Below are 132,537 nucleotides of genomic sequence, written 5' to 3' on the forward strand. Positions count from 1 at the left end.
TCTGAGCCACCAGGGAAGTAAAAAACAGTAAAGGTTGTAGGAAATTAAAAGATTGAGGATCTGGGAGGGAAGAGGATCCCTTCAGTCTTCGGCTTTATATCCTGAGCACCTGCAGGAGTCGGGGCTGGAGGGAGAGGCCAGTGATGGTTCTCTGCACATGAGGAGCTCGGGGTCCCGGGGGAGAGTCACACAGACGTGTTACAGAAGATAACCAAGCGGGGCTTCTTTCTCTTTCTCTTTTTCTGTCTTTTTCTTTTTTGCTGTGGGATCTTTGTTCCCAGACCAGAAGATCGAAGCTGCCCTGACTGCAGTGGACGTGCAGAGTACTGACCACTGGATTGCCAGGGGAAGTCCCCGCTGGGGCCTGTTTCTCAGCAAACCAAGCACACTGCGTCACGGCCCCGCAGCCCTGCGACAGGCGCTGTTAGCCCGCCTCGCGGACGAGGGCTCGGGATCTCAGCCTGTCTCATGGACGAGGACTTGGGATCTCTGCGCGCTGACTGACCTCGCCCACAGTAAGTGGCAGAGCTGAGCATCAAGGTCAAGAGAGTTAGCCAGAAACATGGGTAACTTTTCCACAGCGCCAGGGATGGAGGTATAGTATCAGTTCATTTTGGAAGAAGAGGACTGTAAGGGATTTGTTTTGTGGAGTCAGTTGGAGTCTCGTCGAGTTGAAGTCCAAACACGCTCGCAAGTCCTATTCTCTCCTTTTCCTTCTCCCTGCCTTTCTCCCACCGGAGTGAATTCTCTGTCTTGTCCCTCTCCCTCGAGAGGGCCGGTCAGTGATGCACGGCTCAGTGGACAGGTGGCCAGAGAAGGGAACGCCAGAAGCCAGCCCGCCCACCCCGGCTCGGCACAAGCGCCTGTCCAGCTCAGGTTCCTGGATGTAAGAGCGAGGCTGCAGCCTGGCCTGTGTGGCCTTTAGACCAGCGGTCCTCCAGGAGCGGCCTCTGGGCATCGCAGCTCCGGCACAGCCTGCTAGTGTGCGAGGCCTTCTGGGCCCCAGGCAGGGAAAATGCAGTGTGCAGTTTGCTGACAGTTTCTATAAAAGCCCAGTATTTACTGAACAGCAGAAACACTCAGAGAGAACACGCAGAGCGAGAGGGCAGAGCTGCTCAGCACCCCTCGGCCGCCGGGGCGGCCCAGCTCTCCATGTCCGGGAGGGAAGGACGGGAGGACAGGGGACAGGTCGCCCTCGTGAAAAGCCAAGCTTCTTCTGGTTGGTTTGGGTTTTAAGTTTATTTCCCAATCACATCACTCCTCTACTTGAACCCTCCTAGGACGCAGCCCCTGGTCTCAGGATAAAGGTCAGAAGCCCCCATGTGGGAGATGAAGGGCCTGGGAAGCTTCAGCCTCCCTCCTCGCCCAGCCCTCCTTTTCTTTTCTTTTTAATTAACAAACAAACAAACAAACAGGTGTTTTTTTTCTTTTTTTTGCTGCATCACACACAGCTTGTGGGATCTTAGTTCCCTAACCACGGGGGATCCCCGGCAGCTGGCAATGAAGCTCTGAGCCCTAACACTGGACTGCCAGGGAATTCCCCGAGGTCCCTGTATTTATTTTTTATTATTGTTTTTAAAGAAACAAATGGTTTTATCGCACATTTATACAATCTGCATAGTTGTAGCAAGTGTTCACCCCTTCTACGAGTCCCTCATTAATCTTAAAATGTGGTTAAAACACGATACCCAATCTGATCTGAAGCCTTTAAAAAGCGGTCATCAGGAGATGTTTCTCTTTCGACACACACACATACACACGTGTATGTACACACATATATATACAGTATTTTTTCTTTTTTTACAAATCCATATCCCTTATTTTTTAAAAGCAGAACAAGGAGTACTGCCCCTTTCTTGAAAGTTCCTTAAACACGGCCACACTCTGCACACCTCAGGACTATTCATGTATTTCCCTCCACTCTGAATGACTCTCCCTCCTTGTCACTCAGTTGATTCTAATTCATTCTTAGCTTCTCAGCCAAAACATCACTTCCACAAGCTGAACTTGAGCACCAGCAGAAGAGCGTTTCTGATGCCTCACACGAATCCACTGACCTTGTCAGAGGCATTCATGACTCCTGGCACTTTCCCTTTATTTGAGTTTCTAAGGATGCATTTGTGTGATGATTTAATTAATGTCTGTATCTCCAGTCCTGCCTGCCTGCCATTTTAACCAGAGCCAGTGCATAGACTTAAAATAAGCAGATACGCCTGGCCTGAGGGGGGAGTTCCACAAGGATGTAGTAGATAATAAATAAATAAACGAACCTGTAAAGCCAGTGTTTGAGCACTTAAATGCTTATGGTTTTGCTTGTTTGGGGCCGGGAGCATGGCTTTCGGAATCTTAGTTCCTGGACCAGGAATTGCACCCGAGCCCTCAGCAGCAAAACGTGCAGAGTCCTAGCCACTGGGCCACCAGGGAATTCCCTGTAGATAATTAGCTTTGAATAAAGGGAGTAAGAAAGACCCTGATCCTTTTCCCTGTTCCTCAGTTCCTAGTCTGACGAGCCCGGCCCCAGATACTGAGCCACAGCAGAGCTAAGACAAAGGAGCGTGTGAGGGTCTCTTCACTTCTGCTGGGAACCTGAGCGCCGGGCACTTACCCTCTGCAGCTGTGCCATCTGCCGTGGCAGCCACAGCCAGGTACGCTCTTTAAACTTAACGAGTAAACATTGTAGTTCCTCAGTGTCATTGGCCATGTTTTACACGCTCAGTGGCCACACAGGGTCAACAGCCACCAGGATGGACCGTGCTAACGTAGAACACTTTCATGTGTCACAGCAAGTCACACTGACTAGGGCTACCCTAGGGTGAAAACAGCCTCTTCCGCACAGGAAAGAGGGCTGGGGCAGAGACTCTGCTCAGGTCACTATTTCTGTCTGTGTTCCACATGGTGCCAAGTGCCGCCACTGAAGACTCTTCACCTGTAGACGGGACCCCTAAGTGCGTCCATTAGGGTTTTCATAGCATTAAGTTTGTTATAACACATGTTCAGGCCCTTAGTCAGCCTCAGGAAATAGCAGCCACTATTAGGGAACCGTCCCACACTGTTGTTAGGAGTATAAACTGGTGTAGCCTTTATGAAGAACAATATGAAGGCTCTTTGAAAAATTAAAAATAGAACTACCATACGACTGAGCAATCCCACTCCTAAGCATATACCCAGAGGAACCCATAATTCCAAAAAACACATGCACCCCATTGTTCACTGCAGCACCATTTATCATAGCCAGGACATGGAAGTAACCGAAATGTTTACTGATAGAGAAACGCATAAAGAAGACGTGGCACATATACACATTGGAATATTACTCAGCCATAAAAAAGAATGAAGTAATGCCGTTTGCAGCATGGATGGCCCAGAGACTGTCACCCTAAGCGAAGTGAGTCAGACAAAGAAAGACAAATGTATGACATCACTTATGTCTGGGATCTTAAAGAAGGGTACAAAGGAACTTATTTACAAAACAGAAGTAAAGTCACAGATGTAGGAAATGAACGTATAGTTCCCGAGGGGTTAGGGGAGTGAGGGATAAACTTGGAGATTGAGACTGACATATAAACACTACTATATATTATACTATTTATAATAATATAAACACTATTGATTATGATATACAGAGAGATAACCAACAGGAAGCTACAGCAGAGCGCATGGGAACTCTACTCGGTGCTCTGCAATAACCTATATGGAAAAGAATCTTAAAAAGAGTGGACTACGTGAATGTATAACTGATTTACTCTGCTGTACACTTGCAACTTGCACAACATTGTAAACCAACTGTGCTCTGATAAAAATTAAAAGCAAAGCAGTAGCCACCGTTGTGTCTGAAAGTTAAAATGATTAAGAACAAGAAAGAGACTGGTCTAAGTTACTTATGTTCTCTGAGCCGCAAGTTCCTCACCCCGCAGCTGGGGATACTGTAGTAGCTTTCACATCCAGGTAAGGATTAGATGGGGCGCTTTGCAGAAATGGGCTAATGCGGTGCCTACCATGTGGTAAGTGAACCAAAACTGTTAGCTGAAAGCGAAAGTGAAAGTTGCTCAGTCGTGTCCAACTCTTTGCGACCCCCTGGACCGTCCATGGGATTCTCCAGGCCAGAGTACTGGAGTGGGTAGCCAGTCCCTTCTCCAGGGGATCTTCCCAACCCAGGGATTAAACCCAGGTGTTGCACATTGCAGGCGGATTCTTTACTAACTGAGCCACCTGCTGCTGCTGCTGCTAAGTCGCTTCAGTCATGTCCGACTCTGTGCGACCCCATAGGCGGCAGCCCACGAGGCTCCCCCGTCCCTGGGATTCTCCAGGCAAGAACACTAGAGTGGGTTGCCAGTTCCTTCTCCAATGCATGAAAGTGAAAAGTGAAAGTGAAGTCACTCAGTCTTGTCCGACTCTTAGCGACCCCATGGACTGCAGCCCACCGGGCTCCTCTGTCCATGGGATTTTCCAGGTAAGAGTGCTGGAGTGGGGTGCCACTGCCTTCTCCGAAGTGAGCCACCAGGGAAGCCCAAAACTGTTAGTTATTCTTCCTTTATTGTTGTTGAGTGCTACAACAAATTTGATTTTCTCATAGATCAACTCAGAAATTGGATTCCAGCTGTGAAAACATTCCACGTGTGTGCCTAAAGCTGTGAGGATGTGGCTGGCAGGGCTAACTTCCTGAAGCTTTCATTTGGTTTGCTGAGGACTCAGCCCAACTTGTAAATCCAATGGTTAGTAAGAATCAGTTAGATTCCTTTAATCAGACCCACATCTCTGGGATGCCCAAGACGGCTCACCAGGCTAAGGAGCGCCCGACTTATGCTGTAGGTCAGAATTCTGCAAAAAGAACTGGTTATCTCTAACAATTGAGCTTTTAATTAAGCCACAATAAGGCTCCGTAAGGTCTCCTGTCAGTTCTGGCTCTGTTTTCTTCCAAATTTTAGACTTGTTTCCATAAGGCAACCAAGTTCCAAACAGGATACGTATGTTTGTATTTGGAGAGTGGAGAGTGGGAAAAAAAGAGCGAGGGAAAGGATGTTTAATCTGATGTCAAGTTAAAACCAAGAGAGGAAAGGTGTGGGTGGCAGACAGGGAGCCCTAATATTTCTTTAATACCCACCATTTGCTAGACAATGTTCTGAGTACTTTTTCTTGTGGACTTTCTTTTTTCTTATTTTTTTTTAATTCAAAAGAATACTTAACCATATGGTCAAAATATAATTATATTTAAAGTCTATAAAATTTAAATGCATGTTTATATTAAAAAGGTAAATGACATGAATATAAAATTTTTTTAAATTAAAACTATTTTTTACATTAAAAAAATGCTATTTTTCTTCTACCAGAGGCAAAATGACCTTTCAAAACTAAAAAACAAAGTGAAGTCATAACCACTGTCAGATTTTTAGTCGAAGATACTAAAATAAGCTGTTTTATTAGCTTTTTAGAAAATTCAATGATGTCTTCCTAAATAATTTTATAAAATTGTTCACATTCTTTGCACTCAAAAGTTCATCTATTAATGAAAAAGAAAATCTACTTCATGCTTCCCAGATGTAAGGTTTAGATGTATAAGCACATACATTTAAGGGTAACATGAATTCTTTACCATTACAAAGTGTCTAGGCACTGTGCGGCATTAGCGAATGCGGGTCTCCTGGAAGAGAAGCTTCAGAACCGTGAACTGAAGACAAAGGGAAGCCAGGAAGCGCGCCCGGAGCTCTGGGAAACAGCACTTTGTTATGCAAGAGTCTTCTGCATTCATGCTTAGGAGGATTTGACAAGTTAATGAATTTGTCTTTTCTCTTACCTAAGCATTCCTGCCACTCAAAACTTGCCTGCACTCCAAAATGGTGCCTCTTTCAGATGCAAAACTTCTCAGTATTCTGATGCGGGCAACTTCTGTTTCCAGGCTCCAGGATGAGATTCGGGGAACAGCGCCTCACGTGCGGGCTTGCTGCTGCGCGGAAGGTGCGGGCTCGGCTCACTAGGAACTGCACCATCCGGAGCTCACATCAAGTGACAAATAAAAAGATGAGTGTTAACGATTCGAGGGATTCTCTGAGCTGTGGATCCCAGCATAGGGCTCCTCTTGCCTGAGGCTAAGGGTGATCCTGCTTTAAAAAGAAATTAAACAGCACGCAATCTTTCATAGGGGTGTGAAGACTATTCTTAAACGGCAATATTACAGTGAACTCTCCGTGAAGACTGAGCTAGAAGGCTATGCAATAAGGCACTCCTTTTGCTCCAAACATCTCACACGATGGTTTAGAAATAAAATACAAAGAGAGAGTTTAATATGATGACGACCGTGACCACGGCCATCTCACTATACTCAGTAACTGAGAAACAAAAAAGATGTGCTTGTGAAAGATAAGGTCGGTAAGGCTCACACAGCGGGTAGGAGAGTGCCTGTACAAACACGGCTAGGCAAAGAGTTCTTAAATGGGACACACGGAAGCTCCAGACATAAAACACCGACAAATTACATCTTAAAAGTAAAAGCTTCTGATCGTTAAAGGACACTATTAAGAGTCAAAGGCAAGTCACAGACTAAGAGGAGAGATTTACAACATACATGCCCATCAACGAGCTTCCCCGGTGGCTCAGTGGGAAAGAACTGGCCTGCCAAAGCAGGAGACAAAAGAGTCGCAGGTTCGATCCCTGGGTTGGGAAGTTCCCCTGTAGAAGGAAATGGCAACCCACTGTAGTGTTCTTGCCCGGGAAATCCCATGGACAGAGAAGCCTGGTGGGCAAAGTCCAATGGGGTCACAAAAGAGTCAGACACGACTCAGTGACTAAACAACACAGCCATTGAAGGATTCAAATCTAGGCTGTGCACTAAAAAAAAAGCGAAGTTGCTCAGTCGTGTCCAACTCTTGTGACCCCACGGACTGTAGCCCACCGGGCTCCTCCGTCCATGGGATTCTCCAGGCAAGAATACTGGAATGGGTTTCCTTCTCCAGGGGATCTTCCTGACCCCGGAATCGAACCCAGGTCTCCCACACTGCAGGCAGACGCTTTATCGTCTGAGACACTAAAAGTCCACCACAAATAATAAAAAAGACAAACTGATTTTAAAATGGGTAAAAGACTAGCTGCTGCTAAGTCGCTTCAGTCGTGTCCGACTCTGTGTGACCCCACAGACGGCAGCCCATCAGGCTCTCCCATCCGAGGGATTCTCCAGGCAAGAACACTGGAGTGGGTTGCCATTTCCTTCTCCAATGCATGAAAGTGAAAAGTGCAAGTGAAGTTGCTCAGTCATGTCTGACTCTTAGCGACCCCATGGACTCCAGCCCACCAGGCTCCTTCATCCATGGGATTTTCCAGGCAAGAGAACTGGAGTGGGGTGCCATTGCCTTCTCTAGGTAAAAGACTAGAGCAGACATTTATTTGATGAAAGAGGATATCCTAAATGCCAGTTTACAAATGAAAACGTGCTCAAGGCTATTACACATGTTGTAAACGCTAATGAAAATAAAAGAAAATAGAGCCACCCCAACAGTGAAAATTAAACAGACTGACAGCACCAAAGCCCAGTGAAGAGGGCACATAAGTTGGTACAGTCGTTTTGAAGAACTGGCAGGACCTCTTAAAGTTTGACACGCACTTTCCCTATGAGCTAGCAACTAACTGCTCCCCTAGGTACCTACCCTGGAGAAATGAGCATATTCTGTTAGGGGAAACACCGACTGAAACCTCCCACCCTGGCCAGAGGACCATCTGCATGAGTCATTTTACAACAGGAGGTCCTGGTAAGGAACACGGAACTCACAAGTCACTACCAACCGGAAGAATCGGGAAAGGGCGAAAGAGGCGAGGACGCGCCAGTCCACGTGTCCTCCCGGAATCCTCCTGCTGGAATCCATGTTGGCTGAGCGGGGAGGGCGCCCGCAGGAGGGACCCTGGGTCAGAAAGATCGGCCACAGACAACCCGAAACGAATCCCCTCACCATAAACCCGGGGCCGCGAGCCGCGTGCGGAGCCGTGCTCCCGGGGCCCCTCACCCCGCCGCTCTCGCCCCGGCCCCTGCCCAGTGACGTCTCCTGCTTCGTGAGCACATGTCTCCTTGGATAATTCATTTCTGAGCTTCGATGAGAGTCCACTTTCCGGATCTCCCTTCCTGCAACGGTATGACTACAGACATTATAAAAATAGTCTTAGAAATTTTATTCATAGTAATAAAAAAAAACCATTGGAACTGTTCACCAATAAAAGAAGGAATACACACGTGGTACAGTCATGTAATGGAATACTAAACAATAAAAAGTAACATATGGGTACATGGAACAACATAACAGATATCATAATATTAGTACTCCAAAAAATGCCTGACAATGAGAGCCCATGCTGTATGGTCATATTTATACGAAGTTCAAAACCTACAAGACTAATCTACAGTGATGAAGCCAGAACAATGATTGCCTTAGGGTCCTGACTAAAGGGTCCTGGAGAAGGCAATGGCAACCCACTCCAGTATCCTTGCCTGGAGAATCCCATGGACCGAGGAGCTTGGTGGGCTACAGTCCACGGGTCGCAAAGAGTCGGACACGACTGAGCGACTTCACTTTAGGGTCCTGACTAGAAAGGAGCAAAAAGAAGTCTCCTTGGGTATTAGGAAAATTCTTTGTATCAATCTGGAGAGGCCAAGTAAATGCATTTATAAAAATTCATTAAGCTGGACAATTAATGTCAATGTGCTTACCCCAATGTTCATAAAGCAATGTTTTCAATTATTTGCCAAGACATGGAAGCAGCCTAAATGTCCACTGACAGATTAATGGATAAAGAAGATGTGGTTGTGTCCGACCCTGTTCGACCCCAGAGACGGCAGCCCGCCAGGCTCCCTGTCCCTGGGATTCTCCAGGCAAGAACACTGGAGTGGGGTGCCATTTCCTTCTCCAATGCATGAAAGTGAAAAGTGAAAGTCAAGTCTGACTCTTAGAGACCCCATGGACTGCAGCCTACCAGGCTCCTCCATCCATGGGATTTTCCAGGCAAGAGTACTGGAGTGGGGTGCCATTGCCTTCTCTGATATATAAATATAAATATATATGTAAATACAAAATGAGCTAGTAACTTTAAAAAAAGAATGAAATAACGCCATTTGCGGCAGGACCTAGAGACTATCATACTAGGTGAAGTCTGTTGGTCTGTTTCTGTTTTGTAAGCACATGCATTTGTATCATTTTTTCAGATTCTGCATGTGATGTGTGTTAGTTGTTCAGTTGTGTCTGACTCTGAGATCCCAAGGACTGTAGCCCCCAGGTTCTTCCATCCATGGAATTTTCCAGGCAAGAATACTGGAGTGGGTTGCCATTCTCTTCTCCAGGGGATCTTCCTGACCCAGGAATCGAACCCGGATCTCCTGCATTACAGGCAGATTCTTTACCATCTGGCGACTAGGGAAGCCTACCGTCCATGGGATTTTCCAGGCAAGAATACTGGAGTGGGCTGCCAGTTCCTTCTCCAGACATATGTGTTACCATATGATATTTGTCTTTCTCTGTCCAAGAATATGTATATATTTATAAAATGAAGTATTACTCATTAAAATAAAAGAATGAAAAAATGCCATTTGCAGCCGCACGGATGGAAATGTTTCACCTCCTTTAGATTTAAGGCCTTCCTTTAATAGAAGACCGAAAGAACTGCTAAACAATGCATTCAGCAAGAAAAGAAAAAAAAAGCAAATCTAGACTGAAGGCGTATCATGCAAGAAACAGGGAGCTTGGGCTTTGTTAAAATATGTTGGCATACTGGGGAAGGATAGAAGGAAGAGATAGCTAGGGAGTTTGGGATGGACGTGTACACACTGCTGTATTTAAAATGGATCACCAAAAATAAAATAAATAAATAAATAAAATAAAATAAAATGGATCACCAACAAGGGCCTACTGAACAGCACAGGGAACTCTGCTCCATGTTCTGTGGCAGCCTGGGTGGAGGGGGTTCCAGGGGAGAATGGATACATGTATGTGTATGGCTGAGTCTCTCTGCTGTCCACCTGATGCAATCACAACATTGTTAATCAGCTGTACCCCAATACAAAAGAAAAAGTTTTTAAACAGTTGGCATAAATTGTTAAATATGTTAATTAAGTTTGTCCTGCATGTTATGGACTGAATTGTGGGCCCCCCTCAAAAAAACTTTATATGGTAAAGTCCTAAACCTTAGTACCCCCAATGAAATTATCCTCTGGGACAGGATCTTTTAAGAGACAAGGCTAAATGAGGTCACTCGGCTGGGCCTTCAGCCACCATGGCTGGATCCTTATAGGAAGAGGAGATTAGGACATGAACACACAGACGGAAGAGCATGTGAGGACACAGGCAGAACACAGCCGTCTAGGCACCAAGGAGGGACCTCAGGAGAAACCAGCCCTGTCGGAACCTTGATCTTGGACTTCCCGCCTTCAGCACTGTGAGGAAAGAGACCTGCTGTTTGAGCCGCCGGTCTGTGGCACTTTGCTGCAGCAGCCCTAGCAAACAAATGTGTTGTCCAGTCGCTCAGTCATGTCCCGCTCTTTGCAACCTCGTGGACTGCAGCACACCAGACTTCTCTATCCTTCACCATCTCCCAGAGCTTGTTCAAACTCATGTCCATTGAGTCAGTGCTGCCATCCAACCATCTCATCCTCTGTCATCCCCTTCTCCTTCTGCCTTCAGTCTTTCCCAGCATCAGGGGCTTTTCTGATGAGTCAGTTCTTCACATCAGGTGGCCAAAGTATTGGAGCTTCAACTTCACCATCAGTCCTTCCAGTGAATATTAAGGACTGATTTCCTTTAGGATCGACTGGTTTGATCTTGCAGTCCACGGGACTCTCAAGAGTCTTCTCCAACACCACAGTTCAAAAGCATCAATTCTTCAGCACTCAGCCTTCTTTATAGTCCAATTCTCACATCCATACATGACCACTGGAAAAGACATAGTTTTGACTATACGGACCTTTGTTGGCAAAGTGATGTCTCTGCTTTTGAATATGCTGTCTAGTTTTGTCATAGCTATTCTTCAAAGAAGCAAGTGTCTTGTAATTTTGTGGCTAAAGTCACCGTCCGCATTGATTTTGGAGCCCAAGAAAATGAAATCTGACACTGTTTCCTCATTTTCCCCATCTATTTGCCATGAAGTGATAAGACCAGATGCCACAATCTTGATATTTTGAATGTTGATTTTTAAGCCAGCTTTCTCACTCTCCTCTTTCATCTTCATCAAGAGGCTTTTTAGTTCCTCTTCACTTTCTGCCATTAAAGTAGTATCATCTGCATATCTGAGGTTGCTGGTATTTCTCCCAGCAATCTTGATTCCAGCTTGTGCTTCCTCCAGCCCAGCGTTTCTCATGATGTACTCTGCATATAAGTTAAATAAGCAGAGTGACAATATACAGCCTTGACGTACTCCTTTCCCAATTTGGAACCAGTCTATTGTTCCATGTCCAGTTCTAACTGTTGCTTCTTGTCCTGCATACAGATTTCTCAGGAGGCAGGTAAGGTGGTCTGGTATTCCCATCTCATTAAGAATATTCCACACACACACACAAAAAGAATATTCCACAGTTTGTTGTGATCCACACAGTGAAATGTTTTAGCATAGTCAATGAAGCATAAGTAGATGTTATTTTGGAATTCCCTTACCTTTTCTGTGATCCAGTGGATGTTGGCAATTTGATCTCTGGTTCCTCTCCCTTTTCTAAATCCAGTTTCAACCTCTGGAAGTTAAAGGTTCATGTATTGATGAACCTGGCTTGAAGGATTTTGAGCATAATCTTGCAGGCACGGGAAATGATTGCAATTGTATGGTAATTTGAACATTCTTTGGCATTGCCTTTCTTTGAGATTGGAATGAAAACTGACCTTTTCTAGTCCTGTGGCCACTGCTGAGTTTTCCCAATTTGCTGGCATATTGAGTGCTGCACTTTAACAGCATCATCTTTTAGGATTTGAAATATCTCAACTGGAATTCCATCACCTCCACTAGCTTTGTTTCTAGTAAAGTTCCCTAAGGCCCACTTGACTTCACACTCCAGGATATCTGGTTCTAGGTGAGTGACCACATCATCATGGTCATTTGGGTCATTAAGAGCTTTTTTGTACAGTTCTGTGTATTCTTGCCACATTTTCTTTTCTTAATCTGTTCTGCTTCTGTTAGGTCCTTCCTGTTTTTGTCCTTTATTGTACCTATCTTTGTATGACATGTTCCCTTGGTATCTCCAGTTTTCTTAAAGAGATCTCTAGTCTTGGCATTGGTCACTTAAGGAGGCTTTCTTATCTGTCCTTGCTATTTTCTGGAACTCTGCATTTTGTTAGGCATAGCCTTCCCTTTCTCCTTTGTCTTTCGATTCTCTTTTTTTCTTTTCTCTTCTTTTTGTTTCTCTTCTCTTCTTTTGTTTTGAGGAACACAATGAAGCAGGGCAAAGCCTGACAGAGTTTTGCCAAGAGAACGCACTGGTCATAGCAAACACCCTCTTCCAGCAACATAAGAGACAACTCTACATATGAACATCACCAGATGGTCAGTACCAAAATCAGATTGCTTATATTCTTAGCAGCCAAAGATGAAGAAACTCTATACAGTCAGCAAAAACAAGACCTGGAGTTGACTGTGGCTCAGATCATCAGCTCCTTATTGCAAAATTTAGGCTCAAATTAAAGAAAGTAGGGAAAACCACTAGGCCATTCATGTATGACCTAAATCAGATCCCTCATGATTACACAGTGGAGGTGAGCAGTAGATTCAAGGGACTAGATCTGGTAGACGGAGTGCCTGAAGAACTAGGGATGGAGGTTCGTAACATTGTACAGGAGTGATGACCAAAACCATCCCAAAGAAAAAGAAATGCAAGCAAACAAATATATTGTGGTAAAGTGAGAAGTTGCTTTTTGTCATACAAAATGTGGATCAAGTATTCTAGACAAGAGGAAAGATGTGCCTGTTTGGCCAGGAGTGGAAATGTGTGTGCATCCTGCTTAGTTTCTATGTCAGAGAGAGCAGGGTTCCTTCCCAGAACACTGTTGGCAGAGTTGCGTGCTTCTAATAGAGACTGACCCTCAAAGCCTAAAGTACCTGGATCTAGGCCCGCAGAGTAAAGGTGCGTCTAACCCTTGTCCACAGGCTTCATTCTGTACATGCTGAGAAACATGAGCAAGAAGGACGCAGCCTTCCTTAGAGTGTTTACTTCTGGGGAGGCAGGCATTTGGGGAATGAGGTAAAAGCAGTGAGGAAGGAGGACTTCCTTCTTTTTCTCTTCTCGGCCATGCGGCTTGGGGGACCTTCTCCTGGACCAGGGCTGGGTCCAGGCCCCCTGCAGTGGAAGCGCAGAGTCTTAACCACTGGCCCCCCACCGAGGACCATGATTTCTTTAATAATACACATCTCTCTGGCAAATGAACACATTAAGAAAGTGTGGTTGGTGAGCATGCAGATATTAAATCACTCTCTCTGTTTTTCTATAAGTTTGAGACATTTTATAACAATGCTCACAGCTTTGTGCTTTGGGGGGGGGTGTCATGTTACCATGCCTCACCTTGTTTTCATTTGTTTTCTTCATCCAAAGTGTTTGCTGACGTACAGCACTTCTTTTATAAATTTTGAAACACTCCCCTCTGGATTTTGATTTTAGCCCCAGAGGGTCAGCCAGCCAGGACTTAAGATTACAGAACTGAAGAGACAGACTTTCCCTTGATAAGGAGACCCTAAACTGGGAAACCTGTCCTAATACAAGCTTTTTCTTAATGGATGTGAAAGTTGGACTGTGAGGAAAGCTGAGCGCCGAAGAATTGATGCTTTTGAACTGTGGTGTTGGAGAAGACTCTTGAGAGTCCCTTGGACTGCAAGGAGATCCAACCAGTCTATTCTGAAGGAGATCAGCCCTGGGATTTCTTTGGAAGGAATGATGCTAAAGCTGAAACTCCAGTACTTTGGCCACCTCATGTGAAGAGTTGACTCATTGGAAAAGACTCTGATGCTGGGAGGGATTGGGGGCAGGAGGAGAAGGGGACGACAGAGGATGAGATGGCTGGATGGCATCACTGACTCGATGGACATTGAGTCTGAGTGAACTCTGGGAGTTGGTGATGGACAGGGAGGCCTGTCGTGCTGTGATTCATGGGGTTGCAAAGAGTTGGACACTACTGAGTGACTGAACTGAACTGAACTGAACTGAAACTGGGAAACCTGTCCTAATACAATCTTTTTCTTAATTTGTGAAATTATGTGTATGAACATTTTTATAGAGTTTGAGGATTAGACTCCCTCTTACAATGATCTGACACTAACATTAGTAAAATTCATGATATTCAGACTTTTTTACAGAAAATCTAGGTCACACCAAAGTTTGGTTCTTTGGAAATTTGATTTTATCATATAATGTTGAAGTTGCTCAAAGAGATAAATATTCATATATTGCTTTAGATAAGCAGTCAGTCATTTAGCCGGAGTTCAGAAAAAGGAAACTTTCTTTTACTTACTTTGCACCTTTATTGTACATGATAGGTAGGTTGGTAAAACAGGTGTATGTATTAGTAATTATAAATAAAAAACAAAAGTGAAAAATCTTCTCTCTTTTCAAATGCCATGCTCAGCCAAACACGGAAAATCCCATGGACGGCAGAGCCTGGTAGGCTGCAGTCCATGGGGTTGCTAAAAGTCGGACATGACTGAGCAACTTCCCCAACATTAGATATGAAAATTCCTATTAAGAACACCTAAAAATAAAAATGAATAAAATTTAGCACTAATAGTATTTGGGGCATAGTTAAGGCTCACACTGGAAATCATGATTTAATTGCAAAAATGCTTGAAAACCAAGGAAGGAGATTTTATGTCTCCCCATCCTAGGACTCATTTGATGATTATTTTTCAATAATTTTTCCTTAGAAGGATAGACCTTATTTTATGTATATATGTGCTCAGTCACGTATGACTCTTTGTGACCCTATGGACTGTAGCCCGCCAGGCTCCTCTGTTCACAGAATTTTCCAGGCAAGAATAGTGGTGTGAGTTGCCATTTCCTTCTCTTTCTTCTTTATTTTATTGGTTATCAAAATAAAAGTCCAGTGATCACAGTCACTTTCTCCAGTGGGAAGCTGGCCCAAGGATCTCCACGCTAAGGCCTCTGCCTGCCCCGTCTTCATCTTATACTCCTGGCGAGCCTCTGACTCCAGAAGCAGGCGGCTGTGCTGGGAGGGATGATGTCAGTCACCAGGCACCTGCTCTGCCACCTGGTGCAGACCCAGCCCTTGGAGAGGAGACGCGCCCTTGGTGGGAACAGCGTCAATCCGCTTGTGGCCTTCAGGGTTGGTGTTTTACAGAAGCTGAGTAGGAAGTACAGCCCAAAGGCACTAGATGTTGGAGCAGCAACTGATGGTCCCAAACCTGCCTTTCTTGGATGGAAAGGTGTCTCCAGCCAAAGGATCCTGGATGAACAGGGGCCAGCCGTGCTGTTTGGGGGAGGGTGTCAGGCCGGACAGAAAACGTGAAGGCCCTCAGGCAGGAAAAGCTTTCTGAGTTAAACCACTCATTTGGGAGTGGTTTAAACCAGAGAGGTGGCCCCTGCCAATCGGGTTATGGGGTTGAGAGTGTATTTGCAATGTTATGAGAAGCTATCGGGGGGTTTCAGGCAGGGGGTTGTGGGATCAGGCTTGCATTTACAGTTTGAAGGCTCAACTGTGAAGAGGGGATTGTGGTAGAACGAGGGCAAAAGCAGACAGACCAGAAGGGGAGCTGTCAGTGGCCTGGGCAATAAGTGAGAGCCATGGAGACAGAGTGGGGAAGGAAATGGCAGCCACTCCAACGTCCTTGCTGGGAAACCCCACGGGCAGAGAGGCGTGGTGGGCTGGGACAGTCCAAGGGGCCACAGAAGAGCTGGAGCTGGACACGGCTTGGCGATGAAACAACAGCAACGTGGAGACAGATGAACAGACTGGAGACTGAGTTTACAGGAAAAGGAAAATGGGGAAAAGATGGCGTATGGCAGAAACCAGCGCAGTATTGCAAAGCAATTATCCTTTGATTAAAAACAAATTTTTAATCAAAAAATTGATTAAAGGATAATCACTTTATCCTTTGAGGATTCACTCTCAAAGGAGTCCAGTGAATGGCAACTCCATCTAGAAGCTGGCTGCAAATGTTTCTAGGTCTTTGTTTTGCTTTTGCGTTTTTATTTTTATTTTTTTTAAATAGTCGATTGCTTTATTTATTTAATTGTAGTTGTGCTGGGTCTTCACTGTGGCACAAGGGCTCTTCAGTTTAGCACACAGCTTCTCTAGTTGCGGTGCACGGACTCTCGAGTTGCGCTGCGTGGGTGCTTTTGCGTTTTTAAATGCACTGATCGGACACAGAATTGTGCTTGTATGCCAGCATGAGTTTGTTTTGTTTTTGGCCGTGCGTCGAGGCACGTGAAATCTTAGTTCCTCAACCCGGGATGGAACCTATGCGCCCTGCAGTGGAAGCATGGAGTCTTAACCACTGGACAGTAAGGGAAGCTTCGTGTGAGTTTGGTTTTAACACAGACGGTATCACCTTGTACAGGGTTCATTCAGTGGTGTTTCTGGAGATTTACGTATGCTATTACCCATGTTTGAGAAGGAAATGGCACCCACTGCAGTACTCGTACCTGGAAAATTCCATGGATGGAGGAGCCTGGTGGGCTACAGTCCATGGGGTTGCAAAGAGTTGGATAGGCCCGAGTGACTTCACTTCACTTTCACTTACTTGTCCTTGCGTAAATTCTACAGCATTTATAAGCCAGAAGGGTGACCTGCTCCCTTAATTCCTTTTCTCCAAGCCTTTTCTTTCCTAATTGTGGTTTTCTTCCTTCAGCAAGTTGTGTCAGGCTAAATAAAGAGGTAAACTGAGGCAAGCTAGAACTACCAGAAACCGAGATTACTTGGGAATAGAATAGGAATTGCAGTTTGAGGAAATGCAGATCCCAGGAGGCTACAGGCGAGCGAGTTAGGTGGAGGGGCTCTAGCGGGGCGGGGGGAGCGGGGCGTGGTCAAGCAGGGTCAGCAGCTCGAGGACCGCTGAGACTCTGGCTGTTACCGGTCAGGAAGCAAGGGGGCCGTCTGCAGGACCAGCCTTTCGGGCGAATCCCTGGCTCAGTTCTTAAGTTCAACATTTCTTTCTTTTCAGGGCCCCGGGGGGTGAGAGTTACATTTTAGATCGTCCTTTCTCAGTTGTGAATTCTTTCTAATTGAAAACCTTGCCTTTTATTTTCTTGGTGCTTGCTTCATAAAAGGACGGCACCCGGTGCTTCCTAAATGCTCACAGCGCCTGATTATGTAGACGCAGCAAGCCTCCGGGATCCTGTGCCCTTGAACTGTACCGGCCTGGCGCTTACAACACATTTTGAAGCAGGCCTTGACACTGTGGGCCTTCAGCCTAAAGCAGAATGTCATCTGGACGCTCGAGCGGGGAAATAATGAAAAATAACGTTCAGTGGATGTCACAAGCGATTCACCACTCGGACAGTGATGGTTTTCAGGGTAGGCCGAAATGAGGTTATTTTCTTCTGCTGCAAAACATCCTGGAAATAGCCTGCCTCCTGAATTCTGGGGACAGCTTGGGAGGGAGAGGTGATGGGCAAGTTAATATTGATGCTGGGTTCCCCCCACTATTTTATGATGAAAATTTCAAACGTACAGAGAAGATTTAAAAATTGCAGTGAACACTCATATACCTGTCTAGATTCAACATTCCGCTGTACTGGTTTTATCGTATATAACTATCTGATCATCTGCCTGCTTGTCCATTCACAGATGGATCAGTCCACCTTTTTTTTAATGATTCTTAAAGCACACAGTGTATATCGGGACACTGTGTCCCTATACTTTCAGCAGGAGAACCACCAACTAGACTTTAATATTTATGATTTTTTTATTTATTTAAAAAATATTTATAATTTTTTAAATATTGAAGGGTATTTTTATCCAGGGAAATGAACAAATCTCAAGGGGACCATCAGTTTGACAAATGCCGCCAGGTGGAACCTAAGCTCATCCGCTGACATCCTGATGTTTGACTTTGCTCATGGGATCGCAGCCTTTAAGACATCCTGCTGAGACTGTCCTGATGGAACTGAAGTCTACCATTTCAGACCTTCGGCTGGGGCTCAAGTTGGGAGGGGCCCTTTCCTTTTGTGCTGTCTCCAGTACTCTTGCCTGGAAAATCCCATGGACCGAGGAACCTGGTGGGCTGCAGTCCATGGGGTCGCACAGAGTCGGACACGACTGAAGCGACTTAGCAGCAGCAGCCCCAGCAATGTCACTGGATTTACAAACTTAGAAAAAAGAGAGTTCATTTTTATATATCACTCTATTAAAAGTAGAAAGAACACAGAGAACCTAGAAAAAGGCTAGAGAAAATTAACTGGAAAAAAATGGGATGGGAAAGGGAATAATTCCAGGGAAAAGCACATTCCTCCAAGCGTTCTGGCTGGAGTTGGGAGAGAACTATAAAGTATGCAAAGAATTTGATAACACACACATTAATGCCCGTATTATGTAAAAATTACGACCGTTACAAAAGCAGAACACTTGTGGAGGGTCTTGAAATATAGTGCTGGGCTTTAAAAAGCTGCTTCGGAAAGGCCGACCCAGAGTGCACAACCTTCAAATGAAAAAAACTGAAACGTATTCTCCGAATTACTAACTACCACCCTCCTTGTCATCAACCATGGGAACGGTAGTCTGCGACAGTCTCAACAAAGCTGAAAACGCTGAGTTGAGTTTTTTTTTTTTTTTTTTAAGTTTGAGGCCAGAATCAACACATTCTTTTGGGTGCTGCCTAATTGTTTTCATGGTTAATATGCATGCTGGTGATATCAATTTTGAAAACTGTGAAACATTGCAGGAAAGGATACAGAAAGGAGTACGGTTCTAACCCCCACCTGCAGAGATGAGCCCGAGCAGCCAACTTCTCCCCCTGTGTTTAGTTCTCATACGGCGTTTCTTGGACGACCGTTCTTTCCACAACCAGCCCTTTCGAACAAAAATGTCAGAAAATATCGATTAACCGTCTTTCCCTTTCTCTCCCGGATGGGATCCAGAGATCGCTTATAGGCTCAAAGCGTTCTGGATTAAAAGAGAGACTTTGGAAGGCAAAGGAACTGCAAAGAGACACCCAAAACATCACGCCTTTATTTTGGTGAATTAGCAACAAAGAAAAGGATTAGCGTGGACGGGTACTTTTCAAAAATGTTTTTTTCCCTCGGGCTCCCGCTAGGGTGGAGGAAGTTGCCCGGCTCCGAGGGAGGGTGGACTGGAGTCGAGGGACGGACGGGGCGCGTCTCTCCCGCCTGCGCCCCCGCGGGGACGGCTTGGAGGGGGGGCGGCCGGCAGGTGCCCGGGTCTCCCTCCCTCTCCACCCCCTCCAACCCCCGGGCGGGCCTCGCCCCGGGCGGCCGCGGGGGAGGGGCCGGGGGAGGAGCGCGGGGAGCCGGGAGGAGGAGCGCGGGGAGGAGCGGGGAGGAGCGCCCGGGCGGGCTGGGAGGCCCGCGGGGAGGAGGCCCGGGCGGGCGGCGGGCGGCGCCGTCCCCTCCCTCCGCGAGCAGCTGCGGCCTCGGCGCGCGGCGGCGGGCGGCGGCGGGCGGCGGGCGGCGGGCGACGGGCGGGGGTCCCGCGCTCCGGCGCCCAGAGCCGGGCGGAGACCCTGGCGGCGGCCGCGGCCCCGACTGGCGGCGCCTGCTGCGCTCCGGGCCGGCATGTCGGAGGCGGGCGGGCCCGCGCCCGGGGCGCCCCCGCTGCCCCCCGCGCCCCCGCAGGGCCCCCCGGGCGCGGCGGCCGGGGGCGCGGGCTCCTGCGGGCCGGCCGCGGCGGGGGCGGCGGCGGGCGCGGCCGAGGGCCCGGGCGGCGGCTGCTCGGCCCGGATCGCCGTGAAGAAGGCGCAGCTGCGCTCCGCCCCGCGGGCCAAGAAGCTGGAGAAACTCGGGGTGTACTCCGCCTGTAAGGTAGGCGCGCCGCCCGGCCCCCGCCCGCCCCCGGGCCGGAGGGCCGCCCCGGGCCGAGCCCCGTCAGGGGGCGCCGACCCCAGGAGGACCACCCCTCCCCGCCCCCCGCAGGCGTTGCTCCGCGCCCGCTCTGCCCTGGGGCGCTGCTGCTCTGTAGGAGCTCGCCGGAGGCGCCTTCCGGGAGCGGAGCGGGTCCCTGGGAGCCCCTCTCGGGGACCTGCGCGCCCCGCTCGGTCCTCACCTCGCTGGGCGGAGCTGGGTGGAAGCGGGGGCGCGACCCCGGACTCGGGGCTCGCGGGGCGGGGGGAGCGGCCGCGGGGGCCCGGGGCGCTGCGCGTGCGGGCGGCCGGGCGCCCCGTGCTGTTACTGGTGCAGCCGGGACGCTGCCCCGGCTCTCGGCTGTAAACAGCACTCCGGCTCCCCTGCCCGTCCGGACGAGACGCCGCCGGGGGGCCGCTGTCAGCTCGGCTTGGACTGGGTGACGGCGGGGCGGGGACGGGCGTCCCGGCCCTGCGCCCCCAGCAGAGGCGGCCAGGCCGGGCGCTCGGGGTCGGTGACCCCGCGCGCGCGTCCCCGGCCAGGAGGCTTCAGCGTCTGCAGGGGCTTCTCGGCTCCTGGGTGCGCTCCCCTCCGCGCCGCTCACGCCCTGTGTGGACCCTTCCCGGTTCCGTACAGGCTTGTCGCCTGGTGTAGCATCCACTCAAACTTGAGTGTTCACGGGCATCTCCCGGGAGCCGCTTCCATGCTCACTCCGTGTCCGAAGGGCTGGGACGAGGCTTAGAGGCTGCTCTCAGGTGGTGTGATGCTGGGCGGCTCACAGGCCCCATCCCGAGGGGCAAACCCCAGTGCCACCCGGGACGGTATCGGATTACTGAAACTGGGAGACAGCGGTGCCCCGAGGCTGGTGTTTGTGAAGGAGCAAAAGTGACCGAAGAGGAGAGTGTTTCTTAGAAGGGCCCGGAGGGTGCCTGCCAGGCGCCCTAGATGAGTGAGAACGAGGCGGGGGAGCCGCGGGCGCAAGGCAGGTCTGCGCCGGGCCGGGAACGGGCCCAGGTACCCCGCGGCCGCGGGTTCAGAACCAGAGGGGCTCGGCCCGGCGGCGCCTGTCCGCTCCCTGTTTCTAGTCTGGTTTTTTAATCGGGTTCCTTCTCACCCTGCTGCTACCCTAACTTGCCTGAAGTTTTGGTTCTGTCTAAAACCCTTGAGCATCTGTGCCCTGCATTCATATTTTTAATCCTTTCAAATGTTCATGAGTGAAATTAGCACCTTTTCTAAAGTTTGTAACTTGAGTGTTTTACGTTCCCATTGACAACCAAACCTATTGGAAGGGAAAACCTTGTCATCGAGGGTCTCTTTTCTTGGTCCTGGGAGGCTGCAAGTCTCCATATCTAGTTGCTCATTCACTCATTCATTCAGTGTTAGAGGGATTCCCATCAGGGGGCCAGGCATTGTGCTAGCTGGGACAGGGACACCCAGAATGTGTCCTTCTGGGGCTACTGGCCGGACGTGTGCACGGCCTTGCGTGCAAGTGGTGGGTGAACCAGTTACAATGAATCTCAGAAAACCTGCCTCCTTAGAATGCTGTTGGCACTCAGAGCAGGGCCTTCAGGGACTGAAGCTCGGTTGGGCAGGAATAGCTTCCTGGAGGAAGTGTCAGTGGGTGCTAAGGACTCTTAGCGGTGCAGGGGTGAGCTGCGGCTTCTTGTAGTGGAGAAACTGAAAGTAGTTATGACAGCTTGGAGCTGGGCCAGCGGGACCTAGAGGGTTGGTGGGGAGGTGTGCGTGGCCAAGAGGGAGGCCAGGGGTCTTAATATTATCTCAGGCTTTTTGTTTGTTTGTTTTTTAACTGTTCTTGAGTGTGAGGAGGTGCAGGAGACCAGCATGTGTATTCTTTTCTGAGCTTGCCTGTACCTTTTATGTAAGAAAACCCCAAAGGACAGATTCCCCTACCTTCTGTCGCTGAGCGGCCACTTGGCAAAAGTGACATCTCTCTGGAAAGAGACAAGTATGTTCCTGGGGGTGAGGGGTGGGGCGGGTGTTGGAGCTATTGAAAGAAAATAAGCCTCAGACCTGATAAAAGATCTGGCCTTTAAACTTCACAAACAGACAGAAAAAGAAGGGAGCTAGTTCCTAGCCAGGGAGGGGCACCACACCCCAGAGAGGGAAAAAAAAGAAACAAACTTGTTTTGCAGGATCCAGAGTAGAGTTCTTTGAACTGTGTCCTGGCTCAGGTCGCTCAGGTGACCCAGGCAGAGCGATCGTTAAAAATGTAGGTCTGACCGTATTCTGTCCCTCGGTTTAGTTCAGTTCAGTGCAGTCGCTCAGTTGTGTCTGACTCTTTGCGACCCCATGAATCTCGGCACGCCAGGCCTCCCTGTCCATCACCAACTCCCGGAGTTCACTCAGACTCACCTCCATCGAGTCAGTGATGCCATCCAGCCATCTCATCCTCTGTTGTCCCCTTCTCCTCCTACCCCCAATCCCTCCCAGCATCAGTCTTTTCCAGTGAGTCAACTCTTCACATGAGGTGGCCAAAGTACTGCAGTTTCAGCTTTAGCATCATTCCTTCCAAAGAAATCCCAGGGCTGATCTCCTTCAGAATGGACTGGTTGGATCTCCTTGCAGTCCAAGGGACTCTCAAACCACAAGGCCCTGTGTGGGCTGGCCACTGCTGTCTCTCTGGCCCCTTTTGAGGGCCGTGCATGCAGGGTTCCCTTCTGCCTCAGGGCCTTTGCACGTACTGTTCACCAGGACCGAAAGCTCCTCTTCCCTCACCTTCAAGTGAACTCCCAGCTCTTCCTGAAAATCTCAGATTCCTTGCATCACATTTACAACCCTAGTCAGCCTTCCCATTCTAAATTTTCAGAAACCCCCTCTGTACTTATTTCTTCTTCCTGGTGCTTTTATCTTGACTTTTAATTGTGTGATTATTTGATAATGTGTTTGTCACTCTGAATAGATCCTAAGTGATGTGGTTATTGACTGGCTGAATGAGCTAGAAAAAACCGAGATGATTAACTGCTAGAAGACCAGTAGTGAAATTGTAGCCTGACCACTCCTTGACAGTTGGGTGGAGGGAATTGGCAATTTTTCACATAGGGCATTTCCAGGGCTCTCACAGATGTGCACAGGACTAGATTTTTAGTGTTATAGAAGGAACCCCGAGTAAGTTACAAGGAGCCCACATCCACATCTGTTTGAATGAGAGTGTAATTTATGTACCGGAAAACCAAAACCATTACCTGACTTTTCCTAGTGAAATAGGCTATTTCTTGACGAGAGGAGGCTGGAGGGGGTGGTGAGCGAGAGCCCCCTGAGTTCACATTTCAGGCCCCACTGCGTGACCCTGGACACGGACTTTACCTCACTCTCCGTTTCCTTGTCTACAACGTGGGCCTAGGAGCCTCCACCTCACAGGGTGACACTGAGGACTTCAGATGGGCTCCTGTGTCTGAGCACCAGCAGGTGTGTGGTCCACGCATCCTCTGAGCAGCTCAGAGGAGGGTACCCTGGAGACGTGGGAGTTGAGAAGGAACGAGGGGCTTAGTCTCCTGTCTCAGCTCTGCCACGTGTGTGGCCTTGGGCACCAGTCACGGAGTTTCCCTCTGAACCTGGCTTGCTTCATCTCTAAGACGGAGACCATGACTTCAGCCTTGAAGTTCAAAGACAGAAGGTCCCAGAATGTTCCTGGAACCTTAGACTGTTGGGTCCGCGCTGGCAAAATGAACCTGCCTGGTGCTGAAACAGAAATAGAGTTTCAGATGTAGAAAACAAACTTATAGTTACCAGGAGAGAAAGCCATGGGGGGGATAAATTGGGAGATTGGGGTTGACGCGTGCACACTGCTGTGTATCATATAAGCACAGGAAATCATCCTCAACAAGCTGTGGTTCCCTACACGGGAAAAGACTCTGAGGAAGAGTGGGTGAATGTGTATGTGTAACTGATTCACGGTGGTGTACACCTGAGCGAACGCAGCACTGTAAATCCACAATACTGCACTGCTGCTGCTGAGTCACTTCAGTAGTGTCCGACTCTGTGCCACCCCAGAGACGGCAGCCCACCAGGCTCCCCCGTCCCTGGGGTTCTCCAGGCAAGAACACTGGAGTGGGTTGCCATTTCCTTCCTCAATGCAGGAAGGTGAAAAGTGAAAGTGAAGTCGCTCAGTCGTGTCCGACTCTTAGCGACCCCATGGACTGCAGCCCACCAGGCTCCTCCGTCCATGGGATTTTCCTGGCAAGAGTACTGGAGTGGGGTGCCATTGCCTTCTCTGCAATACTGCACTAAAAATTACTAAAAACAAGAAAAGAAATTGCCTGGCGCTGTGCTCAGGGTCCCAGTCAGGGGCCACCAAGCAGTTACAGAGGACTCAGTTGATGGGATTCTGGGCTGAGAGCCATACTTGAGAGAGAGACGTGGGCACAGGGCTAGAAAATTAGTCATTTAAAAAATAATGGTTTACCATCTAGAAGGGGCCCTGAGTGTGAAACGCAGCGGGCACGGGCACAGGTGCTGCTGTGAGAGAGAAAGCTCCCTGCGCTGGGGGTGTCGGGGCCGCTGGCAAACGGGGGCCGAGAACCAGCCTTGAAGTTGCGGGGAGCACGGGAAGCCTCTGTTTGCGTTTGTCCGTCCTCCTGGGAGCAGACTGCTGTTCCAGCATCTGGAGCAGCGGCTCTTCTTACCCAGGAGCTCTTGTGCCTGCCGCGGGATGTTTGGCAAAGTCTGGGGACATTTTCGGCCATTGTAACGGGGGGAGGCGGCCCTGGTGGCAGCTGGTGAACAGGCCTGGGGTGTTGGTGACGGCCCATGGTACGGGCCACCCCTCCCCACCCACCGTGGGGACCCGGCCCCTGAGACAACGGTGCAGAAGCCGAGAAACTGCCTCAGGAGAACGTTGATTTGTCCCCTAGTACCATAACTTTGCAGCCGGGGAAAAAATGAATACTTTTCATGTTAATTTGAATAGCACTCAAAACCTGAAAAAAATCTCATTTGTGAATCCTGGGCATATTTTTAAACAGCTTTATTTTGGTATAATTTATAGACCATGAAACCATCAACTGTGTGCAGTCAGATGCTTTTGAGTAAACGTGTCCAGTAGTGCTTACAGGACTGCAGTCCAGTGTTATCACCGTGCCATCCCTCCCACCCCCCAAAAGTCTGGGCCCCACCCCCCACCTCCCACTGTGGGCACCCTTTTAAAAGGTGATGTTTTATGTAAGGTGATTGTTGGTTTGCAAACAGAAACTCAGCTGAAAGTGGAGACATTTTCAGATCAGCAATATTGTTACAGCAAAGCACAGCACACCCAGGTGGGTAGATAAAATGTTTAAAACAAAAAAAACCTTCTCAGCCTCTAGCCACATTGCTCTAAAATGGGGTGCCCTGGAACCAGGCATTTGGGCAGAACGTTTCATTTGGCAGGCACCATACAGAAAGTGAGAAAGATGACCAAGTTGGATTATGTCCTCCTGAACTCTCAGAGAAGATTGAAATGCCAGCCTGCAAAGCCTTCAGATTACAATTTGCAGTTTTATGTAACTGAGAAAAGTAGTTTATAGGGCAAAACAGCACAAAAATCTGCTGAGGACTGTTTTGTTTTAGGAAGCCTGTGATTGCAAAAATAAGCGTTTTGTGAGGCCGTGCTGGTGGGTCTTGTGTGTGTGTGTGTTTACCGTTCAGTAGATCTAAACTTGGTTACCTTCCACACTGGCAGGATTTAATCCTGCGTCCATTTAATTCTGTAAATCCACGGGTCTGACCGGTCATAGGGATCGTTGAGGGTGAAACATGCAGTTTCATTCCAGGTACCGTGGAACAATCAGAACATCTCCTTCTCAGATGAGAGACCTGGATACTCAACTCAGTGCCAGTAAAGCCTGGGTGTCTGCGGCTCAGCGGCTTCTGACGGAGTTGTCTGTTCCATCCTGAGAGGAAGGTTCGGGAAGAGCTGTCAGAGGTTTCTGGCTCTGGACAGCCTCCTAATTTGAACCCTCCTCCACGCTTTGAATCTGCCGCGGTGCCTGTGCGGGACTGCAGGCCAGCCGACCCCCTGGAGGGTGGCCTGCCCCCCAGCCTGGTGCCCCCGGGCAGGCCTCACCTGCCTGCCTTTCAGTCTCCTCGTGGGTGGAGCGGGTGGCAGGGGCCGCTTCGAAGGTTTACCGTGAAGACAAGATTGTCGAGCTTCTCCGAGCCTTCTTAGGACACAGGCGTTCCACGGACGTCTGTGTTATTTTTTCAGTTTCCTTTGCTATCAGCAGTTTTGTTGCTAGCTAGCGTTTTGCTGCACATCATCTGATGCTTCCACCGGGGGGAACGAAAGGCTGGGAGGTCGTCTCAGCCACTGCAGGGCTGAGAGCGGAGGAGGGAGCCGCCCGCACCCGCGTCCTCGTGTCCCAGGCGGGGAGGGCGCCTTCCTGCAGATGGTTTATCGAGGCCTGCGTTCGTGGCAGGCCTTCTCCTGCTCCCGATTGGTGTGTACTGTGCTCCTGTTGAGAGAGATGTTCAAAGGCTTTCTCTAGTTCATTGAGACGCGCAGGCCGTAAAGTGAGCAGAGTAAGTGTTCTTTATGACTGACCCGGGCAGACAGATGCATGCCCTAGATTGTTTTAAAGCTGACAATCAAGAGCGCCACCGCCCTGGCCCCAGAGAGTTCCCTGTGGAAGGGAGATGAAAGGGATATCGACTCCGGCCGTCCCAGGTGCCAGATGGGCTGGCGAGGTGAGGACTCGCAGGTCCTGGGAATTTAGGAGTCCCTGAACAGCTCCAGATAAGACTGCACATGCGGCAGAATTTCAGCACAATCCAGACGAAACAGTCTCTCTACACTTGTGCTGTGCAGCTGGTGCAGTGCTCAGGTCTTCAGTGTGTGTGAGGATTTGGGGGTGCGCGTTTGCATATGTGCACGTCTGTGCCATTGTCACGCAGATAATGCTGTGGAGCGTTTCCAGCCCCCAGAGGACCCGCGTGCGCCCTCCCCACTGCCAGGACTCTCCTTCCTGATGCTCCTTGCCTCCTGGCAGCTTTGCCTCCTGTGGAGGTCACGTCAGTGGAGTCACAGCACGGCAGAGCCTCCTTGCCTCTGGCTCTGGCGCTCCACGTGGCAGCCTAGGCTGCGTGTGTGTTCTCAGCTGTAGCCCTAGTTCATAAAAGCCCATGTTTTTAAGCTAGAAAACAAGTTAAAATTGGTTAACCATTTACAGAATGGAAGTCATTGGATGTGGACAGCTTACTAGGATGAATTTTAATTAGGCTTGTGAAACTTTTATTTTATTTTTTTTTGGTGGCTGCACCGCTCTGCGTGGCTTGTGGGCTCTCATCCCGGCAGTGACCACGGCCTCCTAACCCCTGGACTGCCGGGGAAGTCCCCTGATTAGGCTTCTGAAAGAAAAGATGGGAATTTGATCTTGAGATGTACAGGAAGAACCCACGAGGGTAAGACTGTGGCGGGAAATCTGGGAGGTGTGCTGGCTGCTCTGATGGAGACAGGGGCTGGATGAGACGCGGGCCCTGCAGCCTGTGGCCTCCCTCCTCCCTGCAGCCCTTGGGGAGCCCTTGCCGGTGAATGTCACGCCAGATCCTGCCGTCGCCCCCCTTGGCTCTGGATGGTGACTGAGCTCTACACTGTGTCCTGTGGGCCACGCAGAGACATGCATATTGTGTGTGGTGGCTGGAGTCTGGTCCAGAAGGCTCCAGTGGACGCCGACACCTCCCTGTTACCTGCCCAGGGGGTGGACACGCAGCACAGAGACCGTTCCTCCTGGTTCACACCCACCCGGTCTCCAGAACTGTCTGCTGAGGCCGCTAAGGGCCCCGTCCTCCCCAGGAGCGGCAATGAGGCAGCTCGATTACTGTACAGCCTCTGGTTTTCCCAAACAACTCATCCTTGAAAACCCGTGTTAAATATTGAAGATAAGCTTACTATTTAATGGAATCATATGGACCATAAAGTAATCTTTTCTGTAGTTGATACGGTTAGCACACCTGGATTTTCATCTTTCTGTCTTGTGTGTGCGTATATATAACAGGGGGGTGTTATCCCCATTTATATATTCACTTAACATTTGTTTCCAAGGGCAATTTAGGAAGACTGCCACTCAGGTGGGCTTTCTTTTTTAAAACTGCTTACTGGAGTGCAGTTTCTGAACAGCGTTGTGTTAGCTTCCCGTGTCCAGCAGAGCGAATCAGTTACACACAAAACCACCCTGTTTTGATTCTTTCCCGCTCAGGTCATCACTGAACACTGTGCTGCACGGTACGTCCTTGAGTGAAAGTGAAAGTGAGAGTCGCTCAGTCGTGTCCCATAGTCCATGGAATTCTCCAGGCCAGAATACTGGAGTGGGTAGTCTTTCCCTTCTCCAAGGGATCTTCCCAACTGAGGGATCAAACCCAGGTTCTCCCGCATTGCAGGCGGATTCTTCACCAGCTGAGCCTCCAGGGAAGCCCACAGTGTGCCCTTGTTTTCTGTGTTACACATGGCAGTGTGTTTATGTCCATTCCAATCTCCCAATTTATTCCTCCCCACACGATAGGCTTTCTTTAATTTGTTCTTCTGTTTGTACCCAGAGGCCCAGACACAGGACTTACTATGTTTTTAAGCAGGAGTCAAATGCATTTATTTTGGAAAAAAAAGTGTGAATGATGTCTCTAATGATTCCCTTGGAGTGACGCACCACCTCACCTTAGGAGGAGTTTTCCTGTAGTCTCTTCAGTGACCTCAGGGCAAGGTGTGAGGGGGTATTTCCATAGAGTCCACACCATCAAGCTGGCCCCCACCTACGCTGGGCATGGGCAGCCTCCTGGGAGGCTTCTGTGGTCTTCGGGAGAGTCCAGAAGTGCGGGGTGACTCCTAACATCCTAGTGACTGATGGCCGCTGCTCGGCTTGGCCGAGTTTGCATCGGCTCTAACAAGCCGGTGTTGAAACTGGCTGGCAGAAGGCCAGGGAAGCCAAGGTCAGCGCACTGAAACAGCGACGTGAGTCCTGGCAGCCAGGCCTTGCGCGTCCCCGCAAGACCACCTGCCCTGCCATCCCCCGGGGATGTGTCCACGAGCGCTGGCAGGATGGGGGGTGGGGGGGCTCCCCAACATGCTGTGAGTCTGCGGGGCTGTGAGGGTCCCGCCCCCTGCACAAGCCTTGGATCTCAGGGCTGTCAAGCGGAGAGAGGGGTCCTGCCAGCATCCCCGTTCATCCGGCAAACCCTCCTGGATCGCGCCGGGCGCTGGCGTAGACACAGGGACACAGCGACAGATGGGCGCTCGCTCTGGGAGAGCTTGCTTTCTGGTGGCAGAAGCAGACAGTAAACAAGAAAATAGCAGAGAGTGCTAAGTGCCGTGCACACACAGTGAAAACAGAGCCGTGGACAAGGCTCCCTGGGCGGCTCCGCCAGACGTGTGCCCGGAAAGCCCTCTCTGAAGAGGGGACTGTCCTGGACCTGAGTGATGGCAGGGAGCCAGCTCTGCATGGGGCCCCGGGACCCGGGGAGAGGCTGCCGCAGAGACTCCAACCCAGGGGGCTTGGCGGAGTCACAGGCAGTTGGGACCACTAGGCTGGGGGAGCAGGGGTGAGGTGGGGGAGCCGATGGGGCCCCCCCATTGGATCATCCTCACAGGGTGAAATGATCTGATCTCCCACTTCCGAGCAGTTTCAACAAATTCATAGCCAGACCCAGAACGTTTTTGTCACCTTGGAAAGTCCCCCCAGAAGCAACCGCGGATCTAGTGTGTATCCCGCTAAGCTTAGTTTTGGTATTCCTGCATTTCTTACAAATGACCCCACATGGCACACACTGTTCCTTTTTCACTCTGCTCAGGGTTTTGGGGGTTCATTCATGTTGCTGCATGCATCAGTAGTTTACTTCTTTTTATTGTTGAGAAATAAATCCACCGTATGGATGTACTGTGGTTTATCTGTCTACCTGTTGATAGATCTGGCCTGTTTCCAGTATCTTCAGAGAAGACATGCTTATTTTAAGCATCCTCTTTGGCTGCTCTAAGAAGGATAAAGTGTGTAAGAGAAAGAGTAGAAAAAGAGGGCCATTTGAAGTTATTACAGGCTGGGTCTAAGTGGATGGTGGCTTGGATGAAGGCAGAGGACAGGTGAGGAGACAGCTTGAGGCTGTATTATGAGTTTAGAAGCAACAGGATTTGAGTTACTGGGGGGGTGTGCTGGCGTGTGAAGAAAAGACAGGTGAATGTGTGTGATGTGTAGGTTGTTGGCCTGAGCAGCTGAGAGGAGGGAATCCATTTATCAAGATGGTGAGAGAAACCACGGGAGAAACATTCAGATGGGTCGGAGTTGAGAACTCTCTTATGGACGTGTTACAGTGTGATTCTGAGTCAAGGGTGATGTTAAAGTGAGATGATTCATTTAGCAGTTGTGTGTAATATCTGGAGCATTCTAAATAGTTAGCAAATGGTGGCTCCTATTCCCGGAGAAGGCAATGGCAACCCACTCCAGTCCTCTTGCCTGGAAAATCCCATGGACGGAGGAGCCTGGTAGGCTGCAGTCCATGGGGTCATGGAGAGTCGGACACGACTGAGCAACTTCACTTTCACTTTTCATTTTCATACATTGGAGAAGGAAATGGCAACCCACTCCAGTGTTCTTGCCTGGAGAATCCCAGGGACGGGGGAGCCTGGTGGGTGGCCATCTATGGGGTCACACAGAGTCTGTGCGACTGAAGCGACTTAGCAGCAGCAGCAGCAGCAGCTACTATTCCAGTTACAGGCAGCACTAATTAAATCTAAGTGTCTGCAAAGATGAATGGATAGAGAGGTGTGGTGTGTATACACACTGGGTTGTTCAGTTCAGTTCAGTTCAGTTCAGTCGCTCAGTCGTGTCCGACTCTTTGCAACCCCATCGCAGCACGCCAGGCCTCCCTATCCATCACCAACTCCCAGAGTTCACCCAAACTCATGTCCATCGAGTTGGTGATGCCATCTCATCCTCTGTCATCCCCTTCTCCTCCTGCCCCTAATCCTTCCCAGCATCAGAGTCTTTTCCAGTGAGTCAACTCTTTGCATGAGGTGGCCAAAGTATTGGAGTTTCAGCTTCAACATCAGTCCTTCCAAAGAACACCGAGGCCTGATCTCCTTTAGAATGGACTGGTTGGATCTCCTTGCAGTCCAAGGGACTCTCAAGAGTCTTCTCCAACACCACAGTTCAAAAGCATCAATTCTTCGGCGCTCAGCTTTCTTCACAGTCCAACTTTCACATCTATACATGACCACTGGAAAAACCATAGCCTTGACTAGACGGACCTTTGTTGACACAGTAATGTCTGTGCTTTTGAATATGCTATCTAGGTTGGTCATAACTTTCCTTCCAAGGAGTAAGCATCTTTTAATTTCATGGATGCAGTCACCATCTGCAGTGATTCTGGAGCCCCCCAAAATAAAGTCTGACACTGTTTCCACTGTTTCCCCATCTATTTCCCATGAAGTGATGGGACCAGATGCCTAGTTTTCGGAATGTTGAGCTTGAAGCCAACTTTTTCACTCTCCTCTTTCACTTTCATCAAGAGGCTTTTGAGTTCCTCTTCACTTTCTGCCCCTGGGCTGTTGCTTAGTCCTAGAATGGATGAAATGATGTCACTTGCCACAGCAGGGATGGATCTAGGGATTATCCTACCAAGTGAAGTACGACGAATGCCGTGTGGTATCACTTACATGTGGACGCTAAAATAGTACAAGTGAACTTACAAAACAGAAACAGACTCAGAAAGCAAGCTTACGGTCCCCAGAGTGGGGGGTGGATACCTTAGGAGCCTGGGTTTAACGTATACACACTGCTGTGTGCGAAACAGCTGAACGGCAAGGCCCTGCTGTGTAGCACAGGGCACTGGATTCAGCATCTTGTGACAACCTGTGAACACACAGTGTAGCTGAGTTACTTTGCTGTACACCTGGAACGCACACAGTATTGTAAGTCAGCTAAACGTGAAAAAAAACCAGTGCTAAGTGGTGATTATTGATCTTAATACAGTGACTTGCCCAACTGGAGGCCAAGGAAGAGTGAGTAAACAGAAACAGTGGGAAACAGGGTCCCCTGGGTAAAGAGGAGAGCGGCTGACGGAAGGTCTTGGGTTTCAGGCAGAAAACTTCACACTGAATCCGCGTGCTAACAGTGTCTTTGCACCAGGAAGGAAACACAGGATATTTTAGAGCCAGGAGGTCGAGGTCGAGGTTTTGGCGTGGGGTGCTTGCTCCTTGGCCAGCTGGGTGAGCGCAACAAGCAGGCCTCTCTGAGCGCGGACTCGCGGGTCCTGCAGGCCCTGGGGTGGGGAGATAGGACGATGCAGGGGACAGTGGCCTTGGGAGCTGCAGACCCAAGGGCTTGGTTTTGCTGGTGGCGTTTTTGAGCAGAGCTCGTGTTCCGTGCAGGGCGGGGCGGGCGTGTGCTCAAGGTGTGGGGGGGCCGTTCCTTCCAGCCGCTGGTGGGGGGCTGCGGGGCCTGGTGGTGAGAGAGGAGTGAGCCAGGAGAGGCTTCGAAAGGAGAGCCAGGTGGCCTGGGATGGGGCCTCGCAGCCAGGTGGTCGTCCTGGGAGCTGGGGACGTGGATGTAGGGAAGGGCGGTGGGCAGGCTGCTGGGGCTGAGGGCAGCCTCGAGAACCTGGCCGAGGAGCCGGGTGGGGAGCGGGGTGGGGGCCTGCTCTGCAGCTGGTGGGGCTGCGAGGCTGACCGGCGCGGTCTGTACCACTCGTCTGGTTGGTTCGGTGCCGAGACAGCAGGTGGGACCAAGGGGTCCCATCACCGGCAGCCCGAGGGGCCCCTGCCCGCCCTGGAGGCCGTGCTGGCCGCTTTGGGAGTCTCTGGCGAAGCCCACGGTGGGGACGCACGCCGGTCGAGGCCCCAGGAACGTCCACGGCTCTGCGCTCCGTGGCCGCAGCCTCCTGAGCCCCTCCGGGTGATGCTGCTGGCTTTGGGCCTGGAGGGCTGACTCGGCTGAGATGAGGGGTCCGGTCCCTCGTAGGCCGGCCGCGGCCCTGGAGTTGTTCTGACGGCGTCTGGAGGTCACGGGGGTCACCGTGAAGACTCAGGTCTTGACTTGACTCCAGCCTGGATGCAGGGACGGCTTCCGGAGCCAGGGCTCTCCTCCCAGAGCTTTCCCGTTGGTCTGATGTTGGTGCGTCTCGGAGGGTCTGCAAGGGTGCTGTGTGCATCCTGCCTGTACCCGGTGGTCTTCCCTGGGGTCATTTCTCAGGGCTGAGTTCTCTTCTCCTCTGTACCCCTGACCACTCTCCTCAGTCCTTTTTGTACTGGTTCCACGTGGCTTCCAGACCAGAATGGCACCTTTCCTCAAGGTCTGCAGAGACGCCTGTGTTTCCGAGTGCCTCACTGGTTGTCTGTTTTCTCCTTCCAATTCTGTTTCCACTTTTTTTCTTTTTTTGGCTGTACCCTGCTGCACGTGGGGTCTTGGTTCCCGAACCAGGGCTCAACCCTCCTCGCCCTGCAGGGGAAGCGCGGAGTCTTAACCGCTGACCACCATGGGATCCCCAGTTTTCACCTTCAGTCCCGGGCAAATTCCATCTCCTGAGGAAAGACTGTCTCCCCACTCCCACTTCCTTTTACCTGCGCTCAAAGCCCCCAAATCTTAAAGATCCCGGTTTCCAGTCACAGCTTTATGCTGTCTGCGGGCCGTCCACGGGCAGTTGTGTAAGCCAGAGGGATTATCACCGAGTGAGGAAAGAAAAAAGTTCGCGTCCCATAAAGTATGGCTTAGCCACTTAAATTCACAGCATATGTGGAAAGCTCCCGTTAATCAGGGAGAAGAGAGGTTTGTAACAGTCGCATCCCTGAGGCCACCTTCACATTTCGCTGCTCAAAGTGAGGTCCTCACCTCCCTTTTTAGAAATGAGATTCTGGGGCCTCATCCTGGCCCTCCTGATTCTGAATCTGCATTTTAACAAGATTGCTGAGGTAATTCGGGGGCAGATTAAAGTTTGAGAAACGTGGCTGCAAATCCCATGAGTATCATTCAAACTGCTTCCAAAGCGGTTCACTTCCAGAGACAGCATTTATTGGAATCACAGCTCATACAGCAGACTCCGGGTGTTGTTGCTGTTTTAAAATAGGAGGAAAGAAATTTTTTTTTTCCAAATAAATACATGATTAAAAAAAAGAAAAGACATGCTCACAGTTAAGAGCAGAATTCAGATGGCTCACAATGGTGGCAAATCAAATCTTAGATGCTCCCACCCCAGTCCTCCCAACCCCAGCTCGCTCTTCCTTCTCTTGGAATCATTTTCAGAAATTGTCGGTCTCCCTTCTTCTCCTGCTCTCCTGAGGCTGCATCTTCCATTTTCTACTGTAGTTTAAGGAGGGGAACTGGAGTCATTGTACAGAAACCCATTTCTGATTCCGGTAGAATGAATTTGCAAACAAGCTAGAAAGTTGCAGGGCAGCAGGTCAAAGGTGTCATTGAGAGAGGAACGCCAGCTAGAGGGCTTTTATTATTAGCCCGTCTTAATTGTTTCAGCCTCTTCACTAATTGTGAAAACAGGGCAGCCTACTTAAGGGCTTATTTCTGTCGCTTGTTATTTCTCCTTTGCTGGGGTAGATTCTGACAGGCGTGGTCACCTGGATGCTCTGACTTTTGTTTTTTCCCTGATCAGAAAGGACAGTGATGGAGACCCACCCCCACCAGGGGCTGGTTTTTCATGATGATGATGGTTTTTAAATGTAACTTATTAAGGTTCTTCCATTTGTATTTGAGAAAATAAGCCTCAATTTTGGGACACACTGTAGAAAACTCATATTTGAATAGATATGAGTTCAATAGCGAATTCTTGCCCTTTTAAACCACAGCTTTATTGAGGTATAATTTGCATGGCATAAATTCCTCTGGCTTTAAGTGTGCAATTCAATAATTTTAGGAAACTGTCTGAGTAGTATAGTCATCACTGAAATCCAGGTTTCCATTGCCCCAGAAAGGGCCTTGTGTCCTTTTGAAGTCAACCCCGTGTGCACTTCCAGCCCAGACTACCGTCGACTTTCTGCTGTTGCTGCTCAGCCGGGTCCGACTGTGCAACCCCGTGGACTGCAGCCCCCCAGGCTCCTCTGTCTGTGGGATGCTCCAGGTGAGAGTACTGGAGTGGGTTGCCATCCCTCCTCGAGCGGATCTTGCCAACCCAGGGATCGAACCCGGGTCTCCTGCATTGCAGGCAGTTGCTTTACCGATGAGCCGCCAGGGAAGCCCAGTCAACTTTCCACCTCCATACATTTGCCTTTTCTGGAGATTTATATAACTGAAATGTATTCTATGCGATGTTTTGGTGACTGGCTCCTTGCATAATGCTTTGCAGCTCTTCCCTGTGGTAGCTCGTATCATCCCATTGCTGGTTTCTGCCGTGTCGTATTCCAGGAGGTATGCGCCACTTTATGAATTCACCGGTTGATGGACTTTGGGTTCTTTTCACTTTTGGCTAATATGAATAATGTTACTGAAAATGATTTTTTTTAAGTTGTGGTAGAATACGTATCACATAAAATTTATCATCTTAACCATTTTTAAGTTCAGCAGTGTTGAGAAATTCACCCTGTTGTACAATCATCATTGTCTCTCTAGTGTATTTCATCCTGCAAACGGAAACTCTGTTCTTATTGAACAACAGCTCCCCACAGCTTCAGTTACTCAATTCCTGGCAACCTCCCCTTGTCGCTATGATTTGACTGCTTTTCACTCTGTGCTCTTCTGATGCACAGAAATTTTACATTTTGATTAAGTCGTGTTTTTGTTGTTGCTGTCTATGCTTTTGGTGTCCTGTCCAAGAAATCATCAACAAGTCTAATGTCAAGAAGCTTTTCCCTTATGTTTTCTGTTAAGAGTTTCATTGTTTTAGGTCTTTAATCCATTTGAGGTTAGTTTTTCTATATGATGGAGGAGTCCAACAACTTGATTCTTTTGCATGTGAATATTCAGTTTTTCCCTTTGTCGAAAAGGTTGCCCTTTTCCCATTGAATGGTCTTGGCCCCCTTGTCAAAAATCATTTGACCACCGATGTGAGGGTTTATTTGGGGGTTTTCTGTTAGTTTAACTTTTTATGAAACTGCTGAGTTGTCTTCCAAAGCAGCTGCTCCGTGTTACAGGCCCCTTCAGCAGTGCCCAAGGACTCGTGTGTCTTCATGATCAGACGTATCACCTGCTCTTTGGATTGCGGTCATCCTCGTTGGGGAGAAGTTGTATCCCACTGTGGTTTTTGTTCTTAACCTTTGAACGTTTTGCTTTTGTCCAGCCTGGAACAGAGAGGTAGCAGAACAGACAGACACACGTGCACAACCACAGGGCCTGAACGCACTCGGTGCTTCTCAGGGCAGACTGAGCAAACGCAGGGAGGTGTCTTAACGTCTAGAGTTTCTGCCTTCTCTTCTGAGTAGCGGGAGCAATAAATCCCTTCCTCACACAGGCTGAGACGGGAATGTGTATGCAAGTGCCTGTTTTAGCCAGTGCCGTAATGTTGGAGTCACAGTTTTACTCCCTAATCCCGTCTGTATGTTTTGCTGTGGGACATTCCCTGCCACTGGTCTAACTTCTTGGGGAAGCACGACTCTCTGGCATTTTAAGCCTGACAGCGTCCTGCTGGAGGGCCTGGCGCTCCTGCTGCGGCTCCTCTGGGTGCCAACCAGGACTCTTCAGGCCCGGAGCACCCCGCTCCCTGTCTGCCTGCCATCTAGGTCATGGTTACTTGTTTATCCAGTTCTGCTTCCTTCTGTCCTGGCTTCTGCATCCTCTGACCTCTCACCCTGGATCCTGCCGGGGCAGAGACCATTTTTATGCCTTCAGCTTGTCGGCAGCACTGAGGCGGCCTTTTCTCTCTTGGTGCTGCTGCTCTGTAGAGATGAGCTCCTGGGGAATGAGCTCCCCACCCCCCCATGCCCGGGTTATAGCTGCCACAGTAATTGGCTTGGCAGTCACTCCCTGCGAGGTTGTCCTGCAGCTGATACTTTGTTGAAGCTGCAAGGCCAACCCCCTTGGGAGTTCCCCGAGCCAGCAGCCGTCTGGTCTAATTAAGGTGTTTTGAAGGGAGCCTTCTTATCTCAGAGAACAGTGGTGGCTGGAACATCTGGAAGGGAGATAGGGAGGCCAAGGCGGAGGGCAGGTAGCAGCAGCTTGGGGCACTTGGCAGAAAATGCGCTGCTGGCATCAGGGGTGATGCTGAGTGTTTTCTCAGGACTTAGTACGTCCTCTCTCGTAAACTGGGCTGAAGGTCCCGCACACGTTAAAAATACGGTGCACTTGGGGTTCAGCATGTCCTGTGATATTTGTACACATGTAGGAAGTACTGTTCTTTCCCACCAACATGAAAAATCCAGAAACAAGTGAGCAAAATCCAGAGACTTTCAGATATTTCAATTGGGTATAATTTTCATCACTTAGAAGCATTTAAGAAATATGGGGACTCTTCTGTACCTAAGCAGTTAGGCTCCATAGTGAAGACTTGGGTTTGGAGGGGTGAATTCCCTTTAAACTCTAGTGCAGCAACATCAATAGGAACAGAACGTGAGCACATGTCTGTAACTTAACATTTCCTAATAGCCACTTGTATTCTTAAACTTTTTACTAGAGTTTGTTTACAATGTTGTGTTAGCATCAGGTGTACAGCAAAGCGAATCGGTCATGTGTGTACATACATCCACTCTGTTTTAGAGTCTTTTCTCATGTAGGTCATTACAGAGTACTGAGTGGCGTTTCCTGTGTTACACAGCAGGTTCTTTTTTTTTTTTTTACACAGCAGGTTCTTATCTGTTTTATGCCACTTGCATTAATTTTCTCGAAATGCCATAAAAAATGATCACAAACATTATCAGGAAGTTCCTTTAATTCAGTTTTGGAGGCCAGAGGTCTGAAATCAAGGTGTCAGCAGGGCAGGGCTCTGAAGGGTCTGGGAAGAATCCTTCCTGGGTCTTCCTAGCATCTGGTGGCTCCTGGCAGCCTTGGCCAGGACCAGGGATCGACCCGTGTTCCCTGCATTGCAGAGTGGGGAACCACTGGGGAAGTTCTCTCTTGGTTTTATAGATTCTCCTCTCCAGTCTCTGCCCCTGTCTCCACAGGGCGTCTTCCATATGTGTGAGTGACTTGGGGTCCAGATCTCCCTCTCCTTTCTCTTACAGAAATACCACTTATTGGTTTTAAGGCCCGGTCTAAACTAGGCTAATTTTGTCTCAAGACCCTTAAGTAACCCCATGTCCAGACAAAGTCCCTTTGTGATGTTCTGGGTGGTCATAATCTTTGGGGACAAGTATTCACCACATCAAAAATGGAAAGAAAACACTTTCATTAGTTTTAATGTTTTACCTAATATTCTAAAATATCATTATAACATGGAGTTAGTGGAAAAGAATTCCTAATTCGATAGTTTAGCATTCTTTCCCCGCCTTTGACACTCAGTCTCTGACAACGCGGATCTGACAACGCGGCTCACCTTGGTCTTGCCCGCGGGCCTCAGAGTGGTCTGGAGCCCTGCACGTGGCTGACACAGCTTTCCCACTTCAGGGTTTCTCTGTCCTCCCTCCCTCCACCCTTCTCTTAGTTTTCATGGAATTTTTCTGTTTATTTGGGAAAAGTCTCAGTCCTTCTGAACAAAAGAAACAAAAACCTACTTTGTAAAAGCTACTGGGTTCCCAAGACTCAGCGGAGGAAGCAGGGTTAGCCAATTTTGAAAGAAAAGTCTTTTATTCAGTTACTTTCTAAATCATTGGAGTTTCTTGTTGTGCAATTTATTAAGCTCTTCTGTCACAAGTGGCTTCAATGTGGGGGGTGTAGCCTTTTATTGAGTAGGGGGAACGCAAGGGTCTTGGGAGGACTCTCCCTGCTGTGAGGTTCATGACCCACCCACTTCTCAGGCCCCCAAGAACATGGCAGTCTTCTGTGATATTAAGAAGAGGCATCAACTTTTAACTTCCGGACTCTAAGTCTGTTGCAATCCTGAGGTTAAGATTTTTATCTCTGAAAATCCATATCCTTTCTCCAAGAACTGGAAGCTTGTTCCTGTCTTGGCTTGAACCTCAGTGAGGGGAGGGGGCTTATAAGCAGCAGCACAGGGACAAGGGTGTTGGATCCTGGAATTCTTACACGTGGTTTATGATAAGGATGTGGTTTCTACCCTCTCTGTGTACTGAGCCTGTTACTGTTGTTGGAATCTCTCTGGAATTACGTTTTTTCGTTCAGAGGAATCAATGTTAAAGAAAATCAGCAATCAGCCCATGAATATGAACTCCAGAGAAGAATACAGAATACAAAGCGAATGTCCCTTCCCCTCCCCAACTTTCACCCCCCCTCAAAGTGTGTATCTTTCTAGTTCCTCTGCATATCCGCATTCCTACATTTGAAATTGCTTATGCATTTAACAAACATACATCAAATTCTGCTCCGTGTTATTCTGTGGGCTTGTCTTTGCTGCCATTTACTAGGACCTAGAGAGCTTCCTTGTCAGCACAAATATTTAGCCTTATTTTTTTTAAACCATTAAAAAATGAAGTATAGTTGATAAATAATATTGTTGTAGGTGTAAGCAAGGTGAATCAGTTACATATATATATCTTCACACATTTAAAAGATTCTTTCCCCATAGAGTCATTAGAGGGTGTTGAGTAGATCCCTGTGCTATTCAGGAGGTGCTCGTTAGTTACTGCTTCATATGTAGTGTGTGTAGATGTCAATCCCAGTCTCCCAGTTTATCCCTCCCCGCTTCCCCTGCTGGGAACAGTAAGTTTGTTGTCTACATCTGTAACTCTATCTCTGTTTTGTAAATAAGTTCATTTGTACCTTTTTTTTTAAGATTCCACATATAAGTGATATCATATGGTATTTATGTGTCTCTGACTTACTTTACTCAGTATGACAATCTCTAGGTCTATCAATGTTGTTGCAAATGGTATTCTTTCTTTTTTATGGCTAACATTCCATCGTGTATGCTTGTTTTTGTTCTCTCGGTCAGTCGTGTCTGACTCTTTGCGACCCCATGGACTGCAGCACGCCAGGCCTCCGTCCTTCACCATCTCCCAGAGTTTACTCAAACTCATGTCCATCGAGTCAGTGATGCCATCCAACCATCTCATCTTCTGTCGTCCCCTTCTCCTCCTGCCCTCAATCTTTGCCAGCATCAGGGTCTTTTCCAATGAGTCAGGTGGCCAAAGTATTGGAGCTCCAGCTCCAGCCCTTCCAGTGTGTATTGTGCACATGTACCACATCTTTTTTTATCCATTCTTCTGTCGATGGACATTTAAAGTGCTTCCATATCTCGGCTATTGTAAATAGTGTTGCAGTGAATGTTGGGATGCATATATCTTTTTTGTTGTTTAATACTGAGCAAGTGACTTCAAGTTAGGAATAACTTTTTTTTTTTAATTAGAGGATAATTGCTTAACAATGTTGTGTTAGTTTGCATGTATCTTTTAAATTAGTTTTCTCCAGATTCATGCCCAGGAATGGGATTGTTGATCATGTACGTGAGGAACGTCACTTTTCATTTGTAAGCTGACCAGTCTTTGGTTCAGTAAGTGCTGTGATTCCAACAGTGGTCGGGACCAGTATCTTCAAGCTACTTTCACTGGTTGCATCCTCTTCAGGTCCTTGCTTTAAAGTATTAACTGTCATAGCTGATCAGGACTTAGAGAGCTCTGGTTTCAGCTAATCCTTCACCTAACAGGGCTCTCCTAGCATGTTACCAGCAAGCATCTTCATTACCACTTCCATCCACTCAGCGCCTACCCACCTTCATTCCTTAGTGCCTCTAACAGCCTTGCGGGATGGATATTTTGTGCTCCTTTCGTAGATTAGGAAGCTTAAGGTTAAGGGGTTTACCCCAGGTTCATACAAAGATTTGAAATTGCCTTTACATCGCTCCAGGCCCACCCTCCTGACAGAGCTTTGCTACTGTGTGCTGTCCCCTGCCGCCTGTCTGCCAACCTAAGCCCAGGATGAAACACTTGGCTGGCAAACACATTCCTTGCCCCGTCGCTGCTATGGGCTGGTCCGGGGCAGATGCCGGGGGCCGCGGGGGGCCGCGGGGAAGCGGCTGAGTCCTCCCGGACGCGCTCCGCCTTCCCCAGGTTCCTGCCAGCCTCTGGCGCGGAGCGCGGTCCTGCCTTCCCCCTGCCTCCCCGCTGGCTCTATCCCTGCCTTCTGCGCGCCTTCAGGCTCGGAGGAAGCATATCCTGAAGGAAGATCCCGTTCCTGGGACTTGGCTGCGGGAAGATCCAGTCTGGGAGAATTTAATCATTCGCTTAGAGAAGACGGAGGCCTGCTTCCCTCTGGCGCTGCCCGCACTCCCAAACGCCACTTTACTTCTCTGAGGAAGTTCTCCAGTGACTCCAGGGCTTCTTAAGGCCGAACGCCACTGGGCTGCATCTTCATCTCCTGTGAAGAGAGGGTTCTGGTGTCTCAGCATCCAGGCTTGTGATGTGAGGGATGCGCAGAAGGTGCTCAGGATTTGAACAGTGAGTACACGGCACGTGAGGAGCAGGAGAGGCTCAGGGTTTGCCTCCTTTCCCCTCTCCTCCCTGTGCATGTCGCCCCCCGCCCTCCAAGCGCAGGGAGCCCGCCCGTAGCCGGGGCTCGTGGGCTGTGCCGTCTGCGTGCCGTGGGAGGAGCTGCAGGGAGGCCCCATCCCAGGCACGGCCACGGGCTTTCTTACCTGTGGACTCAGATTTTTGCCGCAGAAAGTGCTGTCTTGGGCTGATGGCTGTCCTCTTAGCCGTGGAGGGAACCGAGTTGATCAGGCCTGTTGGCGGCCTCCCCCGCGTCCTCGTAATGAGGACCCTCATGCCTAACCAGGTCAGCGTCTCTGAGCGTCTGGAGTGACAGACGCGGCCTTTGGTGGCTTTAATTCTGGTGCACACGGAGCTCCTGCCTCGGTACTTCCTTCCCGGGGCCGGCCTGCCCGTGAAGCAGACTGCGGCTGGGGTTACTTTTGTGACCAGGCAAAAATCCATCGTGTCTGTCAAAAGCTGCAGAGGTCGCTGAGGCAGACTGAGGACAGTGCACTTCTGTCATTATCCGCTTGACCCCACACCCAACACAAGCCCTCGGCATTGCTAAGTCAGGAGACCCTTGACTGGCAGCTTGGCATCTTTATGACAGTTCAGGGAGCATGCTGCGGTCTCTTGGTGGGCCTTCCTTTCTGTCCAGGTATCAGAGATTTATAAATGCTGGGTCGTATTTGTTGTTAATGTGTTTCCCCGTGTGATAAGAGCATCGTTATCCTGGACTGGAAGTTAAAAGCAGAAGGAAGTAAGACGATTTACTGATACAGATTAGTGACAGGAAAGTGGGTGGATTCCCCCCTCCCTGCACCCCCATGTTTGCAATTTAAGGAAAAAAAGAGAGTGGGGATGGTTGGCCCTAATGACTAAAGGAAAGAGTGAAAGAGAAAGAAAATGTTTGCAGACACCCAGCCTCAAGCCCTGTGTTCTGTCTCCATCCCTGTTTGAAGCCCGGAGGACCCTCCTTGAGAGGAAGAGAAGAGACGAGTAAACAGGCTGGCGTGTTGTCGTTCTCAGGAGGCCTTCCCTGTGGGGTCCCCCTGCAGCTCTCCGCTTTCCGCCCTGAGCTCCACCCGCCCTGGCCGCTGCACTCTGTTGAGCAAACCAGGCATGGTTGCCTTTGCACAGGTTGTTCCTTCTTCCTGGGATGCTCTTGTGCCAGCGAGCTTCATCATCAAACCTTTGCTTAAATGCCCCCGTCTCTAAAAGTCCCGGCTAAAACCGTACGTTTGACGTCTCTGTTCCCAGACCTTCGTGACCCGCCGTCTGTCTTTCTCTCCCAGCACCACCCCTCTCTGACAGCCTGTGCGCTGTGCTCACCTGTGCTGCCCGTCCGCCGTCCCCAGCGCCCCCGCGGCTGCTCCCCCGGGCCCGGCAGGGTCTCCTTGGCTCCTTCCATACCCGGCAAACGTAGCCGGCAGAGAGTAGACCCTCGGTGCCTGTCGTGAGTCCTTGGCTTGGGATGTAGTTCTCCCGACTCCAGGTTTCTCCTTTCAGGTCTGGCACGCCCTCCTCCAGTGGCTTCTTTTGTCATCGTTTGCTTTTCTCTACCCAAAAGCCTTTTTTGGAAAGGGCAGCTGAATCAGACCAACTGCTCAGAACAGCTGGAGGCGGGGCTGCTGGCCCACCAAGAGGAGAAGAGGAGTGGATTGGGGGGGGTCTCCCCCCAGCTCTCGAGATTGTAGGGTGCTTTCTGGGGAGCAGACTCTCATGAACATCACCTCAGGAACATGGCTTTGGAGACTGTGTCTCTAAGAGGCAGATGGCTTTCCTCAGAGGATTTCAGGGCCTGGTTTAGATTAGTATCAGAGCATGTGGGTAACGGTAGGCCCTGCCTGGTGCCTGGCCAGACCGAAGAGGGTCCCTAGAGCTAGGCACTGGGGGCTGCTTTGCTGGGGTCGCTGGTGGAAGGTCCTTCCTCAGCCCATCCTCACTGTGAGGAGCAGCCAGGTGGGGCCTGCCAGGTTCCACGCGCCCACGGGGAAGGGCTTACCATCAAACGCAGGTTTTTCTTATTGCATCTTGACCCTTCCTGCCTCACCAGTTTATTCTTTCTTTTCTTACTCTCCTCTACATGCACACACTTCAGAAACTATTCGTATCTTGGAGAATTTTCTGTGTGAGGTCAAGGCAGCAGCCGTTCTGAAATTTTCAGACTTCTGTTAACTTCAGCCATCTGGTACACCAGGGGCTGGGGGGGAGGGGCAGAGGTGGGGCTGGGAGATCCAAACCTGGGAAAAAAGACGTCTGAGGGGACGAAAGAGCTAACAAAGCCCAAGTACAAAAATCTATTGCAGTTTATTTAAAGGCCAGTACTGTCCAGGAGAAATGTAGTGTGAACCACGTGTGTGATTTTAAATGTTCTGTAGCCACATTTCGGAGAAGGCAATGGCACCCCACTCCAGTCCCCTTGCCTGGAAATCCCATGGACGGAGGAGCCTGGTAGGCTGCAGTCCATGGGGTCTCGAAGAGTCGGACATGACTGAGCGACTTCACTTTCACTTTTCACTTTCATGCATTGGAGAAGGAAATGGCAACCCACTCCAGTGTTCTTGCCTGGAGAATCCCAGGGACAGCGGAGTCTGGTGGTCTGCTGTCTATGGGGTCGCACAGAGTCGGACACGACTGAAGTGACTTAGCAGCAGCAGTAGCCACGTTAAAAAAGAAAAAAGAAACTGGCCAAATGGATTTTAATATCTCTTAACTCCCTGTATCTAAAATATTGACATTTCAGCATGTAACGAATATGAAAGCTGTCGAGGTTGTTTCTGCTCCAGTCTTCTAAGTCTGTTGTGTACCTTGCATCTCCAGTGTTTCAGTGTGCACAGACCACAGTGCAGGGGCCCGGTAGCCACTTGTGACTCCTGTGTTGGATGGTGTACACAGAAGGCTCTTACCCAGAGTGAATCAGCCTGTGTTTCATGTTGTTTTAGCAATTCGTATTTTTGATTTCTGAGCCATAGAAGATTTCAAGCTTTCAATAAGAGAGGGCTGGCGTGGTCAAGGATAGAGTCACTGAATGGAGTAAAGGTTGGAGTCATTCAGTACAAGCTTTCCACGTTTCCCTCCACACCTTATGACCGGTGAAGACCCAGAGTGGTACTCGGTAGAATAATCGGGAATAATCGATACCTTTCCACTCTTGTCCTCAGCTTTATAACCCAGGTCATCACAGAAACACTTGAGCATTTTTGCTGTTTTCTAAGAAGGTGGGGAAATGTGCAAAGTGGGAAAAGTTTAAGAAAGATGCTGTCAAGCGTTACTAAAAAGTGCTCTGGCGTGGGAGACCGGGGAGATTCTTGGGAGGGAGAACTCGCGGCCTCCACAGAGAACCCTCTCCCTGTGTACAGCTCAGGGCCCACGGGGGACTGGGAGGAGCCGGCAAGGGAGTGGGAGGAGCCCGCGGGGGAGTGGGAGGAGCTGGTGAGGGAGTGGGAGGAGCCGGCGAGGGAGTGGGAGGAGCCCGCGGGGGGGGTGGGAGGAGCCGGGGGGTGGGAGGAGCCGGCGAGGGAGTGGGAGGAGCCCGCGGGGGAGTGGGAGGGGCCCGCGGGGGAGTGGGAGGGGCTGGTGAGGGAGTGGGAGGAGCCCGCGGGGGAGTGGGAGGGGCTGGTGAGGGAGTGGGAGGAGCCCGCGGGGGGAGTGGGAGGAGCCCGCGGGGGGAATGGGAGGAACCGGCGAGGGAGTGGGAGGAGCCCGCGGGGGAGTGGGAGGAGCTGGTGAGGGACAGGGAGGAGCCAGCGAGGCGTCCTAACTTGCTGTGTTCCTCCTGTGGCCCCGGGGTCGCTGACCCCGTCAGTCCCTTGGGCAGAGCTGTCGCCGGAGCCCCACGTGTTGCGGGGACCTCAGGAGTCTGGCTTTTCCCTTCGGAAAGCTTGATGGATGGACTCTGTAGATGCTCGCTGGGGGCTGTGGTACCAGAGCGGAGGGCACAGTCCTCTCTTTGTGAGGCAGGATCAGCGGAAAAGAAACCAAAACCCAAAAAGCAACGACAAAATAATATGTCTGAGTCACACACCCTCTTTGCATTTTTTTCTGCTTTTGTTTCCTGCTAATACAGAGAACATAATAAGTCAGGAGTGGGAAGGTTGCTGTCCTGTGACTGGTGTGTGTTACTTATGTGTAAAACGTTCAGTTCCTTGCTGTCTGGTATATAATTTTGTTTCTTTCTTTATTCGTTTTTTAGGCAGAGGAATCTTGTAAATGCAATGGCTGGAAAAACCCCAATCCTTCGCCCACGCCCCCCAGAGCCGACCTGCAGCAGATCATCGTCAGCCTGACGGAGTCCTGCCGGAGCTGCAGCCATGCCCTCGGTGAGTCCCGCACCTCCGGGAGACCAGCGGTGTCCCCTGAGACTCTGCCCTGCTGGGCTCGGCGGGTTAGCCAGACTTGTACACCTCGCCTCTGAGGAGGCCGCAACACGACCCCTGAACCTCCTGGTGCTGCTGGGAGGCTTCTCGTGGGAGGCGAATCATGCCCCGTGTGCCCTCATTCTTCTTTTTCTTGAATTTATCGCCTGTGCCGGGTCTTCGCTGCGGCTCAGGCTTTTCTTGAGCTGTGGCAAGCAGAGCCTGCTCTCTGATCGCGGTTCGAGAGGGCTTCCCATCTGGCGGCTCCTCTGGATGGGCTTCAGCTGTTGGGCTCAGGAGTTGTGACACTCGGGCTTAGCCCATCTGGCGCGCGGCATCTTCTGGGATCCGGGCTCGCACTGTGTGTCCTGCGAGCGGATTCTTCGCATTCTCCACAGCCGCTTTCATCCCTCTTTGTCTCCGCTCACTTTTCCCAAGAGCTGGGCTGACCGCTGACGGGGGCGGGGCAGGGGATTGCCAAATGGGACAAAACGTGGCCGCTGAACTAGTTAGGATAATACGTAGCATGTCCTGATTCACTCTGATTTTTTTTTTTTAATTCTTTTCTGATTCCCTGAGCTTTCTGGGAGTGCTTCATTTTATCTTCATATTCTTTAATTTCCTGGGTCTGCTATCTCTTTTCTTCCTTGGAATTGTGTTTGGTAAATATTTACTTGTCTCTTCCCTTTCAACGTTCTTATCTGTCCCTGCAAGCTAATCACTGTCAGCCTAGCCAGACTCTGCCGAGTTAGTTACCAGGACTGTGGTAATATAGTCTGTGTCCTGATACTAGTTTTAGGACAAACATTTTCTTTTTAAATTATATTCTGTCTGAGTGGATAAAGGTTACTGAGTAGTTTTCCCTAGATATTCAAATTCAGATTCACAAGGGATCCTGGACTGTTGTCCATACTTTTCTGCCTTCAGTCATCCGGTCTCCCGAAGAATGGCGCCCCGGCCACACAGCCTAATATACTTTTATCTTTTCCACCTGCCCCCTTGTGAGGGGTGGGTGCTCTTAGCCATCATCTTTCTCTCAAGCTTCCCGCTCATCTCAGATGGAGCATCAGCCTTCGTTAGCCAGCAGTTAGGTCTAGTTTGAAGTGTGATTGTGTGTTCAGCTAGAGAGGGTTTCAGTCTGTATAGAACAAAGTAGGAAATAGTGCGATCTCCTCAGGAAGTTACCACACCAGAGTGACCTGAGGAAAGGAACTGGAGACACTCAGTTACCACACCAGAGTGACCTGAGAAAAGGAACTGGAGAAACTCAGTTACCACACCAGAGTGACCTGAGGAAAGGAACTGGAGACACTCAGTCTCATGGGAGGTGTAAATGCACCTACAGTCACATCACCGTGTTGATTTAACTGGCGTCTCTTCTGGCTCTTGAAGCAGCCAGTGCAAAGCAAAGAGGCCAAGAGTCACAGGACCGTCTTTGCTTGTAACTCACCTTTTCCACAGTCATCCCTGAGTGATGCCCTTTAGAATTGCCTCAGGGAATGTGACGCAATAGAGCTCCTCAAACACTGGACTTGAACTGGACTTGGTATTGATTGGGAAATCCTACTATCCTTCACCAATTAACATTTAAAAACAGAGTCTTCTTCCTTATTTAGCTGAGCAGATTGTCTCCTTTCCGAGCACACAGGAATGCCCAAAGGCAGAAACAGCCTTTCTCAAAGAAAAGCTGACTTTGTTCTCTTTTATATTTCTTAACAAGCTGTAAAAACAAATACCCGTACTGTACTATACATAATTGAGAATGGGAAAAAGGGTACACATCCTTTTTAACCTGACAAACCCATGCCAGAAAGTGAACCTAACTGTAAATTGGATGTGCCTTCAGATTAAAAGGGCAGCTATTAGAGCCGTATTCATGATACTGAAAAACTAAAACAACCTAAATATCCCAATGAAAGAGGTCCTTGGTTGAATTATGAAATTCACTGTTCAGTTCAGTTGCTCAGTCGTGTCCGACACTTTGCGACCCCATGAATTGCAGCACCCCAGGCCTCCCTGTCCATCACCAACTCCCGGAGTTCCCTCAAACTCACGTCCATCGAGTCAGTGATGCCATCCAACCATCTCATCCTCTGTCGTCCCCTTCTCCTCCTGCCCCCAATCCCTCCCAGCATCAGTCTTTTCCAATGAGTCAACTCTTCGCATGAGGTGGCCAAAGTACTGGAGTTTCAGCTTTAGCATCATTCCTTCCAAAGAAATCCCAGGGCTGATCTCCTTCAGAATGGACTGGTTGGATCTCCTTGCAGTCCAAGGGACTCTCAAGAGTCTTCTCCAACACCACAGTTCAAAAGCATCAATTCTTCGGCGCTCAGCTTTCTTCACAGTCCAACTCTCACATCCATAGATGACCACTGGAAAAACCATAGCCTTGACGGACCTTTGTTGGCAAAGTAATGTCTCTGCTTTTGAATATGCTATCTATGTTGGCCACAACTTTCTTTCCAAGGAGTAAGCATCTTTTAATTTCATGGCTGCAATCACCATCTGCAGTGATTTTGGAGCCCCAAAAAATAAAGTCTGATTGTGGCTATTAACAAAAGATGTATTTTCCAACATGCAAAGACATTCTTAACATATAGTTAATGAAAAAAGCAGGCTAGAAAGCAGCTTAATTGAAGGTTTTATGATATTGGACAAAATGGCAAGATCCACCAGCCTAAGTTCAAATCCCAGCTCAACAACCAGTAGCTGTAAGCTGGGACATATTTAATTTGCCTGGATCTCTAGTTTTTCAGTTCTGAAATGGAGTCAGTGGTAGTATTTACCTCATGGGCGTGTTTGAGGAGTAAATGAATTAACTCCAATCAAAATTTTAGCACAGTCCCTGGCGGAAAATTCGTTATTCCTCTTGTTGGAGTTCTTTACTTCAAACAATGGATGGGAACTCTGTCCAGCTTAAAGGAGAAAACCATGTTTGTAAGAAGGGTACTGGTTGCTTTCACAAGCTGGAGACAGAGAAATTCGGAGTCAGTCGGGTCCTGGGATCCCAGCTGCAGGAATTCAAAGTCCTCTGTCCAGGACCCTGGATGATTCCCATCCACTACCTGGAGAAGTCTCTTGAGAGTCCCTTGAACTGCAGGGAGATCACACTGGTCAAGTCTAAAGGAAATCAGCTCTAAATATTCATTGGAAGGACTGATGCTGATGCTTCAGTGGTTTGGCCACTTGATGCAAAGAGCCCACTCATCGGGAAAGACCCTGATGCTGGGAAAGACTGAAGGCCAAAGGAGAGGGCAGCAGAGGATGAGATGGTTGGATGGCATCACCGACTCGGCGGACAGGAATCTGAGCGAACTCCAGGAGGTAGTGTAGGACAGGAGCTGGGTGTGCTGCAGTCCCTGGGGTTGCAAAGAGTGGGACACACTCAGGGACTGAACAACAGCCACTGCCCTGCCCTGGTTGGGGATTTAAGTCTTCAGAGGAGGGGCTGTGTCATACAAGTATCCGTCACTTGCCCGGCCCAGAGTTTGACCCTCCCACTGAGAACCACCTGGAAGGCGGCGCTTCCCGAAGCGGGGGAGGGGGGGGGGGTGCGGTGCCGCCTGGAGAGCAGCCTTGCACATCGCCTATGATCAGGCCGGAGGCCGTGATACACGTTTCAGTAAACAGACTGGATTGTCCAGAGGGTGTATGTTGAGTTGCTGCTGACAGTGGTTTTCTGAGGGCGTTGGGGTTGTGGGCATTTAAAAAATATTTTCCCTCTTTCCTTCCTTCTGCTCCGCATTCGGTCACTTCCTTAAAATTGAAACGTCTGCACATGTTCAAGTGCTCTTGGGATTATCACCAGAATGCCGGAGTCTGTTTATTTGTCCTGGTGTCAGGGCTCTGACACTAGGAAGCTTCCTCTTTTAGAAAGAGGGCTATGCCCCCCTCCCTCCTCCCTACCTTTTTTTAAAAAAACTTATTGTGGAAACTTTCATGTATACGTAAAGGAAGGAAGGATCATTTAATATAATAAAGAGCCTTGTATCCGTCACCCAGCTTTAACAATGATTAACATGTGACAGTTTCCCTCTCTCCCTTTTTTGGGCCAGAGTGTTTTCTTTTAAGCAAGGCATCTTTTCTGATTCCTGCAGATTGCTTCTTTTTCTTTATGATTTCTTTGTCTTTGGCGGTGCTGGGTCTTCATCGCTGTGTGCGGGCTCTCTAGTTGTGCTGAGCAGGGCTGGCCTGCAGAGTGTGGGCTTGCCACTGTGGAGCCTCTCCTGTTGCAGAGCGTGGGCTCTAGGCTCACGGGCTGCAGTGGTTGCTGCTGCATGCAGGATCTTCCCAGGCCAGGGATCGAACCCGGCTCCCCTGCATTGGCAGGCGGGTTTTTGTCCACCCCGATTACTTCTTAAGTATTAACAACAGTGTAGAGGGTCAGGGTGTCATGGAAGCTTGAATTTTCAAAACCTTTCCATCTGTGTGCACCGTGCTGTTTTCACAGTCACTATTCTGAGCCTGGGGAATTTGGATCCTACAATACGTGTAATGTTCTCAGACTTGTCAAAACAAAGCATCCAGGCCTACTGATTGATAGGGTCTGCTCTGTTGATTTGCTGTTGGGTGTCCCTTGGTTCAGCCAGACACGCTCTTTTGACAGTGAGCTCTGGTTTCACACAGTCTCTTGACAGTGACTTGCACCCCGGGCATCCTTGGCCTGCCTTAATTTGATACTCTCTGTGTCTCCTGGGTGTAAATCGCAGGGCCCACAGTCTGATTACACAGAACGTTTGGTCGGGAGTTAGAAGCAACTCTAGGCCTGGCTGGGCAGGTTACCTGCCCCCTAACCACTTTGCTGTTTAGAATCTTCACCACAGAATGGAGCTTGCTGCATTTGTCTAATGAGCATTTGAATTGTAGCTGCTCCAAATTGAGATGAGCTGTAGGTGTGAAATCCAGGCCAAATGTTGAAGGTTTTGTATGAGAAAAAGTGAGATATTTCATTAATTTTGATTACATGGTGAAATGATATTTTGGATATATTTGGTTAATAAAATGTATAAATATTCTTCAATTTAATCTCACCTGTTTCTTTTTTCTTTAATGTTGCTACTGGAAAACTTAAAATCATGTGTGTCAGCATTGTATTTCTGTTGGATGGCGTAGGCCCAGAACATTCTATTCCATTCTCTGAAGTTATTTGATATTTGGGATTGTTATAATTACATCCAAAGTTTGACAAAGGAGCCTAACAGAGCACTTCGGTTGGCCCAACACATCTCCTTACTTTAGTATTAATCAGAATTTCTTATTTTGGGACTGCTTGTTTAAGTGGCAGCCTCCTTCTATGACCAGGACACGAGGAAACACCCATTGTGATCACAACACAACTGGGATTTTTGTTGTCTTTTGGAGTCTGTTGTTGTGAACTGTGCTGAGACATACTGCTTATTAAATTTGAGTAGTGATAATGTTTTACAGGTTTATGGAGATTTCTTATTGTTTTGTTTTTTAATTTATTTATCTTTGGCTGAGCTGAGTCTTCCTTGCCGTGTGGGCCTTTTTCCAGTTCCCGAGCGGGGGCTCCTCTCCGGCTGTGACGCTCAGGCCTCGCACTGGGGTGGCGTCTCCTGTTGCCGAGCGCCATCTCTGGAGCAGGGCTCAGTAGTTGCGGCTCCTGAGCTCAGTCACCCTGCAGTATGTGCGGTCCTCCCAGACCAGGACTGAAGACCACGGCGCCGTCAGGGAAGCCCCTGATTGTTCTGTTAATGCCATCAGATTTTCCTGATACACACATGTATTTAAACATCAAAAAAGTGGAAATTGGTGTTTATTCGACCTGGGTTCGATCCCTGGGAAGATCCCCTGGAGAAGGGAAGGGCTGCCCACTCCAGTATTCTGGCCTGGAGAATTCCATGGACCGTGTAGTCCATGGGGTTGCAAAGAGTCGGACACGACTGAGTGACTTCCACTTTCACTTGTGGTTATCTCTGTTTACCTGCTTGTTTACGGTAGAAACTTCCAAGCAAAGTAAAGACCAGCATTAACAGTTACACCAGACTTGTTTCTTGAGCAGCATGAAGCATCTCACCGCGTAGCTTACCACCTGTGTCTTTCTAATGGACTGTTGAAGCTGATCTGGCGTTTGTACACCAACATCAAATTAAATCTCGGAAACTTTTGGAGATTTGGAGATTTTGGAAATTTTGGAAAGAGTTTTGGGTGAAGTAGCAGAGAATAGCTTTATTGATTTGTCAGGCAAAAGGGGACACAGCAGGCTAATGCCCTAAAAACTGTGTGTTTCCACCTGGCAGGTAGCGCGAAGTTTTACAGTAATGGTTCAGAGGGATCCATCAGCTGGAGGACCTTCTTCCGATTGGTTGGTGGCGAGGTCATCGGGAGTTGCCATCAAAAGCCTTGTTCCAGCTGCTCTGGGGTCTGCATGCTTACGGGCAGCAAACACCTAACTTCTCCCACGTGGTGGGGGTTTCATAGCTGAAAGCCGCTCAGAGTCACTGCTGTGTACCGCGTGAGGGGTCCCAGGACCCTGCCTCCAGGCCGCCTTCTTTCTGACTGCTCCTCCCTTGCCTCGCATCCCCTCCCTTCCCTGACTAGCAGCTGTTTGAACCTGCTGTTTGGAATTTCTGGAAGGTCATAGAGGAGGAATGAAACCTGTTCCTGTAAGCAAGAGATGGGGACACGGGAAGGCTCTCCTGCCCGGGAGCCTCACAGGGTCCTGCCTGGAATCACAGGGGACCAAGCCCTCCTCTGTGTTCCCACCACATCGCGAGCCCCACACCACCTGGAACCCCGGGCCTTGTGTACACGTGTCCCTAGCAGATGCCACGTGACTGACATGTGGGGCCCAGCCAGACACAGACACAGCCACCTGGACCAAGTCTGCTTATTCCTCTCGGGAAGGGGCCCCTGTTTTTCTGTACGCTTTCTCCATGGCCTCAGAGTTGTCGGGAGCTGTGAGTCTGTGGCAGGATTCAGGGATAAAGCTGGTAGCATTTTGTGCTCACTTGGTATATCATTACTTTCCCAGCACCCTGAGGTCCTGAAGTCCTGGGATTGCTTTGAGCCCCCGGGGTCCTGAAGTCCTGGGGGATTGCTCTGAGCCCCAGGGTCCTGAAGTCCTGGGATTGCTCTGAGCGCCTGGGGTCCTGAAGTCCTGGGGGATCTCTCTGAGCCCCCGGGGTCCTGAAGTCCTGGGGGATTGCTCTGAGCGCCCCTTGCACCAGCCGGTCCTGTGCTCACACCTGCTGCAGCACCGGGAGCTGAGTCTCTTCTTGCACACCTGGCTTCCCACACAGGCGTGCGTGTGCGTGGTCAGTCGTGTCCTCGCAGTCAAATCCGGGCATGCTCTTCTGCTTCAGCCCACTGGGCGCCTGTTCCTCTCAGGACGGAGCCCCCTGGGCTGAGTGTGTGAGGGTAAGGTGCCTGCCGGCCCGTCCTCCCCTCTGCCTTGCATGTGGAGGCGCACAGCGCTGGCCTTGACCTTCCGTCCTTCTTCGCAGGGGAGCCTGACTCGCCTCTGTGTCCTGGCTAACCCAGCCCTTGGTACAGAGAATCCAGACCTCCCTGTAGCTGCACTGCAGCAGTGCTCACCTCGTTTAACTGTGGTCCTCTAACCATTGTTGCTTTTCTGTGCTGGACGGACATGAAGGCAAAACAAGACCAGGAGCTGACTGTGGCTCGGATCATGAACTCCTTATTGTCAAATTCAGACTGAAATTGAAGAAAGTGGAGAAAACCACTAGACCATTCAGGTATGACCTAAATCAAATCCCTTACAATTATACAGTGGAAGTGAGAAATAGATTTAAGGGACTAGATCTGATAGAGTGCCTGAAGAACTATGGATGGAGGTTCATGACATTGTACAGGAGACAGGAATCAAGACCATCCCCAAGAAAAAGAAATGCGAAAAAGCAAAATGGTTGTCTGAGGAGGCCTTACAAATAGCTGAGAAAAGAAGAGAAGCTAAAGGCAAAGGAGAAAAGGAAAGATATTCCCATTTAAATGCAGAATTCCAAAGAATAGCAAGGAGAGATAAGAAAGACTTCCTCAGCAATCAATGGAAAGAAATAGAGGAAAACAACAGACTGGGAAAGACTAGAGATCTCTTCAAGAAAATTAGAGATACCAAGGGAATATTTCATGCAAAGATGGGCTCCATAAAGGACAGAAATGGTAGGGACCTAACAGAAGCAGAAGATATTAAGAAGAAATGGCAAGAACACACAGAAGAACTGTACAAAAAAGATCTTCACGACCCAGATAATCACGATGATGTGATCACTCACCTAGAGCCAGACATCCTGGAATGCGAAATCAAGTGGGCCTTAGGAAGCATCACTACGAACAAAGCTAGTGGAGGTGATGGAATTCCAGTTGAGCTATTTCAAATCCTGAAAGATGATGCTGTGAAAGTGCTGCACTCAATATTTCAGCAAATTTGGAAAACTCAGCAGTGGTCACAGGACTGGAAAAGGTCAGTTTTCATTCCAATCCCAAAGCAAGGCAATGCCAAAGAATGCTCAAACTACCGCACAACTGCACTCATCTCACATGCTAGTAAAGTAGTGCTCAAAATTCTCCAAGCCAGGCTTCAGCAATACGTGCCCGTGAACTTCCAGACGTTCAAGCTGGTTTTAGAAAAGGCAGAGGAGCCAGAGATCAAATTGCCAACATCAGTTGGATCATCGAAAAAGCAAGAGAGTTCCAAAAAAACATCAGTTTCTGCTTTGTTGACTATGCCAAAGCCTTTGACTGTGTGGATCACAATAAACTGTGGAAAATTCTAAAGGAGATGGGAATACCAGACCACCTGACCTGCCTCTTGAGAAACCTGTATGCAGGTCAGGAAGCAACAGTTAGAAATGGACATGGAACAACAGACTGGTTCCAAATAGGAAAAGGAGTACATCAAGGCTGTACATTGTCACCCTGCTTATTTAACTTATATGCAGAGTACATCATGAGAAACGCTGGGCTGGAGGAAGCACAAGCTGGAATCAAGATTGCTGGGAGAAATCGCAATAACTTCATATATGCAGATGACACCACCCTTATGGCAGCAAGTGAAGAGGAACTAAAGAGCCTCTTGATGAAAGTGAAAGAAGAGAGTGAAAAAGTTGGCTTAAAGGTCAACATTCAGATTACTAAGATCATGGCATCCTGTCCCATCACTTCGTGGCAAATAGATGGGAAACAGTGGCTGAGTTTATTTTTCTGGGCTCCAAAATCACTGCAGATGGTGATTGCAGCCATGAAATTAAAAGATGCTTACTCCTTGGAAGGAAAGTTATGATTAACCTAGATAGCATATTCAAAAGCAGAGACATTACTTTGCCAACAAAGGTCTGTCTCGTCAAGGCAATGGTTTTTCCAGTGGTCATGTATGGATGGGAGAGTTGGACTATAAAGAAAGCTGAGTGCCAAAGAATTGATGCTTTTGAACTGTGGTGTTGGAGAAGACTCTTGAGAGTCCCTTGGACTGGGAGGAGATCCAACCAGCCCATCCTAAAGGAGATCGGTCCTGGGTGTTCATTGGAAGGACTGATGTTGAAGCTGAAACTCCAATACTTTGGCCACCTGATGTGAAGAGCTGACTCATTTGAAAAGATGCTGATGCTGGGAAGGATTGAGGGCAAGAGGAGAAGGGGACGACAAAGGCTGAGATGGTTGGATGGCATCACTGACTCGATGGACATGGGTTTGGGTGGACTCTGGGAGTTGGTGATGGACCGGGAGGCCTGGCATCCTGCGGTTCATGGGGTTGCAAAGAGTTGGAAACGACTGAGCAACTGAACTCAACTCAACTGACATGAAGGGGATTGAGTTTTTCCCTAGTTCCTGGTATGTTTAGTTCCTTGGGTATCACTGGATTTTTGCTAAAATATCCATTGCGTTCACGGCCACTAAAAAGATGGCTGGTGGCGTTTATTCACAGAAGGGTTTTTATGGTTCATGATCGGTACCTGATCTATGCCGAGTGGTAGCTGCTAGCCATGTGTGACTGATGACCAGACTTGAAAGGTGGCTGTTCCAGTTGAAATGTGCTGCCTGTGGAGAATGCAAACCAATCTTGAAGACTTAATATGAGAAAAGAATTTAAAATATTTTAATATTGAGTATGCATTGAGATAATTTGGTGTCCCCATGGACGGAAGAGCCTGGTAGGCTGCAGTCCATGGGGTCGCTAAGAGTCGGATAGGACTGAGCGACTTCACTTTCACTTTTCACTTTCATGCATTGGAGAAGGAAATGGCAACCCACTCCAGTGTTCTTGCCTGGAGAATCCCAGGGACGGCAGAGCCTGGTGGGCTGCCATCTGTGGGGTGGCACAGAGTGGGACATGGCTGAAGCGACTCAGCAGCAGCAGCAGGTTAGATACAGTGTATTACAATTGACTTCACCTGTTTCTTTTTACCTTTGTAAAAGTGGTTCCTAGGGGCTTCCTTGGTGCTCCAGAGGTTGGCTGCCTGCTTGCACTGCAGGGGGCAGAAGTTCAGCCCCTGGTCGGGGGGCAAAGATCCTGCAGACTGTGCGGTTTGGCCAGATAGTTTTAATTAACATGTTCTTTGAACACCTATTGTTAGAAAATGTTAACGTGGTTGCTAGAATATTTAAATGTGGTTAAATGTGGTTCTTGGGTTTCCCCGGTGGTTCAGCTGGTAAAGAATCCATCTGCAATGCAGGAGATGTGGATTTGGTCCCTGGGTCAGGAAAATCCCTTAGAGCAGAGAATGGCAAGCCACTCCAGTATGCTTCCCTGGAGAATTCCATGGGCAGAGGAGCCTGACAGGCTCCAGTCCATGGGGTTGCAATGCCTGACACACACACACACACACACACACACACATACCCACTGACATGGTTCACATATTCCTTTGGATTGAGCTCTCTAGAGGGTTCTTACTCTTAAATGACCCTTTTTCTCCATTCCAGATGTGAGGTTACTGAAGATGAAACCACTTTTATTTTTTAAATTCTTTCATTAAAATTTTTTTTTTTACTGAAGTATTTGACTATGAAGGCTTACCACGTTGTGCTAGTTTAGGTGTACAGCAGAGTGATTCAGTTGTCCCTCTACCTGCCTACCCATCTATCCATCCATCTCTATAGTGTTGCGGATTCTTTTCTGTTACAGGAAACTACTTTTAAATTAGGAGACTTTTGCGTGTGGTCGGAAGCTGTCATTGAAGGACTTCATTTGATCTCTTCTAGCCTTGACCTCAGATTTCCAGGAACCGAATACGTATTTGAGCAGCTTGCGCATCCCCCAGATGCCGTGCCGCTTGCTTTCTGTCCGGTCCAGAGGAACGAGCCGTGCTGTGGCCCCGCCGCAGGGCCCGAGGACCGGGCTGTCCCGAGAGGAGGAGGTGCTTACTGGGGGCCAGGGCTGGAGGCGCGAAGGTCACGGCCCGTTCGGCGAGGCGCGGCGCTGGGGTCCCTAGCGGGTGGCTGTGGCCCCCTGGCGTCTGCGTTCTGACCTACTGCACCGTGACCACCGCCCTGCCAGGGAGACGCACGGTGGTCAGCCTGCCGCCCTGGATGCGCCTCTCGCCCTCTGCGTGGTGGACGCTGCAGGGACACCACTGCTGGAAGTGAGCCTGCCCCAAGTTGGGGGTTGGTCCTTCTTGGGTAATTATGTGGATGCTTTGTGCCAGGATCTCGGACGACGGTTTGAAATGAAAGCAGGGTCCTTTAGGTTTGACTATCAAATTCCAGGTGGAAGAAAGATTTTTCGGACGACGGTTTTCGGACGACGGTTTGAAATGAAAGCAGGGTCCTTTAGTTTGACTATCAAATTCCAGGTGGAAGAAAGATTTTTTTTAAAAAACTTTTCTTCGGAAATGTTTTCAAGCTTACAGAAAAGTGGTGAGAATAGCAACAAGGAACATCCCATGCATCTTTTGCCCAGATGTACCTGTTGGTAACATTTAGCCCTGTTTGCTCTGTCCTGTACTCTCACATGTGTGTGCACACGCCCACACTCACATATCACACGTGAGTCTGTGTGTGTATGTGTCTATTTGTATGTATTATACTTTTTCTGGATCATGTGAGAATAAGATGCATTTATATCATGGCTTTTTCCTCTTAAAATACTTAAGTATATATTTTCTAAAAATCAGGATATTCTTTCTTATAAAAAGGTTTTTGTTACTTTTTTGCCTGTGCTGCACAGCTTGCAGGATCCTCATTGCCCAGCCGCCGCCGCCCCCCCACCCCCCACCCCCTGCCACAACCTCTGGACTGCCAGGGGATTCCCGTATATTCTTTTACATAACCTCAGTTTAGTTACCAACTTCAGTAAATATTAGCATTGATGTAATACTTCATCTAGTGCTTGCTTGTGTTCCAATTTTAGAGTTGACCCAAAAATGTCTTTTAGAGTGTTTTTTCCTCTCCATTAAGCACCCAGCAGGCTAGGATCACATCTGTATGTAGTTGTCACGTGAAAATCAGGCAGTGAGTCTCCTCTCCTCAGCACTTGCAGACGCTTCTGACAGCAGATGCACAGGCTTTTCTACTCAGCTCTCCAGCAAACCCCGATGTTTGGCGTCCGGCAACTTAATTCCAGCACTACCTGCCTGTGATTAGCGCAGACCCCACAGGGGCCGGGGTCTGCACCCCCTTCAGATGCTGATCCCAAATTCAGGTCATCACCCGTCTTTCCCACTGGCCAGCTGTAAACTGGAGGTTCCTACTCCTGGGCTTTGATAACTTTGCGTAGTGGCTCACAGAACTCAGGAAAGCAGTCACTAGATTTCTGGTTTTTTCATAAAAGGATACAAGTCAGGAACAGCGGTGGAGGAGAAGCCTGGAGCAGGGTGGGGTGCACAGAGCACCTCCACATCTCCAAGCGGGCCGCCTCCCAGCACCTCTTGGCTTCCCCTCCCGGAGCCCCTCAGTTCAGGGTTTGACGGAGGCCTCTTAGGCATGGTGGTCAGAGCATTGGCCGGTAGTGATTAGCTCAGCCTCCAGGCCCTCTCCCCTCCCGAGGTGGGGGTTCCAACCCTCTCCTCTCTGTGTGCTTCCCCTGCCCGCAGTCCCCATCCTTGGGGCTTTGCAAAAGCCACTCACGGAAACGCAGGTGTGGCTGGAATGGTCTTTATGAACAACAACAGACACTCGTTTCGCTTTATTGTTGCCATCATTTGTGCAATTCCAGGAGTTTTCGGAGCACTTTGCGAAGAAGACCAAACGTGTGTTTCTTGTTACAAGTCACAGTGTCAGTGCACGCCTCTCCCGTCTGCTCTGATGTGGACCAGCTCCTCCTCCCACCACCCTCCCTCTTTTTGTCTTTTATGATACTGATGTTTTGGTAGAGCAATGTTTTCAATTTTAAGACTAAACCTGTTAAAAGCTGGGAGAAAATACATTTTTTTCATCTTTTGATTCTACGGGAAACACCTTTGCAAGCAAGACCTTGAAGAAATGCCAGACACAGATTTGACTTTCTGAAAAATGTGAAATTCCTACATAATCAAACCACAAACCAACACACAAAAACCCCAACGAATCTGGGAGGACAGACAGAAAAAGACCCCCATCCTAGAAAAGCAGGCAGAGGACCTGAATAGGTAGCAAGCAAAAGAACAAACCCGAGTGGCCAGGAACACGGGAAACGATTCCAGGGGCGTTCCCGTGAGTGCAGATCACAGCAGTGGGGGACTTTGGTTTTCAAAAGGCTGGTCGTGAGCAGAGTCTCCACTGTTAGCCAGTGTGGGGAGGGCTCTGTCTCAGCGCTCATGTGGTGGACTGCCACGGACTTTACTGGGAAGACAAATTAGGGAACATATATCAAAACTTTCAATAGCACTGACTCTGTTATGAGTTCTGTGGCTGAATTAACTGTTGTAGATTTGTGCGTTGTAGTATAGAGGCGTATCTCTTCAAGAAAATACACTTTTGGCTCATTGAAGTGAACTGATTTGCATCAAAAGGTTTCTTTGGAAAAGACTGAGTTTTTTTCCTTCAGTAGTGAGTGAGTCCTTGGTTAAATATGAGTTCAGTAAGTAGTTTAGCTTTTCAGTTAGAGTGAAGTGTATCTGGGTTTTGCATGATGTGCGGTTGACTTTGGGCACCTTGGTGAATCTGTTTAATTCGCTTGTGCATGCTTTTGTGCTCAGTCGCTTCAGTCGTGTCTGACTCTTTACAACCCCATGGACTGTGGCCCGCCAGGTTCCTCTGTCCATGGGATTGTCCAGGCAAGAACACTGGAGTGGGTAGCCATGCCCTCCTCCAGGGGATCTTCCTGACCCAGGGATCATGCTATGTAATGTCTCTTGCAATGATGGGTGAGTTCTTCACCACTAATTCTGGGAAGCCCCTAATCCTGCCCATCAGCCCCCGAGGAGCCATCTCTGGACTCAGTAGACATGGGTCTGATGGGGATGGTCTCCCTCCCTCCCATGGCGACAGAGCAGTCTGGGGGAAGCCTTGAGGTCCCCGTGATCAGAGGTGGGAGTGGGGAAGAGTGTTGGGGGTGCCCAGCTGTGTCTGGTGCGGGCACTGTGCCAGGGAAGGGCGTGAGGCAGTAAGAGCCAGGCTCCTTGGCCGGAGGGGCCGCCGTTCTGAGGGTGACCTCAAGGACTGTCAGTCCGAGGTCAAGTGTGTGGGGACGGTGGTGGTGCCCGGGTTGTTGGGGTGGGAGGTGATGAGGGGTGCGGGGGTGATTGGGTTGGCGTGGGGTGTGGATTTGGTGAGAGAGAAAGCTAAGTGTAGGGTGCTCAGAGACCACAAGGAGCATTGGTGAGAGGGGCCCGTGGCTGGAGAGCCTGAGAACGCTACCAGGTCCGAGTGCGCCCTGCGCGCTGCACAGTCGGCCAGTGAGCCCCAGAGATGAGGCCTTGAGGCGAGGACTCCTTTTATTAGGCAAGTTGGCTGACCTAGAGAAGAGCAGACTAGTGTCTCAAAATACCCATTTATGGATTTTGATGGATATGGATCCATATAAATTTATGGATCAGAAACGGGAGGGGTAAGGAAACACGGTACAGAGACCATTTAATTCTTGCAAGCCCCAGGCAGAAGGATGCATTCGCTTCTTTAGGGTCATACACAGGTGGGCAGGTTCAGGGTACCTCCCTGGGAGCGAAACTGGAGCTCTTTAGTTTAAGAGAGGCAGTGGGGCAGGGGGTCATTCACAGGTGGGCAGGCTCACAGTACCTCCCTGGGAGCGAAACTGGAGCTCTTTAGTTTAAGAGAGGCAGAGGGGCAGGGTTCTCTGAGGCAGGCCATTATGTACGATTATAACAACAAAGACAGGAGTTCAAGTCTTAGCCTGGAGTCAAAATTAACCCTCCAGGCTACTAAGTACTGATGCCATGTGGTAGGCTGTCCGCTTTCTCACCATGGGGAAGCGTCTCTTTCTTGGCAGCTTGTCCAGAGCAGCTTTTTTTCTTCTCTGGTGGGTGGTCTACTCCCCCTGTTTTCATCTGATCTCGCCCCTCCACCTCAACCAATTATTCATTCTAGAAGTTTAGCCCTTTCCGTGCACTCCATGTAGCCCCACCCCCGACCTGCCCCTCCCTTCTTTCCGGAGGAGAATCCCCACGGTCTTTGGCTGTAAGAGTCGCCCTGGGTCCAGCAGAGCCTCGCCCTCCTCCCTCTGGGAACCTGCTGTTGTGTTTCCAAGTTCCTGCATCACCAGCTCTGGTTCTCTGTACCCGGGGTCGGTCACACAGAGCTTGAAGGAGAGATGATGGATTCCCTTCTGGGCAGAGTCAGAAGCAGGTAGACCTCCTCAGGTCTCCTGTCTTAAGCACTTAAATTTCCATCTAAAAAAAAAATAAGTAAATAAATTTCCATCTAGCCTGCTCTTCACCATGTGCAGGAGGCGGTGCTAGTGGTGAAGAACCCGCCTGTCAGCAGGAGACTTGGGGTGCAGGTTCGATCCCTGGGTCGGGAAGATAACCTGGAGGAGGGCAGGGCAACCCACTCCATATTCTTGCCTGGAGAATCCATGGACTGAGGAGCCTGGTGGGCTACAATCCATAGGGTCGCAAAGAGTCGGACACAACTGAAGCAACTCAGTGTGCCCTTGAAAAAGGCAAGGAAAGGCCCACCTCTGCTCTCCACAGTTGAGACTTTCTTTAGAAGTCATCTCAAGCACTTCTAGGTCCAAGGATTTTCAGCCAGCACACCAAGAGCTCTGCCTCAAAGGATCGCTCTTGCAGGGCCTCTGTCTGTCAGCAAGTGTAGTGACGGTTCCTGGAGACAGACTGAGAGCTGGGCCGCCTCCCGGAGGTGCTCCTGGTGGCTTCTCGGTCGGCTTACCTCCGGAGACCCTCACGGCCCCCAGAGACCCTCGCGGCCCCCAGAGACCCTCGCGGCCCCGAGAGACCCTGGCGACCTCCAGAGACCCTCGCGACCCCGAGACACCGTCGCGACCTCCAGAGACCCTCGCAGGCCCAAGAGACCCTCGCGACCTCCAGAGACCCTCGCGGCCCCCAGAGACCCTCGCGGCCCCGAGAGACCCTGGCGACCTCCAGAGACCCTCGCGACCCCGAGACACCGTCGCGACCTCCAGAGACCCTCGCGGCCCCCAGAGACCCTCGTGACCCCCAGAGACCCTCGCGACGCCGAGACACCCTCGTGACCTCCAGAGACCCTCGCGGCCCCCAGAGACCCTCGCGGCCCCGAGAGACCCTGGCGACCTCCAGAGACCCTCGCGACCCGGACACAGTCGCGACCTCCAGAGACCCTCGCAGGCCCAAGAGACCCTCGCGACCTCCAGAGACCCTCGCGGCCCCCAGAGACCCTCGCGGCCCCGAGAGACCCTGGCGACCTCCAGAGACCCTCGCGACGCCGAGACACCCTCGCGACCTCCAGAGACCCTCGAGACCTCGCGACCCCCAGAGACCCTCGTGAAGCCGAGACACCCTCGCGACCTCCAGAGACCCTCGTGGCCCCGAGAGACCCTCACGACCTCAAGAGACCCTTATGGTCTTGGAGACCTCGAGAGACCCTTACGAGTGAGGAGGACATGAAGCGAATCAGCTAATCATCCAAAAAGCACATGTGTTCTTGCTTCAGGATTGGAGTCAGAGCTGCTTTGCCTTCAGACCGTGTCTCCGCCTTGCGGGCTGACACTGGAGGAGACAGTGTTCAGTCTCAGCCTGTTTTCTCAACCGTAGAACAGGGTTACTCAGACCTACCTCATGAGATGCTTTGAGGATAAAATGTGTTCACCTCGAAAAGTGGACTGGATTTGGGTAGAAGAGAGGACCGGGGCATGGGAGGGGGGCGATATGGATAGTTCACCTAACGATAGTGAGGCCACAGAAGGAGGCAGGGAAGGCGGTTTGGGGCGCGACCTTGGAGGATGCTGACTCTTGAACGCAAACTGGCCTCAGGGTTTCGCTGTAGAGACTGAGCTTCCAGTGTGTCTCAGGGCTGAGGAGAAAGGCTTCATTCAGATTTTACTGATATTTTTTCAGTTTTTACTGAGATGTGATGTTCTTGGCCACCAGAACTGTTCTCAGGACTTAGATCTAAACGCTTAGGGAGTTTCGTTTCTGTGTCCTCTGAATCCACAGTCCTCAGATCCTAGATCCAGGCTCCACGGCCACAGGGCCCTCTTGGCCTGACGGGAGTTGGCTTCTATAGGGACATAGCAGAATTTAACGTAAGTCAGTTTTGTGAGCAGACTTCAGTCTTGTAGCAGTTCAGAAAGTTCCTCTATTTACAATGCAATCTGATGTATTGGTATTCCAGAAGGTTCCTGGGAGAGAATGTTCCAGACTGGGACTTCCCTGGCAGTCTGGTGGCTAAGACTCCATGCTTCCAGTGCAAGGGGCATGGGTTTGGCCCCTGGGTGGGGACTGGACCCCACAGGCGGAGAAGCCTGGCTGTAAGGAAGGGGTGAGCTGTGCTGACTCCCACTGTGCTCCTTTCTGTCCACAGCTGCTCACGTGTCGCATCTGGAGAACGTGTCGGAGGAGGAGATGAACAGACTGCTGGGCATCGTGCTGGATGTGGAGTATCTCTTTACCTGCGTCCACAGGGAAGAAGATGCCGACACCAAGCAGGTTTATTTCTACCTGTTCAAGGTGAGACGTCCACATTTGGAAAGGCTTGCTTCTCCCTCTGTCTGTCCAGATGCAGCAGGTCACGGGCGGCTGGCCCTGGATCTGCGGAGGCGTGTTTCTCCAGGGCACTCTGCTGTGGGCACCGTGCTTGGAGTGCACCCCTCTCCCTGAGTGCCGCCTATGTGTCGGCCGAGTTGGGTATCTTTATGCTCGTGGATTTCTTCCCATCACGCCCTGTTCATCCCTCCATCCATCCATTTGTCCGTCCAAGCATGTGTCCAACCGTCTGCCCATCTGACAAGGACTTAGTGCATGCCTTCTCTATGCGGGTGCTCGTGTGGGCGTGAAGCCTGGGTCCCTGGGCAGCGAAGTCCTTGGCTTCGTAGAGTTTAGGTTTCAGTAGGAGAGGCGGAGACCGTCAGCAGGTCGGCAGTGTGCGGCCCGAGCCGGCAGAGTGAGTGCGCTCCGCTTGCGAGGGCGCCGGCGGGCGGGGACTAGGGCCAGGAAGACTAGGGCCAGGGAGGATGAGCTGACGGCTGCACAGCGACGCGAGCGGGGGCCAGGGGCTGCCCCTGAAAAGGGCTGAGGAGGCGCCTTCTGGGTGGGGCGCGGTCACACGGCGTGAAGCCCCCAGCCCAGCCCAGCATGGGGGGTGGTGGGGTGCGTGTGGTCACAGAGCATCAAGACCCACAGTGGGCATGAAGCCTCCAGCCCAGTGCGGGGGCCCGGCGGCGGGGAGGCAGGAGGCCTGGCTGGATGGTGGCTGGACTCAGCGTCCTAAGCACAGGAGCGAAGGCTACGGTGGGCGCCTCCCCGCTCCCCACCCCCTGCCTCCTTGGGGAGCAGCCTCAGCTCCAGAGAGTCCCAGTCCTGTTTCCCTAGATGTGGGTTGGTTTGCACTGACGGGGGGAGGGAAGTGGTGGGGGTGGGTGGGGGAACAGAAGAAATTCAGGTCACCAAAAAGAAGATTCGCAAAGGTGGCTGACAGAAGGAATAATTAAAAAAACCCCAAACCGACCATTCCGGGCTCTGTAGACTATACTGTGTTGTGTAGCCCTTACAAGGACCTTAAAAACAAAACCCCGAACCCTTCACCGGAGCTGACACCCAGGAGGCGTTTGTATCTCCTCGAGAGGCTGGGCTTCATTTCCTGTGACCAGGAGTTTGCTCTTTTGCTCTGGCAGCCAGGAATCTCGGCAGGTTTCCCACCCAGTTCTGTCGCTTTGGGTTGGGGCAGGGAGTGCCCGAATTTACCTGATACATAATGCTTCCTTTGCTTCTTCTGTTAACTTTTGTCTTTGAGTGTAGTGGGATATTCGGGGTCGACAGGGGCAAGAGTGGGAAAGATGATTATATTTTTAAACATTGGAATCTTGTGGGGATTTTAACCAAAAAGGTAAGTTAAGGGGGGAGGGGGTGAGAGAGAGCACAGCTGTTAGCAGGCACCGGACTCCTCCAGGTGACAACTTGTTGACATGACCGTGGGCCTGAGTCATCTGGACTGAACCCCGCCAGCTTCATGCTGTTTAGAGCGTCTTTGGAAAAAACTCTTAGTTGGAGAAAAACAACGTCTGCATGGCTGCAACTATTATTTGTCTTGGAACTCAGCTCCCTGGCGGGTGGTTCCCCAGCGCCCTGCTGGAGGGGAAGGTTTCCATCCTGGTGACCTCTGCTCAGTTCTGTTTAGAACCACGTAAGAGGCAGAAAATGCCGCTCTGCCTTTTTCCTCTCATCTTTACCAGTACACATGTATTTGCTCCTGAGAACAAAATCCAAAATACTCCGCATTCTCCCCTCCCCTCCCCCAACGTCACTCGTTGGGCAAGTGTGTAATAAATCATCCATTTCTTCTTAGCTTTGGAAAAGCAATTCCTGTGTCTCCTATGTCTCTAAATTAAACAGCAGTTACACATTTTAGTGTATTTTGGAAACTTTTGCCCTAGATGTTGAAAATGAACTCAGTGAAAAGCTGCTTCCTGAAGCTGATTCTGCCCTGGAGCCCATCGGCGTGGTGCCAGAGCACAGCTGGCTGCTCCCAGGCCTGGCTGCACCCCTTAGTGACGTGACCTCGGCCAGGTCGTGCCGTTTGCTTATCTGTAAAGTGTAGATCATGCTGCACGTGCGGCTGAGTTCCTCGCTGGTCACCCGAAACTACCACAACATTGTTAATCAGCTGTACCCCAGGACAAAATGTTTTTGGTGTTAAAAAAAGATTAAAAGTGTAGACCATGATATGATAGCACTTCCCTCAAAAGGCTGTGAGGAGGATTCGTGAGATAGTACAGGTCGAGCTACAGAGGGTGCTTGGCAGGTAAGGGGGCAAATGCTGCTGCTGCTTGGTAACATTTTTATGTTGAATATTTGCCTGTTTATCCCAGCTCCGTCCTGTTTTAGACAAGGAAGCTAAGACTCAGCATCTCCCCTATTCATCCATCTGCCTCCAGATTGAAACCCCCGATGGATCAGGTTTCCAAATGATTTTAACTGGGGAAGAAAAGTAGACAGCCCAAATTATTTGTATCTAAATGGGATGATCAGCCTTTGCATATCTTTAGAAACATAGAACAACTTATCATTATGGCACCTTTATTTTTGTAAAGATGGGTATGATACCCTGAAAGGATCAGCAAATGCTCACTGTGAGTAATTGATACGGCACCTCCAGAAGAACTGAGGTCTTTGTCAGACCCAGCCTGGGGGCAACACAGGGTGCTCTTCCACCTCGGGCAGCGTCATCTGTTTCCACTAATTCCTGGGAGAAAGTTCGCCATGTTTTGTTTCTGTTGAAAAAGCAATCAATAGAGAAAGGAGGGAAAGATGTAAATAAATGTGTAATAAATAAATAATACGTGGGTGAGTGGATAAACGAGTGATTGCATATGTGTCATAACTGGCCTGTGTGAAGGGTCATGGAAGGGTCACACGAAGGTGGGAGGTAAAGAAGTTCAGTATCAAATGTATTTTCAAGTTGGGTCTTGATGACTGGCTCTGTGTTCTTTCTCCCTCTGGTATTTGCTCTTTGAGGAGCTGGAATTCCCGTGGCCGGGATTCAGAGCGGTGTTTTGTTCTGTGGGCTCAGTGATGCCAGGACCCTTGGCGTGCACTCTGCACTCTGCGTGTGGAGAGGGAGTGGGAACAAGCCCGCGACCATGCGCGGCGCCCGCAGGAGCCCTCGGCGGCCCCTCGGGGCTGGGACCGCGCCTGTGACACGCGGCCGCTGCACACAGCTCCTGTGTACAGAGTGGGCCTCGGCCTTTTCTGGGTTAGAGCAGGCCCCCCAGGGCGTGAGCACCCCTGCATGGCCTGGGGGCATGTGCGGAGTGTGCTCCAGGCCTCCGAGTTAGCGGAAGCCAGGAGTGGGGTGGTGAGGGGGGTGAGCAGGAGAGGTTTGGGGGTGCGGCGGGAGCCCCCTGGTGCGCGGATTGTGAGACCAGCCCCTCACAGCTCAGGTCAGGACGGGGGCCATGGGGCTTCCTGGTGGTCTCCTGTCTGTTTTGTGAGAATTCACTGGCCTGTAACTGGATGGCACCACTGACTCAGTTGACATGAATTTGAGCAGACTCTGTGAGATTGCAGAGGATGGGCAAGCCTGGTGTGCTGCCATCCGTGGGGTTGCAAAGAGTCAGATGTGACTTGGAGACAGCAGCAACATAATTAAGATAAATGGAATATGGTGACTTCCCTTCCAAAGGCTCTCTGCGTGGGACAAGGAGTATTTTAGAGAAAAGCCTAAGCTTACATGTGTCAGAGGAAGATTTTAAAATGAAGACTAAATTTGGTACTCTTAAGGATTACTTCTGATTCACATCTTGGTTGATTAAACGCCTCACGAAGAAGACAGCTCCAAGGTCTCGGGTCCTCTGACCACCTGCTGGGGCAGCCTCACAGGACGGGACCCTCGAGCTCCTCGAGGCTGCCGTCACCCCTCACCTTCCTCAAACGCCGTTCCATCCAATTGTGTCCCATACCTGTCCTCCCTTCACACTCAGTACACCCTTTCTCAGCTGTGACGCCTTCCCTCAGTCCCAGATTTCTGAGCTCTCAGCTCTGAGCTTAGACAGCACTTACTGCCTTTGCAATTTATTTGGAATGTTTCTGCTGCCAACTTGAATTGTTTCTTTTCTTCCTTTTGTATGTGGGAGACAGCATGATATGACCTGGCCCAGCACCATTATGTGGCCCTTTTCTCCCCAACAAGATTGTAAGCTTGGAGATGCCAGTGTGTGTGTGAGAGAGAGATGGACACTGATTTTTTAAAAATGATTTCTTACAGCTCTTGAGGAAGTCTATTTTACAAAGAGGAAAACCTGTGGTTGAAGGTTCTTTGGAGAAGAAGCCCCCTTTTGAAAAACCTAGTATTGAACAGGTAAAAAAATAAGAGAAGCCCCCTTTTAAAAATTGCTTTAAGGCTGAACAAACCTCATCTTCATCTTCATAGCTGGCTTAGAGATGTTCAAGTCTGTAAGAATCGTCTCAAGCCCTTTGGATCAGAAGTGAATACTCCATGTAGTAAATGATTCAGCTTTTGTCTCTTAGGTTGCTGAATGCTCAGAATTCACTGTGTATTTGGGAAATAAAAAAAAAATTAAGTAGAACATGTAGTTCGTCAGAACACATGAAATGGGCTTTTTCTTGGTGTTGACGTTTTAAAATTAAGTCTTTGTCCCCGTGTTTGGCACTGTTGAAAAGTCTATTGAGGTGAGGGAATTCAGGAGCAATGTGAAGAACATTGTAAGTCAAGCAAAAAGCACAGAAAAGAAATAAGATTTTGTATCCAGAAATTGGCTTCCTGCCACAGGATTCCTGCCACGAAACTGAGATCCACTTGGGGCATCTGTTAATATGTACAGACCTTTCCTGTTAGGTGTTGTCAGGATCTGTCATCAGTATCAATTTTTTAGCCTCTCATTATTTTCTTAAGTAAATATCAAACACTCTGGACTGAGTTTCCTGATGAGAGTAGTTACAGAAGACATGATATGAGATACAAATAAGTGTATTTTATCAGTCAGTTTTTAGTAGAAGAAATGTTGTCTTCAAACCCTACAAAATAAGATTTCATTGTTACTTTATTTGAAGTTAAATTAGATGAGAGTGTTCTGAAGACAGATTAAATTAATCCACAGATTTTTTTCAAAAGCTCATATCAAAATTACTCAAAATGTAAGAATTTTGGGGGGGGGTAAGTTTACTAAAAACTGAAAGGATGACAGTAAAGAGTTTAAAGTCTCGTGGTTTAGTTCATTGCAAGGCCTTGCTAGCAGACTTTTGATTAAAATTTTGTGAATGTAAAAACAGATTTATGCAAGAATCTCATTATATGTGAGCTCCTGTTTTGATTGCACAGCAAGAGTTATTCTGCAAAACAGCCATATTTTATTGTTTAGGGGGTTTGACCTTTTCAGCCCACTGTGTTGATTTTTTTGTTGGTTCATAATTGCAGCAGGCAGAGAATTGCAGCTCCCAGCTTCTGTGTCTTGTCACTTTTCATAGGCTGTGATCTGAGGCATGATTCCCTCTGGGCATTCCTGTGTTCTAATGGAAAGAAAAAGAGGTTTTTGTGAATAGAGAACTGTCTGTTCTTTTGCTAATGGCCACCACTGGTGCTGACTGGGTGGGCATTCAGGATTGCAAAGCTGCATGAGTAAACTGCCTTCCCTCCTTTTAAGGGTGTGAATAACTTTGTACAGTACAAATTCAGTCACCTGCCACCCAAAGAAAGGCAAACGATCGTTGAGCTGGCAAAAATGTTCCTGAACCGTATCAACTATTGGCATCTGGAGGCACCATCTCAGCGAAGACTGCGCTCTCCCAACGATGACATCTCTGGGTACAAGGAGAACTACACCAGGTGAGCGGGGCTGGCTCCTCCCCTCTGGCCTTGATATTCTGAGTGCGAAGGATCCGGATCATTTAGAGCTGAACTACTTAGTACAATAGTTGCCCACCACAAGTGGCCACTGAGCCCTGGAAGTGTGGCTGGCCTGAATTGAGATTTCCAAGATTGTACAAAAAAAGAACGTGAAGTATTTCATTAATCATTTTTTATATCAATTGCATGTTGAAATGGTAGCATTTTGGATATATTAAGTTAAATAATAAGTTAAAGTTAATTTCACCTGTTGCTATTTACTTTTTTAATGTGACTACTGGGAAATTTAAAATTACATATGTGGCTTGCATTGTATTTCTATTGAGCACTGCTGGTCTAGATATTATGACTCTGTGATTATTATACAGAGACCTTATTCTGAAAAAAAAAAATGCAGTGCCCAAGAATATCAGTTCAGTTCAGTTCAGTCACTCAGTCGTGTTCAACTCTTTGCGACCCCATGGACTGCAGCACGCCAGGCCTCACTGTCTATCACGAGCTCCCAGAGCTTGCTCAGACTCATCTCCATTGGGTGGGTGATGCCATCCAACCACCTCATCCTCTCTTGCCCCCTTCTCCTCCTGCCTTCAATCTTTCCCAGCATCAGGGTCTTTTCCAGTGAGTCAGTTCTTCACATAAGGTGGCCAAAGTATTGGAGCTTCAGCTTCAGCATCAGTCCTTCCAGTGAATATTCAGGGTTGATTTCCTTAAGGATGGACAGTTTTAATCTCCTTGCAGTCCAAGGACTCTCCAGAGTCTTCTCCAAAGAAGGAAAGACCACCATAGTCTCAGGACTTTGGTGTAAATATAATAGTGTTATATACATGGTCTCACAGTCTTCGTCTCTTTAAATACGTATTTTACATTTGTTAGGATGAAAGAAAAGAGAGCGTTTGCATCTTCTTTGTCCACCCCTCCCCTGCCACGCTTAAACATTTTACTGGTTACGTTATTCTCTGTTGATGCAACTTTTCTCTGTTGGTGGACATCAAACTCTGCACATACTCTTGATTAAGTGTATTTTTTTCTAAAATGGGAATTTATTTTTATTACCTATGATTTGCAGAATAATAGAATTGAGTTTATGACTTAAGCTTCATAAACGTGGACCGTACAAAATAGTGTGACATATTCATTTTTAAGGAAGAGAGTGGCTTGTATTATCTACTTTATTCACCTTTTTTATAACTTTTCCCATTTACATTTTATAGGCATATCAAGCTTGCTTCAGGGTTTTTTGTTTTTAGCCTTTTTTTCCCCCTTGAGTTAAAATAAGCAATGTTTTTTGACAACCTGTAAAGATAACTTGTACTCAGATTTAACCACAGATAACAAGTAGAAATGGGTAGAGTTAAAGCTAAACTTTCCTCTCTAATGACTGACCTGATGTTATGAGTAACATCCCAAGTTTTCGCCTCTCACCCAGCCTTTTACAATATATACTATTTGAATTATAAAGTATTTTATCTTAATAAGTGTAAATAGGATTTGCAGATTGCTTCATAATCCACTTTTAAAATGATACCTTTATTTTCACATCTTCATTTCAGAGTGTTGAATTATTGCTAGTTCCTATATTATTGTAACTCTATAATGAGTTGAAATAGTAGAACTCTCTCTCTCTCTCTCTCTCTCTCTCTCTCTATATATATATGGAGTGTGTGCTGGGGGAGAGCACGGGATCTGGGGTTGCTGAAGGAAGGGCGGTGACAGCCCAGAGTCCAGCAGGGTCCGGGGCCAGCCTCCCCCGGGGCGGAGGGTGCATCCCTCCTGAGTGGGTGCGTCCCGCTGGAGGCGGTGACTGGCTGACCCCTGGGTGGGCGACCTGCAGCCTCGGTGGGTGATAATAGGGAAGCTCCCCTGGCACCTGGCCTGCCGGTGAAGAGGGGAAGCGGGGAGGACCAACCTGTGAACGCTGTGAGATGCTCCGCTTGCTTAGAGTCAGACCTCAGGGTCCTGACCACTTGAGAAGCGAGGAAAGCTCACACTGACCGTCTCACTGTGATGCCGTTTCTCAAACGCGGCCCTCTTACCCCTGTGGGCAACACGGCCCGTGGGGATGGCGAGAGCCGGGGCCCTGGAAGGGTGGCTCAGCTTGTCCGTGCGGTCCAGTTCTTTGGGAAGATTCCGGAATCACAGCACGAAGGTGGGAGAGACAGGATCCTCGTGGACAGGATAGACTCAGAAAGTGATTGTGTTCCTTATCACGTGAGGACTTAGCCCATGAAAGATGAAATGCTTGCTGAACAGTAGAACTGCTTATATTACTTATACTCTCTGTTCTGAAGTTAGGCAAAATGTAAGTATTTTATATGTTGAAAAATCTGATATATTAATGTTAACATATACTTAACCTTAATAATCTATATGAGTATATATTAAATGTACCTTTATATGTCCTCCAGAAGTCACTGTGGTTTTAGAGACAGACCCGGACAAATATTTTGAAATTTTCTGATGGTGTGCTAATATAATTCCATGAGAAAATAGCTGGAAAAGTGTCGGAGGAATATAACTTCTTAAAATACATCTGACCAACAGAATATCCTGAAGTGAAGTGTAAGTTGCTCAGTCCTGTCTGACTTTTTGTGATCCCGTGGACTGTAGCCCACCAGGCTCCTCTGTCCATGGGATTTCCCAGGCAAGAATACTGGGGTGGTTTGCCATTTCCTTCTCCTGGAGATCTTCCCAACCCAGGGATCAAATCCGGGTCTTCTGCATTGCAGGTGGATTCTTTACCATCTGAACCCCCAGAGAAGCCCATGCTAAAGGAATGTGGCAAATTATTAGCCTTAGATTCTGAGCTGTGCAGAACATCTCAAAATTAGAAGTTACGCTTATCCTGGGGAGATGTTTTGTAAGAGTCCAAGCGAATTAGAGATGACTAAATTCAGTCTGGTGAAAGCTTGCTGTAACTACCACACTGTGGGGCATGGACCATCACCAGGCTTCCTGAATGTTCGTAGTTAGGCGTGTCATCCTGGGACTGTGGGAGGAACAGTGTGAGGGGGCTTCAGAGAGCCAGCTGCTAGTCTGGACTCTGAAAGTAACTAGCCTTTCGTGCGGGAAAACCGGGCGGGGTCACCTAATCCCTAAGAGCCGTAGGACTTTCCGTCCAGCAGGGAGTAGGCGCCATGGCCTTCCGCACTCAAGTCCTCCAGCTCTACTCATGTCTTAGAGAAAGCAGGGCACTGCAAGTAATCCCAGTGCTATGAAAACCTGAGCGCTGTTTGAGCAGTCAGTGACTCGCACGCCATGCTGTCTCTGTTAGGCATATGAAAATGACTGAACCGTCCTTTCACTTCTTTTGAGAAGACCTGAAACCAGAGGTTTAGGTCCAGTCTTGTTTTCCAGGTTAGTCTTTAGAGGAACGTCTGAGCAGCAAGACACACAGCCATTCCTGTTTCCTTCTGTCTCACCGCACGCCTGGACCGTGTCAATGACTACAACACCCAAAAAACCCAAAACATGTTGACTCATCTCCTGTCTTTTCATACAGCGCCCTTAGACATTTATAAGATTAGTTTTGGAAGCAAAAACAAAACTAAACTAAAAAAGTATAAACTTAAGTACTATAAAGTGATTTTCAGAGGAAATAAATGAAAAGCTTTTATTTGACAATTTTGACTAGATAATATTAATCTACATTGCCTTCCTCTGCCCCATGGAGAGTGAATGACCTGTTAAGCACTTCAGATAACATTTTATGATTGTATAATATTTATCACTAACCTTGTTGTAACAGAAATAGCATCTGTCTTCAGTAGAGTCTCAGACATCTGTGTCCTCCATAGATAGGAATGCTCTTCAGACTCAAAACCTGCCCAATAGAATATAACATGATCCACAAATGTGAGCCACATCTGTAATTTGACATTTTCTAGTAACTACATTTAAAAAGAATAAACAGGACACTAATATTAATAGTGTTTTATTTGACCCAATGTATAAAAATGTTATCACTTCACATGGAATCAATATGAGCAATTATTAATGATGCCTTTTACTTTTGTTTGTACTAAATCTTTCAAATCCAGTGTGGGGGGTTTATAATTAACGCATATTTTAATTCATTCACTACATTTTAAGTGGTTAAAGCTAAATGGAGTTCTACCAAAACAGTAAAGTTGTGTTTAATGAAAATGTATTTCTCAGGGTTTCCATTTGAAAGTAAATTTTTAAATATTTTTTCCTCTTTATTTTAAAATTTCAGTGTTGTTGATTTACAGTGGTGTTAGTTTCAGGCATATAGCAGAATGATTCAGACATATGTGTGTGTGTGGTAAAGAACCTGCCTGCCAATGCAGGAGACGTACGTAAGAGATGCGGGTTCAATCCCTGGGTCAAGAAGATCCCCTGGAGAAGGAAATGGCAACCCGCTCTGGTATTCTTGCCTGGGGAATCCTGTGGACAGAAGAGCCTGGCAGGCTACAGTCCATGGGGTCACAAAGAGTCAGGCACGACTGAGCTACTGCACATGCATATATATTAAGAGAATATAACTTTATTCTTTTCAGAGTCTTTTGCATCGGGGTTTATCACAGGGTAGTTCACTGTGCTATACAGTAGGCCCTTTGGTTGAAAGTAAGTTTTAAATTGATTGAAATTAGTTGTTGCTCAGCCACTTTGTGACCCCCTGGACGGTGGCACGCCAGGCTTCCCTGCCCTGCACCATCTCCTTTTGCTCAGACTCACGTCCATGGAGTTGGTGACTCCATCAGCCACCTTGTTCTCTGTGTCCCCCTCTCCTGCCTTAAATCCTTCCCAGAATCAGTCTCTTCAGGAAAACAAACGTGGTTACCAGAGAGAAAAGGGGTGGGTGCGATGAATCAGGAGTTCGGGGCTCGCAGACGCAACTGCTGTGTATAAAACAGATAAACGCAAGGACTGACTGCAGCAGCACAGGGAACCACGCTCAGTGCTTTGTAATAATAACCTACAAGGGAAAAGAATCTGAAAAGAATCTGCATGCGCACACACGTAAACCTGAATCACTTTGCTGCGTACCTGAAGCTGGCACAGCCTTGTACCAGCTATACTTCAAGTAAAGTCAAAAAGAAAAACGTGTTTTCATTTATCCAAGTGCTCAGCAGTTACACATGGCTGGTGGCTACACAGCTGTACTGGTTCTTGTACACTGTCAACGGGTGTACAGCAGTCTTGTCATCACGGAAGCCTTTATCGGACAGTACTTCTAAATCCTTAAATCCTTAGATCTCCCATTGCACCACACTGGACATACTTTTATTAAGATTTACAGTCTTATGATCGCCTAAGTCTCATGAAATTGATCTGATGGTTATGGTTTGTGATTACATTTGTACTTTCATAATGTGTTCCCTGGGAGCTGGCCTGCCTTCAACTCCAAATATTTTATTTTTATTTTTTTTAACTCCAAATATTTTAACTTCATTAAGTGGCCATGGACTAACTTCCAGCAAAGACTAGCTTTGAAGGTGATGAATTTCTATATGATGTGCCTTATAAATTACAAGATAAATGCATCCTTTAGTTTTTTCTGCTGCCAAGGTCACTCTTGACAGGACACAGCACAGCACTCAAGATGCCCATCTGGGTCCTGTATGGTAGAGTAACATTTGGGTGTGAATTAGAGAGGAACAGAAATAGTAGCAGGGTTTTAAGGTTAATTTTGAATCTAGGTAGATGAACTCACACTAATGAAGGTTTTCTTCCCCAAAGATGAAACGGCCCCACCCCATACACAGGGGAGCTATGAAATAATTCAGAGTAACATAAAGAATAAGTCAAAAAGCCTGAGTAGGTGAACATTACTCCACTCTTTATTGAGGACAGACAGTCATCAAGGCTCCTCCAGCCATCTGGGCGTGTGGGAACTCAGCCGCCCACCTGAAAGGGTGCCAGAAAGGGGTCCCTTGTGGGGTAGAGGGTCCTATATGGGGAAAGGGGTCCCCTGCCTGGCAGAGGGTTCCATCTGGGGAGAGAGGTCCCCTGTGGGGCAGAGGGTTCTATCCAGGGATAGGGGTCCCCGGTGGGGCAGAGGATTCCATCCAGGAGAGAGGGGTCCCCTGTAGGGCAGAGAGTTCTATCTGGGGAGAGGGGTCCCCTGCAGGGCAGAGGGTTCTATCTGGGGAGAGGGGTCCCCGGCGGGGCAGAGGGTTCCATCTGGGGAGAGGGGTCCCTGGTGAGGCAGAGGGTTCCGTCTGGGGAGAGGGGGAGAGGGGTCCCGGCAGGGTGGAGGGTTCCATCTGGGGAGAGGGGTCCCTGCGGGGCAGAAGGTCCTATCTGGGAAAGGGGTCCCTGGCGGGGCAGAGGGTTCCATCTGGGGAGAGGGATCCCTGCGGGGCAGAGGGTCCTATCTGGGAAAGGGGTCCCTAGTGGGGCAGAGGGTCCTCTCTCGGGGAGAGGGGTCCTGGCGGGGCGGAGGGTTCCATCTGGGGAGAGGGGTCCCTGCGGGGCAGAGGGTCGTATCTGGGAAAGGGGTCCCTGGCGGGCGGAAGGTTCTATCTGGGGAGAGGGGTCCTGGGTCGGGCAGAGGGTTCCGTCTGAGGAGAGGGGTCCCCGGCGGGGCAGAGGTTTCTATCCGGGGAGAGAGGTCCCGGGAGTGGCGGAGGGTTCCATCCGGGGAAAGGGGTCCCCGCTGGGGCAGAGGATCGTCTCTGGGGCAGAGGGGTCCCTGCGGGGCAGAGGGTCCTATCTGGGAAAGGAGTCCTGGTGGGGTGGAGGGTTCCATCTGGGGAGAGGGGTCCTGGCGGGGCGGAGGGTTCCGTTTGGGGAACGGGGTCCCCGTTGGGGCAGAGGATCGTCTCTGGGGAAGAGGAGTCCCCAGCGGGGCAGAGGGTTCCATCTGGGGAGAGGGGTCCCTGGTGGGGCAGAGGGTTCCGTCTGGGGAGAGGGGTTCTCTCCCTGAAGAGGGGGAGCTGGGTCTTCCTCCGAGGAGCAGGACTTGGGCACTGAAGTCCGGTCCCTCCCTGGTCTCCGCTGCCTGCTGGGCCCCCCTGCCCCCACTGCCGGGAATTTCAGGCCTTGAGTCTCCGGGAGGCCCTGGAGCAGGTGGTGGCGGATGAATGTTCGTTTTCCAGCTTCTCGGCTGACGCGGCGTTCTGAATCTGTCTTGCATCAGCCCTGTGCCCCACTCTGTGCTCAGGCGTCAGGAAAGGCCTGGTTTCCCTCGGGGCCCGGCACCCCTCCAGCCCCACGCGACACCGAGAAGCAGTTTTGACTCTGAGTCACTGAACATGGACCTAGGCGACAGATGGTGGAAGCTTATCACTTCCTGCGTTTTGACTGAGTTTTGAGCAGTCGTGGAGATCTTTATCTTCCCACCGAAGCTGTGGGGGTGTGAGTGCTGCGTAGGCATTTTAAAGAAGCCTTAAGTTCAAGAGGGTTCAGTGGAGGAGTTCTGCTTCTCCTCCAAAAGGGACATCCTCTGTTCCCTTGAATCCATCCTCCTGTTGAAAGGATGCTGCAGACTGGAGTGATTCTCGTAGAGCTGGGCCTGAGGGCTCTGGCAGGGTGAGCCAGCATCTGACCCGCTGATGGTGCTTCCCGGCGCGTCTGCAGCCTGGTCTCCTGCCGAGGGCGACGGTGTCGAGCAGCGTCCTGGGTGTTCCTCGTGCGGGGCTCGCGGGTGCTGATGCTGTGGTCTCCCCGTGCAGGTGGCTGTGTTACTGCAACGTTCCCCAGTTCTGCGACAGCCTGCCGCGGTACGAGACGGCCCAGGTGTTCGGGAGGACGCTGCTGCGCTCCGTCTTCACTGTGATGCGGCGGCAGCTGCTGGAGCAGGCGAGGCAGGAGAAGGACAAACTGCCGCTGGAGAAGCGGACTCTGATCCTCACACACTTCCCGAAGTAAGGGAGTGCTCCTGCGGGTCTTTGTTCCGTGCCACGCTTGAGATGGACGGACGCACACCGAAGGTTCAGGGACAGAACTGGAGAGGTGGGGGGTGGGACCCCCATCCTCGCATTCCCTTGGGAGCCTCGTGGCGTTTCCAGCCCGTCTGAGATGAGGTTGACTTTGGGTCGACTGCTCCCTTGGCCTGTCTTATCCCTCCCGAGTCTCAGAACACAGGCCGGGGCTGTGTGTGGGGTTTTCAGCTCCAGGGCAGTGGGGACCCTGCAGAAGTGGTCTCCAAGAGGGGGTGCAGGAGAGCCCGGGGCTGTTTCTGGCACCCAGTTCTCCAGAGCTTCCTGAGGCCGCCGGGTCATCCCTTTCTCAGCTGGAACAAACTGGATTCCGAGGGAGGGAGCCAGCCTGGGATAGACCTGTCTCTGGCAGGAGGATCTTCGAGCCTCTGTACTCAGCTTCCCAGGCCCAGACAGGCCTGCCCTTGGGCCCCTTGCTGCTTGAACCTGCTAGACGTCCAGCGTGTAAAGACGCACTTAAATATTTTCCAAATGTAGGAAATAGGTCAGGGTGGTAGGAAGGTACAGTGTACACCATTGAGCTTGGAAATGGGTTTTCAGTGTGAAGAACGCAGACTTTAGCCTAAGTGGCTGGCCCCTGAGGGTGCAGGTGACGACGCATCAGAGCTGTGACGGTGGGGGCGGAAGATGTCATTTGAACAGGCTTTCTAGGTCTGAGAGAGTTCTGTCACGGACAGCTGTGAGGTGGAGAGCAGTTTAGGAGAGGTGCTGTTTTGCTCCTGGAACAAAGATGGATGGAAGCCTGTTTTATCTGAAAAGCTAGATTTTTATGATTGCTGCTATTTCTGGGTTACCTAATTTGTGTCTCAGGAAAGACGATCATTTTAATTTTTAAAGATAAGTTAGGTCCAAAACAACAACAAAAATGATTTTCTGATGGAAACGGACAGAACAATTTGTTTTTGCAGTCTAGCGTGAATCTCCAGTGTTAGGTAGAGGATAATTCTCACGAGCTTTAGCTGAACGCGGGTTTGTTTTTGCAGTCTAGCGTGAGTCTCCAGTGTTAGGTAGAGGATAATTCTCACGAGCTTTAGCTGAACATGGGTCCTAGTGACCTGGTTTGCAGCGTTTCCTGAGGACAGCCAGCACCCAGGATGAGGCAGGGCCCGAACACTTGGTGTCCTGCAGGGAGGAAGGTCCAGAAGGACTTAAACAGCAGCTCAGTATTGCCCCTAAACAGGTTAGGAACTCTGGGATGCTCCTGTATTTCCGTGGCTGCCTTTTAACTGGTCTAAGCTCCTTTCCTTAGAGATTAAAGTAGTTTTCTTGTTTCTCTGTTACATCTGCTGCATAAGCCATGTTTCATGTGTTCAGATTATAGTTGTCGTCCTGCCTCTGAGCCAAGGGACAGAGGACCCCTCCCTCATCACACCTTTTATGATGCTTAAAGGGAAATTTTAATTATCTTGCATAGGAGAGGATTTTCCCATAGCAAGCTCATTTTCCTTCTTGCAGATATTTGCCAATTCAGTGCTTTGTTCCTTCAGCCTGTAGTTCTGGCGTGCTCACGCCGGTCAGCTGGGAAGGTCAATGCCACTTTCTTTGCTTCTCTGTTACTAGTGGTGGGGTAAAGCTACCACCCACTTCTCCTCCTCAGTCCCTTTCCATGGAATATGACAACAGTGGCGGCTGTTAGGGATTATACCTGCAGACGCGGCAGCAGAGTCTCGTGTACTGAAGCCAGAGGTGCCATTTGGAGCCAGGGCCTGGCTCAACGTCAGGCTGCAGATGCCACTCACCCCATGGGGCCCCTGCTTGTCAGGCGAATCCTCAGGGCTTGCACCTTACTTTCCTGCACTTCCTGCGCTGCCCTTTCTTCCTTCTTTTTCTGGCTGTGCTGCTTGGCAGGCGGGATCCTGGTTCCCCAGCCGGGCATTGAACCCAGACCCCTGCAGGAGAAGAGTGGCCCCAACCTCTGCATCAGCAGGGGCTCCAGCCGTTCCTCCTGCTTGACTTTCGTGTGTGCCGTGCCCCACATGGGCCGAGTCACACAGGTGTTTGAAACGTTAGTGTCTGCATTTCCTTCTAAAAGCAATGAGTGGGCACTTGGTGGAGATGTGACTCAGAGAGAGCAAAGAGGCAAAGGGTCACCGGAGCCCCACCACTGCGGTCTACGTTCTGTGCTTTTAGACATTTCTGTCTTTTTCTCCATGTATTGTGTTCTTTTATCCTACGTACACTTCATGACATTAGATGAGACTGTCTTTTATTGTATTGAAGTAATTATATACATGTATAACACACGCATGACTATTTTCCTAAATTATTAATGGCATTTTTCTTTGGTAAGTCTCTTAGGGCTTCATGAAGTGTTCCTATTGTATAATTGCTCATAAAGAAGGAGCCTGGGAAAGGAAAGGAAATGTGCTTCTGTGATGAAGGGCAGTCGGGAAGTCTTGAGGGCTGGGCGAGGTGACAGCAGGCTCTGCTGGGCCGCCGGAAGAGATGCGTCCGGAACCTCCCCTCGTCAGCAAGGGCAAGCTGTGATCTCAGTAAGGATGCTGCCTCCTGTTGCTGCCAGTCTTTCTCTGTTAGGTGGGAAATATCCAGAAGTGTTTCAAAGCGTCAGTTAATGGTGATGAGCTTGGCAAAAAGTGGCTCCTGCTGTTTCTTTAAACCATGTGTCCCATGGCGAAGTGCAGGTCGATGTTCGTGCTGCTGCTGCTGCTAAGTCGCTTCAGTCGTGTCCAACTCTGTGTGACCCCATAGACGGCAGCCCACCAGGCTCCCCCATCCCTGGGATTCTCCAGGCAAGAACACTGGAGTGGGTTGCCATTTCCTCCTCCAATGCAGGAAAGTGAAAAGTGAAAGTGAAGTCGCTCAGTCGTGTCCGACCCTCAGTGACCCCATGGACTGCAGCCCACCAGGCTCCTCCGTCCATGGGATTTTCCAGGCAGGAGTATTGGAGTGGGGTGCCATTGCCTTCTCCGATCCTTATTCTTAAATCTGAGTGTGAGAGGCGAGTCAGAAGACCCCCAGGACTTTTCCCACCTGTCTTCACTGTCGAAACCCAGCCTCCCCCTGCCTTCTTTGATTAATGAGGAGATTAGTGGTACTTTCCCTAATTGTGATGATGATGATGTTAATTTTAATCTAAGTCCTTAATCAGTGATCCAAACTTGGTAGGATTCACAATTCAAGTTTTAAGGTAACTTGACCCCTTTATAAAGATAACAGGACTTAGAATATATGTCATAGCTTTGGGGTGGGGGTAGGTCCCCCGAAGAAAATCCATTTATAAAGACTGTAAATAATCTTGCGTATGTTCAGGTCAGATTTTGTTGCTAAATGGATTAGGAGAAATACTTTTTAAAGGGTTTTTGCATTTCTAAATTTCAGTGACGTTTAATCGCTAACCTTTTACTTCGTTGCAATATAAACTTCTTGAAGGCAAGGCAAGGTTGTGTTTACTCTGTCCTCAAGGGCCTGACCCGGCACCTGGCGTGTGGTGGGCATTCAGTGTTGCTGAGTGAATGAAGGAGCACTTTCTCAGCGGTCAGTACCAGCTGAAGCATGGCAGTGTGTTCCTTGCCGCCACCTTGTACAGAAGTTACTGTTGATGTTTCCATTTTATAAAAGGGGAACCGAGGAAGAGGAAAGCTAAGAATTTGTCCCAAGGTCACGGAAATAGTAAGTGGTGAGCTTGGTAGCTGGGTTTTAGACCCTAAGCTCTTAGCCGTTATTCTATATTCCTCCATGGGAATGAATGTGCCCTGAAGAGAGGTTTGCAGGAAGACTTTCCAATACCAGAAGTATAGATTTGTGTTGGTATTTTAATCACAGTCTTTGCATCTGGGGGGAACATTAGAGCTGTCCAAGGTGCTTCTCGGCGTCTGGTTGCCGGGCCTCTCTCGAGGCCTCCAGTTCAGTGAGCCTGGGTGGGGCTTGGGGGCTGCACTCCGACCAGGCTGTGCAGGTGGTCTCCGTGGGCCCGAAACTTGAGGCCTGCTTGTTTTATGATGTGACAGGAGATAGAACACGGTAGTCAGTCTCGGCCCTGTGGTTCGCTGGCTGTGGGCCTTTGAACCAGTGATTGAGTCTGCCTGTGCACTACGTTACTTTTATCGATGAAATGAGCACAGTGATGGATCCTACCTCATCGGGTTATTCGGAAGAGCGAGTGAATTAATATACGTTCATTGCTTACAACAGTGTCCATCTTATAGTAAGAGCTATGTGTACATGTGTGTGATAAATAAAAATAAAATCTGTAACTCATTGTGTTGATGAGAAGATTCAATAAAACATTCTCAGAACAGTGTAGGCATGTGGCAAGGACTCAGTAAACACGAGCAGCTTTTGTGATGGAAATGACAACCACAGCTCTGAGGAGAGCCGAGCTCTCGGTCCAGGATTCTCCCGGGGGACTTGGTGAAGTGCATTTCCACTGATGTAATTCTCTGTGTGGTCTAGGTTGTATCTATTAATACCTACATGGAGCCCAAAGAGAATACATTTGTAGAAATGCATTTCTGTTTGAATATACCAAGGCTGCCCAATTAAATCATCACCCGGGTCATAACTGACCGACTGTTCCATATTTCTGAACTGAGGACGAGATGCTAGTGTTGGTGTGATCACCATGGGTGCCTGGCACTTGTCCCCTAGTGATAACTGAGGACGAGATGCTAGTGCTGGTGCGATCACCGTGGGTGCCTGGCACTTGTCCCCTAGTGATGTATAACTTGTGATCTCACTATTGCCTTTATTCTTATGCCTAGGTTTCTGTCCATGTTAGAAGAAGAAGTTTATAGTCAAAACTCTCCCATCTGGGATCAGGATTTTCTCTCAGCTTCTTCCAGAACCAGCCAGCTTGGAATCCAAACAGGTAAAAAAAAAAAAATTGTTTTTGCATAAATCAGAACACAACCAGGAAGTGTTTGTTGCCCTTCACCGTGCATTTGTTTGCATTTTTCATCAAGAAATTAAAGACTAGAGTCAGCAAAGAAAAGTAAACACTTTGGCAAACCTGGCATCGACATCTCTGTTCCCGAGGAGGCAGGTGCGAGGCAGACAGCTAAGACCGCTGCAGCTGCTGCTCTGCCCTGAGGTTTGCTCAGCCCGCCCTGCACAGCTGTGCGGAGGGCGAAGCACCCGGCACTCAGGTCTGCAGGCAGACGGCAACTGTTTAAAGACACAGGCTTGGTCACAGCCTGCCCTGCAGTCACGTCTCAGTCTGGCTTGTGAGTCTAGACGTCTGTTTTGAGCATCAGGCTGCTCTCGGGTAACGGTGGGGCCCAGTCTCAGGACGTGCAGTGCCCTGTGGGCTCAGGGCCTCAGCAGGCCTTTGGTGAGGACATGTGGCCTGGAGTCACACTGACTCTGGAGACGGGGTCTGAATTCCTGCCTTGATGCTCAGAAGCCTCGGAGAAGGTTGTCAGGAGGTCCCAGAGCAGGCATTTCTGTGTGGCCTTGGGGAGAGGCAGAACGCAGAATGTTGGTGTCGACTTTTCAGTAGATCTGGTTCAGTGTGTCCCGGGGGCCCGTGAGTGCTGCCTCCAGCAAAGGCCATTTGTTCTTGCCATTCTCCACACCTCCCCTGGTTTGTTTTTATATCCAGCAAAAGTCACCCCTAGTGTGTGGTCCTGTGGCTTCTGGTGAACCCCCGGCGCTGTGTCCCCCCGCGGCTTCGAGCTCAGCGCTGAGCCCAGCCGGGGCAGCCCCCTCTGGTTCCTCCTTTGTTCGTGCGGCTGTGCTTTTCTAGAGCACCACACGAGCGGGATCACACAGAACGCAACTTCTTTCACTGAGCATACTGCACCAGAGAAGGTGATTAAAACAGTATTTCATCTGGAGCCTGAGTTTGGATGTGAATATAATGAAGTCCTACCCAGCAGAATAATTAGGAATGAGGTATTTTGGTTTGGATCAAACCTTCTTTGTTTGGATTCTTGTTCCCAAAACCATGTCAAAGACACCTTTTGTGTTGTGTTTTTTCACCTTAGGCCATAAAATATAATCTCACGTTTCTCTGGTTCACAGTCCGCAGCCCTTCGGGGCCTTTCTGTGCGTGGACAGGACTCCAGCCCTGTGTCGGCTTTTCCTGGCGAGCTCCCCCCGCACCTGGGTGCCGTGTCTGTCTCTGCCCCCGTGCTGTTCGCTTGTCTGTCTGTAACTTACCTGACTTTCGGACGACGTCTCCCTGACAAACCCTTTTCTAATTCTCGCCATGCCTTCCAGCAAGGGCTGAGTCTCCTTTCTTCCAAACATTCATGGAACCTTGATAATATCCTGTCCCTGGTTCTTCAGCTTGGCTGCTCAGAGGCACCACCCACGGGATCTAAATGCCGCTGATGCTGGGGCTTACCTGAGGGCCAGTGGCTCATGCGCCTCACTCCCCGCAAGGGGCTTGGCTTCCCTCCTCGGCCAGCGAACCAAATTGCACATGCCACCATGAAGAGCTTGAAGGCTGCAGCTGCTGCTGCTGCTAAGTCGCTTCAACTCTGTGTGACCCCATAGAAGGCAGCCCACCAGGCTCCCCCGTCCCTGGGATTCTCCAGGCAAGAACACTGGAGTGGGTTGCCATTTCCTTCTCCAATGCATGAAAGTGAAAAGTGAAAGTGAAGTCGCTCAGTCGTGTCCGACTCTTTGTGACCCCATGGACTGCAGCCTATCAGGCTCCTCCATCCATGGGATTTTCCAGGCAAGAGTACTGGAGTGGGGTGCCATCGCCGTCTCCTAAAACCCCACAATCCAAATGCATAAATATTAAAAAAAATGAAAAATAAAAACCTACTGATTCTGAGGCCCCTGCCAAGAGGCTGTGGCATAATTGGCCGAGGGCATGGCCTTCGGATGTTTGAGCTCCTGGAGGGTCTGACGGGCGTCAGCTCGAGCCCTGCTGTCCTCAGCACTCACCACGCTGCCCAATCCCCTTTTCGTGAGTGTGACACCTACGTGGTCAGATCCAGTTTATCCATGAGAATAGTTTGCACTTCCAGTGAGTGCTGGCTGGTGAGGTTTGCCTTGGGTCTTTAAGCTCTAGCCAGAACCAGGAGAAGTTGGTGAGGTTAACCCCTGTATATGGATGAGAGATGGGAGCTCAGAAAGGAGCAGTCAGTGTCCCCAAAGCAGGGCCTCCCGAGTGATGGAACTGGGTTTCCCATCGCGTCTGATTGCCGCTGCACTGCCCTGCGTGCCCCATGTGCCTCGCAGACGCGCAGGCAGACCCATGTGCAAGGAAAGAGGAATGATCGGGTGCGGACCCAGGACTCCAGGCAGGCCCAGTAAGTTCTCTTCTGGAGGGATGGAGCCGGTGAGACTTCCCTGACCCTGTTGCTCACGATGCCTCCTGGCCTGCCCTGCTCCCCAGGTCTCACCCGGATGCCTCCTGGCCTGCCCTGCTCCCCAGGTCTCACCCGTCGCTGCATAGCATGGAGATGGCGGTGTCTCTGCCCCAGGATGTCAGGTTCACCCCCAGTGGTTCCGGCTGTCACCCAGTTCAGCCGGATCGCACCCAGTGTTCCCTGCCGCCGTTGGAAGCCAGCTGACTTCTGTTCTGCTGTAATTGCAGTGTGTTCTCTGTGGGGGAAGAAAAGGGTAATGTTCTCCCTAATTGGCATGTCTGTGCATCCAGGTGCCTGTGAGAATGACAGTCACAATGATGGCTCTGAACTTTGGCAAGGCTCTCGGATGTCTTGTGAGTCACCAGAGCTTCCTCTTTGTGTGGAAGCGATCTGGTGTCCTTTGAAATTCAGGAGGCCTGTTTGCTGGAAGGGAAGGCCTGCAGCCTGGCGCTTCAGTCTCTTCTGCTTCCTTCGTGTGTGTGCATCTGAGGGGGGTCTCACCTATATATGGCTATTTTTATTTTTAACACTTATTGTGATGGCCTGTATGAGAAAAGAACATAAAAAAGAGTGGGTATATGTAAGTGTGTAACGGGTTCACCTCGCTGGGTACCTGAAGCTAACACACATTGGCCATCAGTATATTCCGATTCTTTACATACCAGTTGCTGTTCAGTTAGGAGCTGTGTGCACGGGTCTCTGTAGCTCGTTTTGCTTATTTCACCACTCTTGGCTGCGGGGGCGTCCCCTGTGGTCGCCCCGACACCGAGGTGGCATGCTCTGGGGCCTCTGTCTGCGCCATCAGACGAGGTCTGCGCGCGGTGTCACCGACGGCCGTGCTGCCATCAGCCACGCTTGGGCAAACAACGTCCTACTTCCTACCTTGGCTTTTTCTTTTTTTTTAAAGACAAGACAAAATGGTTTTGTTTGGAGACACTATTTGCTGCTCCAGACTCACTGTTGTTAATTCTCCTGCTTCTCTCTGTCTCTCTCCATGTACTAACGTGTGTGTATGTACCTGTCTGTCTTCTGAACGGTCTGATGGTTACAAAGGTCATGTCCCTTTGCTGACTTCAGTAGGGATCTCCTAAGAGCAAGAGTGTTTTTGTATTTAACCCCAGCAGTTATCACAGTGATGAATTTCAACCTCGATGCAGTATCATTCCTTAATCTGGCTACTGTTTTAATCCTGCCTTTAGCCACGCGGTTCACAGCCGTTTTCTGTCGCACCGGGAGGTGTGTAGTGTTGGCCTCTCCTGTTGTCGCTGGCGTGAAGTTTGTTGCTGGGTTAGGATGGGGTTTTTGAGATTTCTCCACTGTAGTGTTAACTTTTCTGCTTTGGTAATTTAAAAAAAAAGGTAGTTTTGTCGGGAGATACTTTGAGGCTATTCTATCTTTATCAAAATTACAGTCACAAGATTCAGTGTATACAGACGATTCTTCCCTGAATCAGTCATTATGTGCTGGCTGTTCCCTAACCGCCCCTCTCTCCCCAACTTCCATCATTGCTTCCTTATTTCTTGCCATTCTCCTGTAAGGAGAGTTTTACCTTCTCCCCATTATTTATTTGTTCATTTCTTACTTTATCACTTTGGACTCAAATGTCTTCATTTTATCCAGCGGGTTGTGACTACCCTTGTCTGTATCATCAAGCTCACACTGGCCGCGTAGCTTCTGTCTTAGAGATGACTCCTTTGGGGTGCTGGGCAGCAGTGGGTGGTCTCACGTGCACTTGGTTCATTACCACTGAAGAAAGACGCGTTTAATGCTTTCTCTTCCTTCTCCTGGGGCAGTTATCAGTCCACCTCCCGTGGCCGGGACAGTTTCCTACAATTCAAGCTCCGCTTCCCTTGAACAGCAGAACGGAGGGAGCGCCAGTCCGTCCTGTCGAGGCGCGTCCGGGCTTGAGGCAAACCCAGGTAAGCTCGGAGGGCATCAGCGAGGGCTGTGATTCACCTGAGAAGCTCCGTTATCTGAGGAGTGCCAAAGGGAGCCTCAGGTCGCCTGCGCTCTGTGCGTGTCAGGGATCTAATGGCTGGAACTCCCTCTGAGCTGCATGGGTTATTGCTGTGTAAAAACCAACTCGAAATGCAGAGTCTCAAACTGTGATCCTTTACCGTCACAGCTCACTCATTCTGTGTGCTGCCTAGGAGGTGGCTGATACGGCTCGTCTCCGACAGGCTGTGCTTGCATAATTCTCACCCTCCTTTGAGGACCACTGGGTGTCTTTTCCTTTCCTTGGGGCAGAATACGGCCTTATGATGATGGCAGAAGCACCAGAGAGCAGGAAGAAACGCAGTTTCCTGCAGCTTAAGCTTGTAGCTGGCATAGCATGCTGCCTGCTTTAGTTTGTCATCGGAAGCGAATCACATGGTCAGACTCAGAGTCAAGGGGTGAGGAGATGGCCTTGACTCCTTTTGTAGGAAGAGCCGCAGAATCATATGGCAGAAGCAGGAGACAGGAGGGGAAGGAATTTGGCCATGAATGTAATCTGCCATGTGGGCAAAAAACTCTCTTAATGCTAGAGGCGTTTCACAGTTACAGAATGTTCCGAAGGCTGCATTTGTGTCCACAGCCGTGACATCAGACACATCTTGGCACAAGCAAAGTTTGACAGAGAAGTGTCATGAAATGGGGAGAGAACAGGGTTTTCTGTGAAGGACTAAGCGTGCAGCACTGGGGCCACTTCCAAGGGGGACGTTACTGATCATTCTAGAAACTCTGCCATTGAACTTGGATATAGCCCACGGTGCTTTCTTACTGCAGCACTCAGCAGGCTATCAAGTTTGGGGCATATTGGGTATAAATCTCAGCTCCAAAATAAATAGTTCACACCATTATTCTTGTGGAATTGTGGGATTTGAAGAGTTGGTCAAATGAAGGAAAATATTCTCACTCACCTCCAATAATAACAACTAAAAAGTTATAAAAACACAAACTCAACAAAAGCTGTTTTAGTAAGTAGCCTCATATTTGGAAAAGCATCTTGTACGGATAAGATGCTTGACATTGCTCTGCTGCTGTTTAGCTCAAGATGGAGCAAATGCTGTATGGAGCCTGCTTACTGGAATCCACAACCGAGGGATAAATTAGATTTGAGCATTTAAAAATTTAATTGTAAAATAAATAAATTATGACAGAAGGAAAAAAAAAGAAAAACCAAACATCATGTTAGTAGGACAGAAAGCGGCCATGTAGTCTAAGGAGTCGAGTGGGAGAGAGTTCTCCCTGCTTTTGCCTGGCCTGTTCCAACTTGTGATATATTGTGACATCCTGGGAATGAATGTACCTACTTCCAAGGCCAGGGGCCCTGCTCACTTTGTGAGGCATCATTTTAAGGCAAAAAAGGATTATGAGAGATCATGAGGGTCATTTTGTAATGACAAAAATTAAATTCACCAGCAAAGTGAAACAGTCCATGAGTGTGTTTCCAGTACATGTAGACACACACATATGTAACATACATTCACAGATGTGTATACACATACATCCACGCAAACATGTATGAAAGGAAGACTTAACAGAACTACAAGGAGAAATGATCAAATCAACCAGAAGTTGAACACTTGAAGAAACATCTCTGATTAATTCATAGATCAAACAAACAAAACTCCCAGGAAGGACAGAAGCCCCACAGACACAATCGACACAGAGAGAGCTCTGAAAATCGGGAAGTACACGTTCTCTCAAGAAGATGCTTAATTTACAAACAGTTGGTCAAGTTTTAGGTCATAACTCAAGTTTCAAGCAGTTTTGGCCTTTGTTATCATAAGGACCATATTCTTCTGACCACAAAGGGACAGTTAATCTCCAACATGGAGATTAACAACCAGTGACAGTCAGACTCACTCTCAGTGTGCACATGAAGGGGCGGCGCCTTAATAACTCACGTCAGGTTAAAAACCTTAGCGTAGAGAGCAAATGCTCTTCAGAATGGTGGGTACCTGGGGGCTCCCTGGTGGGCCAGCGGTTAAGACTCTGTGTCCCAGTGCAGGGGGCAGAGATTCAGTCCCTGCTCAAGGAAATCCCACATGCTGCCCAGCCAATAAATAAAATAGAAAAAAAAGAATGGTGGGCAGTTACTGCAAAAAGAGTTACCTCCTCTTTCCCGCCTTCTGCTGTGCCGCTTCTCCCTGGTACAGGGAGGGCAGATGTCCACACCTTTCAGTGATATTAGAAAATCAGTTGGATTAGTTGGCACGTGCTTTGTGTTTGAAATAACCCATCGTTTGCCCTTTTGTTTTGATCATCAAGGAGAAAAGAGGAAAATGAACGAGTCTCATGTTTTGGAGGAGACCAAGAAGCCCCGGGTGATGGGCGATATCCCACTGGAGTTAATCCACGAGGTCATGTCCACCATCACAGACCCCACCGCGATGCTTGGGCCAGAGGTCAGCAGGGGGAGCGCGAGCCGCCCGCGGGTGGACCCCGTCCGCTCTGCAGCCGCTCGCGCTGTTGGGGACGGGGTGGAGTTGCCGGGGGAGCTGTGCCCCCGTTTGCGTGTTGTCTGATGCTCAAGGTTGAGCGGCAGGCAGGCTGACGAGAGGTTAATTCTGCTGATGACGGCCGCATCGTGGGGAAACATAATCCCCACCGTTGAAGGCATTCCTCCTGCTTCAACTTTTTATCTTGAAAAATTTAAACCCTCATAAATGTTGCAAAAATTCCGTGATAAAGATCCAGAGGCTCTTTATTTAGACTCACAAATGGCTTGCATGGCACGTTCACTATCCCTCTGTCTCCCTCTCCTGTAAGCCATGTGGAACCATTTCAGGATTAGATACAGATGTTGTAACACTGCACCCCTGACTGTTTTCTGCATGTGTCTCTGAAGACTGAGACTACTCATTTGCATTCCCACAGTGTAGTTATCACTACCAGAAAATTTAGCTGGACTACCCTATTATCTGATGTGTGGATAGGCAGTTTTACTGAAGTGTGTCCACAAAGCCTGAGATATTTGTCACCTGGCCCTTTGTCGAAAAGTTTGCTTAGAGTTATATTACTCTTGGCCTCATGTACAGCCCATATCCAGATTCCCCATATATCCTAATTCTGTTTTTATAGTATCTATTCCTGTTGTTAGAGGATCAGTCTGGGGTTACACATTGCATTTAATTCTGATCTCTTCACCTCTTTAATCTGTTTAGTTTATCCTAGAACAGTTTCCCAGCCCTCTTTTGGCCTTTTGTGGCAGGACCATTGTTGCAGAGTCCTGCTTTGTCTGTTTACTCATGATTAGATTCAAGTAAAGTCTTTGGGCAAAAGGACTGCTGTCTTCTCATGTCGTATCCAGGGGCAAAGCAGTTTTAGACGTTTCTGACAGCTTCCAGGAAATGAAGAAATGAGATGCTTTTTCAAAACATGTGTAAAAATTTTTTTTTAGAATGGCTCTGCTGGGTGAAGGTGTCCATGTTTAATTTGTCATGTTTCCTTAGAGATTTGTTTTGTGCAGTTGAGGATAATTCACAGGATTGGAATGCTGTTAAGAGACGATCTCCTTGTAAGACTGCTCTTCCCATTTCCTTTTAGGTATCCGGTCCTTGGGACTTTTTGTGTACATGTCTGTCGGGGATTTAGTAACTTCACAGAATAGTTTTGCTCAGTTTGTTTCATCTGTGAAGTGTAGATATAGTCACACATTTCAGGATTTGTTGGGTGGATTTAGTAGTGTCTTGAAGTCGCCTTGTACTGGTACACACAAGGCAACTGTTAAATTCTCAGGAATTTAAACGTGTTGGCCGCAGTGGCACATGGGCCTCCAGCATCAGCCACAGACCAGTGAAGCGGGCGTGTGCCAGCAGCTGGCCCTTCTGCCTTGGAGGTCTGTTTGTTGAACACTGACCTGCACCCGACTGCGTGGGTTAGATAGGATGGGGCGCAGGTGTTGGTAGGAGGTTGTACTGCCAGCTTGGTTGAGAGTGGTCAACATGACTCCTTTCAAAGAAGCCTCTCTTCCTCTGAAAAAGAGGTGCTGGTAGTATAGATGTGACTGCCAGTCGTGGGTCTTCAGGGAGAATTTGGGGTCTGGGATCCCAAGGGTGCTCAGCCAGACGGGATTCCCAAAACCAAGGACTGGCAGGCTGTAGCGCACAGGACAGACACAGGCTGCCTCCCCCATTAAATCAAGTCCTCGGGCGCTCTGCCCTGCCCACACATGTCCGCGTGGTCCTGGCGCATTCTCCCCGCCGCGGTGTCCGCGTGGTCCCGGCGCGTTCTCCCTGCCTTGGTGTCCGCGTGGTCCCAGCGGGTTCTTCTCACGACAGTGTCTGCGTGGTCCCGGCCACGTTCACCCCGCTGCAGTGTCTGGAGCTGCCGCAGAGGCCTCCTGACTTGCAGATCCAAACATGAGCTGTTTGGCCCTTCAGAGAAAGCCTGGTGACTCCTGGTCTGTACCAAGTCTCCGTGGACACGCGGGAGGCTGTCTTTTCATGGCTTATGTGTTATTGGTTGGGACCCCGAAACCCACAAATACACATCGTCCTAGCACACGGAGGAGAGGCACTGCTGTGGACTGTCCCTTCTGTCTTAGGGAGGGGCTCTGTGTAACCTCCTCTCTCCTGCTCCCAGACCAACTTTCTGTCGGCGCACTCGGCCAGGGACGAGGCGGCCAGGCTTGAGGAGCGGAGGGGTGTAATCGAGTTCCACGTGGTGGGCAACTCCCTGAGCCAGAAGCCCAACAAGAAGGTGCTCATGTGGCTGGTAGGGCTGCAGAACGTGTTCTCGCACCAGCTGCCGCGTATGCCCAAGGAGTACATCACCCGGCTCGTCTTCGACCCGTGAGTCGTGCCCCGCTCTGCTTTCCACTTTCCTGATTTATTTTGTAAAATGCATTCTTTTTTTTTTTTTACTTAAATTATTTATTTTTAATTGAAGGATGATTGCTTTACAGAATTGTGTCGGTTTCTACCAAACATCAACGTGAACCAGCTTTCAAGATTTTTTTTTGATGTGGATCATTTTTAAAGTCTCTTTTGAATTTGTTGCAATATTGTTTCTGTCTTATGTTTTTGTTTTTTCGCCCTGAGGCACGTGTAATCTCAGCTCCCTGGTCAGGAATCAAATAGGGGTTTGATCCCACCCTCTGTGTTGAAAGGTTAGGTCTTCACTGGACCATCAAGGACTTCACTCTCCTTTTTAAATGAAAGAGGAACCACTCGGGTAGTAAAAGTCAGTCACAGTCACCCACCAAGTCCTGCTGCTGCTTGTCAGCTGTGCAGAGAGAGTGATGTCACAGGCATGGCCACAGCCACAGGCGTTCAGATTAGTTTTCCAGCAGCTGATCAATTTTTTGTTAATGAGGCTTTATATTTTAAGCTGCCGGTGACGAGGCTTTATATTTTAAGCTGCCAGTGACCATCCTGTGCTTCATTCATTGCATCAGTGAAGGAATATATAAACATTAAGAGGATGTCCCAATTTTCTCATAGTCAAATATTCTGATTTTGGCATCTTAAGTAGTTTCCATTCTTGCCTGAGTCTGTAAGCCCTGGCAAGATTATTGTGGTGTTAGGTTAACTTTGATCATCCATTGCATTAAAGCAAAGGAAAAGACAGGAAAGGAAGCTTCCGTAATTGAATGCATTTTAACATTTAGAGCCCAGTCGCCTGTGTGGACTGTGACCCGTGCCCGTGACTGTTCAGAGTGACGTTTTAGGCAGAAGGCCTGACGGGATTCTGGAAGGCAGGTTTTAGCAAATCGTGCAGGTGGATTGTGTTTTCGTTTCCTTATAACTTCTGTGGTATTTCTGAATGAGAGTGAACTCTTCAGAAGCGTGTGCCCACGTCCCTGGCATTTGCTCCCCCGGCTCGCGGGCGTCGGACGTGACCCTGTCTCAGCGCCTGTCAGCGCCTGTCCATAGGCGCTGTTCTTCGTCTGGGGGCTCAGACCCCCTCAGGTGGCTGGTGCTTGTCTTCATGGACACTCTGGGGATATCTCAGGAGGCATGCTTGCTCTAAGACATCCACTTAGAGAATGTTCTACTTAGAGAATCCACTAGAGGGGTTTCCCTGGAAAAATCAAGAAGGAACCCCCCCTCCCTTCCAGTTTTCCTGACTGGTTAGTGAGGGACCCCCCAAACAGGAGGTGAGACAGTGGTGCAATCTTATTCTTCCAGGAAACACAAAACCCTTGCTTTAATCAAAGATGGCCGTGTCATTGGCGGTATCTGCTTCCGGATGTTCCCGTCCCAGGGCTTCACAGAGATTGTTTTCTGCGCTGTAACCTCTAACGAACAAGTCAAGGTAAGGCTCACGCAGGGTCTCAGAAGAAACGCAGGATGTGGTGCAGAAGCGGCAGAGTGTGGCAGGGTCTCCACGTCCAGAGAGCCCTGGACTCTCTGAGGAGCATCCTCTCATCGCGAGTGTGTGTGTGTGTGTGTGGAAGGCACCTGCTTCCGTATACCCACAGTCAGGCTCCACTGGGCTTTGCCGGACCTCGGGGCTGGGGCCAGGGACACCAGGACGCCCCAGGAGCAGGTCAGGGTTTGTTTGTGGCTTGTGAAGAGGTGTCTGAGAACACTCTCGGTGGCGCCGGCGATTTCCATATACAGACGTGTCCACACACGCCTGGGCACGTGGCACCACCAGAAGGGGTGGGGTGCTGTGTAGGTTAGGGAGAGGACTGAGGTGGCTCAGACCTCAGGAAGATTCCTTATGACCTTGTGCCTGAAGTTGGGGGTCAAGGACTAAAGAAATGCTGTCGGGGAATTCACGAAAAATTTGAATAAATATATGAGTTTCAGAAATACTCAGGCAAGGTTTGGAATGTGGTCTTTTGGGGAGTGTGAGTGTGTGAGCGACTGTGTGAGTGTGTGTGTGATTCTGATCTGTGTGAGTGTGTGAGAGACGGATCTGTGTGATTGTGTGAGAGACTGATTTGTGTGAGTGTGTGAGAGACGGATCTGTGTGTGTGTGAGAGATGGATCCGTGTGAGTGAGAGATGGATCTTTGTGAGTGTGAGAGGCGGATCTGTGTGAGTGTGAGACACTGATCTGTAATGTGTGTGAGAGACTGATCTGTGAGTGTGTGAGGCTGATTTGTGTGAGTGTGAGAGACTGATTCGTGTGATTGTGAGAGACTGATCTGTGAGTGTGTGTGAGACGGATCTGTGTGAGTGTGAGAGACGGATCTGTGTGAGTGTGAGAGTCTGATCTGTGAGTGTGTTAGAGTCTGATCTGTGTGTGTGTGAGTCTGATCTGTGTGAGTGTGAGAGTCTGATCTGTGTGTGTGATTCTGATGTGTGTGTGTTAGAGTCTGATCTGTGTGAGTGTGAGAGACTGATCTGTGTGAGTGTGAGAGACGGATCTGTGTGAGTGTGAGAGATGGATCTGTGAGTGTGTGTGATTCTGATTGTGTGTGTGTGAGTCTGATCTGTGAGTGTGTGTGATTCTGATCTGTGTGTGTGTGAGAGTCTGATCTGTGTGACTGTGAGAGGCGGATATGTGTGAGTGTGAGAGTCTGATCTGTGTGAGTGTGAGAGGTGGATATGTGTGAGTGTGAGAGTCTGATCTGTGTGAGTGAGAGATGGATCTGTGTGAGTGTAAGAGACGGATCTGTGTGTGAGAGATGGATCTGTGTGAGTGAGAGATGGATCTGTGTGTGTGTGATTCTGATCTGTGAGTGTGTGAGAGACGGATCTGTGTGAGTTGAGACACTAATCTGTAATGTGTGTGAGAGATTGATCTGTGAGTGTGTGAGGCTTTGTGTCAGTGTGAGAGACTGATTTGTGTGAGTGTGAGAGACTGATCTGTGAGTGTGTGTGAGACGGATCTGTGTGAGTGTGAGAGACAGATCTGTGTAAGTGTGAGTCTGATCTGTGAGTGTGTGTGATTCTGATCTGTGTGTGTGTGAGAGGTGGATCTGAGTGTGAGAGTCTGATCTGTGTGTGTGATTCTGATGTGTGTGTGTGAGAGACGGATCTGTGTGAGTGTGAGAGATGGATCTGTGAGTGTGTGTGATTCTGACCTGTGTGTGACAGTCTGATCTGTGTGAGTGTGAGAGACTGATCTGTGAGTGTGTGAGAGATGGATCTGTGTGAGTGTGAGAGTCTGATCTGTGAGTGTGAGAGTGATTTATGTGTGTGAGAGATGGATCTGTGTGAGTGTGAGTCTGATCTATGTGTGTGATTCTGATGTGTGAGTGTGAGAGACTGATCTGTGTGAGTGTGAGAGACGGATCTGTGTGAGTGTGAGTCTGGTCTGTGAGTGTGTGTGATTCTGACCTGTGTGAGTGTGAGTCTGGTCTGTGAGTGTGTGAGAGTGATCTGTGTGTGTGTGAGAGATGGATCTGTGTGAGTGTGAGAGTCTGGTCTATGTGTGTGATTCTGATGTGTGAGTGTGAGAGACTGATCCGTGTCAGTGTGAGAGACTGATCTGTGTGAGTGTGAGTCTGCTCTGTGAGTGTGTGATTGGTTGGTGTGTGATTTGACCTGTGGGTGGTCTGCCTGTGAGTGTGTGTTGGTTGTGAGTGTGATTCTGACCTGTGTGAGTGTGAGTCTGCTCTGTGAGTGTGTGACTCTGATCCGCCGTCCCAGCTGTCCTTGGCACAAGTCCCTCCCCAGGAACCAGACTGTCGTGCTGACAGTGTGGTTGGTTTGCCATCTTCCTGGAATAGACCAGACTCCTCGTTGGCAGGAAGATACAGATGATGTTGTAACCTACTCAGTTGCTTTTATGAAAGCGGAACCAGAAACATGTCTTCAGAGTGTTATTCATTTGGTACTTGGGGAGTCCTAAAGTCAGGCAAAAATATGGCAATTGGTGGAAAGATAAGAAGTGCAGGATTCAGAAGCTACTGAGATAAATTACTGGAGTCTAAGGCAGTGCTGTCCAGTGGTCTTTAACACGTGCGCACATCAGCCACATACGTGAGTTTAAATGTTTTGTTAGCTACGTTGAAGATACGCGAAAGTGTTCTAAAAACAGATTCCTTATTTTACTCAGTATATCGGAAGTGCTGTCATTGCAGCGGCACTCGGTGTCCAAGAATCATGGAGACCGTTTGCATTTTGGTTTGTGTGAGTCTCTGAAATCCACAGTGTGTTATACGCTGCACCTGTCTCGCTCTGGACTCGGGCTCTCTGGGCTTGGACAATGGGGCCTAAGGACACTGTTGCCTTCTTCAGTTACCATGAAGCAGTGCCAGATACAGAAGCCGAGACGGATGATCTCTGGAAGGAATCGTGCTTGGCCTGGGGGCCGCAGCCGGCGCTGAGGGTGCTTTTGGCTTCATTAACAGCTCTCCTCTGTGTCACAGTCGCCGTGTCAATTACAACAGCTGTGGTCTCCTCTCAGAAAGCACAAATGGGGCTTTTGACGTTGACTCACCGCGCGAAGCGTCCAAGGGCAGACAAAACGCACCAGTGTCACATTCGCCCTTCTGGCGGGGGCAGGTGCGGGCGCACAGCTGCGTGAGGCTGACCTCTGCCCCGTGTTAGGGCGCTTTGGCGGTGTGTCTTCAGGTGGTGTGGTCGCTGTGCTTGTCACAGGTTCACTTCCCCATAGCCAAACTGAGAAACAATTCCAGGGGTCCAGAGTTTAGGAACTCGCTTAAAAAGAAAATTTGGTTGGGCTTTTCGTAGGGAGAGGAACTTGAAAATATGCCCTTGGTTTATAATTTCAGAAGATTGCGTAATGTTTGTTTGCACAGAAAGCTACACCAAGCAACTTGTTTGGAAAGGTTGGCTAAGGTTGCCTTGGACACTCTTAGGTCCAGAGGGAAACTAAAGGTGTTGAATATGAATTGGGTGCTTTGTCTTACTGCTTCCCAGAAGGGCAGTATATGTTTTTTCCCCCAAACCATGTAATTTTCTAAAGACTTGAAGGAAGGTGGCCAAATATCACAAACTGAGCAGGAAAAATGAAAAGAAAAGCCATTTTTTGTAAGTGACTTGAAAGTGAAGTGAAGTGAAGTGAAGTGGCTCAGTCGTGTCTGACTCTTTGCGACCCCGTGGACTGTAGCCCACCACGCTTCTCTGTCCATGGGATTTTCCAGGCAAGAGTACTGGAGTGGGTTGCCATTTCTTTCTCCAGGGGATCTTCCCGACTCAGGGATCAAACCCAGGTTTCCCGCATGGTAAGCAAGACGCTTTACCATCTGAGCCACCAGGGAAGTCTTGAAAGTAGTTTTAGCAAATGAAGATTAATCTTTAAAAACTAGATAGAGTGGGTGAACCTGGTGGAAGCCAGTGCTGCTAGTACTTACTTGTGAAAACAGCAAGATCATAAGCGGAGGTTTACAATTTTGATTTGAGGTATTAAAAATCTGGGCTAAATGGTACTTTAAAATTTGCATCCACTCATTTTGGAGACTTAAGCTTATATATAAATTTCTGTAATGCTTCAAATAAGATTTTTGTGTGAATTTATCTTGCTCAGAACACATGCAAGATAACATTTGAGAATTTACTTAAAGCTCCTAACCTGGTTTTAAAATAGATTATCTAACTATTTGGTTTTGATATTATATGCAACTTTAAAGTTACGGGGCTGATACTTATTTAACCATAATAAGTATTTGAAGAAACACTGAAGTTACCAGGTGGATTTGGAAAGGAACCCTTTTGGTGACAGGTGAAGTGAAGTGAAAGTTGCTCAGTCATGTCCGACTCTGCGACCGCATGGACTGGCTATACAGGCAGTGGAATTCTCCAGGACAGAATCCTGGAGAGGGTAACCTTTCCCTTCTCCAGGGTATCTTCCCAACCCAGGGATTGAACCCAGGTCTCCTACACTGCAGGAAGATTCTTTATCAGCTGAGCCACGAGGGAAAACCAAGAACACTGGAGCGGGTAGCCTATCCCTTCTCTAGATGATCTTCCCGATCCAGGAATCGAACTGGGGTCTCCTGCCTTGCAGGAGGATTGGATTGGATTGGATTGGATCGGATCCATTTCCTTGCAGGAGGATTGGATTGGATTGGATCGGATCCATTGCATTGGATTCTTTACCAACTGAGCTATCAGGGGAGCCCACGACAGTTGAAAATAAAGGCATGCAGAGAAGGGAGACGGTGCTGGGGTGAAAATCCAAGCATTTCTGCATATAATGGCTTGACTCTGTTACCACTTCTTTAAACAAGCAGGTATTTGCGGTTCTGCGACTGCTGGTCACAATACTAGGCACACAGGATTCAAGACGAAAGATAGCCCCTCCTCACAAGCAGCTGGAATCTGAAAGTTCTTTGGAGAGGTGATGAATCAGTGGCCAGTGATAAAGACTATCCATGCAAAGTTTGAGACGCTACTAACAACAGAACCATTACTGTTCTTTTTGAGTAAAATTCTTGGATTGTGGGTGAAGGGGAGAAAATGTATAGTTCTATTCAGTTCAGTTCAGTCGCTCAGTCATGTCCAACTCTTTGCAGCCCCACGGACTGCAGCACGCCAGGCCTCCCTGTCCATCACCGACTCCCGGAGTTCACTCAGACTCATGTCCATTGAGTTGGTGATGCCATCCAACCATCTCATCCTCTGATAAATCTACTAACAATGTCAGTGATATAGTAAGATGAAAAAGTGCAGACTATTGGTTCTAGAAGTTCCCAGGGGAAAACTATCATCTGATAGTTATTGAGTATATACCAGGCACCTGGGATTGATTTGCATGCTGGAAATACAACAAAGAGAACCCCTGGAGGTGCAGAGGTAGAGAATCTGCCTGCAATGCAGGAGGCACAGGAGACTCAAGTTTGATCCCTGGATTGGGAAGACCCCCTGGAGAAGGGCATGACAACCCACTTCAGCATTCCTGCCTGGAGGCTCCCATGGACAGAGGAGCCCGTGGGATTCTAACAGTTCTATTAGCTCCTTACAAGGCGGCGTATACAGCAAAAGCCTCTCTCTCTTCCATCAGCCGCATCTAGGTTTCATCAGAAGACGTGTTTCTTACTCATCCCCAGACATTACTATTCCTCTGCACACGAAGTAGCAAATCCTTCCCTTTTCTCCAGTCCCCCCCCCAACTTTTCTTCAAAAATAATATTTAATGTTGTAGGTCATGTACAAATACGTTTTCGTATAAAGCAGAAATCCCACCCCCAGTCTCCCGGTCCGTCCCATCGCCCTTCCCCACTTGCTGTCCGTACGTTTGTTCTCTCTGTCTGTCTCTGTTTCTGTTTTGCAGACGTTTTCTATTTAACTGAACGTGTCCCAAGTACTGTCATTTCAATATGTAATAAACTTGGTTAGAGGTTTTTTTTCGTGGTGTGTGTTTTATACTTGCACACCTCAATTTGGATTTGTCATATTTCCATTGCTCAGTAGCTACACATGACTAGTTGTTGCCGTATTGAACAGCTAGTTGTATACTGTAATTATGAGTTTATATGTTTATTTTCCCCATTTCACTCTCTTCTCCTTAAGAGAGGTTTCCTTCATCCTTTAATCTGAGTTATATTCAGATTTGAAGTGTGTCAGTATTGTGATATCTTTGGGAAAAGCTAACATGTCTATGGTTAATACCAACGGGAGAATAATTTCCAAAATAGGGAGACGGTTGTACTCTTTTCCTGCATACTGGACAGATCCTCCCCTGGATATTATTATGCTTGGTCTTGGGATCCGTGCTTTAGAAGTGTATTGTTACACAGGAGCAAGCCTTGAAAGATACGAGTAACTTGAGATAGGGTCTTCCAGTCGTGCGTGCGAGGCAGGACTGAAGCCTCGATGAGGCTGGACCTGGGACCTGGGCGGCAGGGATGGGCGTGGGTGATTTCCAAGGGCTTGGGGAGTTGTGAAGAGCAGGGAAGAGTCACTGTACTCTCGGAGCAGAACTAAGGTCAGTAGGTAGAAAGAGCAAGGGATCAGATCACAGGTGAAGCTTGGGGAGTTGTGAAGAGCAGGGAAGAGCCACTGTACTCTCGGAGCAGAACTAAGGTCAATAGGTAGAAAGAGCAAGGGATCAGATCACAGGTGAAAATTAGAAAGAACTTCCCAACCACAACAGCGGCTGAATATGAACTGGCCCAAGGACTCAGCGAGCACCCTAAGCTGGGGGTTTTCTAGCAGCTGACCTCCCCGAGGTAGATGGCAGGAGACTCCTAGCTTCACATGGGGAAGAATTAGGCAAATGACTTCCCAAGACCCTTCTCCCTGTGGTGCTGAGGTTCCATGACGTCATAGCTGTGAGCCTCTTTGAGTTCTTTAGAAAAACATGTCGTCATATTCTAAAATACTGATGTAATGGTATTCGTGTCTGGGTTTACTTTCATCTTTTATTAGATTCTCAAACCATCCCTTTAAATCTGTACATTTTCTTTAAGCTTTGTCCATCACCAAAAAACTTGTTTACTTTTTTTTTTCATATTTCAATCATTAATTTATTCAACATTGTTCACTGTTTTCACTGCTGTTGTTCAGTTGCTAAGTCACGTCCAACTCTTCATGACCCCATGGACTGCAGCACACCAGGCCTCCCTGTCCCTCACCATCTCCGAGAGTTGCCCAAATTCACGTCCGTCGAATCGGTGATGCCGTCCAACCATCCCATCTGCTGTCACTGTTCTTAGTCTCACTCAGAGCTTCGGGGCTCCTCAGACTTTGCTGGGAAAGGTCTGAAAAGACCAAGTTGAAGATCCTTTGTGTGTGATGATACAATTCTTTGGAAGGATTGCTGATTTGTTGTATATAGGAAACACTTGGATTAGTTAATATTCTAGAAAAGGTTAGCCCTTCTCATTTTCATTGCTCTTTTGATCTCAGGTTCTCAAATACTCTAAGCATAAGCAGAAATTCATGATCAATATTTACTCCAGACACCTCTTTATTAATATTCAGCCTGTAGCCTCTAGGTGTGAATGAGCAGCTTGTAGCTTTGGTATATTCTTTTCTAAGAGCCAGAAACTTATGTTTTCAAGTGATGATTGTATCTTGATCCAAGGATTTTGAATTTTTTGGCTCATTTTCAAAGTTCAGAAACTCAAGAACCAATACCAATACTCAAGGTGTTGGTATTACACTGGTAATACATACTCCTAAAGTTGCCAGTATTTCTCAGTGAAATGTGGGACTTTCTTTTGTCCAGAACCTAATATATTTGTCTGCATGCTGACTTGCCCTTAGGGCTATGGAACACACCTGATGAACCACTTGAAGGAATACCACATAAAACACGACATCCTGAACTTCCTCACCTACGCAGATGAATACGCAATTGGATATTTCAAGAAGCAGGTGGGTTTTGTGGCTGTGCAAACCTGTTCTGTCCTTCCTTTTCTTGATATGCACTCAAGTAGCTTTCATGCAAATAAGTCCTCCCCCCAGGACATTTATTTTGCAAGCCCTAAGCCAGAGGTAAGCCTCAGCCTGGATTAGAGAGTGTGACCAGCACACCATCAGTACAAAATAAATGTCTGAGTGAGTGAAGGGATGTCATCTGTGAGTGGAGTGCACTGTCGCATCCTAACATTCTAAAACGGGGTCTCCCCAGGCTGAGGAGAGATTCACGTTGGGGGACTGGAGTTCGCCCTGAATGAGAGAAATAGATTTAATCTCTGGAAGGCAGTGTGTTTCTGATGGCAGAGAGGAGGTTCTGATGCTACAGAGGGCTCCCGACACTCCTGCTCCGTCAGCACATAGGCGGCTGGGTGCTTGGCCGCATCTTCGTTCTTTCTACCAGAAGTTTCGTATCAGCTCTCTGATTCTTCGGTTTCTTTGCCCTTATGACTCCGTATGTGGGACCCTCCTTCCCCGACCTGGTGTAAAGCCCCTGCAGTGGAAGAGTGGTGTCTGAACCACTGGACCACGAGGGAAGTCCCTGCTACGTGTTTTTTAATAGTGCTTTATAATTCTAGGTTCCTAAACATTTTCCGTTTACTTTTTTGATGACAAAAGTAATGTATAGTTATTGTAGAAATATAACTGGAAAATTAAATTGGAAAATGAAATAAAACTCCAAAAAAAAGAGAAAAATTGCACGTGATTCCACCACCCAGAGAAATTGACTGTTAATGTTTTGACAGATACCCTTCCGATGTTTTTTTCTCTGTGTGTGTTTGTGTATATATAAACAGAAAATTGGCTCATGCTATATACAGTTTAATTAATTGCCTTTTTTACTTAATATAGTCTGATTTTTAGATTATGAGTTTTGATGGTTCTCTGAATTGTTGTAGAAATGGAAACTGATTTCTCACACCAGTCCCACATTTAGGGAACATTTATGTGTTTTTTGCAAATAAGTGTCCATGTGTGCGTGTGGGCTTCCAGGCGTGTCTAATGTTTTGCTATGCACTGCAGTGAATAATGACAGATCCTGTAACAATCTCTGCTCCTGTCAGCAGCATGTAAAGGGCTCAGGAAAGGAGCTGGTTGAAAAAGCAATTTTTTTAGCCCTTTCCTAGGTAACAAATTGCCCATGTTTGCGTTTATTTGATTATTTTGAGATTTGGCCTGTTTTTCCTTATTTATTGACCCTTTGCACTTCTTTTTTTGAATTGCCACTTCATTGTATTTTGCCTCTCTTTCTATTAAAATATTTATTTTTCTGTTGATTTATGAGAACTCATATATAAGGATATGAGAGTAGTAACCTTTTATGATTTTTCTCCCCTACTTGTCTGTTTCAGCATTACTTATGGCTTTTTTTCAATGTACAGAACTTTACAGATTTTATTATATAAAATCTGTTAACCTCTTTGAAAAATATAAGTCCTTATACATATGACTAAAAAGCTTTCCCTCCAATGTCAGATAATTAACCTTTTTACTTTCTTCTCATTTTTTGGGATGCATTTGGTAACTTTTCTAGTAAAACTCACTAGAGAGAACTCAGTGGCATTAAATACTGCGACTTGAGTGTGAGCTTTCCCAGGCTGTACCTACACTGCAGAGACAGTAACAGCCAGGATTCTTTTTTTAGGAAAAGATTAGGAAGTTTTCATTAATTTGTCTCTGGCTGTGCTGCCTGTCGCTGCGCCGGCTTCTCTGAGCTGCTGCGAGCGGGCATCCTTCCCCGTGGCCCCGGCTCCGGGGGACCTGCGCTGGTTGCAGGGCGCAGGCTCTGGAGCGCACGGTCCTGGAGCGCACGGTCCTGGAGCGCACGGTCCTGGAGCGCACGGTCCTGGAGCGCACGGTCCTGGAGCGCACGGTCCTGGAGCGCACGGTCCTGGAGCGCACGGTCCTGGAGCGCACGGTCCTGGAGCGCGGGCGCAGCGGGACCTTCCTGGACCAGGGAGCCAACCTGTGTTTCTGCATCTGCAGGCAGATTCTGTACCGCAGAGCCACCAGGGAAGCCCTCAGCCATGCTTCCTGCCCCCCCATCCCCCCCGCCCCCGAAACGGATTTATTTTTAATGAAGGAAGATTGCTTCCCATTCCTGGGCTGGCGTCCTCCGCATCACGTGGATCCGCGCAGGCTCACGTTGGCTCCTCCGTCCTCACCTGCCTCCCACCGCCCACCCCTCCCCACCGCTCTGGGGAGTTGCGGAGCCCCAGTTCGGGTTCCCTGAGTCACACAGAAAGTTCTCACTGGTTATTATTTTACACGTGGCGGTGTGTATGCTTCCATGTGAGTCTCTCCATTCTTTTTTCAATGACCTGTCTGCGTCTGTGGTCCTCTCTGAGGCTGATGGCAATAAGTGCTTGGAAAATAAGTTTTTACTGAAACAGGAGGCAGGAAACTGAAGTCCCAACTAATTTTCTACAAAAATTTGAAACACCCTTAAGGAAAATTGTTATAAATAATATGACTATGTTCCCTATTATTATAGCTTAAAGTATATAAATGAATATATTGCAAAGCATTAATGTCCCTGAAACAGCCACACTTGTGATGGTCTGGAAGTTTTTTGCCTATTAAGTGTTTCATTTCTTCAGTATCAAGGTTCTTCTTGCTATATTTTTGAACAAATTTTGCTTTCAAAATAGGGTTCACTGTTAGTTGATTTCCAGAACATCCTAGAGGCCCCCTGTCTACTTTGGGAGAAAGCATGCAATTTAATGCTAAATTAAATCTTATTTTTACTTAAGAGCCATTTGTGTTAATGAATTTTTAATACTGTGTTTTACTAGGATTATTATTATTATTTTATGTTGGAGTGCTTCCTATTTGCACGGTTTGATTTTTGATGAACTTCTTAGAGGAGTTTCATGCTAATCCCCAGGATAGTTGGAAAGGAGCTTGGACCTCTGCCGGCACCAAGCCAGGCCTCGCACGTAGCTCGCACTCAGACAGGGTGTTTGATGCTCAGGGCCTTTTTAAATGGAGTTACTGGTTTTGCAGGGTTTCTCCAAAGAAATTAAAATCCCTAAAACCAAATATGTTGGCTACATCAAGGATTATGAAGGCGCCACTTTAATGGGATGTGAGCTAAATCCACGGATCCCATACACGGAGTTCTCTGTCATCATTAAGAAGCAGAAGGAGGTAAGCGTGTGGCCGACTTGGGTTCCCACTGCACAGGCCAGGCTCCTTTGGGGCAAAGTGTGCACCCCTGGGCTCTGTGTGGGGGCGTCTGATGGACACCAGGACCTCAGTTTGCTCTGGTTTGTCTGGATTTCTTCTGTGAAGGTATCCTTTACCTCCTGTCTAAATCACCACTTCGAAGCGGGGGTCAATACCTATTAAATTGGTGTAAAATGCAAAACTTGTAAAATACAGTGGTTTTACCTTCAAGGCCTTTTACATGCTGGCCCCATGCCTTCTTCCCAGACTCATCTCTTTATCCCTTTTCTAACTGCTAGGCTGTTACTGATGTGCTAACCCTTTTACGTGGTGTCTTCATCCTTCACCCACTTCCTCTCCCAGTTCACGCGCGCACACACTCAAACACACACACACACACACACACACACACCACTTCTGCCTGTGTCCATTCCTCTTTGAACTTCTCAAGCACTAGTTTGATCCACTTATTTGAACTTCAGTTACTCATCATCTTCCATATTTATCTTAGTGAGTATTCACCTTTTTTTTCCATTGTAAGTTCTGAGAGTGTATGCTTCCAGATATTAAGTGATTTGTGATCTGGGGAGAATTCTTTTTTTGGCCACACCACACAGCTTGCAGAGTCTTAGTTCCCTGACCAAGGGTTGAACTCACGCCCCCTGCAGTGGATGTGCTGGGTCTTAACCACGGGACCCCCAGGGAAGTCCCAAGTGATTTGTCCTCTGATACTGGGCTCAAGTCTTTTATGCGTATGAACTAAAAGAGAAGGGGTAAAGGGGAAGGTTGATGGATTTGATTACGTAACAAGTTTTATATTTCTGTAAGACAGGAAAAAGAAACATACAAAGCATAATTAGGCGAGAGCAACACAGGCCACTTATTAAATGAATAAACTTTACATATTAAACCCAGGATCACCCTCCTGGTCCCCTAGTTCTTGGAGTTCAAAAACTGGGAAATCGCACCCAACATCACTCCCGCTTTGTACCTGTCCTGTTAGCCTCCTTTGGTCGAGTCCGAGTCTCTGCGACCATATGTACTGTAGCCCCCAAGCTCCTCTGACCGTGGGGTTCTCCGGGCAAGAACCCTGGAGTGGGTTGCCAGGACCTCCTCCGGGGGATCTCCCCAACTTGCATCTCCTGGGGAGATCTCACAGGGATCCAACTCATATCTCCTGTGTCTCCTGCAGTGTAGGTGGACACTTGACCCCCTGAGCCACCTGGGAAGCCCAGTCCCACTTTATATTTCTGTTATTCAGTCAAAGGTGCTTTTCTCTGCTGCTGCTGCTGCTGCTAAGTCGCTTCAGTCGTGTCCGACTCTGTGCGACCCCATAGACGGCAGCCCACCAGGCTCCCCTATCCCTGGGATTCTCCGGGCAAGAACACTGGAGTGGGTTGCCATTTCCTTCTCCAATGCATGAACAGGAAAAGGGAAAGTGACGCGACTCCTAGCGACCCCATGGATTGCAGCCTACCAGGCTCCTCCGTCCCTGGGATTTTCCAGGCAAGAGCACTGGAGTGGGGTGCCATTTCCTTCTCCGGTGCATGAACGGGAAAAGGGAAAGTGACGCGACTCTTCGTGACCCCATGGACTGCAGCCCACCAGGCTCCCCCGTCCCTGGGATTCTCCAGGCAGGAGCACTGGAGTGGGTGCCAGTGCCTTCTCCATGCTTTTCTCTAGTGAGTAACAAAAAAGACATCTGCCTCAAGCCTGTCTTTGTTTCCTGGTTTCTGCTCATGTGCCTCCATTCCAGTTCTTAGTTCCTTGTCGATGTCTCTGACATCGCAGAGATAGACCCGTCTTCTCAGGGTGCGTCCTAAGAACAGGTGCTCAGTGAGTGTCTCCCTTTTAGTTAAAGTAGCTCAGACTTCTCCGTACACGTCCCACGGAAGTGAGCCAAAGGCTTTTTATTAAACTAGAAAATAGAAGCAGCGTCTGTTGTTTCTTGGGCAGAGGTTCCAGTGTGATACGGAGTTCTGAGAAGGCTGCTGGGAGCTGGTGCCCCGCTCCTTGTGCCCGAACTGTGGAGGCTGGAGCAGGACCCCACGGGGTCCCCAGACTCCGAGTTCAGACCCCTGGGCGGGGGACCCTCTGTCTGGGCTGCTTCAAATCCCGCGGAGCCCAGCATTGGAGAAGACAGGGCCCCCCTTCCACTCCGTCCCCTTGGGTCCCCCACCTCAGCTTCCAGTGTCTCCAACAGGCACCCCTGAATGTAGCTGTTCACCTTCTTCTTTTAAAAGAGCTTGGAAGTCACCCTAGTGAGGTTCTTGGATTTACCTGGTAACCTCTACAGAATTCATGTGACTGTCACAAGTGTTGAGTCCAGCTCTGGAGGGCCCTGAGGAGGCAGGGACGGATGGTGCTCAGGAGCAGACAGGCAGACGGTGAGCCTTCCCCCTGGGGCGCAGGCGCAGAGGCCGCGTGGTTGCTGTGATCAGCGTGCAGAGGGAGACCAGGACCGCAGCCGCGGGGCTGAGCGCCAGGTGAACGGCGACCCGGAGTGCAGAGGGCCAGCATCACCTGCGTCATCAGGGGCCAGGGGGCCCGTGTGAGGACGGGAGGCCCAGAAGGCGGTCAGCACGGGCAGACGGAGCCCTGCAGGAAGAGGTCCCGGGGCCGGAGCACCTGGAGCCCGAGGCGTGCACGTGATGAGAGCCTCTGAGAAAGGGTGGAGGGGCGGGAGCTGGCAGGACAGAGCAGGGGGCGTGTGTGGGGCTGGGGGAGGGTCGGCTTAAGCTCGGTTCACACGTGAGCTGCGACCCCGGGCTTGGAGGAGCCAAAGAGTGAAGAAGAGCAGCGTTTTGTAGGGAGACATCCTGCGACTCGGTGAACTATAAAAGTGGCTGATATGCCCCCTGGTTCTCTGTTTGGGAAGATGAAAAATGACCAAAATGGAACGAAAGATGGATTTGAGAGGGAGATGAAGACATGGTGATGAGCTGAAGAGAGTTTCTAGGGAGGCGAAGATATGAGGCTAGAATGGGGTTGGAAGGTCTGCTTTCTCTAAAGTGATCCTCAGGGTTAGAGAGGTCGGGTAGCCCCCTCCCCCCATTACCAGTGGCCTCAAGGTGCTCGTGAGGGGGTTGGAAGCCCCGTGCACTGTCTCATCTGAGAGCAAGCATCCTTGGTGAAGAGAGAAAAACATTAAAGCTGTGTTTGAAATTAAGTTTTCTGAAGGCCTTCATTTAAGAAATTGCCGTTGTGATTCTTTGAAAAAAATTTTAGCTGAAATACAGTTGATTGACAATGTTGGTGTTAGTTCCAGGTGTACAGCAAAGTGAATGACATATATATGTATTTGTTTTAGATTTTTCCCATGTAAGATATTATGAAATAGCGAGTAGAGTTCCCTCTGCTATGCAGTAGGTCCTCGCTGACTGTCTGCTTTTTATATAGCAGTGTGCCTCTGTTAATCCCAAAGCCTCAGTTTATTCCCCCCTCCTCTCCTTTAGTAATCGTAAGTTTGTTTTCTGAGTTTGTTTCTGCTTTGTAAATAAGTTCATTTGTGTCCACTTTTTTAGATTCCACATATAAGTGATAACATACGGTATTTATCTTTCTCTGACTCAGCTTCAGTTAGTATGATAATCTTTAGGTCCTTCCAGTTGCAAATGGCATTATTTCATTCTTTTTTATGGCTGAGTAATACTCCATTGTATACATGTTTCCAGAAATTCTTCTTTTTTGGGTGGGATCTTAGTTGGAAGTGTGGAGTCTTAGCCACAGGCCCACCAGGGAAGGCCTGAGGAGTCTTTTTAAAAAGACCTGGAGTTACACCTCATGCAGAGCGTCCAATCAGATCTGCCCATCCACAGTGGCAGCCACATGCGGCTACTGGGTGCTAGCTGCATGGCCAGTCAAAGCTGAGATGTTCTGCAAGTGTACAATGCATTCTGATTTTGAAGACCTAGTGTGAATAAAAGCATGTAAAAATCTCATATTTTTTCTCTTGATTATATGCTGCAGTGATAGTATTTTAGCTATATTGGATTGAATAAAAATATTGTTAAAATCAATTTCTCCTATTTCTTTTTACTTTTTTTTAAAGTAGCTACTGAAAAATTTTAAATTACACGACTGGTTTACATGATATTGGACAACCCTGAGCAGATTTACCAGCAGTCTATTTTGCCACTTCTGTTCATTTTATGAAGTCCTGTGTTTAATTGTTAAGATTATGTATTCGTGCTGTAGCATTTATCAGTCTTCCATTTGAGATTAAGAAGTTAGGAAATTGAAGTTTTTCATTAATTTGATTAATGACTGCTACTGTTGTAGTGTTTTCCAAAATTCAGCGCTGATACAGTTAATCTCAAGTTGGTGGTTTTTGAGTTTGTTGTTGCTCTTTCTTTTTTTGTTTTTTGGCTGCTCTGTGTAGTGCAGGGTCTTAGTTCTCTGACCAGGAGTCGAACCTGTTCCCCTGCGTTGGGAGTATGCAGCCCTAACCACCGGACCCTTTACTTCTTTAAGGGGAACACTGCCCTGGAATTAGTTACATCAGAACATTGGGCTTCCCTGGGGGCTCAGACGGTACAAATCCAGCTGCAGTGCAGGAGACCTGGGTGTGATTCCTGGGTCGGGAAGCTCCACTGGAGAAGGGAATTATTTTATAAGACAAACGGACTCCTCTCAAAAATTCCCTAAGTAGTTCTGGCGGCCCCTGTCCTGACTGCGTCGCCTTCAGTCTTCAGAGCTGCTTTTTGGATGTGAGCATCGTAGGTTGGGGCTCACACGTTGGAACACCTGAGCACTAGGAAGTCCGTCCTCCCGGGCTCTGGGGACTCGGTGAGTCTGCCTGCCCCTCAGGTGCAAGTGGGCAGCGCCTCGTCTTGAGACGCCCAGGCGTGCTGACGGTGCCTGGGCTGCAGGGCCGTTTCTCCTCTCTGTGGCTGAGGCTCGCGGGGGAGGGCCGAGATAACTGGCACTACGCTAAAGAGGGCAGTGGGCTCTTAATACTGGCTTTTTTTGCAATGGCAGGGACAAGCATTCAAAGACAGCTCTGTCAGTGACCCTCAATGTGCATGGCCTTGTAGAATGTTTTCATGTTTCACCATTTAATATCGTTCACCCTTTTGTTTCCTGAAGACTTAATTTTGTTGGGAAAATAACTTAGATTGACTGACTTAAGCTGGAGCCACAAACTTCGGTCACTAAAGGTAGTTTCTTCTTGTGCTTTGCAGATCATTAAAAAGCTGATAGAAAGAAAACAAGCCCAGATTCGGAAAGTCTACCCGGGACTTTCCTGTTTTAAAGATGGAGTTCGGCAGATCCCGATAGAAAGCATTCCTGGAATTCGTATGTATTGATCTAAAGGCAGAAGCTTTTGGTTGTGCCCCGACCCCGGAAGTAGCTCCGCCGGAGCGCAGTGGTTCGGGAGGCCGCTCGCCCGCAGGCTCTAGTCGGGATGCTGCGGTCTCAGAAGAGCGCGTTTCCTTTGCGTCTGCTCTGCTTCCGGGGCCATCTCCCGCTTTAACTGTTAACGCGCATCGCTTTGAGAGCCTGTTTGTGGCACAGTGTCGGCCACTCCCACAGGTGACCTTGAAGGCAGGGAATTCTGCTCAGAGGGTGGGAGGTTGAGTCTCAGGCTGGCTCAGTCCTGTAGCCGCGAGCGGCTCGTGGCCAGTGACCGAGGGAGCAGCGGCCCTGCCTCCTCCAGGCGGCTTCCCGTCCACGCCCTTCTCCGTGCCCCGGGCCGTCCCGGGCAGAGCTGTGCTCGGCCGAGTTCAGCGCCCCCGACTTCGAAACCACGTGACCCGACAGCGTCACACTGGTTTCTGGTTCCCTGTTTTAGAGTGGTTTTCCAAGGGTTCTTCTCTGTGAGTATGTTAGAAGTGAATTATCTTGGGTTAAAACATACAAAATAGGTGTTTTTGTCGATCAGAAGCTATAAATATTGGCACTTTCAATCAGTTCAAATCCAGGATCTGCTAGTGTATTGAAGATTTAATAAATCAAACTAAAATTCTCCAAAAGAAAATAAGACATTATTTGAGCAAGATAGACATCTTCATTACGAAGTATACCCTACAGCAGATCTTACTTTCTTTGCTAGACCTGGAAATTGTACTTCTGTGTATTATCCTTATTAATGGCGTAATAGCTATCCTCTCCCTGAATGTGTGTGTGTGCCAAACATTATTCTGTTTTGGGGTGTTTTTTTTTTTAATTTTTTACACATACATCAACTAATCTCAAAAGGAATCAGCTCAGTTCTGGAGTTCTGTCTTATACATTGATAAACAGAGGCAAAGGCTAACTAACTTATGGAGGGTAGCTTAGCTTAAGGAGAGAACAAGAAATCAAATCCAGGTCTGTTGGACTCCAGGCTGTGTCTTTCTGCTGCCTGAGACCATCTTGCGTTACAAGCAGGGTCTGTGCCAGATAAAATAGAGAGCAGGACAGAGTTTGTTCCAACCTAAAATAACAGCTTAACACTTTCACGTGGTGGTTAGCAGAAAATGTGACTTCGAGTTTTAAAAATATACGTGCCCACAGGACCAAACATGCTTGCTTATTATGCGTTCCTCTGAAAGGCTGGAGTTCCTGCTTTAAAAAATACTAGCAGATGGAGCAATGCCAGTCTTGGGAATGTTTTTATATCCAAGTGTGTAAGGAAGTAAAGAATTAATTGCAGTTAATTTCAGTCTCTTTTCAAGAGTAGTCTTTTACTGATCATGGCTGTAAGTTATTGCGTTTTTGATAAGTATTAACTGTGTTATTCTCTTGACTGAAAGCAGTTCTCATTCAGTGTTTAATTTCGTTGGTATGTATAGGAGAGACAGGCTGGAAGCCGAGTGGAAGAGAGAGAAGGTAAGTGTGATGGGCTGGAGGATATTGATGGAAGTGCTCTGTCTCCCCTCCCAGCAGCTTAGAGCAAACAGGGAAACTGGCTGTAGTCACCACCGCACTTGTTAGGGTTCACTTTTCATAAAACGTGCTGAAGTAGCTCCAACCTTAGGTTTCTGTACAGATGAGCTGGATAGGAGTTGCCTGGCAAGGGGGCAGGGTGCTAACCCTTGCTTCTTCTGTGTGCCCTTTCCTTTCAAGTAAAGAGGCCAGAGACCCCGACCAGCTGTACAGCACGCTCAGGAGCATCCTGCAGCAGGTGAAGGTGGGTGTTCGCTTTTCCTCCACTTCACGCAAATGTTTTGAAATGATTTCCCACATGGAATTTCCATATGAGATACCTTACTTTTTTCTTTACCCAAGAGCCATCAAAGCGCTTGGCCCTTCATGGAACCCGTGAAGAGAACAGAAGCTCCGGGATATTATGAAGTTATAAGGTTCCCCATGGGTAATGCCATTAACATTTTCTAAGTATAGACTTAAAGCTCTGGACGGCGGTGTGGGGGACAGCGGGTGGCCGACGGTGTGCTTCTCTGTCATAGGTTAGGGCGTGTGTGCCGGGCAGTGGAGGGTTAGGAGTGTTAGAGCAGGGAGAGGGTGCCAGGGTGGGCAGGGGAGTGGGGTGGGCAGGGGCTCAGAGCAGGGAGAGGGCACCGGGGTGGGCAGGGGGTTAGAGCAGGGAGAGGGGAGCGGGGTGGGCAGGGGATCAGAGCAGGGAGAGGGCACCGGGGTGGGCAGGGGGTTAGAGCAGGGAGAGGGGAGCGGGGTGGGCAGGGGATCAGAGCAGGGAGAGGGGAGCAGGGTGGGCCAGGGGGTCAGAGCAGGGAGCGGGCAGCAGGGCGAGCAGGGGCTCAGAGCAGGGAGCGGGCACTGGGGCAGGAACGGGGTCAGAGCAGGGAGCGGGCACCAGGGCGGGCAGGGGGTCAGAGGAGGGAGTGGGCACCGGGGTGGGCAGGGGCTCAAAGCAGAGAGAGGGGAGCGGGGTGGGCAGGGGGTTAGAGCAGGGAGAGGGGAGCGGGGTGGGCAGGGGATCAGAGCAGGGAGAGGGGAGCAGGGTGGGCCAGGGGGTCAGAGCAGGGAGCGGGCAGCAGGGCGAGCAGGGGCTCAGAGCAGGGAGCGGGCACTGGGGCAGGAACGGGGTCAGAGCAGGGAGCGGGCACCAGGGCGGGCAGGGGGTCAGAGGAGGGAGTGGGCACCGGGGTGGGCAGGGGCTCAAAGCAGAGAGAGGGGAGCGGGGTGGGCAGGGGGTCAGAGCAGGGAGCGGGCACTGGGGCAGACAGGTGCTCAGCAGGGAGCAGGCACCAGGGTGGGCAGGGGGTCAGAGCAGGGAGCAGGCACCAGGGCAGGCAGGGGCTCAGAGCAGAGAGAGGGGAGCAGGGCGGGCAGGGAGTCAGAGCAGGGAGCGGGCACTGGGGTGGGCAGGGGGTCAGAGCAGGGAGCGGGCGGCAGGGGGGTCAGAGCAGGGAGCGGGCACCAGGGCGGGCAGGGGGTCAGAGCAGAGAGAGGGGAGCGGGGCGGGCAGGGGCTCAGAGCAGGGAGCGGACACGAGGTGGCCGTGTTTTTAGAGACGACTCTGCTGTCCTGTAAAGGCTGCTCCGTCAGTGTGAGCTCAGATGGCACCAGAAACTGCTGTTTGAACACAACCTTGCTTATAACCTGTTGGGCTGCAAGTGGAAAAGGGTCAGCTTGTCCCCTTGGTAGCTTTGAGAGCCTGAGAGATTTGGAAGGTAAACAGTGAAGTTAACTGAAGCCGCTGGCCCGCTGTCCTTGTAGACAGCAGCGGCCGCTCCCGCTGCTTTGGCTCTCCCAGGCGCTCGATGGAGACTGGGAGGCTCACTACTTAGACTCCCGTGTCCCACACCCAAAACAAACAGGAGATGCCTTTAGAAATGTAGACCTGTGGGATTCGCTGCCGAGTCTGCACCAGCCTAAAATGAATGATTAACGGAGTCAGTTGAGAACCCCCAAATTAAACTAATGTGGCATTGTGCAGATTGAAGACCACTAGCTGAATTTCTTTTTTTTCCAATCAGTTGTGGGGCCATCTTTTGGAGGAGAGCCTGTATCTTCTGTCCCTTTCCTCTTGCAGTCTCCTGGTGCTGAGAGGGCGTTAAGTGAAAGGAGAGGGAGCGGGTCCCTCGGCTCCCCTGGAGCACTCGTTTGTGGATGTTTTCTCTGACCTTAGTTATCTCAGGAGTGTTTCCATCGTGCAGCGGTGGCTCCAGTGGTCTTCAGGCCTTGCGGTGAACACGCATGCTTGCCATTCTCTTTCCCTTTTCTCTTGGCCTTGTTTCTGTGGATTTCAGTCTGAAAGTCCGAGTGAGGGTGGAGAGAGTGGAGAATTCTAGAAGGAAGGCTGACTGGGCATTGGTGATTCCTGTGACCTGGAAAGGGCTTCCCAGGTGGCACTGGCGGTGGAGAGCCCGCCCGCGAGCGCAGGAGACCCGAGAGGGTGGACCCGGGTCGGGAAGACCCTCCACCCGAGGTGGGTGGACCCGGGTCGGGAAGACCCTCCACCCGAGGGACAGGTGGATCCGGGTCAGGAAGACCCTCCACCCGAGAGACAGGTGGATCCGGGTCGGGAAGACCCTCCACCCGAGACGGGTGGACCTGGGTCGGGAAGACCCTCCACCCGAGAGACAGGTGGATCCGGGTCGGGAAGACCCTCCACCCGAGACGGGTGGACCCAGGTCGGGAAGACCCTCCACCCGAGAGAGGGTGGACCCGGGTCGGGAAGACCCCCGGAGGAGGGCCTAGCCACCCGCTTCAGGATTTGCCTGGAGAATCCACGGATGGAGGAGCCTGGGGGCGGCAGTCCACAGGGTCGCAGAGAGTGGGACCCGACTGAGCGACTTAGCGCACACACACGATGTGAGAGATGCTGGAACCCTCTAAGCCAGACCTCAGTGGCCTTTGCAGCCTTGTCACCGGGTCCGCCCCAGGCCCTCCTGACAACTGGCCCGGGAGGTTCCTGCTCCTGGGGCCACAGTCCTCAGCCCTGTCCACCGATTGTTCCCACTGGTGTGCGATCACCTTCTGTGACCCGGGCCATTTGGTCAATGAAAGATTCTAAGAAGGTCAGAGGAAGGAAGATGCTCTCTGTCAGTTTAGAGGAGAAAGGAAACGGAGAAGGAAGCATGCAGCATTGATTGTTCTATTCACTCCTTCAGCCCTCCCCAGCTGTTCTTTCGTCCTCTCTTCCAAAGAACAGTTGGAAAGGTTTAGGCTGAGCTTCTTTGTGTCAAGTTTCATTCTCTCCCCACCCCACCTGTTTTTGTTATACCTTCTTCCTTCTAAACATTGTAACACGTTCTCAGCCACCAATAACGGGCATTTAGGTGGAAGGAAGGGTAAGCCTCCAGTCTCCCCCAGGAAGGTGGTGGCTCTTTATTAAACGAGAGCACACCGTCACCTGCCCACTCACACTTGGGAGATGGTTCCTGGGGCATCTGCTGAGCCTTCACACACTTCTCAGGTTTTGTCTCCCTCTAAACTGTTTGAGAAGAAAGAAAGTGGAAAGGTGAACTCACACGTGTGATGACTTATTTCTAACCAAGATAGGCTTCAATCAAAAAAAGAAAAAAGATAGGCTTTAATCAAAGGAAAGGGGAAAACAGGTGTTCCCCGCACCTCCTTTCGAGTTTGGTGGTGGATTTAAGAGGAGTCTTGGTGCAAATCAGTTTCTGCCCACTGGGGACGTGGCACATCAATTTATTTATCTTATTAAATGATAATCCCACTGTATTTGTAAGTGTCTTTTCCTCTGGAAAATTTGATAATAGGGTGGGAATTTGGGTCATTGGTAGTCAAAAGCATTTCTTGAGTGGTTTTGACTCATGATTAATATATTTTTTTTTCATGCTTAGTTTATATAGTTTTTCTCATATTCTTTTTCATTTTGGTTTATTACAAGATATTGAATATAATTTCCTGTGCAACACAGAAGAGCCTTGTTTATCTGTTTTGTATGCAGTAGTGTATATCTGCTAATCCAGTTTAATAGTTGATATACTTTTTAATGATAGAACCAGACTGAGAGACAACTAGGGACCTATAAACAGACAAATGTCAGCATCTTCTAATCTGCATGGATTTCTTTAAATTGGTTCTGAGAGTGGGAATTAAAGAAACCCCATTCTATTCTTACAAGTTTAGATGAAGCACTGTTTTCATTTGTAAAGTAATATTATTTAAAGCAAGTAGACATATTGGAGAAACATTCTTTTTACAATTGTCTTGCAAGGTTTACATGCTTTAGAAAATATTTGATTAAGTAAAATTTGTCATTCTTATTTCATCAGTGGGGCATGAAACTAAATTCACTGAAAACATTTTACGGTCACTGGTGTACTTGCAGATGTATTTATGATCTGTTTCCCACTTTAGTTCTGTCTCTGCAACACCAAAATAACTGGGAGTTCAGAGAAACAAACCCAGGTAGTGAGTGTTCCAGCCGCTGCACTCCATGTAGGTAGAGCCTCTTCTCTACACTTTTGAGTGAAGAGCTCACAGTACTTAATCGGACTTATCACTGCTAATCTACAGCTTCCTTGCGCTGAATAGGGGATTGCACCAGATGACTACTAATGGTCCTTCACTGTTAAAACACTGATTTTGCACAGGATGCTCTCACAACAGGAAGAACACAAGCTGCAAGCACTGTTTTCCTTGATCCTACGAATCTCTCTTAAGCCACTGAGGTGGTGAGAACGTGGGCAGACTGGCGACACGTCTCTTCCCAGTCTCACTTTTGTCGGCCCGTGTTTGAAAGGAGTCAAAAATTGCTAATATTTTTTTTTCCTGTGTAGATCTGAAAACCATGAGTGAACGCCTCAAGAATAGGTACTACGTGTCTAAGAAACTGTTCATGGCAGATTTACAGCGAGTCTTTACCAATTGCAAAGAGTACAACCCCCCTGAGAGTGAATACTACAAATGTGCCAGTATCCTGGAGAAATTCTTCTTCAGTAAAATTAAGGAAGCTGGATTAATTGACAAGTGATATTTTTTCCTCTGCTTCTTAGAAACTCATCAAACAGTGTGCCTAAAGCATGGTTTAGTTTTACAAAGAATTGGACATAATGTATTGAAGATATTGTAACAATTAGCACTTTTGAAAAACAAAAAACCTCCTCTTAGCTTTACAGATATGTATTTAAATTGAAGTCATAGAGCATTTTTATTTTATGGAATAGATTTTAATCTATTTACTACTATTAATGTCAGTTTTCTATGGCATGTCCATTAGCTGAATATTCAGTACTAGATGATCAGGGGTTTCCTCACAACTTGTATATGAGGGAATTGCACACAGCACCAAGATCTGGGGGAATGCAGAAAATTTTCAGACCGTGAATGTTTCCATTTTTTTCTAATGGAATGTGAGAGTTTATTTTTATTTTATTCTGAAGGACTTTAAAGGAAGGGACACATGATAAAAAGCCCGTAAAAGGTGAAACGTGATGTTTGAAGTCTCATGGTAGACTTTTTATATGTATTTTTAAAAAACACTCATTTAGATGAGGTGCTTTGAGCAGTTCTGAAAAATGCAGTTCCAGAAAAGCAACTGCTTTGATTTCTAAAGAAGAAATTCCAAATAATGCAGACTTTTTTTTATAAGTGTCTGGGTTTTTGATAATTCTGTCTACCTACAACAGACTTGTAAGTGCATAACCACTATTTTAATAATTATTTTCTCTACACGAGTCTGTAATACTGTATTTGACTTTGCTTATGCAGGCCATAAGTTCCAAAAGGCAATTTCTTGGGCCACAAAGGCATCCATTTGAAAACACTTGAGATTGAATTAACATGCTTTAATTTAAAAAGATGTATAATCTATATTATGGATCAAATTTAGTGAATCCTTCACTTTTTTTACAAATAAAGATTTTTCCCCCTTTTCTACAATATACTCTGCCCAACTGATAATGTATTTATGGACACTTGTCCTTTGGCATCTCCAGATTATATTCATTTTGGAGATGAATTCAGTTACCACCAAGACCTTCTGTCAGTATTTTAACGCCTGCTTTGGTACAGGGTAATAATATCCCACTAAAATCCATCATACACCTTACCTGTCTTGGGATTCCGGCTTCGTGCTGGGATTTATTTCCTGATTAACACTACACTGGACAGTGGGAGGTCTGCAACCCCAGCTCTGGGAGAACCAACTCATATAAAGCAAACGGTGGCCATCTTGATGGTCTCGACACTAATTTTTATGATACAAATTTATAAACTGATTTTTGTAAAAGGACTAGGTTTTAAAGGTGTCTCTAACTCAGTGTTTTCTATCAGCATAAACTAATTGAAATGATCATTTGATAGACATTGGACACAGTTGCCAGAGAATCTGCATGAAGGAGAAAACCCTGCAGATGGCTGTGGAGTTGGAAGGATGGTTTTTAATGTGTAAGATACACTCAGAATGCTCACAACTGAGAATGCCTCAACTGTTTAAAGAAACCACCTTGAGTGGCGTCTAGATTTCTAATGAAGAATGATACAGTTTGGATTAAGTATCTTGGACTGGTTTTAAACAAGTGCTTTGTCCTGGATCTGTTGAAGCACCTGGCCAGCTTGGTATCCTGTGAAACGTTTGTTATTTTCTGGGTAGACATTCTTATAGAGTATTGTCTTTAAAATCAGATCGTCTCTTCTATATTGAAAGCATTTTTATGTTTTCTAATTTAAAAATTAATATTTTCTTATAGATATTGTGCAATAAAGCTGAAGTAGGATGTGTGGTTTTTGCAAATGCTTTAACAGCGGATAAAATTTTACATTTGTAAAATTAATATATTGTATTGGTACAAAATAGTTTTAAATTATATTTTAAAAAGCTCTGTCTGCTGGTGTGTTTTCTTCTGACAGATTTGTGTTTAAATGGGGCAAATGTGTGATCTGGTTGATGACTGACTACATCCTTAGTTCTTAGGATGTAAGTATTTTGAGGGAGGTGTTCAGAATTGTTGCATTTGTGGGCAGTTTCATAAAAACTCACAGCCCATTACTGAGAGATTTTCAAGAGCAGAGACACTGTGTCTCTTAAGTAATCCGCGGCATCTTGCCAGTTGTCACCACAAAAGAAAAAAAATGCAGCTAAAGAAATGGTCCTGGTTTTAGAAGCAGCCACCCCATGCCCCAGTTTTTCCTGCTTGGCATCTGTGAGATAGATGAATAAGTAGACACCCCCCCCCCCCCACAAAATACAGCTGATTTTTAGACATCTCCCATATGTTTCTAACGTTATTCACAGTGCTGAAAAAACTGTGTCCTGCTGGGCTGTGAGTATCCACCAACGAGCATCATTCTTTCTGAATTCCGAGCCAGCTCAGCAGTCGAAGGAATGAGGCACACGGCGCGCAGAATGTCTTTATTAATACTAGAACGCGCATCGGGGAGGGTGACTTCCGTACCTGCGGCAGATGGGCTAATACTGAACCTCGTGGCTGACTCACCAGCGGCTCCGCTCCCCGTCCCGTCCCCGCGGGGCAGGGCCTTTCCCCTTGAGCTCCGTGCTTGGCCCGGGCAGCGATGCCCTCCACAGCAGGCCCGCTCCGAGGACGCACAGGAGAGGAAGGAGCGGCCAGCCCAGGCCAGGCCCTCGTCTAAGCGAGTCTGAGGCAAGCTGCTCCTGGAGGGGGCCGGCGTGGGGCGCACGCGGAGCCGATGGCGTCCTCCTGGGGGCAGTGGGCACGTGGAACGCGACTGCCTCCCTCCCACCCCAGCCCGAGGTCAGCAGTCTTCCTAAAAGTGTTGTTTTGATGGTGCAATGCTGGTTGTATTCATTATAAAAGAAAGCACTGTGGTTTTCTTGTTACCTGGAAGTAAAGTTTATGGAACCTAAGAAGTAGAAACAGGATCAGACTGAGTTATCGTGGTCAGCTTAATAATGTCACCCCTCTAAGCTGGTGTTCCTCAGACCGACCCTCGCGGTTTTGTGTAAGAGACGCTAGAGCCGCCCAAGGGAGGGCTACTGGCCGCAGCCCTTGGCCTGTGCTGTGTTCTGAGCTGCTCCTCTCTGGCCCTGTCCTTACCTTTCTTAACAAAGTAGAAAACCCGAAGAGAAGACCAAAGCCACTCTGGAATCTCAAAAGACATGATGGCTGCACGTTTGCAATTGAGTTGCTCAGTCGTGTCCGACTCTGCGACCCCATGAACTGCAGCACACCAGGCCTCCCTGTCCATCACCAACTCCCAGAGTTACTCAAACTCATGTCCATCGAGTCAGTGATGCCATCCAGCCATCTCATCCTCTGTCATCCCCTTCTCGTCCTGCCCTCAATCTTTCCCAGCATCAGGGTCTTTTCCAATGAGCCAGCTCTGCACAGCAAGTTGCCAAAGTATTGGAGTTTCAGCTTCAGCATCAGTCTTTTCCAATGAATATTCAGAACTGATTTCCTTTAGGATGGACTGGTTGGATCTCCTCACAGGCCAAAGGTCTCTCAAGAGTCTTCTCCAACACCACAGTTCAAAAGCATCAAACTAAGGTAGCTTTTTTTCTTTATCATCATGAAATGTTTAGATTTGTTGACTATTCGTTTATCCCTGGCAGGAAAAGAGGGATGTGTTTGCAGAGGTGGAGGTTGGGGTGGGAGGAGGGCGGCAGGGAAAGGTGCATCAGTGCTGTTAGTATCAGATGGAGGCTGAAAGGGGAAAATAGGGTCAGTAATGTTCCGGTTTGGGAAAGAGATGAACGTGAAGCTAGAAAAACAAGAAACAAAAACAAAGTAGAAGAAGGTTTTCAGGGGCTCTTTAGAGAAGAAGTTTCAACAAAGTAAACAGGACTTTGGGGGTGCGAGAACACCCGTAAATATCAAAGTTTTCAGATGTGATTCATGTGTATTCAGGCCTTGGTTTCTTTGTGGTAGAATTTTTTTTTTTTTAACAGAATAAGAATGTCAAAGCTAGAGATGTTCTTTGGGTTTATTTTAAAAAGCAATATAATTTCAACAAAGCAGAGAAAACCCAGAAAAACATAAGCCAGCCTTCCTCCCCGCTCCTGTTACTGGGAAGTCTGGCACCACCTTGGCAGAATTAGCTTAAAAAATGAGAAACAACACATGTTATTTGTGTGTGTAATTTTCTGAGCTGAAGTGAAGGTTACCAGTTTTTGTTTGTCTAAGTTTGAAGTTATTTTTCTTAGGAAACCCCCTGGAAAATATTGGACTAAAGGACCTTCTCAAAGTAATGCACATGTTAACAAACATTTTGCATACCTGTTCCCTTGGTTCTTGGACGCTCCCTAAAATTCACTGATCTCTGTCCTTTGCTCTGTTAATCTCACATTTTTGACAGTAAAAGATGGATATCTAATTTACACTTTAAAATACCTAAGAACAGAGAATCTGCCTTTTTGTACAGTTGAGCTGTCCGACAATAAACACAGGCAGAGGTGATGAAGTCGTTAGGTTGATGTTGGCTATTTTAAAGAGTTGAGTAGAACACGCTCTTGGTTGATGCAGAGTGTGATCAAGGTCCCTCTCAAGTCTCTGCCCTTTAGAGTGCTGTTCAGTCATCAAGGTCCCTCTCAAGTCTCTGCTGTTCAGTCATCGGGGCAGCACTGTTTCTCCTCAGCACACCCCAAATGCCGTGCTCAGCTGCTCAGTCACGTTCTACTCTGTGCAACCCCATAGACTGCAGCCCACCAGGCTCCTCTGTCCGTGGGATCCTCCAGGAAAGAATATGGAGTGGGTTGCCCTGTGGTCCTCCAGGCGATCTTCCCGACCCAGGGATCTAACCCAGGTCTCCCACGTTGTAGGTGGATTCTTTACCGTCTGAGCCACCAGGGAAGCCTATATACATTTTCAGTTGAAGTATAGTTGATGTACAATATTGTGTTAATTTCTGCTGAATAGCAAAGTGATTTAGTTATTTATATGTATACACACACACACACACGTTCTTTTTTTATATTCTTTTCCATTTTGATTATCACAGGATATCGAATATTGTTCCCTGTGCTATAAAGTAGGACCTTGTTGTTTATCGGTTCTTTCTGGGTCTTCGTTTTGGCATGCGGGGTCTCCAGTCTCTGTTGCAGCCTGAGGGATCTTAGTTGTGATGTGCAGACTCTTGGTTGCCACGTGTGGTGTCTCACTCCCTGGCCGGGGATTGAACCTGGGCCCGCTGCGCTGGGAGTGTGGAGTCTTAGCTGCTGAACCGCCCGGGGTGTCCCACGTCCATTCTGTATGGAAGAGTCCGCCTCCCGCCCCCTCCATCCCTCCTCTCGCCCTCGGCAGTCACAAGTCTGTTCTCTGCGTCTGTGATTCTGTTTCCTGGGTAGGTTCATTTGCGTCATATCCTCATAAATGATGTCATATGGTATTTGTCTTTCTCTGACTTCTCTAATTCCATCCTCATTGCTACAAACGGCATTATTTTATTCTTTTTATGGCTGAGTAATGTTCCGTCTATATACACACATACACACACACACACACACACACACGGAGAGGGAAATGGCAACCACTCCAGTATCTTGCCTGGGAAATCCCATGGACAGGGGAGCCTGGCGGGCTTCAGTCCACAGGGTGGCCAAAGAGTCAGACACGACTTAGCGACTGAACAACACAGATACGCACACACACACACACACCCTGCATCTTGTCCATTCATCCAGCAGTGGGCATTGATCGCTGCGTCCACGTCTTGGCTGTTGTAAATAATGCTGCAGTGAACATTGGGGTTCATTATCTTTCTGAACTAAGCTTTGTCTGGATATACGTCCAGGAGCAGGATTGCAGGAGGCAGCTCTAGTCTAGTTTTTTGAGGACCGTCCCTACTGTCCTCCACAGTGGGTGCACCAAGCTGCATTCCCACCACCAGTGTAGGAGGGTTCCCTTTTCTCCACACCCTCTCCCGCATTTGTTATTTGTAGACTTGGATGGTGGCCATTTTGACCGTTGTGGGGTGGTGTCTCACTGTAGTTCAGATTTGCATTTCTCTAATAATTAGCAATGTTGAATGGCTTTTCCTGTGCCTGTTGGCCACCTGTCTCCTTTGGAGAAATGTCTGTTTAGGTCTTCAGGCATTTTTTGATTGGGTTGTTTTGCTGCTATTGAGTTGTATGAGCTGTCTGTATATTTTGGAAACTAAACCTTTGGAGGTCACAAATGTTTGCAAATATTTTCTCTTGTTCCACGGGTTGTCTTTTTCCCCTGGGCATATATGCATAATTTCTCCCAATACATTTTTGAAGCCCTCTCTTCCTTCTTCTAGAATTTCTAATATGTGTAGGTTGGCACATAATCCCATAAGTCTCTTATTTTAACTTCATTTTCTGTCAGCTGTTCTGGCTGGGTGACTTCCATTATTGTTTTCCAGAGCAGTGACTCCTGCATTATTATTTTGGTCTTCAGTACCTGTAGCCTAGCTTTTCGTCTTAGTGAATGTGTTTTCTAAGTTTTCTTGGCTCCTCTTTCTAGTTCGTTCTTATAATCATCTGCATTTCTGTCAATAGCTTTTCTTAATCTCTTCAGTATTTTTATTATCTCCTTTTTGAACTCTATATCTAGACTGAAGAAGTCTTTTTCATTGTCCTTTCAGGGGAGTTTTCTTGGTCTTACAACTGGGGATGGTTCCTTCGCTCCCCAATTTTACTTGTATTTCCCTTGCTCTGTGAAAGTGAAGTTGCTCAGTTGCGTCCGACTCTTTGCGACCCCAGGGACTGTAGCCCACCAGGCTCCTCCGGCCACGGGATTTTCCAGGCAAGAGTATTGGAGTGGGTTCCCATTTCCTTCTGCCCTGCTCTATGAGTTTAGGAGAAAAAAACCACCTCCTGTGTCTTCAAGGGCTGTTTTTGTGGGCGTGCCCCTTGTAGGGTTAAGGTTTCTGGGGTGAGGTCGGTGAGTCCACACTCAGTCCTGCTGCTCTGCCCCCGGCCGCCGCTGCCCGCCCGGAGCCCGCGCCTGGCGGGCACGCCTGCAGCGCGTGGAAGGCTGCGCGTTGCTGAGAGCGAGCGGAAGAAAGCGGCTTCTGGGGCCCAGCAGGCTGTGCGCACCGCCACCCGCGCTCCCCCAGGCCTGTCCGCCAGAGCCTGGGCCTCAGCCCCAGACACGGCAGACGCACGACTCCGGCCGGGGTGCGGGGCTGCCCCCGGGGGCGGGGGGCGTTGCGGGCCTCTGTCCGTGAGCGAGAGCGGCGCTCTCCCCAGAGGACTGAAGCGCCGCTCCGTCCTGGCCGACTTCCCTGCCAGTGTGGGGCCTTTCCAGACTTCTCGCTCTGGGGTTCTCTTGCCCTACCCAGTTGCATGGAGACTTTTCTCGCCCTTCAGAAGTCTGAAGTCCTCTGCTAGGGCTCCGTGGGGCTCCTGTCAGCACTGTCCCACGTGCGAGTTTTTGCTGTATTTGTGGAAGGATGTGAGCTCTACATGTCTGCCCTGTCATCTTGATTGTACCCCCCCCCCATATCTAACATAAAAAATGGAAGTATAATAACAGTGCAGTTTTATACACAGACTTAAGGGGTTCCTTGTGTCCTTTTAATCTGTGGGGCTTTGTTGTAGCCGCACGTGGCGTCCGGAGTGCACAGGCTCAGCGGCTGCAGCACGTGGCCTTGGCTGCCCCGGGACTCATGCAAGTAATTTTCTTTCTTGGGAAGCACTTACCAAGCACTGACTAGGTGTCAGGCACTCTTCTCAGCATTTTACTTAATCATCTTAAGTCACTGAATCCTGGTAACAGTTTAATAAAAACACTGCGAAACAAAGAAGCAGTTTTGCTAAAGTCACACGCTGGGATTCTTGATCCAGAGTCAGGATTATTAAACTCAGAGCAGCACCAGCCACGTCTACAGCTAAAGAGCTATCCTCCTGTGTTGCATGAAGTCTCTAAATACTGTGTATCTACATATTAACTGTAGTTCCAATTCCTTTTATACTATGAATTCTTACTATATTCCACATTAAAGATTTTTTATGCATAAAATGACAAGAATACAAAGGTGAGTTGCCAGCTTTTGAGACTAAAATCTATTACTGGAGATGAAACGTAAGCCATGTGAGAGGTATAACATGTGAATTCAGAGGTGGGACTGTGAGGCTGGGGTGAAGGCTGATAATGTGCTCTGGATGGGTCATCAGCCACCTCTCTAAGGAGCCTGGGCTTTGCTAATAGGCTCATAAGAGCTGCGGAAACTGTATGTGTGTGTATTTTGTGTGTGTGTGTTTGTGTGTATTTTGTGTGTGTGTGTATTTGTGTGTGTGTGTTTGTGTGTGTATGCACCAAATGACCAGAGTTGGAGGCACACGTCACAGAGGTCAGACACTGAACGAGTTTTGACAAAGGGCTGCCGGGAGAGAGGCAGCTTGCAGAGGGGGCGCAAAGGGGGGCTTCCGCCAACACACAAGTTGATAGAAAAAGACAAGCATATGAATTGCTTATATGTGGAATCTAAAAAAAAGTGAACTTATTTACAAAACAGAAACACGCACAGAAAACAAACATGGTTCTAAAGGGTTAAGGATGAGGAGAGAGGAATCAGGAGTTTGGGATTAGCAGACACACTGATGCGTATAAAATAAACGCGGACCTAGTGTACAACACAGGACACTGTTCAATAACTCGTGACAATCTGTGATGAAAGAAAATCTGAAAATCGTGCACACAGAAGCCCCACAGGTGGTGCAGTGGTAAAGAATCTGCCTGCCAACGCAGGAGACATGGTACACATGGGTTTGACCCCTGGGTCAAGAAGATGCCCTGGAGTAGGAAATGGCACCCCACTCCAGTATTCTTGCCTGGGAAGTCCCATGGACAGAGGAACCTGGTGGGCTGCACTGCATGGGGTTGCAGAAGAGTCAGACAGGACGTAGTGACTAAGCAACAACAACAACAGAAATCACAACAGTGGGGAACTGGCACAAAAACAGATACAGTTACATGGAACAGGACAGAAAGCCAGAAGTAAACCCATTACTCTATGGTCAACTAATCCACAACAGGGTAGGCAAGAATACACACTGGAGAAAAGACATCTTCGATGAGTAGTGCTGTAAAAACTGGACTGCTACTTGCAAAAAAAAAAAAAGAAACTAGAACATTCTCTAAACCACACAGAAAACTAAAATGGATTAAAGACAAATGTAAGACTGGATACTATAAAACTCCTAGAGCAAAATATAGAATAATCATTGACATAAACCATAGCAATATCTTTTTGGTGCTGTCTCCTCTGATCAGTTCAGTCGCTCAGTCATGACCCCATGGACCGCACCACACCAGGCTTCCCTGTTCATCACCAACTCCCGAAGCTTGCTCAAACACATGCCCATCAAGTTGGTGATGCCATCCAACCATCTCATCCCGTCGTCCCCTTCTCCTCCTGCCTTCAATCTTTCCACCATTAGGGTCTTTTCCAATGAGGCAGTTCTTCACATTAGGTGGCCAAAGTATTGGAGTTGCAGCTTCAGCATCAGTCCTTCCAGTGAATATTCAGGGTTGATTTCCTTTAGGATGGACTGGTTGGATCTCCTTGCAGTCCAAGGGACTCTCAAGAGTCTTCTCCAACACCACAGTTCAAAAGCATCAATTCTTTGGCACTCTGCTTTCTTTATAGTCCAACTCTCATATCCATACATGACCACTGGAAAAACCATAGCCTTGACTAGACGGACCTTTGTTGGCAAATAATGTCTCTGCTTTTTAATATGCTATCTAGGTTGATCACAGCTTTTCTTCCAAGGAGTAAGTGTCTTTTAATTTCATGGCTGCAGTCACCATCTGCAGTGATTTTGGAGCCCCCAAAAATAAAGTCTGACACTGTTTCCACTGTTTCCCCATCTATTTCCCATGAAGTGATGGGACCAGATGCCATGATCTTCGTTTTCTGAATGTTGAGCTTTAAGCCAACTTTTTCACTCTCCACTTTCACTTTCATCAAGAGGCTTTTTAGTTCCTCTTCACTTTCTGCCATAAGGGTGGTGTCATCTGCATATCTGAGGTTATTGATATTTCTCCCGGCAATCTTGATTCCAGCTTGTGCTTCATCCAGCCCAGCGTTTCTCATGATGTACTCTGCATAGAAGTTAAATAAGCAGGGTGATAATATACAGTCTTGATGTACTCCTTTCCCGATTTACAACCAGTCTGTTGTTCCATGTCCAGTTCTGTTATTTCTTGACATGCATAGATTTCTCAGGAAGCAGGTAAGGTGTCTGCTATTGCCATCTCTTGAAGAATTTTCCACAGTTTGTTGGGATTCTCACAGTCAAAGGCTTTGGTGTAGTCAATAAAGCAGATGTTTTTCTGGAACTCTCTTGCTTTTTCAATGATCCAGTAGATGTTGGCAATTTGATCTTTGGTTCCTCTGCCTTTTCTAAATCCAGCTTGAACATCTGGAATTTCACAGTTCACATATTGCTGAAGCCTGGCTTGGAGAATTTTGAGCATTACTTTACTAGCGTGTGAGATGAGTACAGTTGTGTGGTAGTTTGAGCATTCTTTGGCATTGCTTTTCTTTGGCATTGGAATGAAAACTGACCCTTTCCAGTCCTGTGGCCACTGCTGAGTTTTCCAAATTTGCTGGCATATTGAGTGCAGCACTTTCACAGCTTCCTCTTTCAGGATTTGAAATAGCTCAACTGGAATTCCATCACCTCCACTAGCTGTGTTCGTAGTGATGCTTCCTAAGGCCCACTTGACTTCACATTCCACGATGTCTGGCTCTAGGTGAGTGATCACACCATCGTGGTTATCTGGGTCATTAAGCTCTTTTTTGTACAGTTCTTCTGTGTATTCTTGCTACCTCTTCTTAGTATCTTCTGCTTCTGTTAGGTCCATATCATTTCTGTCCTTTATTGAGCCCTTCTTTGCAGGAAATGTTCCCTTGGTATCTCTAATTTTCTTGAAGAGGTCTCTAGTCTTTCCCATTCTGTTGTTTTCCTCTATTTCTTTGCACTGATGACTGAGGAAGGCTTTCTTATCTCTCCTTGCTATTCTTTGGCACTCTGCATTTAAATGGGAATATCTTTCCTCTTCTCCTTTGCCTTTCATTTGTCTTCTCTTCTCAGCTATTTGTAAGGCCTCCTCAGACAACCATTTTACTTTTTTGCATTTCTTTTTCTTGGGGATGGACTTGATCACTGCCTCCTGTATAGTCATGAACCTCCGTCCATAGTTCATCAGGCACTCTGTCTATGAGATCTAGTCCCTTAAATCTATTTCTCACTTCCACTGTATAATCATAAGGGATTTGATTTAGGTCATACCTGAATGGTCTAGTGGTTTTCCCTACTTTCTTCAATTTTATTTTGCAATAAGGAGTTCATGATCTGAGACATAGTCAGGTCCTGGTCTTGTTTTTGCTGACTGTATGGAGCTTCTCCATCTTTGGCTGCAAAGAATATAATCAGTCTGATTTTGGTGTTGGCCATCTGGTGATGTCCATGTGTAGAGTCTTCTCTTGTGTTGTTGGAAGAAGGTGTTTGCTATGACCAGCGCGTTCTCTTGGCAAAACTCTATTAGCCTTTGCCCTGCTTCATTTTGTACCCAAAGGCTAAACTTGCTTGTTACTCCAGGTATCTCTTGACTTTCTACTTTTGCATTCCAGTCCCCTATGATGAAAAGGACATCTTTTTTGGGTATTAGTTCTAGAAAGTCTTGTAGTTCTTCAGAGAACCATTCAACTTCTGCTTCTTCAGCATTACTGGTTGGGGCATAGACTTGGATTACTGTGATATTGAACGGTTTGCCTTGGAAATGAACAGAGATCATTCTGTTGTTTTTGAGATTGCATCCAGGTACTGCATTTCAGAGTCTTTTGTTGACTATGAGGACTACTCCATTTTTTCTAAGGGATTCTTGCCCACAGTAGTAGATATAATAGTCATCTGAATTAAACTTTCCCATTCTGGTCCATGTTAGCTGATTCCTTAAATGTCGATGTTCACTCTTGCCATCTCTGGTTTGACCACTTCTCATTTACCTTGATTCATGAACCTAACATTCCAGGTTCCTTTGCAGTATTGGACAACCTAAGTCCATAAATTTTCCTCAAAAAAAAAAAAAAAAAAAAAAATTGCACTGAAAGATGAGCTCACAAAAAGCTGGGAAATATGCGTGACCAAATCATATTCAAAAGTCAGATGATCAAATATCAGGTTTAGCCACCTAATGTGAGAAAACCATACTCTGAAAGAAAACGCATGTTTATGGTTGTTAGAAGAAGGAAACATAAGGGGCTGGCTAAACAGACTAGGATACAGCCAAGAATAGAGTGAACTAGAACACAGAGCCGAAGAAATTTTATAGAAAGAACACAGCTAAAGAGATGAAAATAGGAAAGAGGCACAGGACAGACCCAACAATGTGAATTGCATCAGAGCTGAGCATTTGCTCACTGAACTCTTCTGAACGCCAAGAACCGTGCCTGCTGCTGCTGACAGTTGATGCTGAGTATTAGTTAAAGCCTAATAATTATCAGAAGTTAGGAGAGAATGAGGAAAAGGTAATTTTTAATGAACTAAGAATTTTTCTTACAATGAAAGGCATGAATATTTATAATCAGTTGAATCCCAAGCATGGTGAATTATGCTCCACTTGTTCCCATGAATGCGTATCAGCTGCAGGACTTCTTGACCCACTGTAAATGAGAGAACTGGGCTTAATGTAATAACCACTTTTATAAAGTGGGCAATAGGTATTACAGGTTTATGATCCTAGACAGAAGGAAATGAGGAGAGTGAACCCTATTTTCATCCCATAGTTCTTCCCCAGAGTTTCCCTAGGAAAGGAGAGGGAGTCCAGAGTCCAGTGTGATCACTGGGTTAAGGAGACAGAGAAGGAAGTTTCAAGGAAGAAGAACTTGCAAACAAAGTGTTGGAGAGGAAGGAGCCATGCAGGGGAAAGGTTCCAGAATTCTGCTCAGGGATCCCTGAATCTCAGTTGAATACTAGTCTGCCGTGTGTGGGATGAAACTTCATGAAGCCAGGGAAAGAACAGCTGCAGGGCACAGAACAATCATGTAAGCCAAATCACTGTCAGAATTTACACGGGGTGGGAGCCACTCGTGCACTCAGCAGCCAGAAGGGACAGATCTGATCACTAACAGATACACGAGACAAGCAGTGGAGACCTTAGATGCTTCGCATTTACTACTGGGGCTAAAGGAGCCTAGAGGAAAAGGTATCCTAGACCTGCCCACAAAGCCTAAAACCAAGCTCATGAGGGATCAAGCTGATCTCCAAGAAATTTAATTGCCCAACAAAGTTCAAAACTCTGTTTGAAGACCTATAATAAAATATAGCTTATGGCTTCCCTGGTAGCTCAGACAGTAAAGCATCTGTCTGCAATGTAGGAGACCCGGGTTCGATCCCTGGGTTGGGAAGATCCCCTGGAGAAGGAAATGGCAGCGCACTCCAGTATCTTTGCCTGGAGAATCCCATGGATGGTGGAGCTTGGTAGGCTACTGTCCATGGGGTCGCAAAGAGTCGGACACAACTGAGTGACTTCACTTCACTATACGGATGTTAAATTCCCAATGTACAATATCCAATAAAAAAATTAAGATATATGAAGCCGGAAACTGTGGTACATAACTAAGAGAAATTTGCCAATAAAACTGACCCAGAAATTAGCAGAAAAGGGTATTAGCATGGCATTTAAACATAAATATGCTTAAGGATATAAAGAAACCATGAATATACTGAGGAATAAAATAGAATACATATAAAGAAGACCCACATGGAGTTTCTAAAGGTGAAAACCATACAGTATGAATCATTTCCCATTCAATGGGTGGGATCAATAAAAGATTTGACACAGCAGAAAATACAAGTAAACTTAAAGATGCAGCAATAGAAGATACCCAAAATGAAGCACAAAAAAATGACCAAAAGTCACAAACAAAATTAGAGCATATACTGAACTAAATGAAAGTGAAAATACAACACTTCAGATTTGTGAGATGGAGCTAACACAGTGCGTAAAAGAAAAATTACGAATTATTACCAATATCAGGAATGAAAGAGGGAAAATTAGAGCTCTTTCACGCAAGATGTTAAAAGGATAAGGAGGTTATTATAAACATCATTCCCATGTATTTGATAACTTAGATGAAATGAACAAATACTTTGTGTTACACAAAGTAGTGAAACTGAAGAAATTAAAACCTAAACATCTTTTTTATCAAGTTAAAAAAAAACAGATAAAAACTGAGGAGAGAGTGTTATAACCCATGTAAATAAAGACAAGGAACAGAACCTAGACTATTAAAGAGCCCATACTATTTATCAAGGAAAAGACACTCCAGTAGAACAGGAGGCAGCTTTCAGTTGCATAAGCAACGCACAGAAGCGGTGAGAATGACCACTGACACTCGAGTTGTCTCAAGTGATGAACTCAGTGAAAGAAAATCTCGTAAGTAATTAGGAAGAAACTGTGTCAGATTCACTGGCGTGGGTACTTTAAAAGCTCAGTAATACCAAGTGATCACGGGTGGGGGAGCCTGGAACTTATAAACTGCTATTAGGGACAGTGGCCAAGATGGTGGAGGAGAAAGGCCCCGAGCTCACCCGTCACAAGCAGGCCACGATCACACCTATCTGCAGAATAACCTCAAAGAAAAAGACTGGAACCTCAAGGTAGCAGCTTCGACAGCTAAAGACATAAAGAAGGAACCACAAAAAGGCATACCTGTCTCGTGAGACAATCAAATCTGACATGCCCTGGGTGGGTGACCCACAGACTAGAGAATAATTCTATCACAGAAGCTCTCCCACAGGACTGAGAGTTCTGAGCCCCACGTCAGGTTCCCAGTCTGGGGCTCTGGCACTAGGAAGACGAGCCCCCAGAGCATTTGGTTTTGAAGAGCAGCAGGTCTTGATTGCAAGAGTTCCACAAGGCTGGGGGAAACAGACTCTATTCTTGGGAGGGCTTACAGGAGATCTTTATGTTTTTTTTCTTTTGTAATTTACTTATCTTTGGCTATGCCTTAGGAAGCATCACTACAAACAAAGCTAGTGGAGGTGATGGAATTCCAGTTGAGCTATTTCAAATCCTGAAAGATGATGCTGTGAAAGTGCTGCACTCAATATGCCAGCAAATTTGGAAAACTCAGCAGTGGCCACAGGACTAGAAAAGGTCAATTTTCATTCCATTCTATTGGAATGACTATCTCAAAGAATGTTCAAACTACCGCACGATTGCACTCATCTCACATGCTAGTAAATTAATCTCGAAATTCTCCAAGCCAGGCTTCATCAATACGTGAACTGTCAACTTCTAGATGTTCAAGCTGGATTTATAAAAGGCAGAGGAACCAGAAATCAAATTGTCAACATCCGTTGCATCATCAAAAAAGCAAGAGAGTTCCATAAAAACATCTGCTTTATTTATTACATCAAAGCCATTGACTGTGTAGATCACGACAAACTATGGAAAATTCTTCAAAAGATGGGAATACCGGGGTAACTTACCTGCCCTTCTGTGAAACCTGTATGCAGGTCAGGAAGCAACAGTTACAACCAGACATGGAACAACAAACTGGTTCCAAATCAGGAAAGGAGTATGTCAAAAATTTCTCATCAAAACGTGGAGAAAACATTTGAAGAGAGAGTAACTGAAAAATGAAAACTTTCCTAACCTGGGAAAGGAAATAGTGAACCAAATCCAGGAGTGCAGAGTCTGATACAGGACAAACCGAAAAGGAACACACCAAGACACATTGTAATCAAAACGGTAAGAATTAAAAATACAGATAAGGTGCTAAAAGCAGCAAGGGAAAAGCAATGAATTACATATGAAGGAATCCCCTGAACATGACCAGCTGCTGTTTCACTCACAAACAAAAAACACAGAAAAAGCATTTGACAAAATCCAACACCCATTTATGATAGAAACTCTCCAGAAAGTGGGCATAGAGGGAACCTACCTCAACATACCAGAGGCCATATATGACAGTCGCAGCCACTTCCGTACTCAAATGGTGAAGAGCTGAAAGCCTTCTCTCCAGCATCAGAAGCAAGGATGCCCCCTCTTGGCCACTGTTTTGGGGGCTGCACCGGCTGGCATGTGGAACTTCACTGGCCAGGGCCTGTCCCCTACACTGGGAACAGTCTTAGCCGCTGGACCATCAGGGAAGTCCTCCTGCCACTTGTATTTAATGTAGTTTAGGAAGCCTGAGGCGAAGCAACCAGGGGGAAAAAGAAAGAATCCAACTGCAAAAGGAAGAAGACTGTCACTGTTTGCAGATGCCATGATATTAAACAAAGAACGCCTAACGTGCCATGAGAGAACTACTATAGCTCATCAATGAACTTGGTAAAGTTGCAGGATACAAAAATTAACATATTAGAAATCTGTTATATTTCTATAAACAACAAATTATCAGAAAGAAATTAAGGGGACAATCTAATTTACAACTATATAAAAAAGAATAGCATACCTAGGAATAAACCTACCTAGGAAAACAACTTGTACTTCAAAAACAGTATCTTACAGTTCTCACTCAGCTGTAAAAAGAGCAAAAGGGTGCCACCTGCAGCAACAT

At 48.3% G+C, this 132,537-nt stretch overlaps 1 protein-coding gene and 1 long non-coding RNA gene across 3 annotated transcripts; both read left to right on the forward strand.

Moving 5' to 3' along the window:
* The first annotated feature begins 19,525 nt into the window (after window positions 1–19,525).
* Window positions 19,526–117,893, forward strand: KAT2B (lysine acetyltransferase 2B). Of its 2 annotated transcripts, none has more exons than XM_024997590.2 (18): window positions 19,526–19,927; window positions 45,592–45,718; window positions 63,626–63,771; window positions 68,024–68,116; window positions 69,420–69,601; window positions 77,260–77,451; window positions 82,248–82,354; window positions 86,606–86,731; window positions 89,067–89,203; window positions 91,383–91,591; window positions 92,930–93,056; window positions 100,873–100,983; window positions 104,032–104,175; window positions 109,377–109,491; window positions 110,970–111,006; window positions 111,244–111,307; window positions 111,406–111,490; window positions 115,851–117,893. In XM_024997590.2, the coding sequence occupies exons 1-18, from the start codon at window positions 19,682–19,684 to the stop codon at window positions 116,042–116,044; spliced, it is 2,442 nt and encodes an 813-aa protein (XP_024853358.2). In that variant the 5' UTR covers window positions 19,526–19,681; the 3' UTR covers window positions 116,045–117,893. The 2 variants fall into 2 exon arrangements, with proteins under 2 accessions (XP_024853358.2, XP_059745704.1); XM_059889721.1 differs by lacking the exon at window positions 19,526–19,927 and adding an exon at window positions 40,988–41,363.
* On the forward strand, window positions 112,223–114,786 carry LOC132346090 (uncharacterized). Its single transcript, XR_009495793.1, has 2 exons — window positions 112,223–113,531; window positions 113,610–114,786. It is a non-coding gene; the product is annotated as an uncharacterized lncRNA (long non-coding RNA).
* Window positions 117,894–132,537: the final 14,644 nt, after the last annotated feature.

This window comes from Bos taurus, chromosome 1 (genome assembly GCF_002263795.3).
Source record: "Bos taurus isolate L1 Dominette 01449 registration number 42190680 breed Hereford chromosome 1, ARS-UCD2.0, whole genome shotgun sequence".
NCBI classification, from domain to species: Eukaryota; Metazoa; Chordata; class Mammalia; order Artiodactyla; family Bovidae; genus Bos; species Bos taurus.

Bases quoted from the DNA above. Each gene is read 5' to 3' on its own strand.
- KAT2B (XM_024997590.2), top strand. From the start codon at position 19,682: ATGTCGGAGGCGGGCGGGCCCGCGCCCGGGGCGCCCCCGCTGCCCCCC. The intron at 19,928-45,591 runs GTAGGCGCGCCG...TTCGTTTTTTAG, and splicing joins GGGTGTACTCCGCCTGTAAG to GCAGAGGAATCTTGTAAATG. The intron at 93,057-100,872 runs GTAAGGCTCACG...ACTTGCCCTTAG, and splicing joins CCTCTAACGAACAAGTCAAG to GGCTATGGAACACACCTGAT.